This window comes from Nicotiana tabacum, chromosome 4, assembly GCF_000715075.1.
Source record: "Nicotiana tabacum cultivar K326 chromosome 4, ASM71507v2, whole genome shotgun sequence".
NCBI lineage: Eukaryota > Viridiplantae > Streptophyta > Magnoliopsida > Solanales > Solanaceae > Nicotiana > Nicotiana tabacum.
In genome coordinates, this window is record NC_134083.1 from 120494358 (window position 1) to 120638536 (window position 144179).

A 144179-nucleotide genomic window follows, 5' to 3' on the forward strand; every position below is an offset into this window, starting at 1 on the left:
ATACTCATCGTCACCAATCAGGCCCTCGGCCACACTCAGTCATAAGTATGCTGCAGGCGAGCAGCCCCGATCCACACTCATCCTCACCAATCAGGCCCTCGGCCTCACTCAGTCATAAATATCTCAAGCCACTCGAGCATTTCAGTAAAACAAGGCATTCGGCCCAAAACATTTATATGCATCAAAATAGAGTCATAAAACTGAGTTATGCGGTAAACAAGTATAAACATGACTGAGTATAGATTTTCAATCGAAAACAATGAGAGGATGGTAAGAAACAGCCACTAAGGGTCCAAACAGCATTGGCGCAAGGCAAACATGGCATTCATCCCAATTTACAGAAATTCTTTCTAAAACATATAAGTATCAAATGGTTTCAACAAAGTATGTAACTTTACAGTTGCTACGGGACGGACCAAGTCACAAATCCCCAACAGTGCACGCTCACACGCCTGTCACCTAGCATGTGCGTCACTTCAAAATAGTAGAATGATATGAAATCTGGGGTTTAATACCCTCAGGACTAGATTTACAATCGTTACTTACCTCAAACCGGTTAAATCTCTATCCCGCAATGATCTTGCCTCTGGACTCGGCCTCCAAATGCTCTGAATCTATTCACATTCAGTACAATACCATCAATACGCACTAATGGAATGAATTCCACAAGAAAAACTACAAAATTAGACCAAAACCCGAAATTGGCTCAAACATTGCCTGTGGGGCCCACGTCTCGGAACCCGACAAAAGTTACAAAATCCGAAAGCCCATTCAACCACCAGTCTACCCATGCCAATTTTACCAAAATCCGACCTCAACTCGACCCTCAAATCTACAAATCTTATTTCCAAATTTCTAAGTTCCAATCTCCGTTTTACACCTCAAAATCATGTAATCTAGTCGGATTATTCGATGATAATTCAATATTATGGAGTAGAAATGATCACAAGGGACTTACCTCAAGTTTTCCTTGAAAATATATCAAAAATCGCCTCTCCTCAAGCTCCAATTTGTCAAAAATGGCAAATGGGACGAAGTCCCTGTTTTTATAATTCTGCCTAGACAACCTCGGTTCTGCCTTCGATCAAGGTCCTCGATCCTGGTCCTCGATCCTGGTCCTCGATCCTGGCCCTCGATCCGGGTTCTTTATCCTAGGCCTTCGATCATGGTTCTCGATCCTAGGCCTTCGATCATGTCTTCGACTCGGCCTTCGACCGTGACCCTCGACCCTGGGCTCGATCATGGCTTCGATCGTGGCCCTCGACTCTGGGCTCGATCATGGCTTCGATCGTGGCCCTCAACCCTGGGCTCGATGGCCCTCGATTTCTGGGCTCGATTCCTAGGCTCGATTCTGACAGAAAAATTTTCCAACAGAAGGAAATTGTAGCAGTTGTTCTAGTTCAATTTTTGATCCGTTAACCATCCGAAACTTACCCGAGGCCCTTGTGACTTCAACCAAATATACCAACAAGTACTAAAACATCATACGAACTTAGTCGAATCCTCAAATCACCTCAAACAACACTAAAACCATGAATTACACCCCAATTCAAGCCTAATGAACTTTGAAAGTTCCAATTTCTACAAACAACTCCGGAACCTATCAAATCACGTCGGTTTGACCTCAAATTTTGCACACAAGTCCTAAATGACATAACAGAGGTATTTCAATTTTCAGAATCGGATTCCGACCCCGATATCAAAAAGTCAACCCTCCGGTCAAACTTCTCAAAAATTAAACTTTCGGCATTTCAAGCCTAATTCCTCTACGGACCTCCAAATAATATTTCGGGCACGCTCCTAAGCCCAAAATCACCATACAGAGCTATTGGAATTATCAAAATTCAAATCCGGGGTCGTTTACACATAGGTCCATATCCGGTCCACTTTTCTAACTCAATTTTTTAATTTTGAGACTAAGTGTCTCATTTCACTCCGAGTTCCTTCCAGACTCGAACCAACTTACCCGATATAATATAATATAGCTGAATAACACAAAAAGAATTAGGAATGGGGAAAACAGGGTTATAACTCTCGAAACGACCGGCTGGGTCATTACATCCTCCCCCTATTAAACATACGTTCGTCCTCGAACGTGCCCAGAGTTGTTCCAAAAACCATCAAATCGCTGTGTAGCTTTCACATGCACATACCCGGGGGTGATCCCACGTCACCCTATCCCATACAGGTCCGATAGCACAGCATAACTAAAATTTCTCAATTCAACCTAGCCCACAAGCCTTCGAATCAAATTTTCAATATCCGAAATTTCCTATAAGATGAGAAGTTTGCATCTACATACCGTATAAGTCTGAACAATCTGTACCAAAAGCTGTAACCATAACTCAAATACTCAAATTCAAATACCGCATAGCTCGAATGCTCGAAGCCATGATTTCAAATCACAGTATCGACTCAAATCAATCCAGTGCCAGTAATAAACCTCATATCAAACAAACCCTCATTCTAAAACCTTCGTACAATGCCGATGATGAAAGAAACAGACCGAATTCATAAACATTCATTAGACCATCAGGCCATGGAGCTCTCGTTCCTTCTACAAGAACTATAGCCAATTTCAAAGCCGACTTTCGATATTATCCTCCTAATTATACCACAATCAAATCTGATAGCATCCATTCTAGGCCCAATGAACTCGTCTCCTCTAACACGACCACTCTAGTGACATGACACATCAATACAATTTAAAGCCATAACCCGTGCAATCCGTGCACCAGATAGCAACATTCCAAATGTACCCAATCGTAATAATGACCCAAACAGGAGAACCGTTCCACAAGCTCGGCGAGTGCCACCCCGACGCAATGTTAAGAACCCATCACACACCGCAGAACCTTAATATATGAATCTTACACAAGGGATCATATTTCCACATAACTCTGCTGCAATACGCGATCCTATCCAAATACTGGTCCATATAAAACACCGCAAGTCACCCTGCTAAAAAATCAATAACCATGCGCAATTCGACATCAAGTACCCAAAGTGCATTACCATAACCACAGAGAAGTAAACAACACCATGCCACATAAAACCCGAAAGAACACGACCAATACGTCATCAACTAAGCGATATCCAATACTATTCTTGCTCAAATTCTGCTATAAGGCCACAATAGAACCGCACCATATGTGCATATAACCACGAATCCCAACTCCTCGTAGCATAGAAGAGTAACTCGCTGATCATTTCCGAGCACGAATAAGCTTCACATCAATCGAATGGCACATCCTTCAATAATAGCAATATATGAGAGATGCCACATCTTCTCTTTATGTCCCTGCATTATATAATTATATTGTAATGACCCAATCGGTCATTTTAACTTTTAGAACCCCGTTCCCTAAAATAAAACTTTCCGTAGGCGCTTGTAATGATTTATGACTTGCGGGGATGGTTGGTTCGGGATTTGGAAGTGTTTGAGGTGAAACCGGAACACTTGGTTCCTTAAGTTGGCCTTAAAGTGCTAAGTTTGACTTCGGTCAACATTTTGAGAAAACGACCCCGGAATAGAACTTTGATGATTCCAACAGCTCCGTATGGTGATTTTGGACTTAGGAGCGTGATCGGAATTTTATTTGGAAGTCCTTAGTGAAATTAGGCTTGAAATGGCTAAAATAGGAATTTAAAGTTTGAAAGTTTGATCGGGGAGTTGACTTTTTGATACCGGAGTCGGAATCCAGTTCCAAAACTTTTCATAGCTCCATTATGTAATTTATGACTTGTGGGTAAAATTTGAGGTCAATCGGAGTTGATTTGATAGGTTCTGACATCGAATGTAGAAGTTGAAAATTCTAAGTTTCATTAAGCTTGAATTGGAGTATGATTCGTGATTTTAGCATTGTTTGATATGATTTGAGGTTTCAAATAAGTTTGTATGATGTTTTAGGACTTGTTGGTGTTTTGGGTTGAGGTCCCGAGGGCCTCAGGTGAATTTCGGATGGTGAACGGATCAAAAGTAGGACTTAGCTGCTGCAATTTTTTCTGCTGGAAATGCTGTCAAAATCGGGCTGCCTGTCAAAATCAAGTTGCCTGACAAAAATCGAACCCCTGACAAAAATCGAGGTCCCTGACTAAATCGAGGACCCTGACAACTCGAACCCCCTGACAAAATTGAGGTCCCTGACAAAAATCGAGCTCAGATCGAGCTCTCGAGATCGAGGTCCCAAGAACGAGCTCCCGAGATCGAGCTCCCGAGATCGAGCTCCCGAGATCGAGCTCCCGAGAATGAGCTCCCGAGATCGAGCTCTCGAGATCGAGCTCCCGAGATCGAGCTCCCGAGATCGAGCTCCCAAGAACGAGCTCCCGAGATCGAGCTCCCAAGATCGAACTGGACAGATCGAGCTCCCAAGATCGAACTGGACAGATCGAGCTCCCAAGATCGAACTGGACAGATCGAGCTCCCAAGATCGAACTGGGCAGATCTGTAAGTTATAAAAACAGAGGCATTCAACCCATTTTCCATTTTTGACAAACTTGAGCTTGAACAGAGGCGACTTTTGACAGATTTTCAAGGAAAGACATTTGGGGTAAGTGATTCTAACTCGGATTTGATCAATATACACGAATATATCATTGTTTTCACAATTTAATTAGTGTTTTGAGATTGAAATTTGGAAAAAGTTTAGAAATCTCATAGAAATGAAACTTTGAGATTTCGGTATCGATTCGGAGTCGGATTTGAGTGAAACTGGTATGGTTGGACTTGTAATTGAATGGGTTGTCGGATTTCATAACTTTTGCCGGATTCCGAGATGTGGGCCTCGCGGGCGAATTTTTAATTAATTTCGGATCTTTTCTTTAAAATGTAGTATTTTCTTATAGAATTGATTCCTATAATATTTAGTGATTGTATCGAATTATTTTGGCTAGATTCGAGCTAGGCGGAGTTGGATAATCATGGAAAAGGCCTTATAGTGGATTAAATTGGAGCAAGACGAGGTAAGTCTCCTGTGAGGGGGAAATTACCTCATAGGTGATTAAGATTAAATAATTGTTGCTAATTGTGGGAGCTATGTACGCACGAGGTGACGAGAGTCCGTGCGTAGCTACTATTAATGCTAAAGTCCAGGTAGTTTAGGACTCAAAGCATGTATTATTTGTGTAAATTGTATTCTTTGATTAATTAATATTAATTGATGTAAATTATATTCTTTGATTAATTAATATTAATTGATATATATGAATATATTGTGAATTGTTTGATAAAGATATTAAAGGATGAAAATCTCATAGGCTTGATTTTCTATTTAAATCAATTAATTGTTAAAAGAAATTGTTCTCCTCCCAAATTTATCTTATAATAAACATACTGTCCTTCCGGAGGCACATAAGAAAATGTCCGCCTTTCTTGTGGAGCTGGCCGAACGCCTCAGTAGAATAGATGCATCTATGGATCGCGCCGCACGTCCCTCGGCAGTGTACACGACACTCTAGATCGGGTCGTACGTCCTCGGCTCAAATCGTGCTTAATAATAATAATTACATGATACTTTAATAATTTATTTCAGCTTGAGAAGCTAATTAATAAATTGGAAAATCCTTGGAATTTAATGAATTATTATTCTTGCTTGTTTATGGAATTAATTGTTACTCCTGTAAATGAGATTTAAATTGATAAATTGGAATTTTTCTGAATTGAAGGAATTTAATTAATATATTGAGAATTGTTACATTTAAAGGAATTTGATTATCTCTAATGATTAAACAAATTATTGTAAATTCTGTAAATCATGCTGATTTAAATATTCTAGTTATATTTCAGTTATTATTATTGACCCATAGTGAGTGTCAAAGTCGGCCATCTCGTCTCTACCACTTCGAGATTAGGCTTGATACTTACTGGGTACACGTTGTTTACGTACTCATACTACACTTGCTGCACTTTTTGTGCAGGATCTGAGACAGGTACTAGTGGAGGACCTATCATCACATACCCACGTCATCCCGAGGCATAGTGGTGAGCTGCCTTTCTGAGCCGTTCTGCAGCTACCAGTGTCTCTTCTTATATTTATATTCTGTCTATTTCATTTCAGACATTATTTGGAGTTTTGTATAATCTACCAGATACTCATGCACTTGTGACACCGGGTGTTGGCACACACGCATTGGTAGAAGTTGGTATTTTATTATTTTCTTGGAATAAAAGTTTAACCAATGTACGTATGACTTATTAGTTGGCTTGCCTAGCTGTAGTGGTGGGCGCCATCATGACCTATAGGTGAAATTGGGTCGTGACAACATGGTATCAGAGCACTAGGTTCACGTAGGTCTCACAAGTTATGAGCAAACCTAATAGAGTCTTGCGGATCGGTACGGAGATATCTATACTTATCTTTGAGAGGCTATATGGTGTTAGGAAACTACCTTTTTTCATATTCTATCGTGCAATTGATGTAGTACTAAATATCCTTCTCTTATTCTCTCACAGATGGTGAGAACATGCTCTAATGAGACTCCAGACCAGGGAAGAGCTACTCCCCCAGTTGCTAGAGGCCGAGGGAGGGCTCCAGCCCGTGGTAGAGGGCGAGGACGTCCCAGGACTATTCCAGTTATGTCGCCAGTGGATCCAGCAGAGAATACCATTATTGAGGAGCAGGGTGAGGTGCCTGTGGCAGAGCCAGCTCCGGTGGACTTCACATCTGCACCGGGATTTTAGGATGTCATGGGTCGTATGCTGCGATTCATGGATAATATGACTCAGACCGGTTTATTTCCGGCAGACCCAGCCACATCTCAGGAGGGCGGGGGAGCACAGACCCCTACCGCGCAGGCTCATGGACAAGCAGGTGTTGTATATCAGACCCAGGGTGCACTACCCGTGGGTGGAGTCCAGCCACTGGCAGCAGCTACACCTGAGCCCAAGCCAGCTGTAGCCGTCGATCCTCAGAAACTATTAGACAGATGGACTAGACTACATCCTCCTGTCTTCGGGGGTGAGCGATATGAGGATCCACAGGATTTCATTGATCGTTGCAAGGATAGACTGTACAACATGAGGATATTGGAATCCCATGGGGTTGATTTTGCTACTTTTCAGCTAGAGGGTAGAGCCCGTAGATGGTGGCAGTCTTATGCTCTTGGCAGACCAGCAGATTCTCCTCCCATGACTTGGGACAAGTTCACCCGTATCTTCTTGGACAGGTATATTCCACCCTCCCAGAGGGAAGAGTTGCGATTTCAGTTTGAGCAGCTCCAGTAGGGTCAGATGTCAGTGACTGATTGTGAGGCGAGGTTTTCTGAATTATCTCGCCATGCACTAATGATACTCCCTACTGAGGCGGAGAGAGTGTGAAGGTTTGTAGCTGGTTTACATACTGGTATTCAGGCCACTATGGCTCGAGAGGTTGAGATGGGTACTTCTTATGAGTGAGTTGTGGAGATAGCCCGGAGGATTGAGGGTGTACGTCAGCGGAGCCGAGAGAAGATTATGAGAGATAAGCGGTTCAGGTACTCTGGAGAGTTCATAGGTGCTCCGTTCGGGGGCAGAGGTCAGTTCGTGATGGGACAGTCCAGCAGACCCCCATATCCAGCACCACCACCTCCTCGAGGTGCTCTAGTGTGACCTTATATCAGTGCTATCCCAGAGAGTTCTTACCGCCCACCAGCTATTCAGGGTCCTCCCAGTGGGTATTCAGGTCCCCAGGGCCAGACACTTAGTCAGCAGCCCATCGCACCGAAGAGTTGTTACGAGTTCGGGGATCCCAGTCACATGCAGAGGTTTTGCCCCAGGCTTCGAGGTAGACCAGTACAGCAGGGTCAGTAACCTATGCTTACCGGACCAGTTGCTCCACCAGTGGTCCGACCACCCAGAGGTGGAGGACAAGTGGGTAGGGGCCGTCCTAGAGGTGGAGGTCAGCCAGGCGGAGGCCAGACAGTTGGTGCTCCAGCTCGGTTCTATGCTTTTCCGGCTAGACCAGATGTAGAGGCCTCAGATACTGTGATTACAGGTATTATTTCTGTTTGTGGAAAAGATGCCTCAGTATTATTTGATCCAGGATCTACGTTTTCATATGTGTCATCTCTATTTGCTCCATTCCTGGGTGTTTCTCGTGAGTCCTTGAGTACTCCTGTATATGTGTCCACTCCTGTGGGCGATTTTGTTGTTGTGAACTGAATCTACCGATCCTGTATTATTACATTCTGTGGTTATGAAACTAGAGCAGATCTCCTATTGCTTGAGATGACCGATTTTGAAATTATTCTGGGCATGGACTGGTTATCTTCATATCATGTTATTCTAGATTGTCATGCCAAGACTGTTACCTTGGCTATTCCAGTATTTCCTAAGCTGGAGTGGAAAGGTTCACCTATTAGTTCATTTAATCGAGTTATTTCTTTTATAAAGGCTCAACACATGGTTGAGAAGGGTTGTTTGGCTTATCTAGCCTATGTTCGGGATACTACTACAGAGACTCTAGCTATTGATTCAGTGCCTGTAGTTCAGGAGTTCCCTGATGTATTCCCGTCAGATCTTCCAATTATGCCACCTGATCGTGATATTAATTTCTGTATTGACTTGGCTTGAGATACCCAGCCTATATCTATCCCACCGTATCGCATGGCTCCGAAAGAATTGAAAGAACAGCTTGAAGAGTTACTAGCCAAAGGGTTCGTCAGACCGAGTGTATCGCCTTGGGGTGCACCAGTATTATTTGTGAAAAAGAAGGATGGAACAATGCGGATGTGTATTGATTATCGCCAATTGAACAAAGTCACTATTAAGAACAAGTACCCGTTGCCGCGTATTGATGATCTATTTGACCAGTTGCAGGGTGCTAGGGTATTCTCTAAGATCGAATTGAGGTCGGGGTACCATCAGTTGAAGATTCGGGATTCGGATGTTCCGAAGACTGCTTTCCGTACTAGATATGGTCATTATGAGTTTCTGGTAATGTCTTTTGGTTTAACTAATCACCTGGCAGCGTTTATAGATCTGATGAACAGGGTATTCATGCCATATATTGATTTGTTTGTCATTGTCTTCATTGATGACATATTAATCTATTCGTGCAGTAAGGAGGAACATGAGCAGCATATGAGATTAGTGCTTCAGACATTGCGGGAACAAAAGCTATATGCTAAGTTCTCTAAATGTGAGTTCTGGTTTGAGTCTGTAGCATTTTTGGGACATATTGTATCGGGCGAAGGTATTAAAGTTGATCCCAAAAAGATTGAGGCAGTTCAGAATTGGCATCGTCCCACTTTGGCGACTGAGATCAGGAGTTTTCTGGGTTTGGCAGGTAATTATCGTCAGTTCATGGAAGGTTTTTCATCTATTGCAGCACCTTTGACCAAATTAACCCAGAAGGGTGCCCTATTCCGATGGTCGGATGATTGTGAGGTGAGCATTCAGAAGCTCAAGACATCATTGACTACAGCACCACTGTTAGTGTTGCCTTCCTATTCGGGGATGTATACAGTGTATTGCGATGCTTCGCGCGTTGGCTTGGGTTGTGTATTGATGCAGGAAGGGCAAGTTATTGCATATGCTTCACGTCAGCTGAAGCCCCACGAAAAGAATTATCCGGTATATGATTTGGAGTTAGCTGCGATTGTTCACGCTCTTAAGATTTGGAGGCATTATCTTTATGGGGTGTCTTGTGAAGTTTACACTGATCATCGCAGTTTGCAGCATTTGTTCAAGCAGAGCGACCTAAATTTGAGACAGCGCAGATGGCTGGAGTTACTAAAAGATTGTGATATTACTATCTTGTATCATCCGGGCAAAGCAAATGTGGTTGCAGATGCCTTGAGCAGAAAGGCGGAGAGTATAGGTAGTTTGGCTTTCATTTCAGTAGAGGAAAGGCCATTAGCCTCAGATATTCAGTCCTTGGCTAACAGACTTGTGAGGCTGGACATTTCAGATGGTGTTCTGCGACTCCAGGATCGTCTATGTGTTCCTAATGTGGATGGGCTGAGGAAAAGGATCCTGGAAGAGGCACACAGTTCTCGATATTCTATTCATCCAGGTGCTACTAAGATGTATCGTGACTTGAGGCAACATTATTGGTGGCGACGAATGAAAAAGGACATAGTTGAGTATGTAGCTCGGTGTCTAAATTGCCAGCAAGTTAAATATGAGCACCAGAGGCCAGGTGGCCTACTCCAGCAGATGACCATATCAGAGTGGAAATGGGAACGAATTACTATGGATTTTGTAGTTGGGTTGCCGCGGACCTTGAGGAAGTTTGATGCAGTTTGGGTGATTATTGACAGGTTAACCAAGTCGGCACATTTTATACCTGTTGTGACTACGTATACTTCAGAGAGGTTGGCCCAGATTTATATTCAGGAGATAGTTCGGTTGCACGTTGTGCCAATTTCCATCATATCAGATAGAGGCCCTCAGTTTACTTCACATTTCTGGAGAGCAGTACAGAGTGAGTTGGGGACCCGTGTAGAGCTCAGCACAGCCTTTCATCCGCAGACCGATGGACAGTCAGAGAGGACAATTCAGATTTTGGAGGATATTCTCAGGGCATGTGTGATTGACTTTGGAGGTCAGTGGGATCGTTTCCTGCCTTTGGCCGAGTTTGCTTATAATAACAGTTACCAATCCAGCATCGAGATGGCTCCATTTGAGGCTTTACATGGTCGGCGATGTCGTTCACCTATCGGATGGTTTGAGCCAGGTGAGGCTAAGTTATATGATACTGATTTGGTAAGGGATGCCTTGGAAAAGGTAAAGTTGATTCAGGAGCGACTTCGTACAGCACAGTCCAGACAAAAGAGTTACGCGGATCAGAAAGCACGTGATATATCATTTATGGTAGGTGAAAAAGTTCTCTTGAAGGTTTCGCCGATGAAGGGAATTATGAGATTCGGGAAGAAGGGCAAGTTGAGCCCAAGGTTTATAGGCCAATTTGAGATATTGAAACAAGTTGGGGAGGTTGCTTATGAGCTTGCCTTCCCTCCCAGCCTATCGGGAGTTCATCCAATTTTTCACGTATCTATGCTCCGAAAGTATCATGCCGACCTATCACATGTGTTAGACTTCAGCACAGTTCAGCTAGATAATAGCTTGGGTTATGAAGAGGAGCCAATTGCCATTGTTGATAAACAGGTTCGCCAGTTGAGATCCAAGAGGATTTCTACAGTAAAAGTCCAGTGGAAGGGCCAACCAGTCGAGGAAGCGACTTGGGAGACCTAGGAAAACATGCGGAGCAGATATCCAGACTTATTCAGCACTTCAGGTATAATTCTAAACCCGTTCGAGAACTAACGTTTGTTTAAGAGGTGGAGAATGTAATGACCCAATCGGTCATTTTAACTTTTAGAACCCCGTTCCCTAAAATAAAACTTTCTGTAGGTGCTTGTAATGATTTATGACTTACTGGGATGGTTGGTTCAGGATTTGGAAGTGTTTGAGGTGAAACCGGAACACTTGGTTACTTAAGTTGGCCTTAAAGTGCTAAGTTTGACTTCGGTCAATATTTTAAGAAAACGACCCTAGAATAGAATTTTGATGATTCCAACAGCTCCGTATGGTAATTTTGGACTTAGGAGCGTGATCAGAATTTTATTTGGAAGTCCGTAGTGAAATTAGGCTTAAAATGGCTAAAATAGGAATTTAAAGTTTGAAAGTTTGACCGGGGAGTTGACTTTTTGATACCGGAGTCGGAATCCAGTTCCGAAAATTTTCATAGCTCCATTATGTAATTTATGACTTGTGTGTAAAATTTGAGGTCAATCGGAGTTGATTTGATAGGTTCCGACATCGAATGTAGAAGTTAAAAATTCTAAGTTTCATTAAGCTTGAATTGGAGCATGATTCGTGATTTTAGCGTAATTTGATGTGATTTGAGGTTTCAAATAAGTTTGTATGATATTTTAGGACTTGTTGGTATTTTGGGTTGAGGTACCGAGGGCCTCGGATGAGTTTCAGATGGTTAACAGATCAAAAGTAGGACTTAGCTGCTGCAATTTTTTCTGCTGGAAATGCTGTCAAAATCGGGCAGCCTGTCAAAATCGAGCTGCCTGACAAAAATCGAACCCTGACAAAAATCGAGGTCCCTGACAAAATCGAGGACTCTAACAACTCGAACCCCCTGACAAAATCGAGGTCCCTAACAAAAATCGAGCTCAGATCGAGCTCTCGAGATCGAGCTCCCGAGATCGAGCTCCCGAGAACGAGCTCCCGAGATCGAGCTCCCAAGAATGAGCTCCCGAGATCGAGCTCCTGAGATTGAGCTCCCGAGATCGAGCTCCCGAGAACGAGCTCCCAAGAACGAGCTCCCGAGATCGAGCTCCCATGATCGAACTGGACAGATCGAGCTCCCAAGATCGAACTGGACAGATCGAGCTCCCAAGATCGAGCTGGGCAGATCTGTAAGTTATAAAAACAGAGGCATTCAACCCATTTGCCATTTTTGACAAACTTGAGCTTGAACAGAGGCGACTTTTGACAGATTTTCAAGGAAAGACATTTGGGGTAAGTGATTCTAACTCGGATTTGATCAATATACACGAATATATCATTGTTTTCACAATTTAATTAGTGTTTTGAGATTGAAATTTGAAAAAAGTTTAGAAATCTCATAGAAACGAAATTTTGAGATTTCGGTATCGATTCGGAGTCGGATTTGAGTGAAACTGGTATGGTTGGACTCGTAATTGAATGGGTTGTTGGATTTCATAACTTTCGCCGGATTCCGAGATGTGGGCAACGCGGGCGAATTTTTAATTAATTTCGGATCTTTTCTTTAAAATGTAGTATTTTCTTATAGAATTGATTCCTATAATATTTAGTGATTGTATCGAATTATTTTGGCTAAATTCGAGTCAGACGGAGTTGGATAATCGTGAAAAATGCCTTATAGTGGATTAAATTGGAGCAAGACGAGGTAAGTCTCTTGTCTAATCTTGTGGGGGGGAAATTACCTTATAGGTGATTAAGATTAAATAATTATTGCTAATTGTGGGGGCTATGTACGCACGAGGTGACGAGAGTCCATGCGTAGCTACTATTAATACTAAAGTCCGGGTAGTTTAGGACTCAAAGTATGTATTACTTGTGTAAATTGATTCTTTGATTAATTAATATTAATTAATATATATATTCTTTGATTAATTAATATTAATTGATATATATATATATATATGAATATATTGTGAATTGTTTGATAAAGATATTAAAGGATGAAAATCTCATAGGCTTGATTTTCTATTTAAATCAATTAATTGTTAAAAGAAATTATTCTCCTCCCAAATTTATCTTATAATAAACATATTGTCCTTCCGGAGGCACATAAAAAATGTCCTCCTTTCTTGTGGAGCGGGCCGAGCGCCTCAGTAGAATAGATGCATCTATGGATCGCGCCGCACGTCCCTCGGCAGTGTACACGACACTCTGGATCGGGTCGTACGTCCTCGGCAAATCGTGCTTAATAATAATAATTACACGATACTTTAATAATTTATTTCAGCTTGAGAAGCTAATTAATAAATTGAAAAATCCTTGGAATTTAATGAATTATTATTCTTGCTTATTTATGGAATTAATTATTACTCCTGTAAATGAGATTTAAATTGATAAATTAAAATTTTTCTGAATTGAAGGAATTTAATTAATATATTGAGAATTGTTACATTTAAAGGAATTTGATTATCTCTGCTGATTAAACAAATTATTGTAAATTCTGTAAATCATGCTGATTTAAATATTCTAGTTATATTTCAGTTATTATTATTGACCCAGAGTGAGTGTCAAAGTCGGCCATCTCGTCTCTACCACTTCGAGATTAGGCTTGATACTTACTGGGTACACGTTGTTTACGTACTCATACTACACTTGCTGCACTTTTTGTGCAGGATCTGAGACAGGTACTAGTGGAGGACCTATCATCACATACCTACGTCATCCCGAGGCATAGTAGTGAGCTGCCTTTCTGAGCCGTTCTGCAGCTACCAGTATCTCTTCTTATATTTATATTCTGTCTATTTCATTTCAGACAGTATTTGGAGTTTTGTATAATCTACCAGATGCTCATGCACTTGTGACACCGGGTCTTGGCACACACGCATTGGTAGAAGTTGGTATTTTATTATTTTCTTGGAATAAAAGTTTGACCAATGTACGTATGACTTATTAGTTGGCTTGCCTAACTGTAGTGTTGGGTGCTATCACGACCTATAGGTGAAATTGGGTCGTGACATATATAGACTTGGATCCTATGGAGAAAGGTAGATAAAGAATCTATATGAGTTCGAATATGTTTTTTTTTACTTTCCTTCTTTCGTTTTGTTTCTTCTTCTTCTTCTCCTAAACTCCTTCCTTCTTTTATTTCCATATGTATAAGACAAATTTTCAAATAAAAGACTAATTATCTACTAAAGAGGAAGGATATAATCTACTTGTTTATACACACACACATAAAAGAGGAAATATAAAGATAACATAATACCCTGATAAACCTGCTTTCACTTGAAAGAAAATCATATCCATTAATGATAAAAATAGGAAGTTCCACTCGCATATCTCAAAACAACATAAAAAAAAAGGAGAATAACAAAAATTGAAAACGACAATAAGCAGTAAGAAAAACAAATAACACATCAATAAATCTCCAAAAAAATAAAACAAAATAAATTAAATTGCATGTAACAATTAGAGAAATGTAAGAGAACAACATTCAAAAATAATTATTAGAAGGCAAAAATTACAAATCAATGAATTAATAGAATGACGTCCAAAGTAACAAAGTTTCAGGGAATTCTTTTTTTAAATATAGGGTAAATAGAATTGCATCTAAAGTAACAATATTCGAAACAATAAAATTACTGTACAGAGATAAAGAACTGACAGATAGAAATACGCCAAAGTAATAATTGTCTAGGGAAACAAATTAAAAAAATAAAGAACAAAAAATAAAAAAAGAAAGAAGAATCCTATGGGATATTATCTCCTACATATTGAAGTGTTGGTGCCATAAATAGTAGGAGGATTTATGGATGTAAAAGGAGGTTATATGTGGTAACTGCAGGTGAGAGAGAGAAAAAGGATGAGATAGATGTTAATTAAGAAGATTAATAGACATGACTTTTGGAATTCTAATTTTGGCACATAAACGGATAAAAAAAATGAGGATAAACTCAAAACTTTAAGAGAATATATAAATATGAATCCTGATATATGAGAGATGCCACATCTTCTCTTTATGTCCCTGCATTATATAATTATATAGACTTGGCTCCTTTGGAGAAAGGTAGATAAAGAATCTAATATGAGTTCGAATATGTTTTTTTTTACTTTCCTTCTTTCGTTTTGTTTCTTCTTCTTCTTCTCCTAAACTCCTTCCTTCTTTTATTTCCATATGTATAAGACAAATTTTAAAATAAAAGACTAATTATCTATTAAAGAGGAAGAATATAATCTACTTTTTTATACACACACACATAAAAGAGGAAATATAAAGATAACATAATACCCTGATAAACCTGCTTTCACTTGAAAGAAAATCATATCCATTAATGATAAAAATAGGAAGTTCCACTTGCATATCTCAAAACAACATAAAAAAGGAGAATAACAAAAATTGAAAACGACAATTAGCAGTAAGAAAAACAAATAACACATCAATAAATCTCCAAAAAAATAAAACAAAATAAATTAAATTGCATGTAACAATTAGAGAAATGTAAGAGAACAACATTCAAAAATAATTATTAGAAGGCAAAAACAACAAATCAATGAATTAATAGAATGACGTCCAAAGTAACAAAGTTTCAGGGAATTCTTTTTTTAAATATAAGGTAAATAGAATTGCATCTAAAGTAACAATATTCGAAACAATAAAAATACTATAAAAAGATAAAGAACGGATAGATAGAAATACACCAAAGTAATAATTGTCTAGGAAAACAAATCAAAAAAATAAAGAACAAAAAACAAAAGAAGAAAGAAGAATCCTACGGGATTGTCACGACTCAAAATCCCACCACAGGCGTCGTGATGGCACCTAGTCTCTAAGACTAGGTAAACTGATTTCAATTATATTTTGAAGCCTTTTTTAAAAAAATAAATAGGTAATCAAATCTAACAGCGGAACAAATATGAATATACAATCTCCCAAGACTGATAGTACTGAGTCACGAACTCTAACTGAATACATGGTATGATCACGAGGACCGAATATACAATACTGTTTGATTATAAATTAACAGTACAATGAAATAAAAAGACTCCAAGGGACTGCGACGACCAAGCAGCTCTACCTTGAATCCTTACGATCCCGCTTTAACTCTGCTCAAGTCCGATATCTTCAATACCTGGCTCTGCATAAAAATATGCAGAAGTGTAGTATGAGTACACCATGGTCGGTACCCAGTAAGTATCAAGACTAACCTCAGTGGAGTAGAGACGAGGTACAGTCAAGACACTCACTAGTATAATAGCCTATGTAATATAATATACAAAATAATAGAAAACAAATAACAATAAGGACAAGATAAAACAACCAGTGATATGCACAGCAAGACAACAAGAATACCATAAATATCGCTCAACAATTAATAAATACATGTACACCAAATTAATTAAAGTTTTTCAAATAAATATCTTTCACATACAATTCTTCCAAATAACTCTCTTTCAAATATAGTTTTCTCAAATAATTATCTTTCAAATATAGTTTTTTCAAATAATTCTCTTTCAAATATAATTATTTCAATAAATTTCTTCAAATATAATTTCCTCAAATAAATATCTTTCAAATACAATTCTTTCATATAATTCTTTTTGAATAAAAATCCTTCCAAATAAATATTTTGAATATAATTCTTTCAATTAAAAAGTCACCATGTGACACCTCATTTCATAATCATAAAAATACGGGTCTCAGCCCATTTTCATATTTTTCGCAAACACGGGTCTCAGCCTATTTTTATATTTCTCCGGCACCTCGTGCCCACTATTTATATCACAGCTGCACGGACAGTTCACGTGCCAAATATCATTATTTACTCGCGGCACCTCGTGCCCACATTTTATTTTATAATCCGCCTGGCAATAGCCATGCTCCCAATCTCAACATAAATCAGATTATTATCAATTTACCAACAACAAGATAAATTGCACACGGTATAAAAATAAATACAAGAAAATCACAACATCACATGAAAATCACCAACACCACAACTCCACATCATCACATATCGTCCCTGACAATAGCCACCCTTATCTCTCCTATAGCCGCCCTTATCTCTCATATAGCCGCCCTTATCCCTCCGCCCTGACAATATCAATAGCCACCCTTATCGCTCATATAACCACCCTTATTGCTCCGCCGGGATAATATTCCAACAAACACAACAACAGTGAAATGCCACCCTTATATCCACATAATATCAACAGTGAAATGCCACCCTTATCTCCTCAAAATAATAACTCACACAATACAATAATTTACATGGAAAATTATCACGGCAACATAACAAAATCAATTCACACTACAGTTTGTCCAATGGCCACAACAAATTTCAAAGATATAACAAAATCAATTAATTTCACAACAAATAGCTGAAGGCTCCACGCAATGTATATAACACCCCAAAAGAATCAACAAAGATAGAAATTATTCAGCATAAAGCAAAGCCTTCATTAATCCAAATTTAGATAATTATATTAGCACATCTTCTTAAGCTCGCTTAATTAATTATTTGCATAGGCAAAATCCATAATGAGATTAAATTTCAATAATTATCAGACCAACAAATTCACGGAATTACATAAATAATCAAGTAACAATCACATCAAATTGTCATATAACAACAGATTCAACAACAAGGATTTAGGCACGACAAATAGACGATTAAATATATGCCAACAATTATCCAAATTACTATACAATTTGCCCAAGACTTGAACTCAATGAATTTTACACATATAAGCCCGAGTACGTACTCGTCACCTCGCGTACACGGCTTTTTCACATTTCACAGATAGCATAAAATAGTCGATGCCTAAGGGGTAATTCCCCCAATCGAGGTTAAGCAAGACACTTACCTTATTGAAGTTATGCCAATATTCCAAAATCACCTTCTTGCTTGAATTTGACCTCCGTACAGCTCAAATCTATCCAATTCAATTGTATAATTTCATTAAAATTCATCGGAAATAATTTCGGATAATAATACGTCGACTTAAAAAATTATTCCAAAAGTTAACAAAAGTCAACGCGGGGCCCGCCTCTCGAAACCCAGTGGAGTTTTTACTAAATGCGAACACTCATTCCGATACGAGTTCAACCATACCAATTTTATCAAATTTCGATAACGAATCGACCTCCAAATTTTCAATTTAAAGTCTATAAAATTTCTACCATATTCAACCCAAAACACTAATTTAATGATAAAAATAATAATAGATTCGGGTAATTTAACCAAAATTGAGTTAAGAACTCTTACCCCGATGTTTCCCTTGAAAAACTGTCACGACCCAATTTCCCCTCCAAGTGACGTCGTGACGGCACCTAGTCTCTATAACTACGTAAACCTAACATTTTGTGGAATAATGAAATAAAAATATAAATTTAATCAATTACTCATAATACATAACAAATCCCAAAACCCGAAACATCGTGAATCACAAACTACAGAAGGAAAAATCTAGTGTCTCTATACATCAGAATCTAATAAGGAAAAATACAGAAGATAATGGACATGAAAAAGAGTAGAAGGGGACTCCGATGTCTGCGGACGCGGCAGATATACCTTGAAGTCTCCAAAAGTTGTCCCGGCTCACTAATAGTGCGGCTGATAAGGTACACCTGGATCTGCACACGAAAAATATGTGCAAAAGAGTAGTATGAGTATACCACAATCGGTACCCAGTAAGTGCCAAGCCTAACCTCGGTCGAGTAGTGACGAGGTCAGGTCAGGGCCCTACTGGTAAATATATAATAAAATAATATAGAGTGTAATACCACAATAAAATAAAGGCTGAAATTTAACAAAAATAAAATCATAGAAGATAACAGCTTAGTGCACATAAACACAACAGGGGATCTCCTGATATACCGTCCTGAAGTTCCAAACATAAATATGCAGGGGGGTCTCCCGAAATACCGTTCCGTAGTCCCAAAATAAATGTGCAGGGGGATCTCACGGAATATCGTTCCGTAGTCCCAAAGTAAATAAGCAAGACAGGGGGATCTCCCGGAATACCGTTCCGTAGTCCCAAAGTAAATATGCAGTACAAGGGGATCTCTCGGAATATCGTTCCGTAGTCCCAAAGTAAATATGCAGCGCGAATGATAGAAATACAACTACATCAAGAAATTCTTACAATTTAGACTAAGTACCAATCAGGGAAGAAGCAGGAAATTCACTAAGCATGTTGCACATAATTCACATAAACAATTAAGACACGTAGACATGTTGTATTAGACTAAACATGATAGCTACACATATTGGAATAACTCAATTAAGAATAAAAATAGATTAGTACTCATTAAAATGGTATAACTCAAAATAACAGGAAATCATGTTGTTGCTCAGTAAGAAAATCGGGTTTTCTACAACTAGCCCGTGTACATACTCGTCAGCTCGCGTACACAGCGCTCACATAGCACAATAGTTCCAAATCTTAAGGGGATTTCCCCCACACAAAGTTAGGCAACACTTACCTCGAACCAAGCTCAATCAATCGGTCACAATGCCTTTCCCACGAATATCCGGCTCCGAATGGCCCAAATCTAGCCAAAAGCAACTACATATCATAAATACAACAATAATAGGCTCATCTAATTAATGAAATCAACACTTTAACAAAAATCCCGAAATTAACTCAATAATTGCCCGTGGGGCTCATGTCTCGGAATCGGGTAAAAGTTACAAAATAGGAACGCCCATTCCACCACGAGTCTAACCATACCAAAATTACTAAATTCCGATACCAAATGGTCCTCCAAATCCACAAATCAAACTTCCAAATCCCTAGCCTCCAACTTCCAATTTCCACCTTAAATACACACTAACTAGGTGGGAAAATACATGGCAAAGCAAGATTATTGATTAAAAACAAGCACAAGGGACTTACCTCAAGAAATGCCTCGAAAATGCTCTCAAGATTTGCCCTAAACCGAGTTTGCAAAGTCAAAAATGACAAAAATCACGAAGCCCTTCGGTTTTTAACCACTGCCTAGGTATTTCCGCACCTGCGGAACCTGGGCTCGCACTTGCGGGTGCGCTTGTGCGGAAATTGTGTGCATCTGCGCAATTCACTTGCCCCCCCTCTGCCTTGGCACCTACGATGAAAGGGCCGCATCTGCGCGTGCACGCCTGCTGAATTCCCTTTCACTTCTGCGGACCTTACGCACCTGCGAAGACCCCTAATGCATCTGCGGGAATCGCAGATGCGGAAATCACCTCGCACATGCGACCCCTGGTACTCCTCCATTTTCCCGCTTCTGCACCAATTTGCTCGCACCTGCGGGCAGCTTTGCGCAGGTGCGATTACAGCAGAAACCAGCAAAAACACCATATTTTTCCTAAGTCTAATTTCATTTTGTTAAGCATCTGAAACACACCCGAGGCCCCTGGGACCTCAACCAAACCTACCAACCAATCCTATAACACCATACGAACTTAGTCGAGCCTTCAAACCACATTGAACAATACCAAAAATCATGAATTAAGCACGGATTCAAGCCTAAGAACTTAGAATTTTTTCCAAATTCTACAAACGACGCCGAACCACGTCAAAGCTAGTCTGAATTGCCTCAAAATTTCCACTATCGGCCGAAATCGTCGAAAATCTAACTTTCGCCAATTCAAGCCTAAATCTACTACAGACCTCTAAAACATATTTCGGACGCGCTCCTAAGCTGAAAATCACTCAACGGAGCTAACGGAGTTGATGAAATTCCATTCCGGATCCGTCTTTACACAGTTCCGACTACGGTCCAAATTCTAAGACTTAAGCTCTCATTTAGGGACTAAGTGTCCCAAAACACTCCGAAACTCAAAACCAATCATCCCGGCAAGTCACAATAGCAGAAATAGATATGGGGAAAGCAGTTAATAGGGGTTCGGAGCCCTAACTCTCAAAATGATTGGCCGGGTCATTACATCCTCCCCCTCTTAAAACAATCATTCGTCCTCGAACGAGCATAGAGACATACCTGAAGTGGTGAAAATATGAGGATAACGGTTGCGCATATCCTGCTCGGTCTCCCAAGTCGCCTCCTTGACCGGCTGTCCCCTCCAATGTACCTTCACGGAAGCAATGTTCTTTGATCTTAGCTTTCTGACCTGCCTGTCTAAAATAGCCACTAGCTCCTCAACATAAGATAGATCCTTGTCCCATTGAACTGAACTGAAATCCAACACATTGGATGGATCGCCGTGATACTTTCGGAGCATAAAAACATGGAATACCGGATGAACTCCTGCTAGACTGGGAGGCAAGGCAAGCTCATAAGCAACCTCCCCAACTCGACGCAACACCTCAAATGAACCAATGAACCTTGGGCTCAGCTTGCCCTTCTTTCCAAACCTCATAACGCCCTTCATAGGCGAAACCCGGAGCAAGACTCGCTCTCCAATCATGAATGCCACATCGCGAACCTTCCAGTCCGCATAACTCTTCTGTCTGGACTGGGCTGTGCGAAGTCTATCCTGAATCACCTTCACTTTTTATAAGGCATCCTGAACCAAGTCTGTACCTAATAATCTGGCCTCACCGGGTTCGAACCAACCCACTGGGGACCGACACCGCCTACCGTACAGAGCTTCATACGGTGCCATCTGAATGCTGGACTGTTAACTGTTATTGTAAGCAAACTCCGCAAGTGGCAAGAACTGGTCCCAAGCACCTTCAAAATCTATCACACACGCACGGAGCATATCTTCTAATATCTGAATAGTGCGCTCGGACTGCCCGTCCGTCTGAGGGTGAAATATTGTGCTCAACTCAAACCTAGTACCCAACTCATGTTGTACAGTGCTCCAGAACCGTGATGTAAACTGTGTACCCTGGTCATAGATAATAGATATCGGTACGCCATGAAGCCTGACGATCTCACGGATGTAGATTCGAGCTAGCTGCTCGGAAGAATAGATAGTCATCACAGGAATGAAATGAGCCGACTTGGTCAACCTATCCACAATCACCCAAACTGCATCAAACTTCCGCTGAGTCTGTGGGAGACCAACAACGAAGTCCATAGTGATCCGCTCTCATTTCCACTCCGGAATTTCTAACTTCTAAAGCAATCCACCTGGTCACTGATGCTCATATTTTACCTGCTGGCAATTCAGACATCGAGCCACATACTCGACTATGTTCTTCTTCATTCTCCTCCACCAGTAATGTTGTTTCAAGTCCTGATACATCTTTGCGGCACCCGGATGAATAGAGTACCGCGAACTGTGAGCCTCCTGAAGAATCAACTCATGCAAACCATCTACATTGGGCACACATAGCCTGCCCTGCATCCTCAATGCACCATCCTCTCCAATAGTAACCTCCTTAGCATCACCGTGTTAGACCGTGTCCTTAAGGACAAGCAGATGGGGGTCATCATACTGACGCTCCCTGATACGATCATAAAGAGAAGACCGAGAGACCACACAAGCCAATACTCGATTCGGCTCAGAAATATCCAATCTCACAAACTCGCTGGCTATGGCCTGAACATCCAATGCCAATGGCCTCTCTGCTGCTGGTAGATATGCTAAACTCCCCAAACTCTCTGCCTGGTGACTCAAAGCATCGGCCACCACATTGGCCTTCCCAGAGTGGTACAAAATAGTGATATCATAATCCTTAAGTAGCTCCAACCACCTCTGCTGACGTAAGTTGAGATCTTTTTGCTTAAACAGATGCTGCAAACTTTGATGATCGGTGTAAATCTCACAAGGAACACCGTACAAATAATGCCGTCATATCTTTAAGGCATGAACAATAGCTGCTAACTCAAGGTCATGGACAGGATAGTTCTTTTCGTGCACCTTCAGCTGTCTGGACGCGTAGGCAATCACCCTACCGTCCTGCATCAACACCGCGCCGAGACCAATATGCGATGCATCACAATATACAGTATAAGACCCCGAACCTGTAGGTAATACCAATACTGGGGTTGTAGTCAAAGCTGTCTTGAGCTTCTGAAAGCTCTCCTCACATTCCTCTATCCACCTGAACGGAGCACCCTTCTGGGTGAGCCTGGTCATAGGTGCTGCAATAGATGAGAATCCCTCTACAAAGCGATGGTAATACCCCGCCAAACCAAGAAAACTCCGGATCTTTGTAGCTGAGGACGGTCTGGGCCAACTCTACACTGCTTCAATCTTCTTTGGATCCACCTGGATCCCCTCACTCGATACTATATGACCCAAGAATGCCATTGAGTCTAGCCAAAACTTACACTTTGAAAATTTTGCATATAACTTCTTTTCTCTCAAGGTCTGAAGTGCAGTCCTCAGGTGCTGCTCATGATCCTCCCGACTCCAGGAATATACCAGAATGTCGTCAATAAACACAATGACGAATGAGTCAAGATAGGGCCGGAGCACACTGTGCATCAAGTGCATAAAAGCTGTTGGGGCATTGGTCAGCCCAAAAGACATCACAAGAAACTCATAGTGACCATATCTGGTCCTAAAAGCAGTCTTCGGGATATCCGGCTCCCGAATCTTTAACTAATGATAACCTGAACGTAAGTCAATCTTGGAAAACACTATGGCACCCTGTAACTGATCAAATACGTCATCAATACGAGGCAATGGATACCTGTTCTTCACTGTGACTTTGTTCAACTGACAGTAATCAATACACATCCGCATAGAACCATCCTTCTTTTTCACAAATAAGACAGGAGCACCCCAAGGTGACACACTGGGCCGAATGAAGCCTTTATCAAGTAATTCATGTAACTGCTCTTTCAACTCCTTCAATTAAGGAGGAGCTATATGATATGGAGGAATAGAGATGGGCTGAGTGCCCGGCAACAAATCAATGCCAAGATCAATATTTTTGTCGGGCGGCATGCCCGGAAGATCAGCTGGAAACACATCTGGAAAGTCCCTCACTACTGGAACTGACTCAACTGTAGGGGTATAATACTGACATCTTTCACTTAAGCTAGATACGCATCACACCCCTTCTCAACCATTCGTTGAGCTTTAAGAAATGAAATAACTCTGCTGGGAGTATACTCTAAGGTACCTCTCCACTCTAATCGCGGTAAACCTGGCATAGCCAGCGTCACGGTTTTAGCATGACAATCAAGATTAGCATAATGGGTCGACAACCAGTCCATGCCCAAAATAATATCAAAGTCCACCATGCTGAGCAATAATAAATCGGCTATGGTCTCAAAACCACTAAAAGCAATCAAACATGACCGATACACGCGGTCCACAACAAGAGAATCTCCTACATAAGTAGATACATAAATAGGGGAACGCAAAGAATCCCGAGATACGCCCAAATACGAAGCAAAATAAGAGGACACATAAGAATATGTAGAGCCTGGGTCAAATAATACCGACGCATCTCTATGACAGACCGAAACAATATCTGTAATGACAGAATCAGAAGCGACTGCCTCTGTACGAGCAGGAAGTGCATATATCTAGCCTGGCCTCCCCCTCTATGGCGACCTCTACCTCCCCGACCTCCACCTCGAGCCGGTTGAGCAGGTGAGGTGGCAGCTGGTGCTGTAATCATAGCCTCAGGACCCGATGGAGCACGCTGTGGCTGAAAAGTCTGTGGAGGTGCACCACTCCTAATCCTGGGGCAATCCCTCACCATGTGGCGAGTGTCGCCGCACTCAAAACAAGCTCTGGGAGGGCGTGGCTGCTGGGACTGGCTCGAGCCAGGTCTGCTGGACTGACCACTAGGAACACCCCGTGCAGGAGGCACACTAGATACTGGCGGTGCATAATAAGGCTCCTAGGGCCTAGGAGGAGCTGGAACACCGCTGGAGGATGGAAGAGCTGAATGAACAGGGCTGCTCAGATAACCCCTACCATGGTGAGCTACTGCGGCACGAGCTCCAGAATAATAACCAGCCTCTCGAGACCTCTTGGACTCCGTCTCATCTCTATCCCGGGCAAACATGCCCTCGAATCTCCTGAAAACACCCACAACCTGCTGATAAGAAATATCCATCTCCAATTCCCTGGCCATACTACTCCGGATGCTAGGATGGAGATCCTCAATAAACTGTCAAACCCTCTCTCAAACTGTGGCAACTAAGGCCGGTATATGTCGGGCCAAATCACTGAAGCGAACTGCATACTCTGACACAGTCATAACACCCTGGCGCAGCTGCTCAAACTCCGTGCGCCATGAGTCCCTGAGGCTCTGAGGGACATACTCTCTCAAAAACATGTCCGAGAACTGAGTCCATATAAGTGAAGTTGCCTCAGCCGGACTACCCAACTCATAAGCATGCCACCACTGATAGGCTGCTCCTCTAAGCTGGAAAGTGGTTAAAAAAAACCGCTCCTCTCCGCTATGCCCATAGTACGGAGAATACGTTGACATTCCTCCAAAAATCCCTGAGCATCATCTGTATCCAATCCCCTGAAAGTAGGTGGGTGGTACTTCTTGTACCTCTCAAGTCTGAGTTGCTCCGCCTCAGAAGCTGCTGCCCTAACCTCGGGCTGAGCTGGAGCTACCGGCTGCATTGATACAATCTCTCGAACCTGGTCGACCTGAACCCGCTGCTCTGGAGTACCAACGACGGGAGTCTGTGCTCCTCCCCCAACTTGAGATGTGGCAAGAGCAAGTGAAATCAATCCATCCTGAGCTAAGGTACTGAACATGCTCAGAAACTAAGCTAGAGTCTCCTGGAGGGCTGGTGCAGGAACAGGTATCTCAGGTGTCTGCCCTCCAGCTTGAGCTACTGGGGGCTCCTCTTTAGCAGCTCGTGCGGGTGCTCTAGCTGCACCACGTGGACGCCCCCGGCCTCTACCCCGGCCCCGGCCTCTCGCGGCTCTAGCAGGGGGCGCGGGTGCCTGGTCATCAGATCCGCTTGTACGTGTCCTCACCATCTGTGAGAGAATAGAATACAGGAGTTTAGAATCTTTGAAGTCAACAATTTTCGCACGACAAGGAATCAAAGTAGTGAAATTTTCCTAACAGTTCCATAGACTCACTAAGATAAGTACAGACGTCTCCGTACAGATCCGCGAGACTCTACTAAACCGGTTTGTGACTCACGACACCTATGAACCTAGAGCTCTGATACCAACTTGTCACGACCCAATTTCACCTCCAAGTGACGTCGTGACGGCACCTAATCTCTACAACTAGGTAAGCCTAACATTTTGCGGAATAATGAAATAAAAATATAAATTTAACAAATTATTCAAAAATACACAATAAATCCCAAAACCCGGAACATCGTGAATCACAAACTACAGAAGGAAAAATCTAGTGTCTCTATACATCAGAATCTAACAAGGAAAAATACAGAAGATAATGGACATGAGAAAGAGTGGAAGGGGACTCCGAGCTCTGCAGACGCGGCAGATATACCTTGAAGTCTCCAAAAGTTGTCCCGGCTCACTGATAGTGCGGCTGATAAAGTACACCTGGATCTGCACACAAAAAACATGTGCAGAGAGTAGCATGAGTACACCATAATCAGTACCCAGTAAGTGCCAAGCCTAACCTCGGTCGAGTAGTGACGAGGTCAGGTCAGGGCCCTACTGGTAAATATATAATAAAATAATAAAGAGTGTAATACCACAATAAAATAAAGGCTAAAATTTAACAACAATGAAATCTTAGAAGATAACAGCTTAGTACACATAAACACAACAGGGGATCTCCCGAGATACCGTCCCGTAGTCCCAAACGTAAATGTGCAGGGGGATCTCCCGGAATACCGTTCCGTAGTTCCAAAATAAATGTGCATGGAGGATCTCCCGGAATACCGTTCCGTAGTCCCAAAGTAAATATGCAGTATAGGGGGATCTCTCGGAATACCGTTCCGTAGTCCCAAAGTAAATATGCAACGCGAATGATAGAAATACAACTACATCACGAAATTCTTACAATTTAGACTAAGTACCAATCAGGGAAGAAGAAGGAAATTCACTAACCATGTTGCACATAATTCACATACATGTTGTATTAGACTAAACATGATAGCTACACATATTGAAATAACTCAATTAAGAATGAAAATAGATTAGTACTCATTAAAATGGTATAACTCAAAATAACAGAAAAACATGTTGTTGCTCAGTAAGAAAATCGGGTTTTCCACAACTAGCCCGTGTGCGTACTCGTCACCTCGCGTACACGGCACTCACATAGCACAATAGTTCTAAATCTTAAGGGGATTTTCTCCACACAAAGTTAGGCAAGCCACTTACCTCGAACCAAGATCAATCAATCGGTCACAATGCCTTTCCCAAGAATATCCGGCTCCGAATGGCCCAAATATAGCCAAAAGCAATTACATATCATAAATACAACAATAATAGACTCATCTAATTAATAAAATCAACACTTTAACAAAAATTCTGAAATTAACTCAAAAATTGCCTGTAGGGACCATATCTCGGAATCGGGTAAAAGTTACAAAATAGGAACGCCATTCCACCACGAGTCTAACCATACCAAAATTACTAAATTTCGATACCAAATGGTCCTCCAAATCCACAAATCAAACTTCCAAATCCCTAGCCTCCAACTTCCAATTTCCACCTTAAATACACACTAACTAGGTGGGAAAATACATGGCAAAGCAAGATTATTGATCAAAAACTAGCACAAGGGATTTACCTCAAGAAATGACTCAAAGATATTCTCAAAAATTGCCCTAAACCGAGTTTGCAAAGTCAAAAATGACAAAAATCATGAAGCCCTTCGGTTTTTAACCACTGCCCAGGTATTTCATTCACCTGCGGGTGCGCTTGTGCGGAAATTGTGCGCATCTGCGCAATTCACTTGCCCCCCTCTGCCTTCGCACCTGCGATGAAAGGGCCGCATCTGCGCTTGCGCGCCTGCGAAATTCCCTTCCGCTTCTGCGGACCTTGCACACTTGCGAAGACCCCTAACACATCTGCGGGAATCGCAGATGCGGAAATCACCTCGCACCTGCGACTCCTGGCACTCCTCCATTTTTCCACTTTTGCGCCAATTTGCTCGCACCTACGGGCAGCCTTGCGTAGGTGCGATTACAGCAGAAACCAGCAAAAGCACCAGATTTTTCCTAAGTCCAATTTCATTCCGTTAAGCATCCGAAACACACCCGAGGCCCCCGGGACCTCAACCAAACCTACCAACCAATCCTATAACACCATACGAACTTAGTCGAGCCTTCAAACCACATCGAACAACACCAAAAATCATGAATTAATCACGAATTCAAGCCTAAAAACTTAAAATATTTTCCAAATTCTACAAACGATGCCGAACCACGTCAAATCTAGTCCGAATTGCCTCACATTTTATACACAGGTCACAAATGACACTATGAACCTACAGCCACTTTCGGAAATTCATTCCGAGCTCGATATCAAAATTTTCACTATTAGCCGAAATCACTGAAAATCTAACTTTCGCCAATTCAAGCCTAAATCTACTACAGAACTCCAAAACACATTCCGGACGCGCTCCTAAGCTCAAAATCACTCAACGGAGCTAACGGAGTTGACGTAATTCCATATCGGATCCGTCTTCACACAGTTTCGACTACGGTCCAAATTCTAAGACTTTAAGCTCTCATTTAGGGACTAAGTGTCCCAAAATACTCTGAAACTCAAAACCAATCATCCCGATAAGTCACAATAGCAGAAATAGATATGGGAAAAGCAGTTAATAGGGGTTCAGGGCTCTAACTCTCAAAATGACCGGCCGGGTCATTACAAAAACCCCCGAAAATCGCCTCTCCCCGAGCTCCAAATCGTCAAAGATGGAAGTCCCATTTTCAGAACTTAAATTTGTTGCCCAGTCATTTCCTCTACTCGATCGCGGCCAAACTCCCGTGATCGCAAAGCACAAAATTATTCTAGCATTTTTTTTACTCTATGTGATCGCGGCCATTCTCCCGCGATCGCGAAGAACAAATGTTTCCAACAACCTTCTCCAACTCTTCCGGATAGCTTCTAGTATAATAGTCATAACCTTTTGTACAGAACTCTAAATAATAAATGGTTTATCTTTCTGAAAACTAGACATCAAGATCTACAACTTTTATGTTTTGGTCATTTCCTAATTTATTATAGATTTCGAGATATAAGCTACCAAAATTAGCCCTGTGCAACACACATTTCTTCTTCGCGATTTCCAAATATCTTCCCGGATAGCATGTAGTGTACCAACCATAACTATTTGTACACAACTCCAAATTCTAAATGGTTTATTTTTATGAAAACTAGACACAAAGGGCTACAACTTTTATTTTTGGATTATCTCCAAATTCCTTATAGATTGCGAGATATCCAAAGTCGTGTCAGTGCAGCAGAAGTTTCCTCTACGCGATCGCGAAAGCTCATCCGCGATCGCGAAGCACAGGCCAAATTTTCCCATTTTACTCATCACTATCGCGTCCATTTACCCGCTATCGCATAGCACACTGCTGTAGCCAAAAATCAGCAGCTAAAAATGGCCTAGAAATGGTCCGAAACTACCCTAAAACTCACCCGAGTCCCTCGGGACCCCGTCCAATCACACCATCCAGTCCCATAACATAACACGGACCTTCTCGAGGCCTCAAATCACATCGAACAATATCAAAACGACGAATCATACCTCAAATCAAAATCTATGAAATTTGAACTTTCAAATTCTATATCTTGTACCGAAACACATCAAATCAATCCGGAATGACTTCAAATTTTGCACACAAGTCATAATTGACATAACAAAGCTATTCAAATTTTCAGAATCAGATTCTGACTCGATATCAAAAGGTCAAACCCCCCGATCAAACTTTTTAAAAATTCGACTTTCGCCATTTCAAGCTTAATTCCACTACGGACCTCCAAATAATTTTTCGGACATGCTCCTAAGTCCAAAATTACCCAACGAAGCTAAGGAACCGACAGAACTCCATTCCGGAGTCGTCTTCATACATTTCCAACTATGGTCAAAATCCTAAGACTTAAGCTTCCGTTTTAGGTACCAAGTATCCCAAATCACCTCGAATCATCCGATAACTGAATTTAACCATGCACGCAAGTTAATACACATAATACGAAGATGCTGAAGACCTTAAGTCGCTGAACGGGGCGTTAATTCTTAAAATGACAAGTTGGGTTATTATAGGGATATTATCTCCTACATATTGAAGTGCTGGTGCTATAAATAGTAGGAGGATTTATGGATGTAAAAGGAGGTTATATGTGGTAATTGCAGGTGAGAGATAAAATTGCTGACATTTTAATTCATTAATTAAATAAATTCTCTTAGACTTACGCCTAATTTATTTCATCGCCCGGATAAAAACTTTACCTACAAAGTTTGCAAATAGAAGTTTATAAGTTTTCATAAAGAGGTATCATCAATCTCTAAATCGAAATCTAAATTTTATCAACTAATTTTCATTTCAAAAAAAAGTATATTGTTATCATCCAATTTGTTAGGCATATTGATCCATAATGAACCTTACTAATAATAAATAATATACTTTGTTCATAATAATTATATCAAGATAGAAAGAATAGTACATCTAACGACCTAAAGAATCTGTTTTATATAGTCAGTATAACAACTCTTATCTCTATTTGTTCTCGTTTAATAAAGTTGAAATTAAACTATTCTTATAATTAAAATAAATTATATTTAATCTTGTCCTACGATTACATAGGTGGTGTACCTAATTTGCACATTAGATTGTGACCTAAACTTTATAAGTTATAAGCGAAATACATAGATAGCTCTTTTAAGTAATTTAGATACTTCTGCTTGCCAGAAATATGTTTCCTAGACACTCGACTCTAACCTGCCACTAGGGGTGTACAAATCGAACCGGAAAATCGCACTAAACCGAAAAGTCAAATCAAACCGATTAAAAATCGATGAGATTTGGTTTGATTTGGTTTGGTATTGAGTAAAAAACCGAAAAGCAAACTGGCATATAAATATATAATTTTTATATATACTTTTAAGACTTTATATAGAATTTTCTTTAAAACATGTCTAGAAATATTTGGGATTCTCTTATGGGATGTAATATTTAATATAATATGAAGTGCTCCATTTTTTTAACTTTAAATAATGTGTTGTATGATCACTTTCTTATCAAGTGTTATTGAAATGCGTCAATCTCTTTGTTCTTCCATATTCATATGTCAACATCTATTAAATTTTTATATCTTTTTCGAATTTGAAGTGGTATTTCGATAACTAAAAATTAAATAGAATATATCATTATTTAGGTATCATATTGATTTTTATATTTAATTATTAAATTCAGTTAACCTTGAACGTGTACATCAACGAAAAGTTATTGCCAGACAACTAAAAACATAACTATCATGTGCTACTAAGAAAATTCTCCCATAAAAATATTTTAATAGATCATATGTTTGTCAATTTTTTAAATTTTTACGAAACATATACTATTTACTTATCAAAAATTTAACAAAGAAAGATTGATATATTATTCATGTAACAAAAAACCTCAAAAAATCCGACAAAATCGAAACAATCCAAACCGATATTGTGAGTTTGATTTGATTTTTAAAAAAACCAAACCAACTCGATCCATGTACACCCTACCTGCCACTATGCATGTGTTATCTCTCATTTAAGCGTTTTAGGTGTTATTTCAACGCATTTTCAATTGAAAGTATATACTAATAAAAAGTCTTTTACCCTTATTATTTACCTCTATTTCACCCTAAATGCCATGTCCAATTCTTCATCTTTCTTGTTAGCTAACCACTATCAAAGCCACCATGTTCTCAAATCACTTTTCGAAATCACAGATCTTATACCAAATCAATCAGCAATTACTATCCAAATCATTGGTAATCATTTCTTTCTCTCTTATTTTTCCTATGCCAATTCTGTTATCTACAGAAATAGATTCCTTATCCCGAGTAACTGTATTAGGTAAAATATATTATGACACGTGGCCATCCGAGAAAGGGATACGTGGAGCCCAAGACAAGGAGATGACTAAAAATTGAAAATAACTATTTTGTTTGTCATCGGGAAGAATAATGCTAATAAAGATGTGATAAATGCTCTTCTCCCGGTAGCATATAATAGAGAATATTCATAGCATTAAGAGCAGTTATCCGTTACAAGGAATTTGGCATTTATGTTCACCGTTACATCTTCATAAATGCCCCTCATAATTGACATTAAAGAAGGGCACGACCCTAGGACTTTCTTCATAGCTATAAATAGTGAGCTCAGTTATCATTGTAAGGGAGGAATTTTCTGGAAAACTTATACAATATTTTATACAAAGCTCAATCCAATTTTATCTTCTGATTTCTCGATTCTTTTGTTGTTGTGCCCGAAAACCTTATTCCCGAAATTGTTGCTTCTGATGTTTCATCTATATATTAAAGCTAAGTATTGCGTAACTCTTCAATTATTTATTTATTTCAGGATCAAATTAATTCACTTATCTAGAAACCACGTATAAATTCAACTGTACCGTTTTACGAGTAAATAAATTGGCACCCACCGTGGGGACTAGATAGTCGTGTAATTAAATTGATCCTTTCCTTTTTTACTAACGTGTTTTGATCGTTTTTGTCTTAGAAGAAATCATAAGAAATGGCAAATAACACTATTAAAGACATGCACAACCCCGAGATTTGAGGGGATCACCCTCATTCCGAGGACTCAATCAGCCATACCCATAACGAAGGGAGTGACGCTATACGAGTGCATGACAGGAAGTATCCTCGACATGCTCAGGGGACCACTCCTGATGACGATGATGAAGAGTATGCCGTCGACGCGGTAAGGGTCTTGCAAGGGCAACAAGCGATCATTCTAGGCCACCTCACGCGACAAGATAAAGTTATGACGGAGTTGAAACTAGTGCTGTCGGGAACTTCAAATAATGCAAACAGACGAGATCTGATCCCTCCCGGGATTTCCATGAATCAAACAACGCGGAGGATCGACAACAACACTCTCAGGGGTGAAATTGGCTTCGATGGGGCAGGGGGAACGGATCCGGTCTCAACAACGAGAACGATTCTTTCAAGAATAAACTTTAACGGTTCATGAGGGAAGTATACGCCCGCATGGACCAAATCCCAGGCGTACCACCAGTGCTGAAAGGCCCAGACTCGAAGAAATATACTCAATTGTCATACAAGGCAAGTGTGGCACCACAGTTAATCCCGAAGTAGTTCAAAATGCTTGAAATGCCAAAGTATGATGGAACTTCAGACCCCCAAGAGCATATTACCACCTACACAACAGCGATAAAAGAGAATGATTTAGCTTCTCACGAAATTGAATTTGTGCTGCTGAAGAAATTTGGAGAAACCTTCATGAGAGGAGCCTTGACGTGGTATTCACTGTTACCCGAGCATTCCATAGATTCCTTCGAAATGCTTGCGGATTCTTTCATCAAGGCTCATGTCGGGACAAGAACAGTACAGTCCCGAAAGGCCGACATATTCAGGATAGCGCAAAGAGATTCTGAGCTGCTACGAGAGTTCATTACCCGATTCAAGAAAGAAAGGATGTTGCTCTCAGTTGTCCTGGATGAATGGTCAGCTGAGGCGTTCACCAAAGGAATGAATTCGAGGAGTTCAGACGCTTCCCAAAAATTGAAAAAGAGCCTACTCAAGTTTCAAGCAACGACCTGGGCGGACGTCCACAACCGGTATGAATCAAAAATAAGGATTGAAGATGATCAGGTTGGTTTTCCATCGTCGACCAAAGGACGGGAAAAGAATAAGCAAAAATCAAAGGATGATTATGACGCGTACAGGCGGACTTCGAGAGGCCGATTTTTGCCTTACGAATGAACCGAAGGTCGTAACAGAGGTTTCCGAACAGCGGACAGGTTCGCGATCGACAGGAGGACCGATCGCGGTCGGAATAATCGATCACTGCAGGATAAAGAAGTGGCACGATCACGGGATCCTTCCTACCCCAAATTATCAGAATACAACTTCAACGTCACTAAAGTGGAATTAATATCGGCCATGAAAAATATCAAAAAAGAACGGTTCCCAAGACTGATGAGATCTGATTCTAACCAGAGTGATCCTAACTTATGGTGTGAATACCACGAGAATAATGGCCACCGGACAGGCGACTGTCGACATCTCCGAGAGGAAGTGGCAACGTTACTAAAGAATGGTCACCTTATAGAATTCTTGAGTGACTGAGCTAAGAACAATTATGGTCATAACCGAGAAAACGCGGAGCCCTTAAAAGCAGGAGAAGATCCCCCGCGTCAAACAATCAACATGATCTTCGGAGGGAACGAGATTAACGGGGTCACCGTTTCAGCAGCAAATAAGACGAAAGTATCAATAACTGTAATGACACGGACAGTCATTTTGAGAGTAATAGCCCCGATCCCCTATTCACTATTTTCCCTGTATCATTTTCTGCTTATGTGACTTGTCCGGAGGCTTCGTTTTGGTTTTTGGAGTGTTTTTGGGATACTTAGTCCCTAAAACGGGAGCTTAAGTCTTAAGATTTGGACCGTAGTTGGAACTGTATAAAGACGACTCTGAAATAGAGTTTCATCGATTCTGTTAGCTCCGTTAGGTAATTTTGGACTTAGGGGCGTGTCCGGATTGTGTTTTGGAGGTCTGTAGCTCATTTAGGCTTGAAATGGCGAAAGTCGAATTTTTGGAGATTTTGACCGGTAGTGGAAATTTTGATATCGAGATCGGATTTCAATTCTGGAAGTTGGAGTAGGTCCGTAATGTCGAATAGGACTTGTTCACAAAATTTTAGGTCAATCGGACGGAGTTTGATAGGTTTAGGCATCGGTTGTGGAAGTTCGAAACTTTGAAGTTTATTAAGTTTGAATTGGAGGGTGATTCATGTTTTTAGCGTTGTTTGATGTGATTTGAGGGCTCGACTAAGTTTTTATGGTATTTTCGGACTTGTTGGTGTATTGGTTTGAGGTCCCGAGGGCCTCGGGTGTGTTTCGGATGGTTAACGGATCAAATTTGGTTTTGGAAGAATAGCTGAAGTTGTTGCACCTGGTGTAATCGCACTGCGCAACATTGACCGCAGGTGCGAGCCCGCAGAAGCGAGCCAATGGATGCAGGTGCGGTTTGGAAGGAAGAGGCCAGAGGCCGCAGGTGCGGAGGTATAACAGCATTTGCGCATCCACAGATGCGGAAGATAAAGCGCAGAAGCGGAAGGGGCCAGGGCGTGAGGGATCGCAGAAGCGGAAAAATTCCGTAGGAGCGGGCGCGCAGGTGAGGCCCATTGCTCGCAGATGCGGACCTAGTCCCTTTAAGTCATTTTCGCACCTGCGATGGAAATTTCGCAAGTGCGACTATGGGCCGCAGGTGCGAGATTTCTAGCCAGAACACTTAAATGCAAGGGTTCGCGATTTTTGCTCATTTTTAACATTTTGAGCTCGGGTTTGGCGATTTCTTAAGAGCACTTTTTAGGGGTTTCTTGAGGTAAGTCGCTTGTGCTTATTGATGATCAATAATCTTGCTTCCCCATTTATTTTTTCACCTAGTTAGTGTGTATTTAAGGTGGAATTTGGGAGTTTGAGACTAGAAATTTGGAAAGTTTGATTTGAGGATTTGAAGGACCATTTGGTGTCGGATTTTAGTAAATTTGATATGATTAGACTCGTGAGTGAATGGGTTTTCCGATTTTGTGATTTTTTCCCGATTCCGAGATGTGGACCCGGGTCGACTTTTTAGGGCGAATTTCGGAATGTTTGTTAAAGTATTGATTTCATTAATTAGATGAGTCTATTATGGTTGTATTTATGATATGTAATTTCTTTTGACTAGATTTGGGCCATTCGGAGCCGAATATTCGTGGGAAAGGCATTGTGACCGATTAATTGAGCTTGGTTCGAGGTAAGTGGTTGTGATGACCCAAAAGGTCATCTTATGTTTTAGAACTCGAATTTGCGCTCTTAAGCCTTAAAAATCTCATTTTTACCCTTCTCGATTTGCATGCGCAGTCCGGGCAGGTTTCCGGAAAAGCTTTTATGTTGGAAACTAATGAAAATAAGAATTTTTGCCTTAAAAGTTGATTTTAGTTGACTTCGAACAATATTTTTGGTAAACAGGCCCGGATCCATACTTTGATGGTCCCGGTAGGTTCGTAACGAATTATGGGACCTGGGAGTATGCCCGGAATTGAATTTGGAGGTCCCTAACTTGAGTTATGAATTTTTGATGAAAATAAAAAGTTTGGAAATTATTTATTTTTAAGAATTAATTGATATTTGGCATTGTTAGTATCGGGTCCGTATTTTGGTTCCGAAGCCCGGTACATGTTCATTATGATATCTAAAACATGTCTGTGAAATTTGGTGAGAAACGGAGTTGATTTGACGTGATTCGGACCTCCAGTTGAGAAAATAGAAATTTTAAAGTGTTCTTGAGAATTTCATTTTAATTGGTGCTAAATTTAGAGTTCTAGGTGTTATTTTGGCGATTTGATCATGCGAATAGGTCCGTATGATGTTTTTAGACTTGTGTGCATGTTTGGTTTGGAGCCCCGAGGGCTCGGGTGAGTTTCGAATAGGCCACGGGATGTTTTGGACTTTGGAAATCTGGTTTTTCTGCAGAATTTGTGTTCTGGCATGTCCTTCTTCGCGTTCGCGAAGGCACTCTCACGAACGCGAAGAGTAAACTGGGAAGCTGAGGATTTATTCTTCGCGAACGCGAACACAAAGCGATGAGGGCGTTACCCTTCGCGAACGCGACAAGCCCATCGCGAACGCGTAGCTTTAGGCACTGGGGAGGGGGAGTCAGTCTTTTCTTCATCGCGAACGCGAGCAATGCCTCGCGAATGCGAAGACCAGGGAAGGGTAGCCTACGTGAACGCGAGCACTGCCTCACGAACGCAAAGGCTTAGCAGGCCCTACACTTCACGAATACGACGGTGCTCTCGCGAACGCGATGAATACTGTCGCCCAGCACTTAACAGAATCCAAAACGGGATTTTTGCCAAAAAACTCATTTTTCTCAAAAATCAAACGGTGAGGGGCGATTTCTCAAGAGTCATTCCTTCCCCAAATTGTTGGTAAGTTATTCTAAACCATTTTCTTTTAGTTACCCATTACATTTCTTGAATTTTCAACGTAAAAGCTAGAGTTTTCATGGAAGAATTAGGGGTTAGGGTAGAAAATAGGGATTTCAGGAATTTGGGGATTTAGACCTCAATTTGAGGTCGGATTCCAAAACTAATTACATATTCGGGCTCGGGGGTGAATGGGTAAAACTATTTTGGTCCGAACCTCGGGTTTTGACCAAGCGAGCCCGGGGTCGATTTTTTTGACTTTTTGGAGGAAAAATTAGAAAATTTAATCTATGAAATATAATTAATTCCTTTAGCAATATTTGATATTATTGAGTCATTTTGAATAGATACGGTAGTTTGGAGGTGAATTCCAAAGAAAAAGCTGTGATTGAGAATTAAGTGGCCTTCAGAGCGAGGTAAGTGTTGTGTCTAACCCTGACTTGAGGGAATTAGGAACCTTAGATTATTTGCTAAATAAAATTCATGTGAGCGGCGTATATGTGAGGTGATGAGTACTTATGCGCCGCCAATTTACTTATTTTCCATGTTTCTCTGTTTTTCTTATATTGTCTTATTCCTATGCCAAATTGCTACGTGTTATACTGGTGCTGTTCAAATTATCGTTCTTATCATGTTTACGAAATTTTCTGGTGATAATTGAGTTTTTATTTCAAAGTTGAGATTGATATTATGGAACCAAATGTTGAAGTAAGGTTTATACTTGTTATTATATCTCTTTGTTGTTATTCATGCATTGCATTATGGTAAGGGAGAGTGTTAATGCACGAAGGGTGATGTCGTGCCATATTGTGAGTGTTAATGCATGAAGGGTGATGCCGTGCCATATTGTGAGTGTTAATGCACGAAGGGTGATGCCGTGCCATGATATGAGAGTAAAAGCACGAAATTGCATTATGGTAAGGGAGAGTGTTAATGCACGAAGGGTGATGCCGTGCCATATTGTGAGTGTTAATGCACGAAGGGTGATGTCGTGCCATATTGTGAGTGTTAATGCACGAAGGGTGATGTCGTGCCATATTGTGAGTGTTAATGCACGAAGGGTGATGTCGTGCCATGATATGAGAGTAAAAGCACGAAGGGTGATGTCGTGTCGTTTCTATTAATTTTATGGTGAGATTGAGAGTAAAAGCACGAAGGGTGATACCGTGCATTTTTCTTTACTGTATTCACTATTCCTGTTGATTCATGGTATATTGACTGCTCCGGTGATCATTCTGTTGTAGTTCTTTATCTTGTATTCCCCTCAGTATGTCTCCTCTCCCGACATTTCCTGTTTAGTTCTTCATTCCTGTTATTTGCGTATACACTGTTAAATTGTACAGGTTGATTGTAGGTGTCTTGCCTTAGCCTCGACACTACTTCGTCGAGGTTAGGCTCGACACTTACCAGTACATGGGGTCGGTTGTACTGATGCTGCTCTCTGCACTTTCTGTGCAGATTTTGATACCGGCTCAGGTTGATCGAGATTTGCTATTGGTTCGCTGTCCGGAGACTCAAGTTAGATCTGTCGGCGTTCACAGACCTTGAAGTCCCCATCTATCTTTTTATGTCCTACTGTTTTCTTTCATTCAGACAGTTGTATTTCTTTCAGACTATTACTTGTAGTAAATTCTAGAATGCTCGTGAATTGTGACTCCAAATCCGGGTGGTAGTAATTAATACAGTTTTATGATATTCCGCACTTATTATATTTCATTTTAGTTAATTATTGTTATTTACTTAATGGAAATAAGGAATTGGTTTAATGATTCTTTAACGTTGGCTTGCCTGGCAAGTGAAATGTTAGGCGCCATCACGGTCCCGTCGGTGGGAAATTTCGGGTCATGACAGTTTGTATTAGAGCACTAGGTTACATAGGTTTCACAATTCACGAGCAAGCTTAGTAGAGTCTGGAGGATCGGTACGGAGACGTCTGTACTTATCTTCCAGAGGCTATGAAGTTTGGGAACAAGTTTCACTTCTATTCTTCCTTGTCATGCGATTTTGCTTTCTCAATACTAATTGAACTCTTCTACTCTTATTCTCTCGCAGATGGCGAGAACACGTACTACTTCCTCAGCTGAGCAGCAGTCAGAGCCTCCAGTGATAGCTCCTACGCGAGACAAAGGTCGAGGTCGAGGCTGTGCCAGAAGCCGAGGTAGGGGCAGGGCTCAACCTAGGGCCCGAGCAGCAGCCCCAGCAGTGGAGCCTCAGATAGAGATTGACGAGGAGGTTCCAGCCCAGACTGTTCTTATCGGACCATCTCAGGTTCCGGAGGGGTTCATTGCTACCCCAGTACTTCAGGATGCATTGGTCCATTTGGTGGGCCTTATGGAGAGTGTGGCCCAGACTGGCGCATTTCCCATGGCACTAGCAGTCTCTCAGGCTGGAGGAGGAGCCCAAACTCCTACCACTCCCGCTTCGGAGCAGATAGCTCCCCAGTATCAGGCTCCAGCAGCTCAGCCAATCGGGTTAGTTCAGCCGGTTATTGCGGCACAGGTCGGAGATGGGCCAGCTATGTCTTCTGAGGCTTTATGGAGATTGGACAGGTTTACCAAGCTCTTTCCTATTCACTTTAGTGGTGCTCCTTCAGAAGACCCCCAGGAGTATCTTGACAGTTGTCACGAGGTTCTACGGAACATGGGTATAGTGGAGACCAATGGGGTCGATTTTGCTGCATTTCAGATGACTGGTTCCGCCAAGAAATGGTGGAGAGATTACTTGTTGACCAGACCAGCTGGGTCGCCTGCTCTTACTTGGGACCAGTTCTCTCATCTCTTCATAGAGAAGTTTCTGCCTATCACATTGAGAGAGGAGCGTCGCCGTCAGTTTGAGCGTCTCCAGCAAGGCGGTATGACGGTTACTCAGTATGAGACCCATTTTGTAGATTTGGCCCGTCATGCTATTCTTCTGCTTCCCACCGAGAGAGAGAGGGTGAGGAGGTTTATTGATGGACTTGCTCAGCCTATCAGATTGCAGATGGCTAAGGAGACTGGGAGTGAGATTTCTTTTCAGGCGACTGCTAATGTCGCCAGACGAGTCGAGATGGTTCTTACTCAGGGAGGTCAGGGGTCTGACAAGAGGCCTCGTCATTCCGGTGAGTTCAGCGGTGCCTCATCTAGAGGCAGAAGTTTTTTTGGTAGAGGCCATCCTCCCAGGCCGTTTCATTCAGCGCTCCAGGCATCCCACGGTGCCTCAGGTGGTCGTGGCCCTCAGATGCATTATTCTGACCAGCTGGCCTATAGTACACCACCAGCTCCTATTAGTGCACCTCCACTCTAGAGTTATCAGGGTGGTTATTCAAGTCGACAGGGTCAGTTTCAGGGTCAGCAGTCACAGCAACCGAGGTTATGTTATACTTGTGGTGATCCGAGGCACATTGCTAGATTTTTCCCTCGGGCAACGGGTAGCTCACAGCATCAGAGTTCTCGTGCCATGGTTCCGGCACCAGTTGCTACACCACTTGTTCAGCCGGCCAGAAGCAGGGGTCAGGCAGCTAGAGGTAGGGGCCAGACATTTAGAGGTGGAGGTCAGGCCGTTAGAGATGGAGACCAGCCAGCTAGAGGCCGTCCCAGGGACGTAGTTCAAGGTGGTGTTGCCCAGCCCCGGTGTTATGCTTTCCCAGCCAGGCCTGAGGCTGAGTCATCTGACGCTGTTATCACAGGTACTGTTTCAGTTTGCAGTAGAGATGCTTCAGTTCTATTTGATCTGGGATCTACTTACTCATATGTGTCATTATATTTTTCTTCCTATTTGGTTGTGCCCCGTGATTCTTTGAGTGCTCCTGTGTATGTGTCCATACCAGTGGGAGATGCTATTGTTGTAGATCGTGTTTATCATTTGTGTGTGGTCACCATTGGGAGTCTTGAGACTCGTGTAGATCTTCTATTTCTCAACATGGTTGATTTTGATGTCATACTGGGTATGGATTGGCTGTCACCTTATCATGCTATATTAGATTGTCACGCCAAGACGGTGACCTTAGCCTTGCAGGGGTTGCCTCGATTAGAGTGAAGAGGGAATCTTGGCCATTCTGCCAATAGGTTTATCTCCTATGTGAAGGCTCGGCATATGGTCGAGAAGGGGTGTCTAGCTTATTTGGTTTATGTCCGCGATTCTAGTGCGGAGGTTCCTTCCATAGATTTGGTGCCGGTTGTTCGTGAGTTTCCAGCGGTGTTCCTGCAGACCTACTGGGGATGCCACCCGACAGGGGATATTGATTTCTGCATTGATTTGGCTCCGGGCACTCAGCCTATTTCCATTCCGCCATATCGCATGGCCCCGCCAGAGTTGAAAGAATCGAAGGAGCAGTTGCAAGATTTGCTGGATAATGGCTTCATTAGACCTAGTGTCTCGCCCTGGGGTGCACCTGTGTTGTTTGTGAAGAAGAAAGATGGATCGATGAGGATGTGTATAGATTATCCGCAGTTGAACAAAGTCACCATCAAGAACAAATATTCATTGCCGAGGATTGATGATTTATTTGATCAGCTTCAGGGTGCCAAGGTGTTTTCAAAGATTGATTTGAGATCTGGCTACCATCAGTTGAGGATTAGGGTATCCGATGTTCCTAAGACAGCTTTTCGGACTCGGTATGGGCATTATAAGTTTCTAGTGATGTCATTTGGGCTAACAAATGCCCCAGCAGCATTCATGGATTTGATTAACCGAGTGTTCAAACCCTACCTGGATTCCGTTGTGGTTGTGTTTGTTGATGATATCTTGATCTACTCCCACAGTCGAGAGGAGCAAGAGCAGCACCTTCGGATCGTTCTTCAGACTCTGAAAGACAGCCAGTTATATGCTAAGTTCTCAAAATGCGAGTTTTGGTTGAGTTCAGTTGCTTTCTTTGGGTCACGTTGTATCAGCAAGGGGTATTCAGGTGGATTCTAAGAAGATTGAGGCAGTCCAAAATTGGCCTAGACCCACATCAGCTACAGAGATCCGTAGTTTCCTGGGTTTGGCTGGCTGTTTTCATCCATAGCATCCTCGTTGACTAGATTGACCCAGAAAGGTGCCCCGTTCAGGTGGTCAGACGAGTGTGAAGCGAGCTTTCAGAAGCTCAAGACAGCTTTGACTATGGCACCGGTATTGGTGTTACCCACAGGTTCAGGATCTTATACAGTATATTGTGACACATCTCATATTGGTCTGGGTGCGGTATTGATGCAGGGTGGCAAGGTTATTGCATATGCTTCATGGCAACTGGAGGTTCACGAAAAGAATTACCATGTTCATGATCTAGAGCTGGCAGCCATTGTTCACGCGCTAAAGATTTGGAGGCACTATCTTTATGGCGTGCCATGTGAGGTATTCACTGATCATCAGAGCTTGCAATATTTGTTCAAGCAGAAGGAACTCAATTTGAGACAGAGGTGGTGGATGGAGTTATTGAAAGACTATGATATCACCATATGGTATCATCCCGGGAAGGCCAATATGGTGGCCGATGCTTTGAGTAGAAAGTCAGTCAGTATGGGTAGCCTTGCATATATTCCAGTTGGTGAGAGACCGCTTGCATTGGATGTTCAGGCCTTGGCCAACAAGTTCGTGAGGTTAGATGTTTCTGAGCCCAGCCGTGTTCTAGCTTGTACAGTCGCTCGGTCTTCCTTGTTTGAGCGCATCAGAGATCGGCAGGATGATGATCCGCATTTACTTGTCCTTAGAGACACAGTGCGGCACGGTGGTGCCAAGCAGGTTACTGTTGGATATGATGGAGTTTTGAGGATGCAGGGTCATATTTGTGTGCCTAATGTGGATGGACTTCGTGAGTTGATCCTTGAGGAGTCCCACAGTTCCTGGTATTCTATTCATCCGGGCGCCGCCAAGATGTATCAGAACTTGAGGCAGCATTATTGGTGGAGGTGAATGAAGAAGGACATAGTTGCCTATGTATCTCGATGCCTAAATTGCCAACAGGTAAAGTGTGAGCATCAGAGACCTGGTGGTTTACTTCAGAGGTTAGATATTCCTGAGTGGAAGTGGGAGCGTATCACTATGGACTTTGTTGTTGGACTCCCACGGACTCAGAGGAAGTTCGATGCAGTTTGGGTCATTGCGGACAGGCTGACTAAGTCAGCGCATTTCATTCCTGTGGCAGTTACCTATTCCTAGAGCGGTTGGCAGAGATTTATATTCGTGAGATCATCCGTCTTCACGGTGTGCCCGTGTCTATCATTTCTGATCGAGGTACGCAGTTTACCTCGCACTTTTGGAGGGCAGTTCAGTGTGAGTTGGGTACGCGGGTTGAGTTGAGCACAGCATTTCATCCTTAGACGGACGAGCATTCCGAGCGTATAATTCAGATTTTGGAGGATATGCTCCGCGCCTGTGTATTGACTTTGGAGGTTCTTGGGATCAGTTTTTGCCGTTAGCGGAGTTTGCCTACAATAACAGCTACCAGTCGAGCATTCAAATGACTCCCTATGAGGCATTATATGGTAGACGGTGTAGGTCACCAGTTGGGTGGTTCGAGCCGAGGGAGGCTCGGTTATTAGGTACAGATTTAGTTCACGAGGCCTTGGACAAGGTCATGATTATACAGGATCGACTTCGTACAGCTCAGTCCAAGCAAAAGAGTTATGCTGACCGTAAAGTTCGTGATATTGCATTCATGGTTGGAGAAAGAATATTGCTTCGGGTATCGCCCATGAAGGGTGTTATGAGATTTGGGAAGAAGGGCAAGTTGAGCCCTAGGTATATCGGGCCATTTGAGATCCTCGAGAGAGTGGGGGAGGTAGCTTATAGACTTGCGTTGCCTCCAGGGTTATCCTCAGTTCATCCGATATTCCATGTGTCAATGCTCCGGAAATATCATGGTGACCCGTCCCACGTGTTAGATTTCAGCTCAGTCCAGTTGGACAAGGATTTGACTTACGAGGAGGAGTCGGTGGCCATTCTAGACCGACAGGTTCGTCAGTTGAGGTCAAAGAGTTACCCTTCAGTTCGAGTGCAGTGGAGAGGTCAGCCTATTGAGGCAGCCACTTGGGAGTCCGAGTCCGAATATGCGGAGTAGATATCCCCAACTTTTCACCAGCTCAGGTATTTTTCTATGTCCGTTCGAGGACAAATGGTTGTTTTAGATGTGGAGAATGTGATGACCCAAAAGGTCATATTATGTTTTAGAACTCGAATTTGCTCTCTTAAGCTTAAAAATCTCATTTTTACCCTTATCGATTTTCGTGCACCGTCTGGGCAGGTGTCCGGAAAAGCTTTTATGTTGAAAACTAATGAAAATAAGAATTTTTGCCTTAAAAGTTGATTTTAGTTGACTTCAGTCAACATTTTTGGTAAACAAGCCCGGATCTGTGCTTTGACAGTCCCGGTAGGTCCGTATCGAATTATGGGACCTGGGTGTATGCCCGGAATCGAATTTGGATGTCCCTAGCTTGAGTTATGAATTTTTTATAAAAATTAAAATTTGGAAATTATTTGTTTTTAAGAATTGATTGATATTTGGCATTGTTAGTATTGGGCCCGTATTTTCGTTCCGGAGCCCGATATAGGTTCATTATGATATCTAAGATATATCTGTGAAATTTGGTGAGAAACGGAGTTGATTTGACATGATTCGGACGTCCAGTTGAGAAAATAGAAATTTTAAAGTGTTCTTGAGAATTTCATTTGAATTGGTGCTAAATTTAGAGTTCTAGGTGTTATTTTGGCAATTTAATAGCGCGAGCAGGTCCGTATGATGTTTTTAGACTTGTGTGCATGTTTGGTTTGGAGCCCCGAGGGCTCGGGTGAGTTTCGGATAGGCCACGGGATGTTTTGGACTTTGGAAATCTCGTTTTTCTGCTGAATCTGTGTTCTCGCATGTCCTTCTTCGCGTTCGCGAAGGCACTCTCGCGAACGCGAAGAGTAAACTGGGCAGCTGAGGATTTCTTCTTCGCGAACGCGAAGGCTTGGTAGCGAACACGAAGAAATGGGGGCGTTACCCTTCGCGAACGCGACAAGCCCATCGCGAAAATGTAGCGTTAGGCACTGGGGAGCGGGAGTCAGCCTTTTCTTCATCGCGAACGCGAGCAATGTCTCGCGAATGCGAAGACCAGGGAAGGGTAGCCTACGCGAATGCGAGCACTGCCTCGCGAATGCGAAGGCTTGGCAGGCCATACACTTCGTGAACGCGACAGTAGTCTCGCGAACGCGATGAACACTGTCGTCCAGCACTTAACAGAATCCAAAACGGGGTTTTTGCCAAAAAACTCATTTTTCTCAAAAACCAAACGGTGATGGGCAATTTTTCAAGAGTCATTCCTTCCCCAAATTGTTGATAAGTGATTCTAAACCATTTTCTTTCAGTTACCCATTACATTTCTTGAATTTTCAACCTAAAATCTAGAGTTTTCATGGTAGAATTAGGGGTTAGGGTAGAAAATCGGGATTTCGGAAATTTGGGGATTTAGACCTCAATTTGAGGTCGGATTCCAAAACTAATTTCATATTCGGGCTCGGGGGTAAATAGGTAAAAAGAATTTGGTCCGAACCTTGGGTTTTGACCAAGCGGGGCCGGGATTGATGTTTTTGACTTTTTGGAGGAAAAATTGGAAAAATTAATTTATGAAATATAATTGATTCCTTTAGCAATATTTGATATTATTGAGTCATTTTTGAATAGATACGAGTGGTTTGGAGGTGAATTCCAAAGGAAAAGCTGTGATTGAGAATTAAGTGGCCTTCGGAGCGAGGTAAGTGTTGTGTCTAACCCTGACTTGAGGGAATTAGGAACCTTAGATTATTTGCTAAGTGAAATTCATGTGAGTGGCGTATATGTGAGGTGACGAGTACTTATGCGCCGCCAATTTACTTGTTTTCCATGTTTCTCTGTTTTTCTTATATTGTCTTATTCCTATGCCAAATTGCTACGTGCTATACTGGTGCAGTTCAAATTATCGTTCTTATCATGTTTACGGAATTTTCTGGTGATAATTGAGTTTTTATTTCAAAGTTGAGATTGATTTTATGGAACCAAATGTTGAAGTAAGGTTTGTACTTGTTATTCTATCTCTTTGTTGTTATTCAGGCATTGCATTATAGTAAGAGAGAGTGTTAATGAACGAAGGGTGATGTCGTGCCATATTGTGAGTGTTAATGCACGAAGGGTGATGTCGTGCCATATTGTGAGTGTTAATGCACGAAAGGTGATGCCGTGCCATATTGTGAGTGTTAATGCACGAAGGGTGATGTCGTGCCATATTGTGAGTGCTAATGCACGAAGGGTGATGTCGTGCCATGTTGTTAGTGTTAATGCACGAAGGGTGATGCCGTGCCATATTGTGAGTGTTAATGCACAAAGGGTGATGTCGTGCCATGATATGAGAGTAAAAGCACGAAGGGTGATGACGTGTCGTTTCTATTAATTTTTTGGTGAGATTGAGAGTAAAAGCACGAAGGGTGATGCCGTGCATTTTTCTTTACTGTATTCATTATTCCTGTTGATTCATGGTATATTGACTGCTCCGGTGATCATTCTGTTGTAGTTCTTTATTTGTATTCCCCTTAGTATGTCTCCCCTCCCGACATTTCCTGTTTAGTTCTTCATTCCTGTTATTTGCGTATACACTGTTAAATTGTACAGGTTGATTGTAGGTGCCTTGCCTTTGCCTCGTCACTTCTTCGTCGAGGTTAGGCTCGACACTTACCAGTACATGGGATCGGTTGTACGGATGCTGCACTCTGCACTTTCTGTGCAGATTTTGATACCGGCTTAGGTTGATCGAGATTTGCTATTGGTCTGCTGTCCGGAGACTCAAGGTAGATCTGTCGGCGTTCACAGACCTTGAAGTCCTCGTCTATCTTTTTATGTCCTACTGTTTTCTTTCATTCAGACAGTTGTATTTCTTTCAGAGTATTACTTGTAGTAAATTCTAGAATGCTCGTGAATTGTGACTCCAGATCCGGGTGGTAGTAATTAATACAGTTTTATGATATTCCGCACTTATAAGATTTTATTTTAGTTAATTATTGTTATTTACTGAATGAAAATAAGGAATTGGTTTAATGATTCTCTAACGTTGGCTTGCCTGGCAAGTAAAATGTTAGGCGCCATCACGGTCCTGTCGGTGGGAAATTTTGGGTCGTGACATTGGCTTGCCTAACCTTATGGGGGGAAATTCCCTTAGGATTTGTTCTGTTTTTTATATTTGAGCGCCGTGTACGTGAGGTGACGAGTACGTACACGGGCTAATTGTGTAAAAATCCGATTTTTCTACTAAGTAATAACCTGATTTCTTTCTTATTTGAGTTTCATCAGCATGTGTAGTATCCTGCTAGATTAGAATAGCATGTCTACTTGCCCTAACTGTTTACTTGAATTACGTGCAGCATGTTTAGTGAATTTACTTGTCTTCCTTAACTAGTACTTAGGTTGAACTATAGAATTTCGTGTCGTAACTATTGAATTCTATTGTTTAGCTGCATATTTGCTTTGGGACTACGAAACGGTATTGTGGGAGATCCCCCTGTACTGCATAGTTACTTTGGGACTACAGAACGGTATTCCGGGAGATCCCCCCATGTACTGCATATTTACTTTGGGACTACGGAACGGTATTCTGGGAGATCCCCCTACACAGTATATTTATTTTGGGACTACGGAACGGTATTCCGGGAGATCCCCCAATCTTGAATATTTACTTTGGGACTACGGAATGGTATTCCAGGAGATCCCCCTGCACATTTACGTTCGGGACTACGAGACGGTATCTCGGGAGATCCCCTGTTGTATTTCTGTGTACTGAGCTGTTACCTTCTATGAATTTCCTTCTTGTTAAATTTCAGTCTTTATTTTACTGCGATATTTCATTCTTGCCTTGCTTTATTATCATATTCCAGTAGGACCCGGACCTGACCTCGTCACTACTCTACCGAGGTTAGGCTTGGCACTTACTGGGTACCAATTGTGGTGTACTCATGCTACTCTTCTGCATATGTTTTTCGTGGGCATATCCAGGTGCTCCTTATCAACCGCACTACCAGTGAGCCTGGACAGCTTTGGAGACTTCAAGGTATATCTGTCGCATCTGCAGACCTCAGAGTCCCCTTCTACTATTTCTCATGTCCACTATCTTCTGTATTTTTCCTTTGTTAGACTCTGATGTATAGAGATACTAGATTTTCCTTCTATAGTTTGTGATTCACGATGTTTCGGATTTTGGGATTGCTGTGTATTTTTGAACAGTTAGTTGTTAAATTTATGTTTCCATTTCATTATTCCGCATATGTTAGGCTTACTGTATAGACTAGGTGTCATCACGACGTCATACGGCAATTTCTTTAAATGTGCTAGATTTTAAGATTAAACATATTTTAGTGGATCCAGGGAGTTCGGCTAATATCATACAATAGAGAGTATTGGAGCAAGCTAAACTCACCAGAAGCATTATTCTGGCCACAAAGCTCCTCGTCGAATTCAATCTCGCAAGTGTGACAACTCGAGGAAAATTTTATTACTCACAAACATTGAAGGAGTAATGAAAACAACTCTTTTAGAAGTGGTAGATGGTGATATGGGATACAACATCATTCTGGGAAGGCCATGGTTGCACGAGATGAAAGTTATACCATCAATTGATGAAGTTTCCAACACCCAAGGAAATTAAGTAGATCAGGGGTGACCAATCGGCGGCAAGGGAGATGAATGCAATTTCGGTCTCCAGTAGCAAAGGAAGGGAATATGTGGCATAGCAATTACAGGGCCCGGCACCTACTCCTGAATTAGATGAAATTAGCCAGGCATCGGAAGATAATCAGGTGCCGAGATATTTCCATGTTCCAGAAGAGATCGATGCGATGAAGTCCACAGTGGAAGAGCTGGAGCAAGTGGCATTGTTCGAGGAATTCCTAGAAAGGAAATTCCACCTGGGGACAGGACTGCACCCGGAACTCAGGTCCGGCTTCATTAAATTCCTTAAATCTAACGCCGATTGTTTTTCATGGTCACATGAGGATATGACAGGTATCCCGACAGAGGTAGTTGTACATAAATTAAGCTTGGATCCTAACATACCTCCAGTAAGACAAAAGAAGCGCCCGATCGCCGAAGCCAAGAATAAATTAGTCAAAGAATAGGTAACCCGCTTACTTAATATTGGTTCGATCCGGGAGGTAAGATATCCAGACTGGCTAGTTAATGTAGTAGTAGTTCCTAAAAAGAACAATAAGTTTTGCATGTGCATAGATTATAAAGATCTTAATAAGGTGTGCCCAAAAGACTCATTCCCACTACCACACATCGATCAAATGATTGATGCCACAACCGAGCATGAGTTAATGAGTTTTCTCGATGCTTATTTCGGGTACAACCAAATTAAGATGAACCCGGAAGATTAGGAAAAAACTTCATTTATAACGAGTTTCAGTATATATTGTTACAATGTGATGCCCTTTGGGTTGAAAAACATCGGAGCCACTAATCAACGGCTCGTGAACAAAATGTTTGAAAATCAAATAGGAAAAACTATGGAAGTTTATATAGACGATATGCTCGTTAAGTCTTCAAATACAGGTGATTATCTTAAACATCTGCAAGAGGCTTTTGACATTCTAAGGAAGCATAATATGAAGCTTAATCCCGAGAAATACGCGTTCGGGGTCAACTCTGGTAAGCTTCTGGGATTTCTGGTATCAGAAAGGGGGATTGAAGTAAACCCTGATAAGATCAAGGCCATAGAGCATATCCCGGACCAACTGACAAGCGTGAAGGAAGTCCAAAGGCTTACGGGAAGATTGGCAGCTTTTAGTAGATTCATTTCCTGATCGTCAGAAAAGTGTCATCGTTTCTTCGTACTGCTCAAAACGAAAAATTATTTCGAATGGACCCCGGAGTGCCAGCAGGCTTTGAGGGATTTAAAAAAGTACTTGTCAAGCCCTCCATTGCTTTCAAAACCAAAAGAAGGGGAAACATTGTTGGTTTACCTCGCAGTCTCGGAAGTTGCGGTAAGTGTGGTTATAGTCCGAGAAGACGAAGGTACACAATCTCCCATTTAATATGTTAGTAAAGTTTTAACGGGAGCAGAAACTCGTTACCCACATTTGGAAAAACTGGCCTTAGCTATCGTAGTCGCCACTCGAAAGCTGAGGCCCTATTTCTAATGCCACCTGATAGCCGTGGTGTCTACTTTCCCTTTGCAGAACATCCTCCATAAACCTGATCTCTCGGGTAGATTCTCCAAATGGGCCGTCGAAATAAGTGAGTTCGACATAGAATATAAGCCGAGGACTGCAAATAAATCGCAAGTCTTGGCTGACTTCGTGGCCGATTTCAGTTCGGGATTATTGCCTCAGGCAACCAAGAAAGCAATGATGATGTTATAATCGACATCAGGGGTTTGGACCTTATTTACGGATGGAGCTTCCAACGTGAAAGGGTCCAGGCTTGGTATTGTCTAAATCCTGAGGCAAGCCATCAGGACGGTCCATTTAACTAACAATGAAGCAGAGTATGAAGCTTTGATTGCAGGACTCGAGTTGGACCTGGGACTTGACTCCGAGGTCATCAAAATCAAATTTGACTCACATCTGGTGGTAAATCAGGTCTACGGGATATTCGAGACCAAAGAGGAGCGCATGCAACAATACATGGTAAAGGTTCAAGCTCTGCTGGCGCGATTCTGAGAGTGGTCAATTACTCATATCCCAAAGGAATAAAACGCATAAGCAGACGCATTGGCAAACCTAGGATCATCAACAGAAACAAATGGATCGGAGTCCGGGTCGGTAGTACAACTGATAAACTCAGTCCTGGATACAGATGGTTACTACGAGGTAAATTCAACTAGTCTGATTTGGGACTGGAGGAATGAAATTATCGATTATCTCGAACATGGGAAGCTACCTGAAGACCCCAAAATGTCCTAGGCGCTGCACGCTAAAGTAGCGTGATATAGCTTCAAGGGAGGCCAATTGTATAGAAAATCTTTTCAAGGCTCGCTGGCCCAATGCTTAGGAGCGTCCGAAGCTAACTATGTCATGTGAGAGGTTCACTAAGGAATATGCGGCAACCACTCGGGCGCAGATTCCTTGGTGTTGAAGTTGGTAAGGGCAGGATATTACTGGCCCCACATGGATCAAGATGCCAAGGACTTCATGCGGAAATATGATAAGTGCCAACGCTATGCGCCACTGGTGCATCAACCGGCAGAACCTTTACATTCGGTCATATCTCTGTGGCCGTTCATGAAATGGGGAATGGACATCGTCAGACCATTACCACCGGCTCACGGAAAGGTAAGATTTCTTTTAATTTTAACTAACTATTTTTCTAAGTGGGTGGAGGCAGGTCCTTATCAAAAAATCAAAGAACACAAAGTGGTGGATTTCTTGTGGAAAAATATAATTTGCAGGTTCGGAATACCAAAAGAGATAGCATGCGACAATGGGCCACAATTTATCGGCGCAAAATTTACAAAGTTCCATCAAGATTTGAAAATAAAGAGGATCACATCTTCCTCTTATAATCCAAGCACAAACGGCCAAGCGGAGTCGACGAACAAAGTAATTATTCAAAGCCTCAAGAAAAAGTTGGAAGCAGCTAAAGGAAATTGGCCCGAAGAATTACCCGGAGTTCTATGGTCATTCTGAACTATGGCCAAGTCGAGCATAGGGGAAACCCCTTTTTCCATCGTGTACGGTGCAGAAGCTTTAATCCCAGTGGAAGTAGGGTAACCGACCTAGAGATACTTCCAAACAGAAGAAGAATCGAACAACGAAGCAATGCTTGTCAACTTGGAACTGCTCCATGAACGCAGGGAATTGGCATATGTAAGAATGGTAGCTCAAAAGCAAAGAATGGAGCGGTATTATAATCGAAGAGCCAACCTCCGTTATTTCAAAGTAGGTGACTTGGTCCTAAGGAAAGTAACTCACAATACCTGGCAGCTCAATGCGGGGAAGCTAGGTCCAATGTGGGAAGGGCCCTACCGAGTTTCAGTTATCACCGGAAAAGGTTCATAAGAGTTGGAAAACCGAAATGGAGAGAAGTTGCCCAGCAATTGGAACGTGGCACACCTCAAAAGATATTATTGCTGATGAACATTATCCGATCAGAAAGTATGTGTTGCACTCTTTTTTCCTTCGTTCAGTTTTGTCCCAATTGGGTTATTCTTGCAAGGTTTTCAACGAGGCAGCAACAGAAAGCATACTACGAAGACAACAGCAATAAGACCTTTAATAGCAAGGTACACAAGCAGATATCCACTTGGGGATGGTTAGATAATCTTTTGCTCTATAGCAAATTCCCACCGAGAAGTTAAGTTTGCTATTGAGCAAAGGTTATCTGATCATATAGGAGCACAAACCACTAGAGGTTTGTTAGATAGTTCTTCGCTCGATAGCATAAATTTTTAAGGGGAAGTAAAATGGGTTACCAAGTTAAGGATTATCTAGCAATGCATTAGTGGAATCTAAGATACAAGACTTCCAGTGTTCCAATTCGCATTCTTGTCATTTGAACACTGGGGGGAATGATATGAGAATATAGCAATAATGACTGCCACATCGACCGGGAATGAAAAACCGGAAATATAATTACTTCATCGGGATCGGGGACTGCGTGAACAGCCCCGTAGAAATAATTTGTACAAGTTAGCCACAAGTAATGGCGATTTCTTTTCAGCATAGCAAATGCTTATGTATTTTTTGAAAATAAAAGGAATAAAATAAAATCTTTTTATTTTTATCTTGTTTCTTGTCTGAATGATGAATTAACTTTGTCATTTAAAAGTTAAACAAGTACTTCAAATGCTAGTGCCATAATGAACCGGAGACGACCTCCCCAAGAGCACCATAAACATAAGAGGGTCGTCTCTTATAAAAACCCTCATGGTAAAGGGCTGGTTCCGGAAGAATTTATGCCTGGAATCAAAAATGCCATCGGGGAAAAATACACCCGAAGCCGCATACGAAAAGGATGCAAAAAGTAAACTTGCGCAAATACTTATCAAAGCCCTCACGGAAAAGGGCTGATACCCGGAGCCAAAAATGCTTTCGGGGAGAATACATCCAAAAGTTTCACATAATAAGACGCAAAAAATTCTGCGCAAAATTCTTAAAGAAAATGCAAAGATTAAAGGCTTGTATGAATATTCTAAAAATGAGAAGACTCAAACAATACTTGATCAAAAGATGTTTTTATTTACGAAAACATGACAAAATGGCATAGATACGAGAACTGGAAAAAGAAAAAAATATAAACTGCATTGTGTCCGGAACCAGGAGAAAGAAAAATATCCGCGCCCCCGGAAGAAGTAGATGGATCAACCGATGGCTCAACATTTTCACCAGTTCGGCCTTCGGCATCATCATCCTCCAATTCTTCTTCAGTTCTCGAAAACTCGGAACCGAAACTAGAAGGACCAGATGCATCAGACCTCGATGGGAGTCCACTTTTAGCAGCTAACTCAAGCTCGCGGACCTTAGCAATTTCGGCATCAAAATCAATGACACCAGCTTTGGCCTCTTCCAAGGTTTTTCTTCTCATGCTGTATATGGCATAAGTTTTTTCAATAACGAGGGAAGCCTTTCGGCGCTTGAGTTCTTCTTTGAGTTGGGTTACCTTGGCAGAAAGGTTTTCCCGGACGGACCTAGCATATTTGGGTCGCGGACAATTGAACTAAAGAGCCTATTATGCTCGATAGTTTTCCAGCACTTCTATTCCAGCTGGGCATGTCTCGCTCCTACCGCAGCAAGCTCTTCAATTTTGGAGTTCAAGCATGCCTCTAAGTTAATCACTCTTTCAGCGGAGGCAGCCTCATGTTCGGTTGCAGCAAGAACGGTGTTATGAACTTCAATCCATTTGACCCTGACTTCGTCAAATCTAACCCTCATAGGGCTCATCTCTTAGCTAAGGGTTAGTACTTTTTGTTCACTCTGCCGCAAACGAGCTTCCAATACAACTTCAGCGGCTTTGGCTTCCAGTTCCGCAAGGAGAGCAACATGTTGCTCTTGCTCTACCAAAAGCTGATCCCGTGCGGAGATAATCTCTTCTTTTTCACGTATCAACCTACGAAGGCCCTCGGAAGCAAGAAAGTTGGCCTACAAAGAATTAAGGGTAAAATTCAGGAGATGTTCACATCCAAAAATAGAAGAAGTAATAAAGGAAGAAAGGAACGTACCGTTGCGGCGTGATGCATAGCGTTGTTCAACAAACACTCTTCCGAGAGTGCTTGAATCTTTTCCCAGTCTTTCTCTGAAGCCAAAGGCTTTAGATAATTAGCAAGCTCCACCGGTCGGGATAGCAAGTTAAATCTGGTAGAGACCGAAAGAGTAACGTTCCTCCTCCTTTGTGGATCTTCAGAAGGGGCAGCATAATTTTGCCCCAAATTCTCATGAACTGGGGACTGTGGAAGAGGAACATCTTCTTCGTGGTCAGACGCGGCCGGCGGAGGTGATGTAGCAGTTGCTGGTATTGGTGAAGATGGAGATGAAGCTGAAGCAATTGAAAAGTGAGAAGCAGCTGCGTCAAGTGCAGTGCTGGTTGTTGGATGCTCGCCAACAAAAGACGAAAAGGCTTCGGTACTCAGCTCCGTAGTACCGGACACAACAATTGGGGCCCGAAAACATGAGTCAACATTATCTACTAAATCAAATTCTCCCCAAAGTATCGAGGCATCGTCCTCGGTTGGTGTAACTCTCTCAATAGGTTGAGCATCCTGTTGAGATGATGAGGATAGTCGTCTTCTATGTAAAGAAGCTCCCTAATCACTAGCTTCTTCATCATCATCGATCATCACGGTGTCTATGACCGGCCCAGAATAAGAATTTGTAGAGGAGCGTCTTCTCTTTGGTTATTTGTCTTCCAGCCAGGTACTCCGAAAATAAGAATTTGCTCTCGAAGCATGCTCGGAGCCACCTGTTCGAGTAAGCACCTCCTGAAGCAGCCTCGCCGCATCAACAGGGTCAGCCAAGACATCCTCCCCGGGAACAGTAGCAGAGCCCGCGGGTAGACCTAGTTTCATAAACAGATTAGAAGATATTAATCAAGTTCTTTACATGAAAAATTGAAACAAGATGGGTTTGAATTACCATGATTCTTGGCCTTCCACCCGTATTTAGGGGCCAATTCTTTCCCCAAGCGAGTCTCGGACGTCATAACGTCCAAGATTTTGTGTATCCACTGGTCCAAATCTTCAATCACCGGTGGGACCCATCGAGTTGCTGAAACAAACAAAGGATGGAGGATCAATATGGCCATCAAAATATTTTTAGTAAAAGGAAATACTAAACAAAGAGCTTACGAGTGTGGTTCTAAGCGGCCGGAAAGGATGAAGTCGTTGCCGGAATGATATCATCGGTGGCAATTGCAACAAACTATTCCATCCACCCACGGTCGTTGTCATCATCCATGCTAGACAATAAAGCATAGTGGCCACGCTTGCAGAAGTTTATCATTCTCCCGCGGAAGATTTTGGGAGAATAAAGATTTATCATGTGAGCTAAGGATAACTCCTCTCTAGTTTTCTGGCACAAACGCCGAAGGCAAGCAACCGTCCTCCACACATAAGGATTTACTTGTGCCAAACACACCTGGTAACGGAGGCAAAACTCCGCAATCACGGAGTCAAGATCTCTGCTCAAAGAAAATGTATCTGAAGTAAAGGGATACGTATAAACATATGTAAAACCCTCCTTGGGAAGGGTGACTCGCTCCGATAGGTCAGGAGCGATAATTTCTAAGCCATGGCAGCAATAGTCTTCCTTCACAGCAGGAATGCTTGACGGACGTATGGAAGAAGGATACCTGCTAACGGCCCATGTACGAGAATTAGCAGTAGGGAATTTCTCTTCGAAATCTTTTATAGTAATAAGACTTCTAGGGATGATGGAGCCCTCTGTTGGAGGAGCAAAGTCCTTGGCTTTGTTTTTGCTTTTTAAGGAACCAGTACATTTCGAAGAAGAAGACATCGTAGGAAAGAAAGGGTTTTTTGTTTGAAGAGAATTAGAAAAAAGATGAAGAAACAATATGCAAATTAGATGAAGGAAGTTCGAACAATTATGAAATATAAGGGTGGAAGTTGATACTTATAAGTAAAGGTTTTGGAAGCTAAATTCATGGCCAGAATTACATCGATAATCGACAAAAGATGTGTTGAATCATGGGAAGATGCGTGTTAGGGGAATTAAATGCGGAGAGACATGCATCTAATCAACTGTCAGAAGCTTTCATAGGGAATTATAGTAATTTCCGCCAAAAAAGTATTTCTACCAACTTCCCGGTAGCACAAAGTTATGCCACCGGAAAGTAAGGGGACTATCTGTATTGGGTAAAATATGTTATGACATGTGGCCGTCCGAGAAAGGGATATGTGGAGCCTAAGACAGGGAGATGACTGAAGATTGAAGACAACTGTTTCGTTTGTCACCGGGAAGAATAATGCTCATAATAATATGATAAATGTTCTTCTCCCAGTAGCATCCAATAGAGAATATTCATAGCATTAAGAGCAATTATTCGTTACAAAGAATATGGCATTTATGTTCATCGTTACATCTTCATAAATGTCCCTCATAATTGACATTAAGGAAGGGCACGACCCTAGGACTTTTTTCATAGCTATAAATAGTGAGCTCAGTTGTCATTGTAAGGGAGAAATTTTCTGATAAACTTATACTATATTTTATACAAAGTTCAATCCAATTTTATCTTATGATTTCTCGATTCTTTTGTTGTTGTGCCCAGAAACCTTATTCCCGGAATTGTTGCTTCTGATGTTTCGTCTATATCTTAAGGAGGTATTGCGTAACTCTTCAATTATTTATTTATTTTAGGATCAAATTAATTCACTTATCTAGAAACCACGTATAAATTTAACTGTACCGTTTTACGGGTAAACAGTAACATAGCTCCAGAACTCCATTTTTCCCGAGAATTCAACTTCTTTTGTCTACAACTTCAGAACCCTATTTGCCTCTTCACCCTTTTAAACCTTAAATATGCTGAAATGCCATCTCCATAATCATGTATACCAAGTTAATATCTTTATATAAGCACCACAAACCACCTTCGCTGAGAAAATTTTGAAGCTCAAAAATTGTGATTCTTTTTCAACCTCAAAAACTACAAAAAAAAACATCTGTGATTATTCATGAAACTTGAAACATGGAGGAGAGTGAACTTTTGTCGGTACTCGTCTTTTACATTAAAAGAGATTTGATATTGATGTTAAATACTTATTAAATTTTTACACGGTTTTCTTAATTAACAAATTAGATATTCTTACCTCGGTTGTTTTTTATGATTAAGACGTCAGAATCTTATGAATACACGTCTGAATATTAAGATGTGTATTAAGATTAAGACATCTGAATACACACTTGAATGTTAAGATGTGTATTAAGACCTGAATACTAAATGATTAAGACTGTTTGATTTTTAACATTTGAATATATAAAATTTACCTTTATTTAAAAACTAATAAACATAAAGTTCAAACAAAATACTAATTAATCTAATATTCCATTAATAAAATATATAGTTTTTTAAAATATGATAGTTGCCGGTGGTGATGGCTAACGGAAGTACTTGTAAATGCCGATTAAAAGCGGTGGTTGGTGGTAGATTTGGTTGATAGTGGTAGTTTATAGCAGCTTGTGGTGATTGGTAGTATAGCTATTATGATTGAGGATGATGGTGGTGGGTGGTGATAGTTAATAATGGCGGGTGGTGGTGGTGGTAGCTGTGATTGAGGAAGATGGTGGTGGGTCGTGGTAGTTTATAATGATGGGCATTGCCAGCTATGGTTGTTGATGGTGATGGGGGTGGTTAGTTGTGGTAGTTGAGGTGGATGAGTGTTGGTTGTCGTTGAAAATGATGGTGGTAAGAGTGGTGGGGATGGTGGGTGGTGGTAGTCGACAATGGTGGCGGCTATGATTGAGGATGATGGTAGTGCTGGTTGAGTATGGTGGTGGTAGGTGGCATGGTGATAGTTGATAATGGTAGGCGGTGGCAGCAGTTAATAATAAATATGGATAATAACATATTAATGAAATTAAGTCTCTGTTATAGATTTTAATCATACAGACCTATTCAGACCCATTAAATGGTTGTGAAGTAAAAAAATTAAAAAAAAAATAATTAATGATTAAAATCTGAATAATTAAGATTCAAATTTTAAAACACAAACGCACTTAATATCTAAGATTTGAATGATTAAGATTCAAACTTCCATTAAGTGCAAACAAATGAGGCCCGACTATAAATATAATCCATATATCTATAAACTTTCAATTTGAATAATTTATTAAGAAGGTAAATTTCCCATAGTGTCACATAAAATTGTACACTCCTTCCCTTCATCCCGGAAACGTAATGGAACTCGCTTCTTACATGGCTTCTTATCATTCATATAAGAATATAAAAGAACTACTACAAATTTAACCCCTTAAGCACTTATTTTACATCTGGTATTTTCTATTCCTAATTTAATTAAACAAAACATATTGTAAATCTATAAATCGATGTCCCTAAATCCTTACTAAGCATTCAATTATGAAATATGTTATCATTAACTATTTATTTTCCAGCGAATAATAATCCCGTTAACACCATTGCTTATTATCCACATTTGCTCATTGAGATTAGTACAAATAAAAATTAGCAAGAGATGACTCCATGTAATCTTAAGAACGAAAATTGTCTTTTGTCTAGTTATTCCCAGACAGGATATAATTAGATCTTAAGAAATAAAAGAATCGGAAACATAAAGTAAGCTTGATCACTCGAGTAATTCACTAGGAGCACCAGTAATTATAGTCGCAAAAATGACAAGACATGTATGTTACACCCGAGCAGAGATGAGACCTACTGACTCAAGTCACCTAAACCTCTTCACATCTGTCAGTCACAAGGTTCAATCGAAACTAACCAAACCATAACTGTCAAGATTTACATGGACTGAGTTCTTCAGCCGTTTTTCTGTGTTGTAAGTTCTATATGAACGACATAAGACTTGAATTGCTAAATATTACATTGCTACACTTTGCTGCAAAGTGTTCAACAGCGAGTATCCTAAAAATATGATTTTTGTGTGCGTGTGGCGAGGGGTGATGAGAGAAATGAGGGTTTGGGGGGAGGGGGAGGCGGGGTGTACTTCCCCACATTTCTCTCTAAATCCCCTTGCCTAGCAGGATCTTGCATTCCTTCCCATATTAAGCTGAATTCATAGCCCCTTCATCATTGTCAACAATCATGACCTACACTGGAACTTTCCTGCCTCACTAACCATTTTTGGGACAAAACGCTTCATATCTGCACTGACATAGCATGAAATGCCTTGAGCAAGAAAAAGCACATAAAAGAGGCACTAGAGAACAACATTTTGCCATAATTATCAACAATATTATGAGTGAGATTCACCTACCAGAGGCTCAAAGACATCATGAATTTCACAGCATATCTTCTGCGTATAATAATTCAGGATACACGAAAGATACCATTTGCTTTAACGAGTTCATAGATTCTTTTAAAAATGCATGTCCTTCCGCAGCTGCAAGTACCAATGAAGAATAATAAATCGACGTAGCCAGATATAGCAAACGCATTAACAACCACCATGCAGAAAGAATCAAACAGTTACTACCTTTACTCAGTGCATGAAATTCCTTTGAGAAGTCCTCAACACGTCCATGGACAGGTCTCATTCCACAGATTTGGATCACACAAAATTCCAGGTACAATGCCATTACTGTTATTTGCAACAGTAGAATACAGACCCCTTGTATTTCAGAAGTAACCTGCTTCAACTTGTTGGCTTCACACAATTCAGTGATGATAGATATTCCTTGATCCTACAAACAAAAGGTGAAAACACAGCCTAAGCATCGTAAGACAGCTCAAAAGTATCTTTTAGGAAGGGCATATGGCCGTGTACTCGTGAAGCTTTAAAAACTGAACAACTGAGTTGAAAACTAGGCGCAGTTCTCTCCTTTTTACATCCTACAGCACAAAATTTGTATTCCTCACATTGTCTACATAAAATTAAATTTGATCATCTTCTAAGAATTATTCTAGACTGCAAAAACACGTCAAGTGATTAAAATAGCCAAAACTCTCAAAAGAAAACTAAAGATTAAAATTAACAAACTTAAACTGGGGAACACATAAATATCGAGGACAACATGCTGAGTGCTGCAGAAGCAATTAAGTAAAATTGATCCATTCTATTAGTTCCGTTGATTTTCCCTTTAAACAAGACAAGTGGTTCGATTAAGAATGCCCTGGGAGGTCAACCTGCAATCTTAAGCCTCAGTATGGTTAGGCACATGGAAACCACTGCCTCCATCAAACTTAAATTAGAATACTCACAGGGAGTTGAGCTCAATGCGTAAATCATGCAAAAATCAACTCTGGAAAGAGGAAGATAAAACAGACAAAAATGATCTGGGTGTTTCACCTGCAAACAGTGAAGGATATCAGGCATTGGTAGCTCTGGGAAACGTGCAAGATCGACAAAACCCGCTTCTTCAGCCCTTTCAGCAGCTTCTTCAGCTTGTAGACATAAAAACTTGAGAAGAAGACAGGTAATTCTGTATATCTGAATGGACATTGCATCTGAAAAATGAGACTGCGTAGTCAGATTAGCATGCTCATTTGGTTGATCTTTGATCACAATAGCAGTTCTTGACGAAAAAGATGAATATTTGGGATTTAGACCGCAGCAAAGAGCAGAAAGAGCAAACCAGCCCTTTTTGCTATTGATAGATGATGGCTTTTTGTGCCACTCGTACTCCTCTCGGACGGTAGGATGACAAAAGATGGGGGGAGCTCTTCCTGGCGATTCCCCATAAGGCTGTGTACCGCAGCTAATAAAGGCCAATAAATGGATGCATCTTTCCCTTAACTGTGATTCCAATTCTTTCATGGCCCTTGACCAGGCATTCCTGTGCTTTGCCAGAACACAGATTAACATAACCGTGTTTTCACTCTCTCTAAGAGCACTCAAAGAAGTATGTGGTTTGAGTGCCCGAGGTCTTTTCTTATCATGATCATCTGATGGAAAATCCGGAGCACTAAGATAATATGAAATTAGATCAGCCTTCTCCAAGAAGAAGTAAGTCACCACGTGATCCACATTTAAAATCGAAGTTTCTCCTAAAGAGTTAATAATTGCTGTAACCACAGCCAAGCTAAGTCCCCAAATGGGTGGAGACCTTTCATTATTCTCAAAGGAGTTTGCCAGATTTCTCTCATTCTCATCTACTGAGAGAGGTCTACCATTAGATAGATCAGCTAACAACACTCTTAACGATGCAAAGAAACCAGCATTCAGAAGCATCTCAGCACCTTCCTTCACATGTGCAATAGTCAAAAGAAACTTCAATATTATGTCAATGACTGAATAGGAGCTTTTGTCTTGAAGTTTAAGAACAATATGCTGCATCGGAAGATGCTTTTGAATGATAGGGAACCAAGTGGCAGGTGTTGAAAAACCTTTGAGTACTTGGTCGATAATAATCATAGAGATGGAGCAATGTCCAGTAAGTTCTATACAGTTGCAAAGCAATGGTAGTAGCCCCAAGCTCACATTAGCTGCCTCAGGTAAGACTTCGCTATGCTCAATTTCTGTTCGTACACCAAGGCGAGAATCTTTCCAACTTGACTTGAGTGAAAAGAGAATCAGCTCCAGAAATATTTTCATTGTACTAAGGACACCAGTAGCCAATGGCCTACAGTTGCTCAACACCTTGAGGCCATAACCTACAGTTTTTAATATGAGAAGGCACATAGATAAAGACAACTGTGCATTCAGCGACCTGGTAAAGCGGAAAAGCAGGTCTGCTTGAGCTGCAAGAATTTCAACTATGTCTTTACTAGCATCAGGGACTGGGGCTAACAGCTCGATTGTGCGGGTGAGAGACTCGCATATATTGTCAATGCTAGATGACAATAATTTTTCAGGAAAATTTCTGGCAGTTTTAACCTCGTTCTCAACTAACTGCATAAACAGGAAAACCATATCAGTCATAAGCAAACCAAATATATACAGCTACCCTTGGAAAAATTATAGAGTCAGCAAGAGTTCAGACATTTTTACATACGAAAACCACGCCAAAATCCTATGCGAGTTGAGGTCAACTATATGAATCCTCACTAACAATGTCCCTCCATTTAAGTCCATTTTGGACCAATATTATACAAAATAAAAATACAAGAAGTTCTCTATATTTTCTATACATGACTAGAACAATATTCACAACTTATTTTTATCACCTACAGATCTTTTTTTCATTGTGCCCTGCTTTTTCTGAGTGTACATAGATTCTGAGAAATTGTAGGTCTACCTTTAACACCTTCACTCACTATAGTTTTACACCTATGGACTAAGGCTGTCCAACGGGACGGGCCGTCCCGTCCCAGTCCCGTCCCGCGTCCCATCCCGTCCCGTTCCGTCCCACTTAATTCTAAACGGGATGGGCCCATGTTAAACGGGACAAGGGATGGGACAGGTAGCCATTTCGTCCCGTTTATCCCGTCCCGCTTCGTCCCGTCCCGCCTGTCCCGCGTTCTTTCTTTTTTTTTTGAATTATAGCCATTAGGCAACGACTATAATTGCAAAAATAGTCGTTCCCAACGGCCAAAAACGGCCATATTTGGCCCCCACCCTCCCAAAACACCCCTCCTAAACTTTTAATATAATCCCTAAGTTTATTAAATTACACTTTGGCCCTATTTTCTACTATAAATACCCCCATCCTTCTTCATTTTTTCCCACAAAAATAAATCATTCTCTCAAATCTCTTACATTCTATCTATTTATTCTGATTGGGATCAGATCAAAGAGCTTACTATATTTTAGAAAAATTTTATTATGCTACAAAATAATTTTCTAGTATATATTATCCTACTATTATACAAATATTATGGTATATTTGTGGAATTTCTGTTGTATTTGGTATAAAACTAATCCAACTTATGCACCGGCCATTAATGAAATGATTGCAAAATTTAAAAAGTATTTTTTCCCTATTCCCTAAGTTTATTTAATTTCTACTATATTTAACCCATCTTTAAAATTAAGAGGTGCAAAGGGACTTGTTCGTAAAATTTATGAGAATTTAGCAATTCAAAAAAATGAACAACCATCTCTCGAAGACTGCCAAGCTAACATATATTCTTATGTTAGATCAATGTTTGATAAATATAAATCTATGGAAACAACAGGTGGTGAAACTGCTCCTTCTACTTCTAAGTCTAGAGTAGAAGTTCTATGGGAAGATATGGATGATATAACAGGTTTTGATTTCTCTATTGATGATGAACTTGATTCTTATCTTAATCAAGGATTGGAAAGTATTAAAGACGAAGAAGGCAACAAACAACTTTTGGCACGGTGGAGGGAGCGTGGCAAGGCTTTTCCAGCACTTTCAATAATGGCCCGAGATATCCTTGCTATTCAAGCATCATCAGTAGCATCGGAGAGTGCTTTTAGCGCGGCAAGATTTCAAATCGGAGATTATAAACATTCATTAGCGGAGGACAGCCTAGAGATTTTCATATTATTCAGAGATTGGATTAGTTCAGAAAGAAGAAATCTTGGTTTTGAAAAATTAACCACTAGGGAAGAAGAAGAATACAATGAGATACTTAACACTGGCAGCGATGACGACATGGAACTCATCGAACATCAATCAACATTGCCAAGTCCAGAACAATGTCCGAGAGAAATTATAGATAAGTTACAACGAAGTTATATAGGAGCTTACAAATATTAGTATGATAATTTGTAATTGGCTACTAAGAGGCCTAGTTCAAACAGAACCATTCCTAGAAGGTGGCTGCGTAGATTAGGTGCTATTCAAAAGAATTATATTTGTATGTGAAATTTAAAATTCTATTAATAAAATAAAAGTCTCTAAGCGTTGAATTTTTTTTTATGAATTGTCTTACACTCTTACTTAGTTACTTAATGGCTTGAAATTATATTAAATAAATTATAACTCTATTATAAATTTATAATTACTAGAATATTTCATTACAAGTCTTTTGTTTTAATATTTTATAATTCTTTACTTAGTTTCCTAATTTTCGTTTAATTTTTAAGTTTATTAAATAAGTCAAAAAACTAGCCGTTGCAAACTTTAAAAACTTAGTCATTGCCAAAGTTAATGCTTAAATATTTTTTTTTTTTAAAACGGCACTTAAGGCCCGCGAACCCGTCCCGTCCCATCCCATCCCATCCCATTTGTTAGCGGGACGGGATAGGCCTACCGTTTCGTCCCGTCCCGCCACCGTCCCGGCTAAATGTCGTCCCGTCCCGTCCCATTAATTTTGTCGCGTCCCGTCCCGTTGGACAGCCATACTATAGACCAATGCTTCTGCAGGTCGATGCATAACATGACCAAATCATCTCAGGCGACATTCTTTCATTTTATCCTCGATATATGCTATTTGCATCATCTGCCGGATGATGTAATTTTTTAATCTTGTCTAATCTGGCATACTACACATCCATCTAGGCATCCGCATCTTCGCAACATTCATCTTGTGGATTTGTTGGATTTTAGTGGTCTAACATTCACTCACATATAAAATTGTTGGTCTTTTCAAACACTTTACATCCCTTAAAGAATTCTTCACTGGGTTGTTTTTTTGTGCTTTTATTTTTGAAAAGAAAAACAAATGCACTAAAAACAAATAACAATATTTCTTTCCATAACTGCACATAGCTTGAAATTATGAGGCAATAAAGCCTCATTCATTTGTCATCTTCAAATGCCACCTTGAAGCACAAACACCAATGTTAGATAGTTATGTAATTAAAATTTAATAAGCCTGAGTCCCACATTGAATTGGAAAGCACCAAACACCAACTTTTAGGCTGCCTATTTGAGTTGTAGTAAGTGTCAATATGATGGCAAGGAGTACAAGAAACAATAAATTGGATCTTTTCGTGGAACATAACTTGAAAGAATAGAACCTTGAATCCCTTTATGTGACCAAGTCCTAATCAGGGGTTTGGACGTTTAATATCAGGTTTTATGCTTTCTAGCATTTTGAGCTATTGTTTGATGTTACTCCAATCAATTTTTTGTGATATTCAAACCTATGAAATTGACAGGTATATTTTCTATATATTTTGCTAGATAGTTGTTAATCTTTTCACCTCCACATATCATAAAATACATAACTTTTTGTCCAATTCCGTCTGGGGGCCTCTTCTCAAAACTTCTTGGTTACAGCACTACTATTCCCATCGGTTCTACTCAGAATGCAAAGAACATTTCAAAGTAATCACACTTACAACCACAGTTCCATGCTAGCTAAAGTGGGTGTAATGAAATACAAACCAAAGGAACAGTTTCATAAAACCGATCCAAAAAATCAACCACCAATGATGCTTTCTGGTATATAATCTGAACTATGAGAAAGCTTCACCAGAGAAAATAGGTGAGGTGCCCGTTTTTGGACTGCTTATCAATATTTAGCCACTGTTTGAAATGTGATAGGACAATAGCCACTCTATGACAAGAAAAAATATTTAAACAAAATTACCCCTTGTTAAGAACTCCAGGGACAACTACTGGAATTTGAACATTTATCAGTTCAAACTCCATGAATTTTCCCTGGAATTTGAAATGTGTAGCTCAAACTCCAAGAATAATGCATGGACTTTGAACCTTTATTAGTTCAAACACCATGAGCGATTCGTGGGTTCAAATATTCACAAAATAACAATGCTTTTATTTGTTCCCCTTCTTCCACACTAGCTCTTAGACCCAATAAAATCTTTTTCAGCTGCTGTTCAACGACAAAATTGCTGAACTTGGCAGTAAATCATCCAAACCAGCACCCAAATTTCTCAACAATCTTTGAAGTGTGCACTACAGGCTGCCGTCAAAATCTGGCGCAAAATCCCGACACTACCTTCACTTTCATTTCAATTTCCCAACAATTTCCGAAAGCAATAGAACTTCATACACTCTGGTCTTGTCACTGAGTGAGTTTCTCAAGGCACAAACCAATGAATCCCACATGTTCCTGTTCAAAGAACCCTCCACAAAATCCAGTCTTTTTCCCTTTAACATCTTAGGCATTTTCAACCAAGTAGGGATAAGGTCTGCGTACACACTACCCTCCCCAGACCCAACTTGTGGGATAAAACTGGGTTTTTGTCATTGTTGTATCTTAGGCATTTTCAACCCATCAAACCTATTATTTTTCTGTTTGCTTGTTTCTTTGCTGTTTCCTTTCAGCTATTTGGTTCATTACAGCAGTTCAAACCAACCAATAAATCATTTATGTATATTTATTTTGTTTTCAATTTGATATTGGAGTTTGATCTTACAAAGTTTTGAATCCATGAATCGTTCATGGGGTTTGAAACTCCAGTAACTTTTCACACTTGGATTGTGAAAATTTTAACCCCATGAATCGTTCTTGAGTTTTGAACTTATAAAGTTTGAACTCCAAGAACCAATCATGTGGTTTGAACCGAAATTTTTTTGAACTCGCAACACATTTTATTGGCGTTCCACTTGTCAAAATAGTTGTTCATTGTTTTAGTTAGGGGAATTATTTGTACAATACTTTTTGAGTCAAAGAAGTGGCTAAATGGTAATAGCTTCTAAAATTGTGGCTAATGCTTGATAGCAGGTGTTAAAAATGGGTATTTGCCATTTTTTTCCGCTTCACCAACCATGGTATTTCACCGAAGTTTGACAATGTAAGGATTTTCCAAACGAATTGAATGAACTCGATGATGAAACTTATAATTCCTAAAAACCATCTAAGTACATACAAATACAATGTTATAGAGCTTATAAGATTTAAAAACCCACAGTAAGGTAAATGACCTAGACCTAGAGCAAGAACGACAAAACTGAACATGCAACTAAATTTGGAGCTAACAGCATCACCATGGATAACATTGTTGCCGACACTTTTTTAAGACAAAAGCACATAGGAATGAGAATCAGCAGCGTCAAATGACTTAAATGTAGGAGACAAAATATTAGAAGTCAAATGCAACTGACAGCAGCACTCACATCAACATTGTCAGATATGGAGAAAGCTGTTGTCAAAGCTATTAAAGCTGAAAGCTTGGATCTTGTGAGTGACACCATTAAATTCACATTCTGCAACGAGAGCAACAGCGCTTCTGCAACCGCTTTAGATGCTTTCCAATCCGAAATATCCCACAAATCAATTGCCATGTCCCCTTGCAGACGATCAGTGTCATACAAGCAGACACCATCAGTTTGAGGGAAAATGTCCTCATCGTGCTTACGGCGATATGTTTGCAAAATATCTGACTCTAGCAGATATTGTGACAGCTCCTTGAATGGTCTGTGGGAGATCTGTCTACCTTCAAGCTCTCCTTGCAGATGATAGAATAGATCATTGAGAATTAAGTCATCCAATTCATTTCCTCCACTGGAAGAAAACGGAATAGAAGGAAGAAAGATTTAAGTCTTGCATTCGTGTTATAAATTATAAGTGAACTTGTAGAATATATTGATCCACTGAATATATACAATACTTTTGCATTTCAATTGCCTCTACTTAAATATTTAGGTTCTATAATGTAACGACCCAATAGGTCGTGTTTTCTAGCACCCCATTTCCTTATTTGAGACTTTTCGTAGGTTCATTTGGTGATATATGACTTGCGGGCATGGATAGCACAGGTCCCGAGTGATTCCGGAGCGTTTTGGAACACTTTAATTAGAAGCTTGAAATGCCTAGAGTTGACCAAAGTCAACATTTTGAGTAAACGGATTTAGATTCATGATTTGAGGGTTCCCTTAGGGTCGTATGATGATTATGGACTTATACGTATGTTAGGTTTAGCACCCGAGGAGCTCGGGTGTGATTCGGCACTATTATGAGAAAGTTGAAACTTGAAGGTTTTTTAAAATTCATAAGTTTAATTTGTACCTTGATTCTTAGTTGTTATGTTTCCATGTGTTTTGAGCCCTTGGCCAAGTCCATATAGGGTATTGGGACTTGTCAGGATGATTTAGAGGGGGTCCGAGGGGGGCTCGTGTGAGTTTCGGGGCGTTCGGGGAAGGTTTTTAAGGCAAAAACCAGCAAATTGCAGCAGCAGTCATTTCAGCCCTTTTCTGCAAATTCAGCCACTTTTCAGCATTTGTATAAATAGCCTCATTTTATACTTAGAGTTCATTTCAATATTTTGGGAGCTAGGGAGCTCAGATTGAGGTGATATTTTAGGGGATTTTCATATACTTCATTGGGCTAAGTTATTTTAACTTGAATCTATGAAAATTACATGAATTTATGTTCGATTTTGCCTAAGAATCAAGGATTTCAAGGAGGGAAAAAGATATTTTGAACCAAAACTTAAAAAAGTGAGTTTTGAGGTTTTGAGCACGGATTTAGTCCTGAATTTGAAAACAAAATACATATTTGGACTCGAGAGGTTTTGGGTCACCGCGATTTGATTTTGATTCGGGTTTTTACCATGTGGGTCTGGGTTGACTTTTTGTTGACTTTTGAGATTTTGATAAAATTGAACCTTTTTCACATGGGATCAATTCCTATAGCCTTATTTAACCTTGTTAAGTATTATTTGGCTAGATTGTGGACGTTTGGAGCCATAGAGAAAAGAAACGGCGTTCTTGAAGTTTAAAGCCTATTCCGAAGGTAAGTATCCTGGCTAACCTCGACTTGAGGGAAATTTTCCTAAAATAGACTTGTGCTATATGCTACGTGTTTAGGGGTGATGTATATACAAGGTGACGAGCATATATGCGAACACCATATGTTTTCTATGCTTGGGGTAGAATCTTAGGCTTAATTATGCCTTGTTTGCTACATGTTTTTGTCTGTTGCATGTTATATTTGTGGTGTGGCTACTTGAATATCTTGTTCGTGCTAGAATAATGTTATAGGCATTCTTCACATGCTAGTTTAACATATGAATTTCATGTAACTGTTTTACATGGTAGAAATTGTGTATATATATATATATATATATATAATGCTCTCATTACTTATTTGAGATTGTTGTGAGTTGTTGAGCTGTTAGGGCGTGTGTATTCACGTTCCTATTTTGAGGTATCTAATGAGAGTGTGTGGATTCGCGTTCCTGTTTTGAGATATCAATTGGGGAGTGTGGATTCACGTTCTTGTTGAGGTATCAGTTAGGGCATGTAGATTTGCGTTCCAGTTTTGCGTGTGGATAAGGATCCATCCCTCTAGAGTTTCCCTCCCATCTTTCTCTTGGTGCCGTACACACGGGTTCGTGAAAAACCGACGGGTTTTTGGTTTGTTTATGATACCGGTTGATGGGTTTGAGCATAAAGATAAAAGCTTTATCTGTTTAAGTGAATCCTCTATGTCTATTCATGCATTTTTACATGCTATACTCGCGCATATCATTTACATGTGTTATTTGGTGCATTTCACACATGCATGATACTTGTTAGCAGGTTTGTTGGACAGTGTCGGATTGACGTATAGTTTGAGTCTTTATCATGCATAGACATTAGAATAAATGCGAATTGGGTGTTGATATACGCTTTGATCATGTTATCTCAGGAAGCATGCTAATTATATTCTTCTTTGATTGTGCACCTTATATATATATCCAATGTACCTTGGTTGTTTCTATGATATTATATATACTTATGAACTGCACAGGCTATGAGAAGTAAATATCTTTTGTCAAATCGTCGCCACTACGTTGGGGTTAGACTTGATAGTTACTGAATACATGTTGATTATCGTACTCATACTACACGTGTGCATATTATTGTGTAGACTCTGTTCTGGTACTAGCAGGGCCTAGAAGATAGCGTTGAGATGGTACTTGAAGACTTCGCAGTGAGCTGTCTTACTTGGATTCGCAGCTTCAGAGCCACCTTCTCTCTTATCTAGTTATTACTGTTGTTTTCTTTCAGATAATAATGTATTATGTCACGACACGGTTGTCTTGTAATTCAGTTGTAGTTGATCATAACGTCGTCAACCAGTTCCGAGGTTGTTTGTTGTATTTCCGCACTTAAATTGATCTATTTGTGACAATTCGTGAGACTTTGTTATACTTTATCTTGTTCCTTGGTTTAGTATGTTGGTTGGTTCGCCTAGCGGGCTGGGTTAGGTATCATCACGACCTTAGGGGACTTTTGGGCCGTGACAAGTAATCACACACATCCCTTATCAAATAAAATTAACTACTACACCAATGACATTCTGCCTCAACTCTTTGAGTAACAGATTGCTATAAATCTATAACAGTTTACTTCAGATAACATTAAGATCACAATATCCCTGCGAGATAATAACCGAGTACAAATAAATAGACAAACCAGTCCCAGGAACAGTCTCACTTCAGCAAGGCATGACAATACTGAGCACTTACCTATAACCACGCTGTGCATAATAACCTATCAACTCAGAAAAGGCTGGTAACTTCCTCAACTGTAGAAGAGAAAACAAATTTAAGGTAGAAAATAAGTCTCTTTAATAAAGCTATAGTTGTAACAAATGCCAAAGGCACGAAAGTCTGTAAACTGCAGTTGACAGGTTGATAAAATTCAGGAGACATCAATTGTTGTGTTTATGTATCAGTTCTTTGATTAGAGTAAATGGAATAAAGGGCGAAGGGATGAAACCGCAACATTGTATGAGAAGCTGCAAATAAATATAAAAAAGAATAAAACCTTTTGCCACAAGTTAGTAACTTTATCGATAAGTGAAACAGACAAACTTCCTCTATCACCGCTTTTCACTTTACACATCACCCGCACAGCATATAAACCAGCAGCAACCTGTAAGCACTATCAACTAAAATTAAAGGTATATTCTGATGTATAAACAAGGGACAATAAGAAGAAGATTTCCCAAACATACTGAAAAACCTCATATTGTTATAAAAGATATAACAAGCTGTTTTGGAATATTCCCCTTCACTCTGAATGTGATATTAAGAAAAAAATCAGAATAAAACAATCAGTAAAACAGTGAGTAGAGTTTAAATGAAAAACTGATTAAGCCCTAGAGAGTAGGAAAAGACACTCACAATAAAGTGTTTATTTTGCCGCAAAAGAAACAAAAAGAGAGCGTTACAAAATGGAGATCCAAATTATACTGACTTTGAACAAGAAAAACAACAGAACCAGCCCTCTAAGAAGACAGGTAAAACCTTTAACATGATACATGAGATATCCACTTTAAATAATATATTATTTCGATAGCACAACTTGTATAAGTGTTTTGACATTTCAACCAAGGATGACCACCAACAAAAGGGACAAGTATCATAATTTTGACCTCAACAACCAGCGAAGTGAGAACTGCTCTTCTTCTCAGCTTCTTACTTGCCACCAAACCCTTGAGGCTGATCTATCAGAATCAAAATGCAACTGAAAAATTCATATAACCAAGCCACATGATTCATTTGCTCCCTGGTCCATTTTTGCAAATTCCAGTTTTGCAAGGTTAACTTTGCCACCTTTGCTGGTATGCGTTTTCAGTTAAGCCAATCAATAACTTTTTCAATTGGTGAATCAAAGATCAGTATTCATGATAAGATTGTAGTAAGATTGTAGGTATCATTCTGTATCGGTAGATTCATTCTGATCCATGATAAATGGTCTGTTTCTCTGGAAGACAGGTAAAAGCAAGAGTGTAGGGGTGAATAAAGATTTCAGGTTTCTGGGTTTGCAGCTGCTAGAATTAAGCTTAGACTGGGGAAAGCACAAAGTGGTAGTTATCAGTAAAGAGAAGAGGTGATGACAAAGAAGAAAGGACTCGGGTATTCAGAAACAGAAGGGTGAAGGCTGCCAAGTAAGGAGTAAATTAGTTGGGAGTATATATAAACTGTAAAAGAGTACTAACACTTTATTGTCACTCTTAGTCTCTTTAACATCCTAAAATTCTACTGGATTTAAGCATAACAACAATTTGTTTGGGAGACCACCATTTCGCTAGAAAGGAACAGAAGATGTTTTATGGGAGGGAAGATGTAATTTGGGAGCTTGCCCTCATCTTTTGAAATTTTGCTAGTACCCTCTTGGCCCAATGTATTAGTTAAAACATACTGTACCTTATCCACGGAAAAAAAAAACGCAGAATACCTCGGGACCCCCTAAACTTGACATGTTTGCCTAATCCAAATTACCCACCCTAAACTTGGCATTTCGATAGCTTCGACCCCCCTAACCAATCTCACCTAATGGGGTGAGACATGCCCTGCCACGTACATTTTTTTCCATGTAACACTTTTTAAACATACAATATTTTTATTACCTTTCTAAATTTGTTAACTTTTTGGATCATCTTTTTCAGGCCCAATTTGTTTAGGGGGAGGGGGGGAGAGAGAGTGATTGTAAAGGCTCAAATTTTCTTTTTTTTTGTTAAGCTAAAAGTAATGGAGTTTCACCCAAATTTTTGCAGATCTGGCCCAAAAGAAGAAGAAACACACTGTTGAAACAAATTGTCATTGTATCTAAAGAAGAAGAAAAAAATACACAGTTAGGACTCCATTATTTTGGCTAAAAATAATTAGTACCAGATTAATTTATTTTATTGATTTGGCCCGAAAAGAAGAAATATATAGTTGAAAGAAATAGTCATTGCATCTAAAGAAGGATAAAAAGAAATAGACAATTGGAACTCCTCTATTTTGGCAAAAAAGAATTATTTGGCTAAAAACGATAGAATTCCAGCCAATTTTTTTATAGATGTGGCCCTAAAACAATAAAATTTACACATAGTTGAAACAAATAGTCATTGCATCTAAAGAAGAAATAAAAGGAAGTACAAAGTTGGGAACAAATATGCATTGTATGTTAAGAAAAACCCAAGAAGAAATATAAATTTGGAACAAATAAATCATTCTATCTGACTACGTGACAATCAATAGTTGAAAAATATCCCATCTAGAAGCTAATTTTTCGATTTTTTTCACTCCTACGTGCCTAAAAGAGAGTGTATTCATGCTCTTTTCCATGTCGGTGTTTAGGGGTCAAGGCTCTCAAACTGCCAAGTTCAGAGGGCTAATCTGCACAAAAAACAGTTCAGATGTGCACTAGATAAAACATGTCAAGTTTAGGGGGACCTCAAAGTATTCACTATAACACCAATTCTGACATTCTATCACCACCTTAACATTGTGACATGCACCATCAAACTCAGGGTTGAATACCATTTGCTTAATTAAAAAAGTAGTATAATAAACAGTCACCAAAATATTGAACAATCACTAGAAGAGCGTTAGAATAGTATCACATGAACAATTGCCAAAACCTGACAAAACTTCGTCGGAATCATGCTAGGTAAGATTTGACCGTGGGAATCTAGAAAAATAGTTGGAAGAATAACCAAAACAGTGGCAAGAAAGAGGCGGTTCCACCCGAACATTCACGGGAAAAGATGTGATCCTCCATAACAGTGACAAAAAATGATGCAGTGCCTCCGAAACGTTCATCAGGGAAAACGAGAGGTGCCTCAGAACAGTCACCGGTTAAAATGCAGAACACCCCAGAACGTGACAAAAGGAAAATAAGCGATACTGACGGGGATGGTCACCGAAGATAAGGCATAGTGCTCCAAGATGGTCAACAGAAATAGGAATAATACCGTGGGAACTTATCACTGGGAAGACGAAAAGATAATAAAACTATGAAAACAAAGAAAGATTTGGATTGACGAAGCACATGCAACACCTAATAGGTAGAAGCTGCTAAGGTCTCTATCAAGATCTTAAAGACTCTCCTGTTATGTGAGAAAATAAGAGAAGAGAAAGTTGTATTGATGACCTGACAATTTGACGAACATAAGATACATCTATTTATATGTGTCAAACAATATACATGTATGTTTGTCCAATGTGAAATAAAGTTTAAGACTCAACACCCCTGACATATTAACTCGAACATTCTTTTTTATGGGTATTCTAACTCGAATATTCCAGCACTAACACTTTGCATTGTAACTTAACCAAATGTTATACTGATTTATTTCGGCTCCTCAAGCCACTAGCCAGAAATTACAATCTGTCCTACAATTCAAGCACCTAAAAAGCTTTAGTTTTAATCCAAAAGGTACCAATTGCAAAGTAAAAAAGAATGCTTCTACCCTTATTCACATTCACTATCAAAATGAAGCGGAACATCAGAACTAGCAATGATGTAAGCTGACATAAACCAACATAGAGACTTATTTACTACGTTCAACCTGAATGAGAAAACAAGAGTACCAGGAAGTACAGCTCACCCTTGCATGCAGATTTACAGAATCATCATACTCAAATGAAACAAACGTCTTGATAGTCTCCGCATCCAATGAGCTCCCACACCACACTCCAAAAATATCCTTCAGGTTAGATGCACTTTCAGGTGTTGGTACTTTAGAGCCATCAGACCCATTATGCAATGCTTTGGAAGATTCTTTTTTGACCAACTCAGAATGTAAAATCTTTCTCTGCAGGAACATCTCATAGGCCATTACATCCAATACATTATGTTGACATAGATATCTGTATACCAGATTTTGAAGCTCCAATTTAGTCGCACTTTCAGATTGGCAACTATTCTTACCAATAGAAAGCACCACAGAATTCAATAGCTTTTTCCAGAAGTCTGAGTTTCTCAGCTGCTTCAGGAGATTTGTATAATGAGCAGCTCCTTCCCATAATGCGTTTAGGAAGTTTAGCATATTACACAGTATATGTGCTTTGCTGAAAGAAACCAAAAAAATATCTTAAATCAAATCATGAAGCACCTCAACAATAAAATGTCGTAAGGGCTATTGTAACAATTTACGGCATAATAAAAAAGACCATGAACCTTACGTCATCACAAGATCATCAGCTCTTTTAACATAAACCCATATGGAATCTAATATATTTGCAGCAGTGCACTGCAATGCATCATTGTCTCCAGGTTGATTGTCACCATTGCATGATTCAGAAATTGGATTTTCTCTCAAAGCAATCACAGCGGTAAGAAAAGAAGCCTGCGATAGAACGATTTCCAATTTAATTACAACAAAGGACCAAAATTAGTGTCTACTTCATACCCAAATCAGCACTTAAAAACTAAATTTATTAAAGGATTAGACACCAGATGCCAACAGTATCAAAAGATTGAACTAAGTACCTTTTAGTGACATCTAAATTGATATGAACAGTTTATGCATGAGTTGCCATTGAAACAAAAAGAATGGCTAAATAAGATGTCAATGACACATTCCAAATAGACGATAATCTCATATTTAGAAGTCCAAATATCTATTTTAAAAAGGGCAAATTTGAGAAGTCCAAATATTTGGTCGAGTAAGCACATCAAAATGACAAAGTTTAACACAGCAGAATACAAGAAATTTGTATAGCACACTAAATATTAAAAAATAATAAGCTTTAGAAGACAATTCAATATGAAATTAATGACGTTCAAAACGATTTCCATAGTGGACTTCAGTTATTTAGTGATAAGATGTTCATTCAGATTTCAGCTTTACCAAACAGCCTATTAGTAGATCTCTTGACATAAGGGATACATAAACAAAGGCATCATGACTAGTTTGTACAGACACACATTATAAGATACAGCAGGATGGAGCAAGGAGTTTACATTCTCCACATGGTTGCCTAAGGTAAAAAGCAGTGGGTACAAACTGTTATTTATTGATTTTCACCCCATTGGAACAAAAAGTAGTTGCAAACACCTAGCAAGTGCTCCAGAAGCTTTGAATAAAGATGTACGATATAGTCATTAACAATTCTCGATGACCTTAAAATTGATTTAAGAGGCAATACGGTCATAATATGTCAAGTTGTCCTTCATTCCTCCCATCAAATAATTGGTGGAATATTTCAATATCAAGGAAAACTTGGGACACAACTACTACAACATCTTCCATCTTCCCCATTTTATTTTATTTTGATAATCTAGAGATCCCGAGGTCAATGGTGCACGGTTCGAAACTCAGTGTAGATAATGAGTCTGCCCCTGTACCCTTCTCCACTTATAGACCAGGCTTTTGTCTGCAGCAAGGTTCGAACATGCGCCTAGCCCACACATCAGGACAGAAATTGGGCTGATAGTATCAGAAGTGGTACCTTATTTGTTTTCTACTTTACACATGACCACGAACATCTGTCAACTTGGATCAAGCTTGAGGCTCAAGGGCTCAAAGACTTTATGCTAGATAGTAGCTTTATAATGCTCCTGGACTATAGGTCATCCAGACATACTAGATCCCAAGTCTGGCAGTAATGCAGCAGATTATGAGCTCAAAAAGAAAGCAACTAGTAAGTTACCTGATAACGTGCAGCAGAAGCAAGCATCTTGAAAGTAGCAATTATGAGATCCTCACTTTCTACCTTCTCTTGACAAAGAATGCTACAAATCGTATTTTTAAAATTATAGATCTGCGAATGCATTTGTTGGTATCAGTTAAAGCAGCTTACATTCATCCTTCAAAATTTTAAACTAACAAGAAAAATAACACCGATATTTTAAAGCTAAACCTGCTTGTCATCCAGACCAAAATATGCATTGCTAAGCGCACATGATTGCGAGTCGTCTGCAATAACAAACAATCTGGATTGCAGTCTTGCAGCACCCACCTGTATCTTCTGAATAGGCAGCACAAGTTCATCAGAATTTAGCTTAGTTATATTAGACCTTGGAATGACTTAAATGGAACCTATTTTGGTTTCCTTTTGAATGATAAGAACATCAAGAACTCTATTTTGAGCAATGGAAGAATATTTCTTCTAATTTTTTGTACAACCCGGAAAAAAATATTTAAAATATAAAAAAAAGTGGGGAAAAGTAGATAGATACTACAACAACAACAACCACCCAGTGAAATCCCACAAGTGGTGTTTGGGAGAGTGTGGAGGTCGAGAACTAGGATAAAAGGTTAGTAGGTGGTCGAGCGTGTCTTTTGAAAAGTAAATAGATGCATCTTAAAAATGCTGCAACCTTCAATTGAAAAGAAGAATGCACAGAAGAGAGCCAGAGGTCAAACAAATAGAACGCATACGTGCAATAAATATTTTAGATTTTGCTGGTCATCAAAAACCTGTTCATTCCTTTTTCATTTTTCCTTTTTTCTTTCCCCCCTAAAAGGAACCTTGATGTAGCACATAATTCTTCTTCCTCAAACATCTAAATTCAAGATCAAGTTCTTTCTTGTAGTTTATACTTTATACTCCCCAAAATTCACTATTAGAAAATTTACAAACAAAGTCTGGTTTCATTTATAAAATTAAAACAAATCCATTTCATTTCTCTTTGTAATCAGCATTTAGGTTCCGTATGAATCTCGTCACATTTCGTTGCATAATCTAGTATTGCTAGATGCTGACATGAGGCATGTTTAAATCCTGAAGTTACGTGACATCCTGTTTAGAGATGCTTTAGTGCAGTCATCAAAGCACTAAGGCATGCACCTTATGGACTCTGTCATTAAGAGTGTAGCACTAGACAATAAATAGAGTTGGCGAATTGGTATATTGATTATTAACAAAATGTCATGAATAAATTATTTAGATAAATTAGGAATTGAGAAATTATAAATTTGTAAGGAAATTAGTCACCAAACACTTCAAGTGGCAAATTTACATCTAAATCTAAAATAGTTCTGGAACTTGATTAACATGACAGGAGTGTTCCGGTCGTTTGCACGCATCTCAACCATTGGGTACTTGTTACCTCCCACCAGCATAGGAATCGGGTAACTCTTCCTACCAAGGTTTAGGCACATGATAAGAAATCACCTAGTTTTTTTTGTCTTTGCTGAGATTTGAACTCTGGTTTCCAAAGTTTGCATCCACTTCATGGACCACTACGTCACATCCTTAAATACTACCTAACATGATTTTTACTTCCTATATTTCATTTAGTTAATTTTTTCCAATTTTTTTAAGTCAATTTCTCAAATAATAAGTGTCTATATAAGTCAATTACCTTCCATTACACACATAATTTAGATTACTTCAATAGCAGTTGCCAAAGCCTTTTTTAATTCTGCTTTGCGCTTCAAGCCCCGACAGACCTTGACATTTTTCTATATTCTCTGGCTTTGGCAACTTTGGTATAATCTAAATCTCTCTTAAAGGTCATTTTTCTTTTTCTTTGGATTCATATCCCTTCCCCTTGCTTAGTTAATAGTAATTTTAAACTATTTTCTTTTTCTTAGTTAATGACATGTGTCACGGCCCCATTGGTGTGTGACATACACTTGTTTGGAAAAGGCGATTAAATACCAATGCGGGAGTTTTTATCCCATTTTTAGTCAAGTTATTAACCTTTCTTTTGAAAAAAGAGTATTCCCCTGGCATAATCCTTGAAAGATCCTTCGTTTTCTGCTTCATGTTCTTTGTATTTGTAGCCCCATCCCAACTGAAATGATGCAGCTAGAGTCACATGTTATAGCTTATATTCAAAACCATCATGAATTCATTGTTTCACTTTTGCATCTAGCTTCTGCCACTTTCCTCAATTCATATTCTTCATGCCATATGTGTCTATCAAGGAGTGTTTCTCCAAATTAATTTATTTCATGCGATTTTACATGTGTATCTAGTTGCATAATTTTTGTTATGTGTCCCACATTGATTAAAGGAATGAGTTGTTATCTCCTTATATGGTATTAGGCAATGCTCACCTCATGATTTAGCTATTGTAGTTGAGTTGGGCCTAAGATTCTTTCTCTTAACATGATATCAACCCATTCCTATTCTTGGGTAAAAAGAAATTGTGCTCTATGTAGTCCACATGCTAAGATATATAGTCTTGGTGTGTTCAGGGGAATGGTTTGTTAAGTGTCCCACATGGGTTGAGAGAATGGGTTGTTATCTCCTTGTATGGTTTGTTAAATCATTACCTCATAAGCTAGCTCTTGGGGATGAGTTAGACCTAAAGTCTGTTTCCTTTACAATTTGGGTTAATCCATACTTTGCCCTCTCATCTTGAGCGCAAATCCCTTTGACACACCCCTGTTACACAGGCGACCTTCTCAAACCAAAACCTTTTTCCAACTGTGTCTTTTACACACCGCGTGTAAAAGCAGTATACCAACAAGCATACCAGGATAAATTATAGTCATTTCAGAATAAAGGCTGAGATAGCAGTTTAGCTTGAATGGGATAAAAACATAATAAAAAATTGTCAGCGACTTTGAGATAGTACATGAAATTCACATGTTTTGTTTTGACCATTATTGTTGCATACCAAAATAAAAATGTGAAAGTATCCCCTCTCTGACGACATACGCTTTTAAGTGAAGGGACACTCAATGCAACATAGTACCAGAGCAAGTAGAGCTCCTGATCGAGTCTTACTGGCACCCAAATTAATAAAACAATTTTCCACATGCTTGGCCAAAAACAAAAGAACTAGGCAAGCACGTGAGAAGACGTGTTTGCAGACCTAAATAAATAAAGGTGTCCCCTCTCTGACAGCATATTCTTATAGATGAGGTGGTCAACTAATTCAACAATTACCACTACAGACATTAACTTTGGCAAGTTGAGGAAAGTAGGTAGCTGACTGAAAGAAATTCGATCCAAATTTAGATTAGACTAATGCAGCTATCAGGCTTGGAAATGAGACAGCACCGCGGAAACAGGATTTCAGCACCGGTCCAGCAATACCTGACCTCAATACGGAAATTAGCACTGTAAACCATGATAACACAGGAAGAATAGGGACTGACAATCTTCCAAACCTTAACACAGTTAGGAAATAATCTAGTGAAACTGTATCATCCCAACAATTGCAAGGGTGATAACAAAGTGAATGCATCCATGCTCTAGCGAAATGAACAGAAAACTCCTTAATTCCGAAGAAATGTGGTAAAACAACAAAGCAAGTGCATTTTAACTAAATAGTGATGATAATATCAGGATTTACAACATACAGGATTTCGGAAGAATGACATCAATGATATCGCTGCAGTAACCACAGGCACTGGTTTTGTCATTGATGACATGATTGCCTGATGAAAGACAATAAAATTGGGCACATCCTGAAATAAAGCACAAGCAGGTCTTAGTATCTGCTTCAAACATATCATAAAAGTCAAACAAGATCAGGGATATCTGTGACCATTGGTCACTTGAAACTAAAGTTCAGTCAGCCTGTGTGCTGTAAATTATTTGTATACACTGATTCCAGCAGTAAAAGAAAGCAGAAAATAGAATTCTGAATTCTATAAATACCACAGATGAGAGAGAAAGAAACAACTCAATCAGGGTGTAGGTATTGGAAAAAAACTCTGACAAAGATCATAAATTCCAAGCTGGGACCCCTTTCACTTTATTAAAGATCAGAATACTTTACTCAGATCTCTCAAAATAATGCAAGAGTCATTGGCACCTGGTGTTGTTGACAACAGACTCAATCTGCATCCCCAGAAAAATTAAACTCGGATTCAACAACAACAACAACATTAGTTAGTGTATTCCCACATTGTGGGGTCTAGGGAGGATAAAGTGTATGTAGACCTTACCCCTACCTTGTGGAGGTAGAGAGGATGTTTCTGAAAGACCCTCGGCTCAAGAAAAACAATTCACATCAGGTTTGAACAAGAGAACATTAATGAAGAGGCCTTATTGAAAATACTAAAGACAAGAACATTAACAACAGCAAAATAACAAAGCAATAAGAAAACCGAACAACAGATAATAATGGAAATCGCAGAATAAGAAAAATACGAAATGATAATACTAATACTGATATGGGAAAAAAGGAGCAGATATGGTGTCTCAAACTCGACGGCCTACTAACCTTCTACCCTAACCTTCGACCTCCATATCTTCCTATCTAGGGTCATGTCCTCGGTAAGTTGGAGACATGTCATGCCATGTCTAATCACTTCCCTAATACTTCTTCGGCCTACCCTTACCTATTCTCGAACCCGCAATAGCTAACTTCTCACGCCTCCTCACTGGGGCATCTGTGCATCTCCTCTTTTTACATGCCCGTACCATCTCAGTCTCGCTTCCCTCATCTTATCGTCCACAGAGGCCACTCCCACCTGGTCTCGAATAACTTCGTTCCTAATCATATCTCTCCTAGTATGCCCACATATCCACCTCAGCATCCTCATTTCCGCTACTTTCATTTTCTGGGCGTAAGAGTTCTTGAAAGAAAAATAAAGTCAGATTGAGCCCAAAAAAGAATAACACATACTATATTGCTCTCATCCTCTCTCACCCACAGGAGAAGCAGTCATCCCAGGATGAATTTCTCAAGCATTTCTATTCCCATAGAAATAAGGTAGTTAGTAAAAGACGAGAATGAAATTGTCTTTATTAAGCCTGAGGTGGAAAAGAAAGGGGCACCGGGATAAAAGAAAAGTGAACTTCCTTCCAAGTCGTGCAACCCTTCAAGAAGTTCAAAGTAAGAGATGCTAGTTGCGGAAAGTTTATGAAGCATACCCTTGAGAGATCAGAAAGCATACTGGAAAGAATATCCAATCCCAAGACAATTGCCTGTTGTAATCCTTCGATTTCTGTCAGCCCATAAAGCCGGCTAAAATAGAGCTTCTGTTGAAGGTGAAGATAAAACATAAAACATAAAAAATGGTTAATAGAGTTTATCTTCAAAACATAAAGCAATGTTATCAACTGCTGATCCTACATGCTGGCTGAGCATTCAGAGCACATTAGGAGTTTATTAGCATATTCAAGAGCTGCAAGATTCACCTCCAGGCCATCTGAAGTTGTACAAACAAGTCGAAATAGTGCACTGTGGATTGAAGAATCACCAAGTAAAATATCCCTGACCACTTCACCAAGTTTCTGGATATTTGAAATTGACAGAATGCATTTCTTCAATACTTCAAGCACCTAGAAGCAAATAAAAACAAAGTCCATTTCCCTTAGTGCTCAACAAAAAGTATTACATTTTAAATGATTATAAAGTCAATATGTAACACAAATAGAATGACTCAGTAAATAAATCAATACTGGTGGGTATTCCACCATCTGAAAAGAGATGGACTAGGAATCCAATCGCAGTTACCTTTCACCCTTCAACAACAACAGAAGTCGCATTAATCAAGCTGACCGTACACCTTTTCACATGAAATATTTACACATATACATACATCTGTATGCATGTATTGGTGTTAGATAGCAGCCTGAGAATAAAAACATCTCAATAACCACCTACTATCATGCACCAGCCGCATCTCACCCAAGCAAACTTTATACTAAATCACACCGTTTCTCTTTGAGGGAGAAGGCTCGATGTAGGATTCATTGTGTAATATTGGAGCATAATAGACCAAAATATGATAAGCTAGTAAGCTAATCAGAATTAAAACATGATTGACAAAAAATTCCTTATGCTCCCCAAAGATATATTTTTAATAACGACTCCGCAAAGAATGATCGACAATGTACGATTAACTTCCAAATGATAACCCTCCAAATGTCTGAGAAATAATTCAATAGCATTAAGCTACTCCTTCAAACTAAAAAAACAAAACTACTCCATAGGTCTAAAATATCACATTCCACTTTTTGAGAATCAGTATAAAATTCGACTACGAGTTGTTTAAACAACTTTTTTGGCACATTAAAGCGAAATTTTCCCAGTACTTCCATCAGCTGTCTAATTCTCTTAGTATAATTTCCAAAGAAATTCTCTCTGCAGATTAGTGATGTTCACTCTCAAAAAGCAAAAAGTGACGGCCAATATTTGGTGGAAGGAGTTATAAATCGAAAAAAGCTTGACCTTCCCCAAATTGGTACATTACGTGAATAATTATAGGTGTAGTGGAGCTTCCATAACCTTCGTATTCTATATCGTCCCCAGTAAAGGAGACAAACAAAAACAGCACCCAAAGATTCTTAAAGAAAAGGACTGCCTTACATCCAAAGCACGTAAGTTATAAGCAGAAAATTACATACCATGTAAGTAAGCATAGCTGTTTAAATTATAGGAAATTCAAGGAATACCTTCAGAGTCACCTTCCAGCGAGCATGCTTGACTTTATAATTCCAGAATTCATGATTAACAAGGACATACTGAATGGAGAAAATGACAAGTGCAAGGACAACATCATTTTCCATTCCAGCATCCACAAGCTGCATGGTGAGGTCAAGCACTGAAGATCACAAAATAGCGTGTGAGGACCTAGATAAAACGATCTAAAGAATCTAGTCGCACAACAGAAGAAAATATGCCACCATGATTAATGGTCAATGTCAATGAGACACCGAAAAACAAATTGGATTAGAAAAACGAAGCAAGATATGTATTTTTTTATGTTAACAACAGAAGAAAATAGACTCCCTGTATAGCTGCAATCAGAACGCAGATGACATTATATAAGATACAAACATGTTATACATAATTGATGAACATAAATAAATCAATACAACTAAATGACATGCCTGAAAGAGTCAATTGACAATCATTCTGCTCACAGTCGATCAAAAGCATTTTTGAGAGCCGACCAGAAAGCAACCACGATCCACTAAAGTAGCCACAAATAAACACAGAATAAATTGTCAAGATAAGCTTGGTTTTTCTAGAATTGGAGAAGTTTCCTGAGATATTTAAAGACATCAGGCTAAACAGTAAATTATAAGAAATAAAACTATGTTGGCCACGGCATATCACACATCAGGTTTTTGCATATTGCAGACAACCAATACGTCTGATTGACAATTCAATCTTGAATAAAAATAACAGTAACACAAAAGGAGGAAAAAGAAAAGGTAAGCCACACAAAAAGAAAAGTGACCGCATCGAAAAAAAGTTTTACAGCGAGCAAAATCTGTTCACGAGTTGCCATGGGTAAAAGGTTTGCTTTGTAAGCCTTGTCATACATATTCAACCCATTCCAGCTCCAGGTGTGCTTGATTCAGATAGAGTGCACGAAGGGAAAGTTCAAAAGACAGAAATCCAGAAATTAATTCAGAGTATATTATTATTCAAAAGGTTACGGCCTAAGCAGTCTAGAGCAGTCAGAAGCCATTAGTACAATCTCAACTAGACTGTATCCCTAAGTACTCAAAAGGTTATGGTTAAGCAATCACAAGCAACCTGACAACATACACCAGATTGTGGCCATAACATTCATGGACATGTACAAGCACGCAAGTTCTATATGAAGTAGGAGCATAGGTGGACCCTTTTCACCTCGACAGGCCATTGGAGCCAATTCTGAAAGGATTTGTTTTAAACGCAACATCAAAGATATTCGCCTGGACTATCAATCTGGAAACATGATACGGTGAGCTGCAATAAGAAAAAGCAAGAGTTAGAAAATTTAACTAGCAAAATAAATGACAAAATAGTGATAAAGCGCCTCATGGAAAGGGCAGCCCGGTGCACAAAGCATCCCGCTTTCACGCAGGGTCAGGGAAGGGCCCCCAGAGAGTGTGATGTAGACAGCCAACCCTAATGGTAGATTCCTGTGGTAGATTCCATTATTTATTCAACAGTGAGATAAACACAACTCAATAGCTACTTATATTACCTCTGACAACATAATGCTTATTCAATAACCCAATAAAAGATAAACCTAACAGATAAAGTAATATAGCAAGCTTCTCTTCAAAATTCTAGATTCAGTAGCATTCAAGGAAGTGAAGAGAACTAAAAACATTAAAAGTAAATAACTTAAGAGACTGACTTACCATTTTAACATCTTTGCCAAAATGTTAACTCCCATCGACATCAACCCTACATCAGAGCAATTAGGAGACAAATTCTTGATCCAAGCACAAATGATCTCAGCCACATTAAGACTGCATTTGAAGAAGGGATATCAAAAAAATGGTAATTTTCCTAGAATTTAGGATCTCTTTCATATGTAACTAGCATATAGGATAAATTTAATTGGAAACAGGAGATGGAGGTAGATTAATGAATCCTAGTCATACCGCAAGTTTTCTGTTGGTGAGTTCATCTCATCATGCATATAGCCACCACCAAGGTCCAGAAGAGCAGAACAAACACCCTAGCGAAATCAAATATTACCAGCAAGAAAACATCAATAGCTGAAACAATTGTTACCATGCCAAGAAAAACAGACGGCAAACAGACTTAACAGAAGTCTTGTCATCATTTTTTTGATCAAGTAAATAATTTTCCATTAAAGAAAGGCCAAAAACAAAAGTGGCCGTATACAAGGGGTATACCAAAAAAGGAACCCTACAGAAAGATATGGTTCTCTACAAAAGTCACCCAATCTTCTATACAACAAGGAACTTCATGGGTGCACCAAAAGAAAATAAGGGATCAAAACTACTCCTCAACTGGGCAAAACTCATCTCTACCCCTTCAAAAGCTCTTCAAAAGTCTCATCATCATTTCCCTTAAATTCAACAAATTTTCCATATTAAGGAATCAAAAGTTTTCCATTACTTCCAGTCTTTCACATTAATTGTCGTAAATTCTTTATTACTTTATGTCTGATGGTTCTTCTCCAAAAATTTGAGCAAATATAGAAGCAGTCGAAAACTCTTATTCACCACCTCTCTAGGGTCAACTAAGATTTTTGCGGCTCTTATTCCAGCCTTAACTAACTCAATCTCAACCAATATAAAGGATAAACACTGGAAATGAAAAATACCAAGAAACACTTCCTATTCCAGAAAGCAAAAGGACTACAGTATGAACGCAGGAAGGATAGATTGAGAAACCATGGTTGAAATAACAATTCTATGCGTGAAATGGATCAGAAATCTGACTTATGGGGAGACATTTTATCTTGTTCTCTTTTTGAATCCATAATAGCCACCTCTACTTTCGATCTTTGAATGTACAGAGGAAACTACTACACCTGCAGATTTCTCTTGTCCTTTCTTTTCACACGGAACAACAGAGTTGAATGTGGAAAGTTGGTCCTAAACAAAAGGAGTCAATGACTCCCTTATAAAGCATATAAGGAAGGTTGAATTCCAGATCCGTCTCTCTGCTCAGCCTTGACTAGAAGTTATGTTACTTGGGAAACATGTGCAAGCCTTTGTTAACAAGACATATGAGCATAGCCTACCATACTGGAGACATATTAACGCAATTATTCCAAACACGTGCTAAATACCTAAAACGTTATATAGCCATCTCAAGACCTAATGGCCAGATGACTGTACTTGCTGTGGGATAACTGATAAGGATCTAGTCACTAAACAGTCTAGTGTGTAAGCAAGTTAGTGATCTCAGTCTAACTTGTTTCTACCCCTTTAGAAAAGGGAACAAGGAAGCATTTAAAAGGTTTGCTTCATTCTCCCTTCAGCTTTTCCCAATGTAGAAAGCCAAATATTTTTGGAGGCCTGCAGCTGTAGAAGTTAAACAACTATGGTTTGAGCAAATTTCCGCAATTTGTGAAGATAACTGTTTGGCAGGCTGTTGGAGCTTGTGTAACAAAATACCTTAGCCCGAACTGCATCCATTTTGAGATTTTATCTCTTTTGCAGCACAGTACCTCTCACATTCATTATGAAACATCTGGTAGTTGCATAATCTGCTCTCCTCTTACTCCCTTAAAAACCCATCCTTTTTAACAGAAAGGAAAAAATGAGCAAACATGCAACTGAGAAGACCTCCTTGCCTTCAACTAAGCAAAATTGAACAGCTTAAACTTAGCATAGACTTGAGAAAGACATATGACATTGCAGGGCTTGTCTTCCCAAAACATTTGTTTTGAGTGTTCGACTAAACAAACAAAGTCACTGCTGTTTTCTCCGAAAGTATGGTAGAAGGGCGGCATTTAAAGAACAAGACCCTTGTTGCAGATGACAGACAACCACACTAATCTTTAGGACAGTAGAAACGGAAGCAATGAGAGAACTAAGATTCAAGAAGTAGCATAAAAAACATCATCTGCGAACATCATCTGCTACCACCAGTGCCTTTGGATACAAATTTATCACACATCATCACCCACACTAAAATCAACTAAGATATCAGTGCAAATGCAGTTGTGCATGGATGCACTAACCTGAAGGAATGACTCTGACACTTAGATTGGACTGATGCAATAGATATATCAAAATAACTGTGCAAGAAAAAATTAACTCCACGTAGATTACCATGTTGAAAGTCACAAGTCGGCTGAGCAACCGAAGAGTCAGAAGGACTTCACTGGTTTTCTCCAAGTACGGCCCTTGGGCCAAACTCAAAAGAAGCATGAAAACCCCAGATCGCGAAAACTACAAAGTAGCAAGTTATGGTTACTGAAACTGAATATATAATAAAAAGGGTTTGAATTTCAGATTAATTACCATCAGGAAGAAGAAGATAAAATGGAGACAGCTGCAAAGAGAGATATGCAATTCGCATTTACATAAGAAATCCCAAAAGTAAAAAAAGGTACTTAAAATACAAGCAACAGCAAAAGGGAACTGAAAGGATATCCTTTGGTAATGAAATATTGTTCTGAAGTATTCAAATTTCCTGTAAAAATTGTCAATGCTATTAGTGTGAAGAATGGATGAATATCAGGTCTTTCTGAAAGCATATTAGCAGCAAAATATGATAAAATATCAGTATTTCATATTCCTCTAATAATTTTCCTTTTTTTTTTGTTGGAGGAGGGGGTATGATTTTCATTCTGTTATATTCTAGCTTTATATTCACCCAAGTAAAAGAAAAGTAACAACCTTGGTTACGGATAATTTTGGAGAAATGACTAGCATATTTTGAGCAACGTGACCCATAATATATAGAGAATAACTGGGTAAACTTTAAAGACCTTCAGCACAGCAAAAACTTGAAAAAGAAAAGTTTTAACTTCTTGGGTGTATTTCAGGTTCAGAACTATGTGAGTGTTACAATCTCTGATTAATCATCAAATAACACCTACAAAAAAATAGACCTACAAACGATAAGAAATCCAGGATCAGGAAATTTCAAGCAAATTATACGCTCAAACACACTGCTAGTCCTGCACTCAAGTCCATTAGGGCCATTGGTTTATCAGAGTGCACCACACAGCAATGTAGGTGTGCTTCGCCTCTAGCGCACTGCGCACCACACTCTAAAACTTGAAAAGAAGATATTAAGCATGATCAGTACCAGGATGAACCAATTTGCTGATTTGGTCAAACTTCAAATACAAGATTCAGTTTCCTAGGTGCATTAATGGTTCAGAACATGTGTATGCATGACATTCTCTGACTAATCATCAAATACAACCGAGAAATAAATGGACCAACAAACGATAAGAAATCCTGCGTCAAATAGCAATTTTGAAGTGAGCTATACTTTCAATCACACTACTAGCTGTTTTCCAGTACAAGAGGGGCATTGTCTTATCAGTGTGCAAAACACAGCAACATGAGGGGTGATTCACCTGTAACAACACGCAATGCTTAGATTTGCACCTGCTGAACGTTTAACCAACTGCAATAAGACTCCATCTAGGATTCAATTCTTTATTTGCTAGAATGAGTTCAAAGGAATTTATTCACTATAGAATTTGCATACATAATCATATAGAAGGAAAATAAAGAAGTCCAATGTCAACATCCAATAAAGCTCTAAACCTACGTAATCTTATAGATGGAAAATAAAGAAGTCCAATGTCAACATCCAATAAAGCTCTAAACAGTGAAGCTCAGCTATTCAGCAATAGAATTTTGCAAAACCGAAGTCACAAAATGAATTTTATCAAAGAAAGGTAGCAACAGAGAAACTAACAGCAAGATATACATGAAATTGAAGATGAATGCAGCATAATTAGCTCCTGGAAAGTACAACTTTCAAAACTTAGAGACAGCTTCCTCACATAGCTAGTGGCAGAAAGAATCTACGAGTTAAAGAAGCTGATAGCATAATAGAGAAATGGAATAAACACAAGTTATTTTTACCTCCCATCTCACTAGAGCAGTATTCCTATCGATCATTTTTAACAGATGACCAAGGGTTCCACTAGGAATGATCAGACCCTCAACACCGGGAAGGTGTAACGGTTGGACCACCTTAACAGTCTGAGAAGCATCATCCACTATCAAACAGCTACTGATATCAACAGGAGATGACAATCCAGTGGACTTGTCAAGAAAGTTAAATCTGTTCAAGAAACATATCAACATAATTTCTCGCAACACCTTCTACAAGCCTCATAAATGAAAGGAACCTCAATGACTCCTGGAGAAAAACAAAAGTTACTTACACACATTCCGCAGGCCATGCTCCTTCACAAAGTGCTGATAACAACTGTAAAAGTTCAGCAGATCTAAAAGGGAATTCACCCTCCAAGCTGCAAAGAAGGCACCTGATAGGACCATCAACAAAACTATCCCTATCCCAAAACTGGGTACAGAGGGACCCCTGCACCATATACGTCAATGGTCTGAATTAATGAAAAAACATATGATTTTGAAGGCTCAAAAAAGCAACAATCATCCAAACCTCTCCTTGATAAATTTTGCAAAGAATATCCAATATCAATTTCAGGTTACCATCCTCCAACTGCAACACAGAAAAGGAATGATAATAGAGAAGATGTGTTTTCCTTCACAAAGTGATAAATAGTATTAAATTAAAAACCTGGATATTGATCTCGTAAGAGGCAATAAATGCTGATATAAATGTCCGTAAAACGCTTCTAAGACCAACAATAGGACCCTGAAAATAGTAATAAATATCAAAGCAAAGATGAAATGACATAATGCACTACCTCTGTATGAAAGGTAAGATGGATAAAAGATAATTTGCAAATAATGAGTAAACAAGCTATTCACTCACATCAAAATCCCTCAGTACATCATTTTCGATAATTTCAAGAAAAAAGCTCAAAGATCCAGCTTCGAAAGCTTGGCGGACATAACCAATATGATCCATCTCCTGAAACAAATTCAAGATATGCAAAAATATGTCAAAACTTTACACCTTCCTGAGAAAGCACAAGCAAGCCAATTACGTGATATGAAGCTAAACAGACCATCAGTATATTATTTTCTTCTTTTCCAGGAAGAGATGAAATTAGACAGAGGAAAACCGCCCATGCCAAAATCAATGGTCCTGATTCTTTCTGCTCAAATACATCAAAAGTGGACACCATAGCATCGATTTCTTGCACCTCGGACAATGAAAAAGTAGCATGGCCCTGCCTGGGTAGAAACAAAAGGCAGCCGTTATGACAATAAGGAAATAGGAAAAATGTACTGAGAAAAGAAAATCTTGAAAGAAGTTGAAGAAACCATAAGAACAAGAGAAATCAAAACAGAAAGGGGGGAATCTGTGTGAACTTCAGAACGTTTAGAGCTACCTAGCACTATTTGATCTTCTCTCCAAACAGGTCAAGAATCCAGAAGAAAAAAGCAATAGAATCCCCTCCATAATTTAAAGGAGATATCACACATCTTGCAATATGACCAAGAGACTCTTTCAACTCTAAAGGAGGTGCGCTAGTAAAATGTTCATTCGAGACCATGATTGTGATACTGATAATGATACATCAGTTCATACAATGTGTGAAAGAAGTATTTTGGTTTTATTGATTCCCACTATGATAAGTTGCTTTACCAATAAGCAGAAGTGCCAATAATGACAAAATCTAAGTTGCTGAGCACTAAATATAGTTGATGCTCAACAAATATAAAAAGTGTGAGAAGTAACGAACACCGGAGAAAATATTGAGAGAAAGCTCAGCTTGATTATTCCCCTCAAGCTTTGGATGTTAAATAGTGATGTACACCTATTGTAAAATAGGAAAGCAAATCAAGGTTACAAATAAATCTCCCTAATCAATTCCTACTACCACTACAACAACAACTAAGCCTCAGTCCCAAACAGGTGGGGATCGGTTGTATGAATCCTCACTTCATCCTTTAAGCTCAACACATATCATCATACCAAAATAAAATAAAAGTGAAAATAAAAATAAGTTAAGTACATACTCTGAGAGTTTACGACATGGGAAGAAAGGATTATGTATTCATTTGTCTTACATTAGCCCTATTTATATAGGGTGTTACATAGTACTAAACCCTTCTCTACTAATGTGGGATAATATACGTACTACTATACATAATAACTCTCTAACACTCCCTTACAAGCCGGTGCATATAAATTATATGCACCGAGCTTGTCACATATGCAACTAATATAAGGACAAGTGAGGGACTTGGCGAGAATATCCGCAAACTGATCATTTGACTTCACAAACTTTGTAATAATATCTCGTGAGAATATCTTCTATCTGATGAAGTGACAGTCATTTTCAATGTGTTTAGTCCTCTCATGGAACACTGGATTTGATGCAATATGAGCTATGAAGGGCAATTTTTTTTTTTTGATAAGGTACGATTTAGAAGGGCAATTTGATTATCACACACAAGTTTCATCTAACTGATTTCTCCAAATTTTAATTCTCTGAGCAACTGTTTAATCCAAACTAGCTCATATGTTGCCAAAGTCATTGCTTGATATTCTGCTTTTGCGCTAGATAGAGCAACCACATTTGTTTCTTGCTTTTCCAAGAGACCAAATTAACTCCTACTAAAACACAATATCCAGTCGTAGCATGCCTATCAGAAGGTAATCCTGCCCAATTAGCATCTATGTATCCAACGATCTGCTCATGGCCTCAGTTCTCGAATAGTAGTCTTTTGTCTGGAGCTGATTTTATACATCGAAGAATGCGGACAACTGCGTCCCAATAACTATCATGGGAAGAGTCCATAAGCTGACCTACCCACTCACAAGAAAGGATATGTCAGGTCTAGTCATCGCGATGTAATTCAATTTGCCAATCAACCACATATATCTTGCAGGATCACTAAAAGGCTCCACCTGTCTTGGCAGAAGCTTAGCATTCGGATTCATAGGAGTGCCAACGGGTCTGCAACTCATCATTCATGTCTCCACAAAAATATCTAAAGCATGTTTCCTTTATGAAATAACAATACTTGAGCTAGATTGAGCAACCTCAATACCTACAAGTACTTTAATCTGTCAAAATCCTATGTACATATTAGTAATATCATCCTGATCATTGCCAGTAATAACGATATCGTCAACATAAACCACCAGATAAATACATAGATTAGGAGTAAAATGCCGATAAAATACAGAGTGCTTAGCTTCACTACGTGTCATGTCGAACTCCTAAATAACTGTGTTGAACTTACGAAACAATTGTTTACCATATTTAGAAATAATAAGAGATTTCCATAAGGTATTCTTACCATCATTCAGCCTCCACAACCATTTGTATAACAAACACTTATTGTGAATTCTCAAGCCCACCATTTGTATAACAAACACTTATTGTGAATTCTCAAGCCCCTTAACCCAAGATCACCCCTCTTCTTTACCTCTACAAACTTTTTGCCAATTGACCAAATGCAACATTTTGTTAGTGGCATTTCCTTCCCATAAAAAGTGGTTTCTTAACCAATTATCCTCTTCTCCACTTTAAAAGGAATAGGAATGAATGACATTAAACAAGTTGGTATCCCGTCTAAACTCTATAAATTAATCGATCAACCACCAAAAGACAAGTATTGTCTCTACCAAGTAGTGAGTTTTATTTCACGCTTGTCAATAACGCCTGCCAAATATTTGTATCTTTTCCTCTTGCCCCAAAAGGGCGCCCCAAATAGGTGGCAGGAAAGCTTTCAACTTTACAGCCCAATATCCCAGCCAGTTTCTCTATCTGAATATCAGTATTTACTGAGAAAATGCTACTTTTAGCTAGATTAATTTTTAACCCATACACATCTTCAAAAGCTAGTAAGATCACCCTCAGAAAAATGAGTTGTTCTCTTTCTGTGCCACATAGCAATAGTGTATCATCCGCGTATAAAATATGAAAAGTATCCACCTTTTCTTCGCCATTGCCCTCAACACAAAACCCTTTAATCCATGCTCTATCCGCAACATTATGCTCAGCACCTCATAACAAGGACAAATAAATAAGGAGACAATGGATTTCCTTGCCTCAAGCCCTTTTGAGATTTTAAACAAACTTCTGGACCCCATTAATCAGAACTGAAAATCTGACGGTAGAAATGCATGTCTTGATCCATTTGATCCACTTTCTCCAAAGTTCATTTGCTCCATGATATCTATTAGAAAGGACTAATTTACATGGTCATAAGCCTTTTCTGAATCAAGCTTACAAACAACCCCTCCCTTCCCCTTCTTCAAATAATAGTCAACACATTCACGGGCAACCATAGCAACAATTTGTATGCTTTTAATAAAGGCATTCTCATTCCCTGAAACCAATTTATTCAACACTACCTTTAGTCTTTCTGTGAGCACCTTTGCAATTATTTTATAGATACTCCCTAGAAGACTTATCGGCCTGCAATCTTTCATATTTACCGCTCCCTTTTTCTTTGGAATAAGAGTTATGAATGTGGCGTTGAAACTCTTCTCAAAAGATCCTTCCAAATAAAAGAAGTTCAATGCCTTCATAATGTTCATCTTCTAAAATATACCAACACTTCTGAAAAAATGTCATGTTAAAGCCATCCGGCATGGTGCCCTATCCACTTCAAATAACTTCAAGACCCCCTTACTTCCTCAATAGAAAATGGTCTTTGAAGCCATTCCTTTTTATCATCGCTTAATTCTACCAAACCTACATTGCTCTATTGTGGCCTCCACTTTTCATTTTCAGTGCACAAACTCTGATAGAATTCAAGGATGTGTTCCTTGATCACTTCTTTATCTTCTGAGATTATGTCATTTATTTCCAGTCTATCAATAATATCACATCTTTTATGTGCATTTGCCAATCTGTGAAAAAAAATTACATTTTTTATCTCCTTGCTTAATCCATAAGCTTCTTGATTTTTGCCTCCACGAACTCTCCTCTTCTTTTGCAATATATTTGAGTTCTTTGACAAGAAAGATTTTTTCAGAAATTAAATCAGCATCTACAACTTGTGAGGAATAAATGTGATCTTTTCACTGATTCTCCTCAAAATCTTATCCATTCTCTCTTCCAGTCTGCCAAACACCTCCCTGTTCCATCTCTTAATATCATCCTTGAGCACATTCAGCTTTTTAGCTTAAACCAGTTTTGGTCTACCACTTATCTCATCTGATTTCCACCAACTTTCTACTGATTCTAAGAAATCAGCATGCTCAAACCACATATTTTCAAATTTGAAGTAACCTTTTCCCTTTCTCAATCGCCACATTCAAACAATAAAGGCAATGATCAGACCCTACCCTCGGCAGCGCTGTCTGCTTTACATCTCTTAAAAAACTCATCTCATTCATTAGAAACAAGTAATCTATCAATCCTTGAAGCCACACTTTCACCAGCATATCTGAACCAGGTATACTGCTCTCCATAAAGTGGGAGATCAACAAGTGACAAATCTTCAATAATTATAGAAAACTCTCTCATGGCTCTAGAATTCACCATTCTGCCCGCTCTTTCGTTCCCACCGATTTTTTGGAGGAAAAAATTTCAGCACGGCTTTTCTTACTGTAGTTGCGTGCTATACTGGCTAGATTTTTGCATCAATTTTCTATTTTTCAAAATAAGCAAACTTAAGTTGGTTTCCTCGCGTTGAATTGAGGGGCATTTTAGAATATCAAGTGAATATGTGTCTAGATTCATAAACGTCTTGAATAAGGAAGATCATATAGAATTAAGACGGAGGAGAAGATGCAGGCCGTGGATGTTGCTCCACTAGCATTTACGTGGAACTTATGGAGAGAGAAATAGGAGAGCTTTTGAAGGAGTAAACAGTGATATTGTACACCTGACAAATAGCCTCTTATCCCTTATTTGTTCTTGGTGCACCCACGAGGTTCATATATGTATAGATGATTGAGTGTTATTCGTAGAGAACCATATCTTTTCTGTAAGGCTTACTTTTTGGTATACTATTGCCCTTCTTCAATAAATTATTATTTAATCAAATGATAACTTATGATATTCCATATTTAATTATTAAATACTTACTTACCTTATTTAGTATAGGATTAATTTTTTTATTTATTTAGCATAGTCTATGACACTTGTATAATGAGCACCTCCTGGGCATTGTTAATCAAGTCAACGAGAAACTTTTTTTCTTCACAAGTAATAGCAGAAAATATGGAATTTTGGAAGGGGTGGAGAACTAGAAACATCAGTATTCTTTTTGGTGTGGGCTTTGGGGAAACATCACGAAGGGATGAGAGGATCTCAGTGATAATATAATTTTCAGGATTGGAGTAGGCGTAGTTTTGGGGGACACGGGTGATCTGGTGACAACACTTTGAGACTCATTTAGCCAAACATCTACATATTTTCATGCAAAAAAGATATGACAACCCAACAGATTTGAAGAACACAAGTGGGGAATATTATTTGGGATATTCAGTTTAGGACGAATCTTCAAGATTAGGAGTTGGAGAAGTTTCAACATCTGCTTGAAATGCTCTATGAACAAACCATATCACTAGCAAATAAGGATTTTGGAGATGGAGGTTATGGAATAGTGGTCATTTCTCAAGAAAAGCTTTATCATAGAAAGTTGCTTGATAGAGATAAACTAGTCTTTCCACACTTTTCAGTGTGCATCCCAAGGGCACCAAGAAAGATGTGCTTTCGTATGGCTGGCGGTTGAAGGAGTGATTCTGACAGCTCAACTTGAGGAAGAGGGGTAGACCACCTTTTACTGCATTGCCAGATAGCATCACGACAATGGCGGAAGATTCTGAGATGGTTTGAGTTAGTATTAACTGTGCCGGATACGATGAAGGACACTCTAGTCAACTGAGCATTTAAAAGGCAGAAGAGAAGATGGAGAGTGTCGGATATGCTCCTTTGGTTTTAATATGGATAGTATGTAGTGGGAGATAGGAGAGCTTTTGGAGTAAGTGAGTTTGATTTTGCACATTAGTCTTCTATTTATTTATTTCTTTCTTTCTTTCTTTTTTTTGTGGGACCCATGAGGTTCCTATTTGTATTCAAGGAGGGGTGTCTTTCAAAGAGAACCATTTATCTTTGTAAGTTCTCTATTTTTGGAGTCCTTGAATATCGGAGCTTTTTCCCATTATTAATGTCTTTATCCCTTACTTGATTAAAAAAAAGGTAAACCAACTAATAGTAAGCACGGAAGATAAAGAACTGGTGATAACCCGAACGGAGTTTCATCATGAACCATCTGCAAAAGATTTTCCAAATCCAAAGTTTCTATGAGGATAAGCAGCAGCTGCACTTTGGCATGATAAATGGAGGAAACGGCTTCGGCTGATACGGCCAGCTTCCCGAAATTATAAGAATTTGAAATGAATCCCTGAAATAGATTGAGCTAGAATCAGTAATAATGCAAATCTAAGAGAAGATAACTGCAACTGTAGCATTAATGAAGTACCTCATAAAGTGAGCACAATTTTTTCCACAGCTCACCAGTGCAGGGGCTGAACTCATAAAAAATGAGGAAAAGAACATCCAATATCAGATTGTCTTCGGTTACTATTTCCTCAGCCCACAAAGTATAAAGGTCAACATCCTATTTTGCATGACAAGGGAGGTACTCAAATCTATGAAATGATCAAGAAGAACGGATTGCACTAAAGATGAAAAAGAAGAAGAAAAAAGTAAAATTTAGAACACATATATTGCGTTTAGGCAATGATAGGGTCTATCTGAAATACTGCAAGCCTTGTTGCCAAGCTAATTCAGCCATTCATGTAGCAAAGACTGAAAAAAAACAAATTAATGTAGTGCAACCATTAAATTTCCTATTAAAGAAATGAGTAGTTTATGCAGAAGTCAAGGTATGGAAGTGTTTTGACATGGCTTCCAATTTGACTTGATACGCATGTTTCCCTTGATGTCCTGGGACCAACTAGTTCGTAGTCTCCAACTTTATTTTGTGTGAAAATATTAGAAAGTGATAGATGTCTAGATTCACATTTGCTTCCTTGTTTCTTTAATCCTAATCTTCTAATTGTTGCCCCAGAAGTCCTTTGTCTCCATGTTCATGCATCCTGATCCAAAAGTACACACCTTTCTATTTTTCTATTTCTCTTTGATATGTAGAAAATGTATTCCTTTCAAATACAGTGTCTTTAAATGATTATCTTATTAGAAGAAGAAAAATGATCATGAAAATTGGGTAATTGTGTAGAATAAGTCACCATTGGAGGTGAAGTTTCACTCTCGTTTTTCTTCTCGGATAAAGCACTCTTTTTTCCCTTTCTTTGTGAAAGGGCCAAGAAACCACTCTTAGTAGCTCATACATCAATACCTATCTATCGTTAAGTTCTTAATTAGCCAGTTCATGCACTAAACAAATTGTCAAATCATCAAAGTCCACGCACGCACAATCCCCGGCACTTTGATCACCATGTCCTGATTGAGGTAAGTAAGACAACCTAAATTCTGAACACTGAATACACTACATAGTTTACCATGTACTCAGAAAAGTTGGCCACCAGATTCTCCTGCAGAACAGAAAGCAACTTCGTGTCTAGTCCCTCAGAAATCAATTTCTGTGCCTCATTCACAATAGATGCATCTTCAGAAATTGTCGGAATATATACTGCATTAAGAGTCAAATAAGATAATAACTACAAGCATTTATATAATGCATAAACAAGTATGGTGGAGACCAACTTATAGAAAAAATGAAATAAAAGAAAATAGATGTAATTTTATCATAAATTCCTATATGTGCATCAGAAATTAAGAAAACATATAAAAGAATTACAAAAGACCAAGTCTTGAGAAATAATCAAACAGATCATCGATGAGGACTTTCAGCTCCATATTGGTGTTAAAACTTGAAGATACCAAACTATGACAACAATCTCAAATGAAAATTAATCTAAATGAGCTCAAAGAGAGATTTGTCAGTTCTTTTGTACTCGAATTAAAAGAATGTAATTGCAAGAGATAGAAGCAACTATCAACTCTCAAACTTAATCTCGTAAAAAGCTGCTTTTTTGGATGATTTCTTGATAATTCCCCATATTTCATCTTTCTATACAGTCATCAACATACAAATGTTATCTTAATTTAGTAACCTGACTTGAGTCTGAACCGTGTTCCGGCAAGATCCTTTTCCGTTGACTCCTTTTATTTCGTTTAATCATGGAAGATAAAGTCTTCTTTATCTCTGGTGAAAAATCCATCGAGTTAGTTGATATCAGTGATGATTATATCAGATGGTTCGTGCTGATAGAATGAAGCAGAAGGTTTACAAGCAGAATCAAAATAGATGAGGAAAACTTGCACTGGGTATGCAAAGCTCTTAAGCATCAAGGGGATAAGGGAAGATGGGGAAGGAAAATGCAAGTATACATATATAGAGTCTTCCTGAACTTCAACAGATATGGCTGTTTCATTAGAATCAAGTCTTGGATGGGGATGAGAATCTGCTGTAATCATTCCAAAATCAGAATACAAGAAGGATTGGGTGAATCTTGTGAATATAACTAGAATCTTATAAATATGGCATAAGATCAATTATCGCTTCATTTACTCAATGTAATTACGTACTATTGATTCTTTCCTTACTTGGAACATGTAGACTACACTATTTAAACCCCAACAGCTTGAGGAAATAATCAAGCTATTTGCTCTCAATCTGTTCTACCTTGTGTCAATTCTCACATGGTATCACAGGAATAATGAGAAAAATACTCTCTGTGCATTTTACCATCCGGGAAGAAAATAATTTCAATGTGCATCGTTCCAGTGGCTGTCCACAACAACTTCATTTTCTGTTGGTGTTACGCAAGAACCAGCACCACCACAAAGTCCACTGTCCCGCGACCAAAGCCCACAAAACCCCATTGATTCCCTCCCATGCGCTCCAACGTGCCGGGAAGACCTCAGATTTTTCCCAGCAGGATCCAGCCACACACCAGCGCATAGAGAGATCAGAGACCCTCTCGACAGTTTCCAACAAGGAGCTTTCTTCTCATGTGGTTGCCTCTTCAAATCGAGCTTGTTAGATAGTAGTAATATATGTTGTCCCATATCGGAAAATAGCTATGTAGTACTATGTAACATTGTTTATAAATAGTTGCTATTGTAAAAACACTTAATTAATCAATAATACAATTTTCCCGTGTCATTATTTCTCATTATTTCTCACATGGTATCAGAGCGGAAAAGAAAACCTCGCCAAACAGTCGTCGTGCTTTCAACTGCCTGCGACCTTTTAAGGTTGTTTGCGTTATCTCCCTTTTCTTTAGTGTAATGCAATATCCAACACTACCACAAGGTTCCCCTATCACAGGCGACCAAACCCAATTGGTTTCTCCGGCAAAGACCCCTCCACGCGCTCCCACGCGCCGGTAAGAACCTAGACTCCCCCGGCGTGCCTAACACACACGTTGGCGTGTCTAACACACGCGTCGGCGTGTCTAACACACATGCCGGCGCGTGAAGCACATTCCGGTCAGATTTTGACAAAAATTCTTCAGGACAAGTTGTTCGTGGGGTGATTCCGAGTCCACTAGTACTGTTTCCTACAGATTCCGATTTTCCGGCGAGCTACAATGACTTTTCCGTCGAGCTACAGTGATTATCCTTTGATTCTTTTTTTGTTTGTGGTCATATTTTGCTAGAACTCTCTTCGAACCTATCATGTCTCTAGGGTTGGATAATTTTGGTTCCAATATGATTACTCCAGAACTCTTAATGGGAAGTTCAAATTACTAAGCTTGGGCTTCCTTGGTTGAGTTGTGGTGCAAGGATCAAAGTGTTCAAGATCACTTAACCAAAAAGATTAGTGAGGGAGATGAAAAGGCCAAAGCACTTTGGGAGAAGATCGATGCTCAGTTATGTAGTATCCTGTGGCGATCTATTGATCCCAAGTTATGTCTTAGCTTCGTCCATTCCAAACATGTCATTTAGTTTGGGAAAAGGCTCGCACTTTATACACTAATAACATATCTTGATTCTATGATGTGATACCGCGGATGACAAATTTGAATGACAAATTTGAAGAACAAGAATTGGATATATCTACTTATTTGGAACAAGTACAGGCAGCCATGGAGGAATTTGAGAAGTTGATGCCAGTTTCTGTTAGTGTTGAAAAGCAACTGAGAAGCGATAGAAGATGTTTCTAGTCCTTTTACTCGTTGGATTTCCTAATGACCTTGATTAAGTAAGCGGTCAGATTTTGGCTAGTCCAACTGTCCCTACCATTGATGAATTATTCTCTCGATTACTTCGTCTTGTTGCAGCGCCCAGTCACACAGTAATCTCATCACAGACAACTGACTCATTTGTTCTTACATCCCAACAGTGGAAAATCTGGCATCTCTGACTATGAAGAATAGACATGGAGGAGGTCATTTTGGAAGATCTCGACCCAAGTGTTCTTATTGTAATAAGCTTGGACACACTCGTGATATTTGTCACTCTTTGCATGGTCAACAACAACAACATACCCACTATTATCCCCTACCGTGGGGTCTGGGGAGGGCAGTGTGTACGCAAACCTTACCCCTACCTTGTAAGGATAGAGAGGTTATTTCCAATAGACCCTCGGCTCCGGAAAGTATAAGAACCATATTAATGAAAATATAAGCAAGAAGGGACAGTACCAAAAAGCCATATAAAAGCAGGATAAAACAACAAGATAGTAAGGTGGTCAACAATGAAAGAAAATAACAGAAACCTACTACCAACAGAAAGCGAGACTGCGTGCCCATACTATTGTTATGAACACTCTAGACTACCTACTCTACTACACTAATCCTCGACCTCCATACCTTCCAGGATTACGAAGGGCAAGAACGGAGTAGGTATTTTGGTGGATAGGGACCTCAGAGAATCGGTGGTTGAGGTTAGGATGGTGAATGATAAATTAATGGCTATTAAGTTAGTAGTTGGAGAGCTCACTCTGAATGTTATTAGCGCGTACGCACCCCAAGTGGGTTTAGACGAGGAGGTTAAGAGGCGCTTCTGGGAGGATCCAGACGAGGTTGTGCGTGGTATTCCGCCTTCTCAGAAGTTGTTTATAGGAGGGAATTTTAATGGGCATATTGGGACGAATGTTGGGGGCTATGATGAGGTTCATGGTGGTTTCGGCTTTGGGGCTAGGAACGGAGGAGGTGCTGCTTTGTTGGATTTCGCTAAGGCTTTCGAGTTGGTGATAGCGAACTCTAGTTTTCCTAAGAGGGATGAGCATTTGGTTACTTTTCAAAGTACGGTGGCTAAGACTCAGATTGATTACCTCCTCCTCCGGAGGGCTGATAAAGGTCTATGCAAGGATTGCAAAGTTATCCCGAGTGAGTCCCTCGCGTCACAGCATAGGCTCTTGGTGATGGACGTCGGCATCATAATAAAGAAGAAAAAGCGGGTTATCTGGAGTCGTCCGAGGATCAGGTGGGGAGCCTTGTCTAAGGATAAAGTGCAGGAGTTGGAGAGAAAGTTGATGGATATGGGGGCCTGGAGGAGTAGTGGGGACGCGAGTTGCATGTGGACAATGACGGCGAACTATATTAGGGAGGCTGCGAAGGAGGTGTTAGGGGTCTCGAAGGGTTGCTCTGGGGGGCACAAAGAGGACTGGTGGTGGAATGAAGAGGTTCAAGGAAAAGTGGAGGCTAAGAAAGCGGCATACTTGAAGTTAGTGGAGAGCTCAGATGAGGAGGAGAGAAGAGCGAACAGAGAAGGATACAAGAAGGCTAGGAAGGAGGCGAAACTAGCGGTCACGGAGGCCAAGAATGCAGCGTTTGGTCACTTGTATGAAGAATTAGGGGACAAAGGCGGGGACAAGAAATTTCGACTGGCCAAGGCGAGAGAGAAAGGCGTGTGATCTGGATCAAGTGAGGTACATCAAGGACGAGGACGGCAGAGTTTTAATGGATGAGGCTCAGATTAGGCAGAGATGGCAGACTTACTCTCATAAACTTCTGAATGAGGAGGGGGACAGAGACATTGTGTTGGGTGATTTGGAGCACTCCGAGAATCGCCGTGATTTTGGGTATTGTAGGCGTATTAAGATCGAGGAGGTCGTGGGGGATATGAGTAAGATGAGCAGGGGCAAAGCGACTGGACCATATGAAATTCCGGTTAAATTCTGGAGGTATGTGGGTAGAGAGGGCGTAGAGTGGCTGACCTGATTGTTTAACGTTATTTTTAGGACGAACAAGATGCCAGACGAATGGAGATGGAATACGATGATTCCGTTGTACAAGAACAAAGGTGATATCCAGAATTGTAACAACTATAGGGGTATCAAGTTGCTTAGTCATACTATGAAAGTGTGGGAGAGGGTGGTGGAAGTGAGGGTGAGGAGGTCGGTGTCTATATCAGAGAACCAATTTGGGTTCATGCATGGCCGTTCAACTACGGAAGCTATCCATCTTATCAAGAGGTTGGTGGAACAGTACAGGGATAGAAAGAAGGATTTACGCATGGTGTTTATTGACCTAGTAAAAGCGTACAACAAGATCCCGAGAGAGGTTCTTTGGAGGTGTTTGGAGGCTAAAAGTGTTCCGGTAGCATACATTAGGATGATTAAGGACATGTATGATAGAGCTAAGAGTCGGGTTAGGACAGTGGGAGGTAACTCGGAACATTTTCCAGTGGTTATGGGGTTACACCAAGGATCTGCGGTCAGTCATTTCCTATTTGCCTCGGTGATGGACGCTCTGACGCACCATATTCAAGGAGAGGTGCCATGGTGTATGTTATTTGCTGATGATATAGTCCTGATTGATGAGACGCGAGGCGGTGTCAACGAGAGGCTGGAGGTTTGGAGACAGACCCTGGAGTCTGAAGGTTTCAAGTTGAGCAAGACTAAGACAGAAATACTTGGAGTGCAAGTTCAGTGACGTGACGGGGGAAGCGGACAGTGACGTGAGGCTTGATTCACAAGTCATCCCCAAGAAAGGGAGTTTTAAGTATCTTGGGTCTATTATCCAGGGGAACGGAGAGATCGACAAGGATGTCACACACCGTATTGGGGCGAAATGGATGAAATGAAGGTTAGCATCTGGCGTCTTGTGTGACAAAAAGGTGCCATCGGAACTTAAAGGCAAGTTTTATAGAGCGGTGGTTAAACCGGCCATGTTGTATGGGGCATAAAATAAAATTGCTGAAAAACAGAACTCGTATGAAACTCTACAAGGACTGCACAGAACCTAGGCATTCCTATTAAAACAGTTCAAGAATAACATCGCGATAAGTAACAATAAAACAGAAGAAAGACTCACAAGCTTGCGTAATTATCAGCCGCGTGCACTTCAAGAGACATTGCCGTTCCATATAATATTGAAGCATAACCTGGATAATGACAGTAAGCAAAAGAAGAGAAAAACAAAAGACAAGCTGAACAAACAGTTTCGGCAACAAATAGTTCAACATACAATGAACGTGACGCTATTACACTTTCAAATTTAAATTGCAAGTAAACTACACTTGCTGATTAGCATAGCTGGATTAACAAGGACCAGCCTTGAAGTACCATGTGTCACGTAGTTTACCTGAAATCTTTAATACTGCAGGGGTTGGGTGGAGGCAGGACTAGGGGTGGGGTGGGGTGGATATAGACATGTTTCCAACTATACCTCCACGCACTAGAAGTTATTCGACACAATATTAATAAAAGCTGCTCTCTCCAAAATACTAATGAATAGCATTAGAGAATGAAAGAGCATGGAAACTCAGTAACTAACCAAATGAGAAAGCTCGCGAAACACACTATCAGCAACCATACTTTTTTGATTACTCGTTCTATGAACAAGAATATATGACTGCACCTCATCTAAACACTGCAAAAATATGAGAAGTTAACTCTGTTCCAACAATAAACTAAATAAGGCAAGAAATAGAAGAACTGTAATGGTTTTCCATGTCAAACAGAAACCCGTTTCTGCACTGCAAACCACTACAGGCCATCCATGGAACATTATGAGTTCAGTACCAAGATTTGCACATGGTCCAGAAAAAGTAGATCTTTACCATAGCAGAACTAATTTTCAAGGCTGCTGCTTTTTTATCAGTTTCTACCGTAATCTGGTGTGGACCAATCTTTAGTCGTCCCGCATCTAAAGCGTCTCTTGATTTCTGATTTGGTGGCTTAAATAGTGAAATTGTGTGCAAAAACCAAGCGTGGTTGTCCTTTATCTTCTTCTCCTGGAAAATAAAATTAATTTCTGCGTTTGAATGAGTAAATCATAAACATACTAGTAGTTGTAAGAATAACCTAATCCTACAAACGCATAGGAATAATTATATACCAGATATTGTAGATTAACATAATTCAAGACTGAAAATTAGCTCCAACCCAGCATCACCTAGGTATAGCATTCCAATTACACCAACAGTCCTCCCTTTTTCTATCTTCTTTTTTCCTCTATTCATGGGCTCACACTCACCCAAATAGTAAATCGAGAAAGGGAAAAAAAAAAAGACAACAGCTGTATGACATATAGTGTATATCATAATTCCAGACCGAAATAGAGTACCATGTGGAAATCAGAATCAGAATCTCAGCTTAGGCAGAAAAAACTAGGTGATTCCTTTTTCTATTTTTCTTTCTTTCTTTCTTTTGATCAAGTAAAAAGCTAGGTGATTTCTTCCCATCAGTGTAACCGATCCACCAAAGGTTCCCCTTCTTTATATCTTCCTCTTTCCCAATAATCTAGCGCTCACCCTCACCCAAAAGAATTGAGAAAATTACAACAACAACTATGCATCAGTCCCAAACAAGTTGTGATTCGCTATGTAAATTCTCACTTACCACGGCACTGACTAGGTTACTCCATTTAAACTCGTCTCATGCCAATATTATGCACATACAAATAAAATGTATTAGGAGTTATGTATATTTTCTAACGTAAAAAACCTCCGAAAGGCTGAACCGCTCCTAGCCAAATAGTGTATGTTAACTCATAATTCAAGACCGAAAAGGGTCTCTTGTAGGACTGGAGTTGCAACCAAATACCATCATCTTAACTATCTTCCTCTTCCTTCCTTATTATTCACGCACATAACCCCCACCCCCCAAAAAGAACATTTTCCGAGAAATCCTGTTTCCAGCTAGAGAATTAAAGGGACCATCCCTCTACTCTTCTCCACTTAATAGCGTCAGTGACCCTACCACACATTCCGCATTGTACTGACCTTTCTACCGTTCTTTTAGTAGAGATTTCAATACCATAAAATAATCAAATAAGACTCCTACTCCACTATTTGCAGTGCTAAGGTGGAAATTACCAGAAGAGGAGGGAGGTCGGAGGAGAGAGAAACAGATTCGAGTTCAGTAAGCAACTCAGTGAAGGGCTCCCACCAAAGCGAAGCATCAACAGTCACTTCATCATTAGCTTTTGTAGGTGTCGCCATTGGAGTTAATCCGATTAGGGTAGAAACCCTTGCAGAGAGCAATTCTTCGAAACCGCGCTTTTCTTGGTTCGAATTTGAGAGCTGAAGAGTACAGTAGTCACTGAACTACTGAAGTATGGAATGTGGGAAGAGACGCAGGGTTTATTAGCAACGGCCCCTATGCAAATGTTACATGCCGAGCCAGGAAGCTCAGTGTTTTATTTTATATTAGAACCCACTAAAGCAAAACCTTAGGTAGGCGTTTAGGATAAATAGCTCAAACTACCACTTTTTAACAAAACTCAAAGGCTGAACTTCTGAAATTGCCATGGTTTAGATACCTTAATTAGGCATTGTTTCCATTAAACAACTATAGTAGGCACAAAGTATACCAATTAAACATATTTCGTGGCTTGGAAATATCCCAAGCTCCTGTACAAGCTCTCATTACGTGAAATATTTAGTCAACTAAATCATTTGGTGTGAAAGATAAACCTAAGAAGAAATATGGAAAGTTGTCTAGAAAAAGTGTGAAATGACTTGTTTCCAGTGTAATCAATGTTTTAATCGGCTAATTATTTCATATAAGGATCATTGCAGACACACGCTTGAGATATTTCTAACACTCTGTTTCGATCATTGTTATTCATCGTTTCATAATGTATTATATTATATCGTATCTTATTGTTTCGTTTTATGAATACAACATTTGGATATATTGTATTGTTTGTTGCTGTTAAATAACATTTTGTTGTTTGGTTTGACTGTATCGTATTGTACTGTAACTGATATGTTTACTAAAATACCCTCAATTATTTTAAATATTAAATTTATCAAGAATTACAGATAAAAATAATTTAAGAAAATCCCTTTCTACTAAAATCAAAGATTAACTATCATTAAGAAAAAATAATAAAGAACGATGATAGAGAAACAAACGAAGACCGTGCAGTTGGCAGAACAAATGAACAAAGATAAATAAGTAACACTATGCACGCTTGAAAACAACCAATAGTATACATCTAATTGGAGATTAAAGTAATTAGAATTGGAGTTAAAATCAAAGTAGGAGAAAAACGAAACAAAAAGAAGGCAAAACCTATTCTTACTACCTTTGACGTTTGAGGTGGGAATAGTAAGCGGCACAAAGAAAAAAGGGACGAAGACAAAATAGGTTAAAGATTGGAAATTTGGAGTTTAAAAAAAGGTAAAGGGTAAAATATAATTTTAAAGTAATAAGTTAGGGCATAATTGGAAAGAAAAATAGGAAACAATCTCACCGCACCAAATCGGTTATTTCAAAAAATGAGACTTTTTATTATTCCGAAATAATGAATTTAACAATACAATACAGTCAATTTTAACTAAACAATTAAAACAAACATTGTTTTAGGGTAATAATACACTACGATACACTGGGTAACAACCATCCAAACAAGTTGTAAACCAATGCGAAATGTGTCAATGGTACACTTTGGACCTATTATATGTGTTCAATCCGAATAAAACCTTGTTGATGTGTCCAAATGAAAATTGTGGCAACTCTAGATGCCTATGTATTTAGCCAAACCAAAAGGTTGAGTTTGTAAACTTTAGTATTTCCCAAAAAAGAACTTAGTTTTTCAATTTCTCAAAACAAACATCCCATTTAGTTTGTACAATAGCATAGCATTTGTTTATTGCTTCGATATTTATCATATAATTATATACTAATTATATTCTTCCATTAACATCTGATTAGAAATATATAATTTAATAATATTTAAGATTGTGACGGAATTATCTTTTTAACGTTAAATTGATTTAGTTTGATATAAACATTACACATAAGCTTTTTATCATTTGTAAAATATCCAATTTTCCTTCAATTTCATTTAATGGTCATAACAAGGTTTTGTAAAAAAAGTGTGAAGGCAACTAACTATAACTTTGGAATTGGAAAAATATTTTTTTCAGGAGAATTGATGAAACTTCTCCAGTAAAAGTTTGTATTACTTTGTACAATTGTTTTATGATAAAATCTCACTTTATATCTATTAAGCCCAAACTATTTACCCTTTAATACTCACGCCCAAACTATTTACTTTTCCTACCCATGCGACCCATACTATTTACGCGGCCCACCCATTAGCGGATTCCCATAACCGGCCCAAGCTATTTCACCCAGCAGCCCACGCAACTAGCGGATTCCCATACCCACCGTCATTTAATGCCTCATTTAATTTGTCTTCGTCCTTTAACGCTACAGAGTTAGTTTCAAAACCTCCATAGCCAAAACCATGAGGAATAATATTTCACCCAGCATTTAGTGATTCGAGTTTTAAATTTTTTCTTCAGATTTCGTTCTACTTCTTCGACTAATAGTAATTTCTGGGCGAAATTTTTGGATGTGAAAGGATATTTTAGTGAAAGTGGGTTTTCAAAATCATAAAAAAATTGTGTTTTTCTTTGTATTTTTGTGAATCAATGTTTGCAGGTTATTTTTTACGTCTCGTTCAGTGACTTAAGGTTTCGAGCAGCCTCGCGATATGTATTATGACCCGCGTGTGTGGTCAAGCTTGAATTTCGGATGATTCGGAGTGATTTGGGACACTTAATTCCTAAAAGGGAGCTTAAGTTTTAGGATTTTGACCGTAATCGGAACTGTATGAAAACGACTCCGGAATGGAGTTCCGTCGTTTCCGCTAGCTCCGTATGATGATTTTGGACTTAGGAGCGTGTCCGAAAAATTATTTGGATGTCCGTAAGGGAATTAAGCTTGAAATGGCGAAATTTAAAATTTTGGAAAGTTTGACCGGGGTTGGCTTTTTGATATCGGGGTCGGAATGCGATTCCGAGAGTTGAAAAAGCTCCTTTATGTTATTTGAGACTTGCCTGCAAAATTTGACGTCATTCCGGATTTGTTTGATAGGTTTCGGCACGCGTTTTAGAAGTTAAAAGTTTTTGAAGTTCATAAGTTTGATTTGTGGTGCGATTTGTATTTTTGGTGTAATTTGATGTGATTTGAAACCTCGAGCGAGTCCGTGATATGTTATGGGACTGGTTAGCATGATTGGACGGGGTCCCGAGGGGCTCGGGTGTGTTTCGGAGTGGTTTCGGACCAAATTGGAGTTGTTTGGACTGCTGTTCATGAAGTCTGGTTTCCTTCTTTGCGAACGCGAAGGAAGTCCCACGTTCGCGAAGAGGAGTTTGAGGGGCTGATGATTTGTCCGTCGCGAACGCGAAGCTGTGAATGCGAACGCGAAGAAGGAACAGGGCAAGCCTTCGCGAACGCGGCCCAGGCAACGCGAACGCAAAAAAAGAAAAGGAAGATAGGGGCCTGGGGTCGTTTGGCCTTCGCGGACGCGAAGCTTGAAACGCGAACGCGAAGGAGTTGGTCAGCTGGTCTTCGCGAACGCGACGAGTACTTCGCGAACGCGAAGAGAAAATGATGGGGCAGAAGCAGTTCGACTAGATGCCTGATCTGTGTAAACCGTCCAACTCTCAGAAATTTATCACAACTCTTGCTTTGAGACTGAGAAACTTTGCCCAGGATTGTGTCGATGCCAGTGACTGTGAGGATCCTCTTTTCGATCAGTGGCGCCCTTTGCGGGTTTTCACCAACTGGCCTCTCTCATTTCTCTTCTCACCATCACCTTATAGTGCTCTTTGTGAGTTTTCACTAACAAGACTCTCATTTTCGAATTTCTCTGCTTACCATCGCCTTATGGTGCCCGTGAGGTTTTTACCAATAAGACTCTCTCATTTTATTTCTCTCATTTTGTTGTATCAGATCCGAGTATCCTCCCATTTTGAATCTCTTTGCCGATTGATCGGAAAGACTTGAAAAGGATTTGGGTAAAAAGGATTTGGATTGAATTACAACTTTGGAACCTTTCAGACAAAACCATCGCCAAACCATTATAACATCTGCCCCAGTTTCACTTTTGAGGGAATTTGGGTTTTTATTTTGGTGTGACTGAACCCCACAGAGAGGCTGCCTACGTATCCTTTTGGAATCAAGTCAAACGTAGTTCAAGGAACATGAACTTATTTGAATTTTTGTTTTGTTTTCTTTTTCTTCTTCTTCTTTTTTTTTTTCAATCTTTGTTTTGTTTTTTCTTCTCTTTTTTCTTTATTATTTCTTTTTTTAATAACATCTTCGGGTTCCAAAGAGGGTAATCAAAGAAAGGTAACCGGCTCAAAATGGTTAGCAAAAGGGTTAATGATGTTTGGATAGCTAGAATGAAATCCTTCGTCATCCCAATCAGAGAACATTAATGCCATATAGAGGGTCAAACATAGTACCTTTTGACTAAATCCGCATTGACAGTTGTTTCAGGGACATTTCCTTTGTTGCTTCCCAAGTACAAAACTCTCTTTTGCAGTACTCTCGTTACAATGTATGGACCTTTCCAATTAGGAGCCAATTTTTCTTTAGCTTCTTCATGAAGTGGGAGGATACGTCTCACAATGAGTTGTTCTATTTCAAATTTCATGGGCCGCACTTTCTTGTTATAGACATATGCTATTCTTTTTTGGTACAACTGCTTGTGGCCAATCATTTTTTATCAATCAATGTCAATTATTCCAATCGGTTTATGACCCATTCTTTATCCTCAATCTCGGCTTCGACAATGACCCGGAGAGAGGGAATTTCAACTTCTGAAGGTTTCAATCGGGCTTGGCATAGGCTTATTCTCATATTGTTCTGATTCTTTTGTTTTATTTTCTTAACCTCATTTTCATTGCATTCTGCTTCTTGATTCATTATTTCGAAGTCTGACAGAGTTTTAGGATCTAGTCATGAAGTCCGCAAGCATGTCATATTATTAAAATTTGCATGAATCAAAACTAAAAAGAGAATAAGAAAACTGACAAGATAAAAAAAAATAGACATTCCTAGACAATGAAATATTAATTTCATTTGATTATTTTCTTCTTCTTTTTTTTGCTTTTTTTTTTTTAATTTTGAAGATAGAAGGGTTTATATCGAAAAGTAAGATAATAAAGTAAAACATCCGGATCACACCCTGAGATAATCCGGACGCAGAAAGGATAACAAGACTGGCTACCGAGACTCCCGTCTAATGGGGAACTTTCAGGCTTGGCGACCGTTTTTTAGATTTTCTTCTGTCTCGGCAATGGATGCAATGGCCTTCCGTGCCGGATCAAATTCTTCATCTTCACAAATCATTCCGACTAATGACACATTGGTGTGAGTAGGCAGATGATTGTTCATCATATTAGGGTCCTTTTCTTCCACTCCTCTTTTGAGAGTCCAACAATCTTCAGTATCATGTCCCACTGCTCCGGAGTGGTATTTACATCTAGCATCAGCTCGGTGCAAGGGGGACTCGGGGTTTGGCCTGTTCGGGGCTAATGGCTGCAGTAGACCTAGCCTGACTAACTTTTAGAATAAGCTCGAGAATGATTCACCAATAGGGGTGAACTGATTCCATCTCGGGAGACTTTTTTTTTTTTTTGATTTTTTCTTTTTGAATTTATTTTTCATATCTTGATTTCTTTTTCTTTCTCTTTTTTTTTCCTCTCTTATTTATTTGTCACTCTTTTCTTACTTTTTCACTCAATTGTTTTTTTGGGTTTATTTTATCACTCAATTTGTTTATGGCTATGATCGAATCCGATGGGGATTGCCTACGTATCATGACGCCGCATGAATCAGATCTTGCGTAGTTCGGGAAAGATCAGGAATAAAGTAAACAAACTAACACTTTTTCCTTTATTTATTTTTACTCATACACAAAACAGACCACGAAAACTTCTAACAAGAAATATATTTTTGAAATTTTCTTTTTTGGAGGGGAATTTTTGAAAGGAAAACTTCTTTAAGAGTAAAGAAAATATTTTTGGATTTTAATTTTTTTTTTGTTATGTTTTTTTAAATATATTGTTTTTTTTTTTTTGAGAATTTTTGAAAAGAAAGACTGCTAAAGAAGAAAGTTCTTTTTTTTTTTTTTGAATTTCGATTTTTATTTTATTTTTTCCGAAGAAAGACTTCTAAAGAAGAAAAAATATATATTTTTGGATTTTGATTTGATTTTTTTTTCGAATGAAAGACTTCTAAAAAGAAAAAAAATATTTTTGGTTTTTAATTTTTTTTATTTGAGATTTTCTAAGGAAAGACTTCTAAAGAAGGAATTAAATAAAAATATTTTTGGATTTTTTAAAATTGGGGCCGAAACCGATGAGGTTTGCCTACGTATCTCACATCCGGTGAGAATCAGACCCGCGTAATTCGGTCAGAAAAGCATGACCTTTTTTTTGAAAATATTTGGCGTATTTTGAATTATTTTTTTTAAATGTCGACAGAGTTTTGGGATTTTCAAATACCCGAATTTTCAGAAATCGGGTAAATTTCTCTCTCTTGCCTCACTCTTGGTTTTTCTTGATTTTCTTTCCCTATTCTAGAAGTCAGTCAACATGCAAGCCGAAATAAATAAATGTACAAGTAGCACGTTACAATGCATCAGGATGGTCTTTTGATTTGGGTACACCTGTCCTAGACGGACCCAACCCATGTGTTGAGTCCTCAAAGTCAAATGCACGTGATGCAAATAGACGTACCTACTAGGGATACGGCATGAGGCTGTGTTATTCTACGTTTAAATCATGGGTGTATTGTTCTAGACCTGGCTTACCCAAGAGAGGACAACTCGAGCCGGGGGAAGGGAGGGGAGAAGCGTACCGAGAATACAGAAGCTTCACCGGCTTTGCAACTTGTCCGAACCTCATTCTAAAATTGGGATATGACTCTAACAGAAAAGAAGCCACGCAAAGCGCACACTTCCCAGAAGATTCAGAAGACTCAGAGAGAAGAGGGTTTCGTACAGTTTATATACAGTTCAAATAATATCAAAGCGGTAAAAAAATAGCATTTAGCACATTAGGCTCAAACACGTAAAAATCAGATAATAAACAAAAAGCAAGTATAACAGTTATTCTAAGCTCGAATTCTGAACCCTTAACTAGAGATTCTGGGTTCTGGTCTCCAGCAGAGTCGCCAGAGCTGTCACACCTCCTTTTTTCCGAGGGGATATGGGATAGGGAGTTTTTCCAAGTTAAGTGACATTATTCGAAATGGGATTATTTATTTAATTCAGAGTCGCCACTTGAAATAATTTATGGTATCCCAAGTCACCGGTTTATTTTAGAATCCCAAATCGAGGAAATTTGACTCTTATTTTTGGTCCGCGAACACAGAAGACCGGGGTAAGGAATTCTGTTAACCTGGGAGAAGGTGTGAGGCACTCCCAAGTTTTGTGGTTTTAGCACGGTCGCTTAACAATTAATACTTGGCGTAATTATCTGATTTATTACATGTTTTAAACCTATGGTGCATTTTTATCTTTTACCGCTTTTTAATATTTATGGAACTTATTTGAATAAGTCGCGATGTCGCAAACTCATTTATTTTTGTACATATTGCGAATCGCGTCATGTGAAATGCACCTGCGATTTACAACATGTTTATTTTTATTATTATTTGAAGTTGAAGTCAAGTCACGTGAAACACGCACTTGAGTTGGGGTTTACGTATCGTGACCATGCCACATGAACCATAACCATAGCCACGATGATTTATTAATCGTGCCTAAAGCAACTAGCACGTGTTCATGATTTATTTTTCCTTACGGGTTTGAGATCTGTGTAAGGTCAAGAGCTATGGAAATCAATTGTAGAAAATGGGTCAGCTTTTGCTCTTACTAAATTGGGCCTGACAGAAACTATTTTGGACAAGATAAATTAAATTGGATCGTTGTACAATTTGCCCTTTAAAGCCAATTAATGAGTATGCCCAGATACTAGTTCATTAAGCTACTCCCTTATCAATTAGTCAATTACAGTAGTACATGTTTCATTAAGCACAGCCCAACCACCGGGCCCAATCACTATTTTTTTTAAAGTCCAAACCTCATTTTTCAATTTCAACTAGTAGACATAGATTTTATCCCTAAAGTTCAAACATTCACTACGTGCCCAAAAATTATTTTTTATAAATCTTCATGTTAATCATCAAGAAAGTAGCAAAATTTAACAAAGCTAATGAGACCTAACAATTAATACAAAAAAAATATTTCAATCTTCATGAATCTAAATAAGATAAAATTATATATTCGAGCATAATATCTTAATAAAATAATGATGAGATAAATGGACCTTTACAAGACTATTTTGAAGCTCGGACAATGGACAAGGATGTAAATGGAGCCTTGACCAAAATCGAGAAATGGAGCTCGAACTCGACGACTCAACTTTGGAGATGTTGTTTTCTATACAAAAGGGGACTGTTTCGCTGGGTTTTCGGCTCGTTTTTGTGGTGATTTTTAGCTTGGTTTCTAGTTGGTTCGGGGCTGGAGTATAGGTGATGAATTGCTGGATTTTTTGAAAGAAAGCCGAAGAAAGAATGACACGAGTAGAAATTTCTTTATCTTAGAAGAAGAAAATAATTTTTTCTCAATTCCTTCCTCACTATTTTTTCCTTTCTCCCCTTTTTTTCAATCACATTTCTCTTCTATTTATAGAAAAAATTTTCGGAATTTTCAGATTTTTATTTTTTTTATTTTGTTTTATTTTTAATGAAAAAAAATTTCCACTTCCCATTTTTCTTATTTTTTTAAAAAGAAATAATTCCCCACTTTCTTTTACTTTTATTTTTTAATTTCTCACTTTTTTTACTTTTAATATATTTAAAATTCTACTTTTTTACTTTTCTTTTTTTATTTCTCACTTATTTTACTTTTATTTTTATTTTCCACTTACTTTTACTTTTTAAAAAAACAAAATCAGATACCCTTACTTTTATTTTTTAATTCCAATTTTATTTTGCTTTTCATTTTTTAAATTTCCACATTCTTTTACTTTTATTTTTTTAATTTTCCACTTTCTTTTACTTTTTTTTATTAAACAATTTCTACCTACTTTTACTTTTACTTTTTAATTTTATATTTCTACTTTTCCTATTTTTTTTAATTCCCATCCGAAATTTGTTTTTTTAAAATAAAAAATTATAATTAATTTTTATTTATTTTTGGTTTTTAATTCATTTTATTTAAAATAAAGACAAAAATAATAATAAAAATAATACTAATAGTAATAATTGACCTTTTAAATTATTAATAATTTCTCTCTCTCTCTCTCTCTCTCTCTCTATATATATATATATATATATATATATATATATATATATATATATATATATATATATATATATATATATATATATATATATATATATGCTGTGTGTGTGTGTGTGTGTGTGTGTGTGTGTGTGTGTGTGTGTGTGTAACAAAGCTAAAAAATATATATTAAATTCTGAAAATATTTACATAGTAGAAGGTGATAAAAATTCAAATATAGTCAAAAATTAGGTGCTCACAGTGGGCACGAGGTATTGTGATGAAATGATAATGATATTTTGCACGTGCATTGTCCGTGCAGTTGTGATATGAAATGAGGGCACGAGATGCCGGACAAATATGATGATTTAATTATGAGCACGAGGTGCCGTGGAAATATGAAAATGTGCCGAGACCCGTATTTACGAAAAATATAAAAATGGGCTGAGACCCGTATTTTGATGATTTTGAAATGAGGTGTCACATGGTGACTTTTTAATTGAAAGAATTATATTCAAAATATTTATTTGTAATGATTTTTACTTAGAAAGTATCATATAAAAGAATTGTATTTTGAAAGATATTTATTTGAGGAAATTGTATTTGAAAAGATTTATTGAAAGAATTATATTTGAAAAATAATTATTTGAGAGAATTATATTTGAAAGAGAGTTATGTGGAAGAACTATGTGAAATACATTTATTTGAAGGGCTTGATTTAATTGGGTGTAATTGTGTTTATTAACTATTGAGTGATATTAATGGTATTCTTGTTGTCTCTTGTGCATATCACTGGTTGTTTTATCCTGCCTTTATTATTATTTGTTTTCTATTATTTTGTATATTATATTGCACATGTTAGTAGACTAGTGAGTGTCTTGACTGTACCTCGTCTCTACTCCATTGAGGTTAGTCTTGATACTTACTGGGCACCGTTGTGGTGTGCTCACTCTACACTTCTGCACATTTTTGTGCAGAGCCAGGTATTGAAGATATCGGACTTGAGCAGAGTTAAAGCGCGATCATAAGGATTCAAGGTAGAGCTGCTTGGCCATCGTAGTCCCTTGGAATCTTTTCATTTCATTGTACTGTTAATTTGTAATCAAACAATATTGTATATTCGGTCCTCGTGATCATTCCATGTATTCAGTTAGAGTTCGTGACTCAGTACTACCAGTCTTGGGAGGTTGTGTATTGTAATTATTTCTGCTGTTGGATTTTTTTTAAAAAAATGGCTTCAAAATGGAATAGAAATCGGCTTACCTAGTCTTAGAGACTAGGTGCCATCACGACGCCTGTGGTGGGATTTTGGGTCATGACAAGTTGGTATCAGAGCTCTAGGTTCATAGGTTCTACGAGTCACGAACGAGTCTTGTGGATTGGTACGGAGACGTCTGTACTTATCTTCGAGAGGCTACAGAACTGTTAGGAAATTGCCATTTTTCTCATTCCTGTCGTGCGAAATTTGTTGAATTTCAAATTTGAACCTTTGTATCTCCATTCTCTCACAGATGGTGAGGACACGTGCTACGGGGTTAGCTGAGTAGGCATCCGCATATATTGCTAGGGCTACAAAAGGTAGAGGCCGAGGTAGAGGTCGAGGAAGGGCACGTGCTGCGACTAGAGCACCTGTCAGAACAACAAATGGGGAGCCACTAGTAGCTCCAATTGGGGGACAGGTACCAGAAGCACCTGTTGTTACCCCCGGACTTCAGGAGACCTTAGCACAGTTCCTGAGTATGTTTGGTACATTAACTCAGGCGGGATTGATCTCTGTTGCACCAAATATTTCGTAGATTGGGGGAGTAACTCAGACTCCTACCACCACTCCAGAGCAACAGGTTCACGTTGGTCAGGTTCCGGGTGCAATACCGGTACAACCTGTTATTCCGGTACGGGCTGAGGTCAGGCCCGAGGCATTAGAAGAAGAACAAAAGAGACTTGAAAGGTTTAAGAGGTATAGTCCACCTACTTTCAGTGGTACAGCTACAGAGTATGCCCAAGAATTTCTAGAAAATTGTCACCATATTCTCCGTACCATGGGTATTGTGGAGGTGAGCGGAGTTGCCTTTACTACATTTCAACTGTCAGGTGCGGCGTATCGGTGGTGGCAAATCTATGAAGAAGGTATACCAGCCGATGCCACACCACCAACCTGGGCTCAATTTTCAAAAATGTTCTTGAAAGAGTTTGTTCCCCAGACTCTTAGAGATGCGTGACTCACAGAGTTTGAAAGGTTGCATCAGGGCACTTTGACAGTGTCAGAATATGCTATCAGGTTCAGTGAGTTAGCCCGTCATGTACCTATCTTAGTTCCTACAATCAGAGAACGGGTCCGCAGATTCATTGAGGGGCTCGATTATGATATTAAAATATGTATGGCTCGAGAGTTGCAAACTGATGCTCCATTTCAACAAGTAGTGGAGATTACAAGGAAGATTGAGGGTGTTTTAGGCAAGGAAAGAGAGTTTAAGGAAGCCAAAAGGTTTCGAAGATCTGGAGGGTTCAGTAGATTTTACTCTTCAGCTAGAACCCATTATAGCAGAGGCTCGAGCAGCCGGTCAGCTCAGTCCGCACACCAGATTACTCGGAGTGCTCCAGTTTACAGTGCACCACCGACACGAGATTCTTACAGTGGTTATTTCAGTTATCCGGCACAGACTCAGTACGAGCAGCCGCGACCTCAGAGGGGTTGTTATGAGTGTGGTGATACTTGGCATATCATGAGAGATTGTCCCAGACTTGGGAGGGGTAGATTTCAACAGAACACTCCAAATACAAGCTTTATTACAGTTGATACTCCACGTGCACAGTCAGCTAGAGGTGGAGGACAGGCGGGTAGTGGGCGCCTAAGAGGTGGAGGCCCGACCCGTTGATTTAATCACTATGATTTGGCTGAGGCCAATACACCAGATGGTGTCGTTACAAGTACGATCCTGATTTTATTATAAAGGATATTTTCCTTAATTTGATTCGGTTCTGAATATTGAGGTGAGTCCTCCTATGATGCTCCACTTATGGTGAGCTTCGTAAATTTTTGACCCACTTATATATGTATCCCTGTTGGGAGATTTAAAGACGTGAACCTGTGTCTGTCACTTTAGTTTTGTGCACCATTGAGGGCTATAAGTCCAAAAGCAAAAATTTATTATTTAATAGAGTGAGTTTAATATGTTTCAGAATAATTGATTCCAATTTTTATGAATTATACGCCCTACCGGTATAAGGGTTCATTATATGTTGTGAAAATTATTTATGAAATATATTGAAATGAAGAAAGAAAGGAAAGTTGAAGTTTCAGTTGGCACAATGTGCAAAATACTTGTGATTCGGAGTTGAGGACGAGATCCTCGCATTTTATATATGATGTGAAATAATTAAACCGGGCTGCAAGCCGCGGTGGAAGTTATGTAAGGACGAGGTCCTTGTGGTGAAATATTTATGAGTTTAAAATTCTCCCTTGTGAAATTTAATTTGTGCAATAATATTAATAGGGAGTCATGCCTGTTAGGTTTATTTGATAATTCTTGTATATTTTCTGTTCATATTCATCCATTTTTGTGCTGTAAATATTGAGTTTTAGCCTATGAGGTGAGTGCCCAGGTGGCGTTAAATGTAAGTAATCACGAGGTCTTCATGCCTCACGTTCTGTTGTTAGTGTTGTGAAAATTCGAAACGAGGTGATGATTAATATGAGATTAATTGATGATGTTGGAATTAATTATAAACAACTTTTAAGACCAGAGATGTGGTGATGAGCATACATATGATGTGCTTCATGTCCTGATATCATTATGATCAGACAATGCTGAGATTAATATTATTGATATATACCCTGTGGTATTTTGTTGGATTGTAGATATGTTATTAGGAGTTGTTTGGGTGTTACTCTGGCAGGTGGATAGGCCCAATTACAGGGTAGGCTCTGCCGAAATTTCTGAAAAATTTGGGAGTTAGTAAAATTTGGGGGATTAAGATTTGTAAAGGAAGAGATAAATTATGTTATGTGTTTGAGGGAGAATGATCCTAAGCGGGGAATAATGTAGCACCCCAGAGAAATTTTTAAATTACTTCAACACTATTGAGTAAATTTATATGTGCATAGGCCCGAGTTGCTATAGCCAGTTGAGACTAATATTGTGCGTTGTTGTGAGAATTCAGGTATTTTTGGAAATGATTGGAGAGTTAGGGATTTTGCTTTAAAGCTTATAAGAATGGAGAAAAGAGATAATCTCAATTGAGATGGCGTTGTCGGACCCGTGTTAAATTGTGGGAATGTAAAATCACTCACAAGTATGTGTGCAAGAATATACTCAGTAATTTAAAGTCCTTAGAAAGATTCTTAGCACGTTCGAGGACGAACGTTTGTTTAAGAGGTGGAGAATGTAACGACCCGACTTGTCATTTTAAGAATTTACGTCCCGTTCAGTGACTTAAGGTTTCGAGCAGCCTCGCGATATGTATTATGACCCGCGTGTGTGGTCAAGTTTGAATTTCGGCTGATTCGGAGTGATTTGGGACACTTAGTTCCTAAAAAGGGAGCTTAAGTTTTAGGATTTTAACCATAGTCGGAACTGTATAAAGACGACTCTGGAATGGAGTTCCACCGGTTCCGTAGCTCCGTATGATGATTTTGGACTTAGGAGCGTGTACGGAAAATTATTTGGAGGTCCGTAGTGGAATTAAGCTTGAAATGACGAAACTCAAAATTTTAGAAAGTTTGACTGGGGTTGACTTTTTGATATCGGGGTCGGAATGTGATTCTGAGAGTTGGAACAGCTCCGTTATGTTATTTGAGACTTGCCTGCAAAATTTGACGTCATTCCGGGTTGGTTTGATAGGTTTCAGCACGAGTTTTAGAAGTTGGAAGTTTTTGAAGTTCATAAGTTCGATTTGTGGTGCGATTTGTATTTTTGGTGTAATTTGATGTGATTTGAAACCTCGAGCGAGTCCGTGATATGTTATGGGACTGGTTAGCATGATTGGACGGGGTCCCGAGGGGCTCGGGTGTGTTTCGGAGTGGTTTCGGACCAAATTGGAGCTGTTTGGACTGCTGTTGATGAAGTCTGGTTTCCTTCTTCGCGAACGCGAAGGAAGTCCCGTGTTCACGAAGAGGAGTTTGAGGGGCTGATGATTTGTCCTTCGCGAATGCGAATGCGAATGCGAATGCGAAGAAGGAACAGGACAAGCCTTCGCGAATGTGGCCCACGCAACGCGAATGTGAAGAAGAAAAGGAAGATAGGGGCCTGGGGTCGTTTGGCCTTCGCGGACGCGAAGGAGTTGGTCAGCTGGTCTTCGCGAACGCGACGAGGACTTCACGAACGTGAAGAGGAAATGATGGGGCAGAAGCAGTTGGCCTTCGCAAACGCAATGCTTGTCACGCGAACGCGAAGAAGGATTGGAGGCAGCTGGATTTCTGGCCTTCGCGAACGCGAAGGAGTGGTCGCGAACGCGAAGAAGGTGTATCTGGGCAGAATTAAAAGTCCCAAAAATGGGGGTTTGAGTTCATAACTCAAAATCAAAGTTGGAGCTCGGTAGAAGGCGATTTTTGGAGAGATTCTTGCGTGGGTGTTTGGGGTAAGTGATTCTTATCCAGTTTTGATTAATTTTCATGATTATGTCTTTGAATCCATCGTTTAATTCGGATTTAATGAAGGAAAAATCAAGAATTTTGTAAAATCTTCCAAAAACGAAAATTTAAGATTTGGAAGTCGAGTTATTATTAGAATTCGATAAAATTGGTATGGTTAAACTCGTATCGGAATGGGTGTTCGGATTTCATGAAAATTATGTCGGGTTTCGAGGGGCGGGTCCCGCGTTGACTTTTGTTGACTTTTTTGAATAAATTTTTTAAGTCGACGTATTATTATCCGGAATTATTTTCGATGAATTTTAATGAAGTTATACAATTAATTTGGATAGATTTGAGTTGTCAGGAGGTCAATTCAAGCAAGAAGGCGATTTTGGAACATCGACATAACTTCAAGGATGTAAGTGTCTTGCTTAACTTCGAGTGGGGGAAATTTCCCTGAGGCATTGAGTTTTATGTGCAACTTGGGTAATTGAAAACCATGTACGCGAGGTGACGAGTACGTACTTAGTTTATATGTGCAAATTTTATTGAGTTAAAGTCTTGAGCATATTGTGTAGTAAATTGGATAATTGTTGGCATATATTTTATCATCTACTTGTCGTGCCTAAACCCTTGTTGTTGACTCTGTTGTTATATGACAATGTGATGTGATTGTTATTTGATTATTTATGAAATTTCGTGAATTTGCTGGCTTGATAATTATTGGAATTTAATTTTATTTTGGATTTTCCCTCTGCAAATAATTAATTAAATGAGCTTAAGAAGAGGTGTTTATATAATTATTGAAAAATTGATATTTTATGAAGACTTTGCTTTATGTTGAGTAATTTCTATCTCTATTGATTGTTTTTGGGTGTTGTACACATTGTGTGGAGCATTTGGCTATTTACTGTGAAATTAATTGACTTGGTTGTAGCTTTGAAATTTGGTTGTGGCCATTGGGCAAATTGTGATATGAATTGATTTTTGTTATGTTGTTGTGATGATTTCCCATGTAAATTGTTGTGTTGTGTGAGTTGTTATTTTGGGAAGATAAGGGTGGCATTTTACCGTTGATATTATGTAGTTATAAGGGTGGCATTTCACTGTTGTGTTTGTTGGCTATTGATATTGTCTGGGCGGAGCGATAAGGGTGGCTATATGAGCGATAAGGGTGGCAATAGGAGCGATAAAGGGTGGCTATGGATATTATCTGGGCGGAGCGATAAGGGTGGCTATAGGAGCAATAAGGGTGGCAATAGGAGCGATAAGGGTGGCTATTGTCAGTGACGGCATGTGATGATGTGGGGTTGTGGTGTTGAAAATTTTCATGTAATATTGTGATTTTATTATGTTTATTTTATACCTTGTGCAACTTGTCTTGTTGTTATTAAATTGATAATAATCTGATTTTGTTGAAATTGGGAGCCTGTGGCTATTTTCAGGCGGTTTATAAAATAAAATGTGGGTACGAGGTGCCGTGAATTGTGATATGAAATAGGGATATTGGCACATGAATTGTCCGTGCAGTTGTGATATAAAATGTGGGCACGAGGTGTTATGATGAAATGATAATGATATTTGGCACGTGAATTGTCCGTGCAGTTGCGATATGAAATGAGGGCACGAGGAGCCGGACAAATATGATGATTTAATTATGAGCACGAGGTGCCGTGAAAATATGAAAACGGGTTGAGACTCGTATTTACGAAAAATATGAAAATGGGCTGAGACCCGTATTTTGATGATTTTGAAATGAGGTGTCACATGGTGACTTTTTAATTGAAAGAATTATATTCAAAATATTTATTTGAAATGATTTTTACTTAGAAAGTATCATATAAAAGAATTGTATTTTGAAAGATATTTATTTGAGGAAATTGTATTTGAAAAGATTTATTGAAAGAATTATATTTGAAAAATAATTATTTGAGAGAATTATATTTGAAAGAGAGTTATCTGGAAGAACTATGTGAAAGATATTTATTTGAAGGGCTTGATTTAATTGGGTGTAATTGTGTTTATTAATTGTTGAGTGATATTAATGGTGTTCTTGTTGTCTCTTGTGCATATCACTGATTGTTTTATCCCGCCTTTATTATTATTTATTTTCTATTATTTTGTATATTATATTGCACATGTTATTAGACTAGTGAGTGTCTTGACTATACCTCGTCTCTACTCCATTGAGGTTAGTCTTGATACTTACTGGGCACCGCTGTGGTGTGCTCACTCTACACTTTTGCACATTTTTGTGCAAAGCCAGGTATTGAAGATATCGAACTTGAGCAGAGTTAAAGTGCGATCATAAGGATTCAAGGTAGAGCTGCTTGGCCGTCGTAGTCCCTTGGAGTCTTTTCATTTAATTGTACTATTAATTTGTAATCAAACAGTATTGTATATTCGGTCCTCGTGATCATTCCATGTATTCAGTTAGAGTTCGTGACTCAGTACTACCAGTCTTGGGAGGTTGTGTATTGTAATTATTTCCGCTGTTGGATTTTTTTTTTTATAAAAAAACTTCAAAATGTAATAGAAATCGGCTTACCTAGTCTTAGAGACTAGGTGCCATCACGACGCCTGTGGTGGGATTTTGGGTCGTGAAATTTTTCATTATGGGTCGGAAGCATTGTGCGCGTAGATGGTGGCGCCGTGCACAACATCATTCTTTGACCTGAGTAGCTGCCGAATCAGTTGTCTCAGCCATGTTCGGTCCTACTTTTTCATTATTTTCTACTTCTCCGTTTGTGTTTAGTCCTAACCCTAGCAGTAGTCGTGTTGAAAACACAACTAAAAATGTAGAATTAAAGGGTGGAAAAGGCAACAATATTGATGTTTCGTCAGTCGATGGAACTCCCTACCAGTCATTAGCAGAAACAAATTCCGAACCAGTCATAGCAGGAATTGCGGTGAATGATAAGGGAAAAGCTAAAGTTGTTGAGGATTCTGAGTTAGGGGGAAGCCGACGTGAATCCGTGCCTAAACAGAGACTCAACCAGTCGATGTTGTAGCGATGGTTCTCAAGTAAAGAAGAAAAAAATTGGTGTGGCACCCAACAAGGTAATTTTATTAAAATTAGTATATGTGCTTTTGAACATATAGTACATTGTTATTTTTTGACTTCATGGTATGCTTTTATATTATATTATAGTTATAGTCAGTTGTGTGAACTGGGAATGACCCAGTACAACTATATACCCTGTTGGTATAGCTATATAATATATTGGTATCATATGTTTGTTGGAACCTCAGTTGCGGGAACGACCCCATACAACTATATATCATGTTGGTATAACTATATACTATATTGGTATCATACCGTTTTTGTTGTATTAACTTCCTTTAGTTGGTACGCTTTCTGCTTTTTCTTTAATAATAGCAGTATAGTAAAATATCTTAAATTACTTTATTATATTAATATTTGATACACTATTTTTTTTATTTTTCTCTTTATGCATGTGTGTTATGTAATAGTAGAATAGTCATATATAGTTGGCGGGAATTAACCAATAGAACTGAATAACTTGTTGGTATAATTATATGTCATATTGGTATCATATGGTAGTTGTAACATTTTTTGATTGTTTTAGCTGCATTTTAAGTGAATTATTTATATGATCATGTTTTGCATTGTTGAGGTTTACTTGTGCCTATGGACATAGAGTATGTGTGTTATGTAATAGTTTTTATAATTATAGGTGTCACGACCCAAACCGATGGGCCGCGACGGGCACCCGGTACCTTACTCAACCGAGTACCAATGTAACGTATCTTTCTCATTACATTATCATATGTAAGTGGGTCATAAAGGGCGTCATGAGATAAACATAGTAAACATGAGGGAATACCCGTTATAGAACGACCCAACCTGATATAGAAACTTATACACGTGACATACGGGCCTATAAGGCCACCATGATCATTTGTAAACTCAAAACATAGGCTAACAAGGCCATACAATTATCCATATATATGACATCTGTCTACAAGCCTCTAAGAGTACATACTTATATCAAAAAGGTCGGGACAGGTCCCCGCCATACCAAATAATACACGTCTAAATTATACTGACCAAACAAGCAACTCTAGAGCAAATGGAGCGCACCGACATCTTTTGCTGAGCTGATAGCCTACTTGGAGGACTCTCGATCTGTCTATCGGGACCTGCGGGCATGAAACGCAGCGTCCCCAGGCAAAAGGGACGTCAGTACAAATAATGTACCGAGTATGTAAGGAATGAAAATCAGTAAGTAATAGACATGAGAGAAACATGGAGTAAAAAACTCAACATGTAAGTCTGAATAACTCTGTGAATCATTTCATATTTATAATGTCGTGCATATGCGTATAAATTCCATACCATGCATAGGTATATGCGCTCATAACATCATCAAGCCTCTGAGGGCACCCCATCATATCATCTCGGCCACTGTGGGCAAATCATCAATGTATACCAGCTGATCAGAAGGTGGTGCATATATAACGTCGTAACCTTTTCCCATATCCCATATACATGTAATATACGCGTATATAACGCCATCTGGTCATGGGTCAATGTACATGTATAAATGCATAAAATGCATAAAAAATACGTTAATAAAATCTCTCGAAACATCATAAGACCATTATGCCTCTGATTAATATCATGAAATAAACTTTATCAACTTACGTATTTTCTGAGACCCATGAATAAATGATAGAATAATAGGACACATGGGGAATCAAGAACATAGACATCTCTAGTATTTCCATGAATAGAGTCATTTGTGGAAGCTGTGCGTTTGTTCATTTCGTTTGTATCATTTGGATCATGCCAAAAAGAAAGAAGGGATAACCTTAACATACCTGAACCTATTCTCATGACAATCCCTTTAACATCGTTGATTGCGACAACGCATAACGGCGGATCGAAGTAGGGAAACATCTGTATGATATTCTTGAAAAAGATTGCATTGTACTCCTTTAGAATCGTAAAATCTCGTTGCTAATTTTCTAAGAAGTCTTGTAATATACATCCTCGGATAAATTCTTTTGCTGAAGGCTCGTTACTTGGAGGTTGGATGCAAGCATATCCATTCTATATATTAAAGAAGCCTTTTGTTGAATTTTGATCATAATCTTATTTGACTTTTGATGAATTGGAAAAGCAGTCTTGTATGGCTTTTGCTAAAGCACTCACGTTCCATTCCATATATTTGTGATTTTGAGAGCCTTTTATGGCTTATAACCAAGAATCCATTTCAAGATGCCACCTAGCTCATAACATCCTTAGTCACTTTAAGCTTGATGAAAGCTTTACACATGCTGCCACGTTGGGAGCACTCAACCTTATCTAAATTATGCTTAATTAACCACTAATTTCTTAATTAACTTGATAATCTCCACTAACCAATAATTAACCAATTACCCACATAATTAAGAATTATCTCAAATTACTTAAAATACTACTCACTCTTAACACACTCCATACACCTTACTATCATGGCCATGTGGTACCTTGTATGGTACTAGTCCATAAATACAGGGTATTTTAGCTCGGGTCGTATTTTACCCCAAAATGTCAAACTTCGACGAAAATTCATTTTCTTCGATTTGCTTACCCTCTCACCTTCACGAATTTAATCGCCACTTGTTTGAAATAGCATAATGCTTATAATCTCAAAATAATCTCATTCCCAAACTTACATCGATTAACTTACGACGAAACTTTAACGTACGAAAATGCGGAATGTAATATCTCATTTACGAACTTTCATCAATTTACTTATGACGTACTTTTACGTACGAAAACATGGGGTGTAACATCATTCCCCCCTTTGGAACATTCGTCCTCGAATGTTGACTGATGCACTTATCATTCTCATAACACGTAGCTCTTGCGAATACTTTAATACTCTTCTTGCCATTTAGGCAACTGTTCTTTGAATAAATCTAAAGGCCAGTGCAATCCCCCCTTTAGGCCTCTTTCTCACACCATGGTCTGTGGTCGGAATTCTTCCAATCTCGTAACTCTTGCTACCTTCTATCATGCAGCATGCACGACTTTTTCCTTATATGTGCGCCTATGCGACTCTTCTTTCCTTTTTCCTCCAGGTTTTAGCCAATCTCTAGGCCTCACTTTGTAATCATATACAAATCTTGATAAGATGTCTCTCTGGGGATCTATAGGTATACTGAAGTTCTTTGCTCGATACTTTGTTGAACTTACGAATATTGCTATATCTTATTTCATAGACCCAGTTATCCATTCGTATGACTTTACTGCATCTAGGTAGGTCATACTATACCATAACTCTTACTTCGATTTATTGTTACTGAGGTCTGCTACCGAACTCCAGGTTACTTTCGTTGCTTATCCCATATGTATAAATCTAAGTCCTTAAATGCTTCCTCATTACTGTTCATCTTAAGAATGACGGCCTAATCTCATCTCATACTTTGCGACTTTTGTCCATCCATTGTTGATTTACCTCAATATTGATCTACAATATACCATGGATAACTTGAAACCTCTTACGTAATCACTAGGGCTCACGTTGCATCGTGGAACATTTGAAGTGATTTTCTTGATCCACCTGGGGCGATACTATACTTTCATAACAATATTTCATATCGTAGTCATCCCAATGTAATTCGCCTTACGTGGGTATTTTAATCCCGTACAATTCATGAAATCCTCTTCAAATCATTACTCAATCGAAGGCCCAATCGTCATCCTTTATCTATCACAATTACACCATCATTGTACTATCAGGGCGGCATTTCATCTCTTCTGAATGCCATTAGTCTTAGACTCCTTTGAGTTCATTCAGGCTATACTGAGCTTTGTATAACTTAGAGAAACCATCAGCTCTTCTTGTTTTCATGGGCTTAATCTTGAGGACTTATCCATCCGTCACCTTCTCACCCAGCAGCCCACGCAACTAGCGGATTCCCATACCCACCGTCATTTAATGCCTCATTTAATTTATCTTCGTCCTTTAACGCTACAGAGTTAGTTTCAAAACCTCCATAGCCAAAACCATGAGAAACCATATTTCACCCAGCATTTAGTGATTCGAGTTTTAAATTTTTTCTTCAGATTCGTTCTATTTCTTCGTCTAATAGTAATTTCTGGGCAAAATTTTTGGATGTGAAAGTACATTTTAGTGAAAGTGGGTTTTCAAAATCATAAAAATTTTGTATTTTTATTTGTATTTTTGTAAATCAATGTTTGCAGGTTATTTTTTTCATTAAGGGTCGGAAGCATTGTGCGCGTAGATGGTGGCGCCGTGCACAACATCATTCTTCGACCTACGTAGCTGCTGAATCAGTTGCCTCAGCCATGTTCGGTCCTAGTTTTTCATTATCTTCTAATTCTCCGTATGTGTTTAGTCCTAACCCTAGCAATAGTCGTGTTGAAAACACAACTGAAAATGTAGAATTAAAGGGTGGAAAAGGCAACAATATTGATGTTTCGTCAGTCGATGAAACTCCCTACCAGTCATTACCAAAAATAAATTTCGAACCAGTCATAGCAGGTGTTGCGGTGAATGATAAGGGAAAAGCTAAAGTTGTTGAGGATTCTGAGTTAGGGGGAAGCCGACGTGAATCCGTGCCTAACACAGAGACTCAACCAGTCGATGTTGTAGCGATGGTTCTCAAGTAAAGAAAAAAAAAATTGGTGTGGCACCCAACAAGGTAATTTTCTTAAAATTAGTATATGTGCTTTTGAACATATAGTACATTGTTATTTTTTGACTTCCTGGTATGATTTTATATTATATTATAGTTATAGTCAGTTGTGTGAACTGGGAATGACCCCGTACAACTGTATACCCTGTTGGTATAGCTATATAATATATTGGTATCATATATTTGTTGGAACCTCAGTTGCGGGAACGACCACATACAACTATATACCATGTTGGTATAACTATATACTATATTGGTATCATACCTTTTTTGTTGTATTAACTTCCTTTAGTTAGTACGCTTTCTGCTTTTTCTTTAATAATAAGAGTATAGTAAAATATCTTAAATTACTTTATTATATTAATATTTGGTATACTATTTTTTTTATTTTTCTCTTTATGCATGTGTGTTATGTAATAGTAGAATAGTCATATATAGTTGGCGGGAATTAACCAGTAGAACTGTATAACTTGTTGGTATAATTATATGTCATATTGGTATCATATGGTAGTTGTAACATTTTTTGGTTGTTTTAGCTGCATTTTAAAGTGAATTATTTATATGATCATGTTTTGCATTGTTGAGATTCCCTTGTGCCTATGGGCATAGAGTATGTGTGTTATGTAAAAGTTTTTATAATTATAGGTGTCACGATCCAAACCGATGGGCCGCAACGGGCACCCGGTACCTTACTCAACCGAGTACCAATGTAACGTATCTTTCTTATTACATTATCATAGGTAAGTGGGTCAGAAGGGGCGTCATGAGATAAACATAGTAAACATGAGGGAATACCCGTCATAGAATGACCCAACCTGATATAGAAACTTTTACACGTGACATACGGGCCTTTAAGGCCACCATGATCATTTGTAAACTCAAAACATAGGCCAACAAGGCCATACAATTATCCATATACATGACATCTGTCTACAAGCCTCTAAGAGTACTAACTTATCATAAAAGTCGGGACAGGTTCCCGCCATACCAAATAATACACGTCTAAATCATACTAACCAAACAAGCAACTCTAGAGCAAATGGAGCGCACCAACATCTTCCGCTGAGCTGATAGCCTACTTGGAGGACTCTCGATCTGTCTACCAGGACCTTCGGGCATGAAACGCAGCGTCCCCAGGCAAAAGGGACGTCAGTACAAATAATGTAGCGAGTATGTAAGGAATAAAAATCAGTAAGTAATAGACATGAGAGAAACATGGAGTAAAAGATTCAACATGTAAGTCTGAATAACTCTGTGAATCATTTCATATTTATAATGTCGTGCATATGCGTATAAATGCCATACCATGCATAAGTATATACGCTCATAACATCATCAAGCCTCTAAGGGCACCCCATCATATCATCTCGGCCACTGTGGGCAAATCATCAACGTATACCAGCTGATTAGGTGGTGGTGCGTATATAACGCCGTAACCTTTTCTCATATCCCATATACATATGATATACGCGTATATAACGTCATCTGGTTATGGGTCAATGTACATGTATAAATGCATGAAATGCATAAAACTTTTGTTAATTAAATCTCTCGAAACATCATAAGACCAGTATGCCTCTTATTAATATCATGAAATAAACTTTATCAACTTACGTATTTTCTGAAACCCATGAACAGATGATAGAATAATAGGATACATGGGGAATCAAGAACATAGACATCTCTAGTATTTCTATGAATAGAGTCATTTATGAAAGCTGTGCGTTTGTTCGTTTCCTTTGTATCATTTGGATCATACCAAAAAGAAAGAAGGGATAACCTTAACATACCTGAACCGATTCTCTTGACAATTCCTTTGACACCGTTGATTGCGACAACACGTAACGACGGATCGAAGTAGGAAAAAATCCGTATGATATTCTTGAGAAAGATAGCACTTTATTCCTTTAGAATCGCAAAATCGCGTTGCTAATTTTCTAAGAAGTCTTGTAATATACATCCCCGGATAAATTCTTTTGCTGAAGGCTCGTTACTTGGAGGTTGGATGCAAGCATATCCATTCTATATATTAAAGAAGCCTTTTGTTGAATTTTGATCATAATCTTATTTGACTTTTGATGAATTGGAAAAGCAGTCTTGTATGGCTTTTGCTAAAGCACTCACGTTCTATTCCATATATTTGTGATTTTGAGAGCCTTTTATGGCTTATAACCAAGAGTCCATTTCAAGATGCCACCTAGATCATAACATCCTTAGTCACTTTAAGCTTGATGAAAACTTTACACATGCTGCCACGTTGGGAGCACTCAACCTTATCTAAATTATGCTTAATTAACCACTAATCTCTTGATTAACTTGATAATCTTCACTAACCAATAATTAACCAATTACCCATATAATTAAGAATTATCTCAAATTACTTAAAATACTACTCACTTTTAACACACTCCATACACCTTACTATCATGGCCATGTGGTACCTTGTATGGTACTAGTCCATAAATACAGGGTATTTTAGCTCGGGTCATATTTTACCCCAAAATGTCAAATTTCGACGAAAATTCATTTTATTCGATTTGCTTACCTTCTCACCTTCATGAATTTACTCACCACTTGTTTGAAATAGCATAATGCTTATAATCTCAAAATAATCCCATTCCCAAACTTACGTCGATTAACTTACGACGAAACTTTAACGTACGAAATGGGGGATGTAATATCTCATTTTCAAGCTTTCATCAATTTACTTATGGCGTACTTTTACGTTCTAAAATATGGAGTGTAATAATAGGCAGTTGTTTGAACAACCCCATACAACTATATACCATGTTAGTATAGCTATATACTATATTGGTATATTGGTGTCATATGCTTTTGGTTCCTTTTTTGGCTGTATTGGCTGCATTTAATTGGTACACTATTTGTTTTTCCTTTAATAATAGTAGTATCATACAATATATTGAAAATACTTTATAACTGCATACCTTTTTGATTTTTCTCTTTATGCGTGTTTGTTATGTAATAGTAGTATTGTCATTTATAGTTGCCGGGAATTAGCTGATAACAACAAAGTCGGGAATCCAAACTAGAGTAAGAATTTGAGAAGTAAATGCAGAAGCAATAACAATAAGGAATTGAACAACTAGAATTAAAGTGCAGAAACTAAAGGATATGGAAAAATTCAAGGAAAGAATTCCAAGACCTTCCAAGAACGCAAGTTCTATAGCCTTGACAAGATCCAAGCAACAACGTTTTGATTTATTGACGATATCAAACGTCTTTACTTAAAAACAAATCAAAACAATAGATTCGCATCTTGACTGCTTAACGAGCAACTTGAGACAATAATTAATAACTCGTATTAATCGCCTTCTATAAATACCACAAAGTAATCAATGATATCACAGTAAAAGTTAAAAAATAAATCTCAAAGCATAAGTAACAAAGGTTCAAAAGAACTGTCAAAGTATAATATTCTTAATCAATAATGAAGTGCCTCAATGAATGAGAAGAACTCCTTATTTATAGGAGTAAAAGTCCTTAAAATTAGGTAGGGTGGACGCTAAGGCATAAAAAGTCATTAAAATTAGGTAGGGTGGTTGCTAAGGAATAAGAAAAGTCATTAAAACTAGGTAGGGTGGGCGGCCAAATCCCGTTGGGGCAGATTTGGACCTTAAAACTATTAGTTTGGGCCACTGGTTTGGACTCCAATTGGGCTCCTTTTCAAACACCCCTTTTTTGACCTCTTTTAAGCTCATTTTGAGTTCTTCTAGGTGCCCTTTTGCTGGATTTCAAGGGTCGATTTCGGGACCCAATCTTCCTCCTCTTGGACTTCAATTTGGGCTACCAAATAATTGTAAAACTTGTACAATACATCTCCTTTGGGCTTGAGCTCGTCCTCTACAATTAAAAACTTTTTTATTTGCCATTGAAGTCCAGCAACCTTAGTCTGCAACTCTTTAACTTGAGATCTTGTAAATGGACTTCTTGGAGCTTCCAAAACTCTATTCTTGTCCTTTATGGTATCATTACCCTCTTATTGAAAAGAATTCATCCCCGAATTCGATCTCACATCAAACAAAGACAAGTCAGCAACATTTAATGTAGCACTTACTTAAAACTCACCAGGAAGGTCCAGCTTGTAAGCATTGTCTCCAATCCTTTCAAGGACTTGAAATGGGCCATCTCCTCTAGGATGCAACTTTGACTTCCTTTTGGAAGGAAATCTCTCCTTTATAAAGTGAACCCAAACTAAATCTCCAGGTTTAAAAACAACTTGTTTTCGACCTTTATTCTTTCTCAAGGAAGTTTGCTCATTTTTCTTCTCAATTGCAAGCCTTGTTTGCTCATGAATTTTTTTCATCATCTCAGCCTTTGTCCTACCATAAAGATTAGCAATATTATTAGTAGGTAATGGTAATAAATCAATGGGAGTAAATGGATTAAAACCATAAACAACCTCAAAAGGAGACATACCTGTAGAAGAATGGATTGTTCTATTGTAAGCAAATTCAATCATAGGTATGTGATCTTCCCAAGAAGTTAATTTACCTTCCAAAATACCCCTCAACATGTTGCCCAAGGTTCTATTAACTACTTCAGTTTGTCCATCAATTTGTGGGTGACAAGAAGTAGAAAACAACAATTTAGTGCCTAACTTCCCCCAAAATACACGCCAAAAGTGGCTCAAAAACTTAGCATCCCTATCACTAACAATAGTTCTAGGTATACCATGCAATTTAACAACTTCTTTTACAAAAAGATCAGCAACATGTGAAGCATCATTAGTCTTTAAACAAGGAATAAAACGAGCCATTTTGTAGAACCTATCTGCCACAACAAATATACTATCCTTACCATACCTTGTTCTAGGCAAACCTAACACAAAATCCATAGAAAAATCAATCCAAGGTGAAGTAGGAACATGTAATGGCGTGTAAAGACCATGTGGTACCACTTTAGATTTAGCTTGTTTACATTCCAAACACTGTGCACACATTCTTTCAACATATTTTCTCATTCCAGGCCAAAAGAAATTTTCAGCAAGTATGTCTAGTGTCTTTTGGACTCCAAAGTGACCCATAAGCCCTCCACAATGTGCTTCCCTTACAAATACTTCACGTAAAGAGCAATTAGGAATACACAACTTATTTTCCTTAAAGAGAAACCCATCTTGGAGATTAAACCTCTCAAAAGGACCCAACTTACAATCTGCAAAAATCTTGCCAAAATCAACATCATTAGTATAAAGTCCCTTGATTTGATCAAACCCCATCAATTTAGAAGTCAGAGTAGAAACTAAGACATACTTTCTTGAAAGTGCATCAGCAACAATATTATCTTTTCCTTGTTTGTAAGAAATTACATAAGGAAATGTTTTAATGAATTCAACCCACTTAGCATGCCTCCTACTAAGCTTACCTTGACTCTTCAAGTATATCAAGGATTCATGGTCAGCTTTAATGACAAACTCTCTTGGCCATAAGTAATGTTGCCATATGGCTAAAGCCCTTACCAAAGCATATAACTCTTTGTCATAAGTAGAATAGTTCAATGTGGCTCCACTCAACTTCTCACTAAAGTAGGAAATATGTTTAGAATCTTGCATTAAAACAATACATATTCCTTTGCCAGAAGCATCACATTCAATTTCAAAAGATTTAGAAAAATTAGGCAATTGTAACAATGCAGCAGGACATAACTTTTCTTTCAACAAGTTAAAAGCATCATCTTGTTCTTTTCCCCATGTAAAAATCTCATCCTTTTTAATAACTTCAGTTAAAGGAGAAGCAATGGTACTAAGGTCTCTCACAAACCTCCTATAAAAACTAGCAAGTCCATAAAAACTCCTAACTTCAGTTACACTCTTAGGTTTAGGCCATTCTTTTATTGATTTGATTTTCTCTTCATCAACCTCAACTCCTTTAGAACTAACCACAAAACCTAAGAAAATCTCACGATCCACACAAAAAGTACACTTTTTAAGATTAGCAAATAAAAGTTGCTTTCTAAGAACTTCAAAAACTTGTTTTAGATGTTCTACATGCTCTTCTAAAGTGTTAGAAAAGATCAAGATATCATCGAAGTACACCACAATAATTTTTTCATGAAAATTCTTAAAGATATGATTCATTAATCTCATAAAAGTGCTAGGTGTATTAGTCAAGTCAAAAGGCATAACTAACCACTCATAAAGCCCATATTTGGTCTTAAAAGTAGTTTTCCATTCATCTCCAGGATTCATTCGAATCTGATGGTAACCACTTTTTAGATCAATTTTAGAAAAGATTTTGGATCCATGTAATTGACCCAACATGTCATCAAGACGAGGAATAGGATGGCGATACTTTACCGTTATCTTGTTGATTGCTCTACAATCCACGCATATCCTCCAAGTTTCATCCTTTTTAGGTACAAATAGGACGGGAACAGAGCAAGGGCTCATGTTCTCTCTCACAAAGCCTTTCTCAAGCAACTCCTCAACTTGCCTTTGGAGCTCTTTTGTCTCTTCTGGATTACTCCTATAAGCAGGCCTATTTGGAATTTGTGTTCCAGGCAAAAAGTCAATTTGATTCTCAATTCCATGCAAAGGTGGAAATTCATTAGGAATATCTTCAGGAAAGACATCTTCAAAATCCTGCAAAAGAGAAGAAATACTACTTGGCAAAGAAGAATTTAGTAACTTAGAACTAATCAAAGCTTCTTTGTAAGTAAGTAGTATTATGGGCAACCCCTCTTTTCTTGAATTTAAACACTCTTTGGCTTTTATATAGAAACTCTTTTTTTTATTTCTTTAGCCTCTTTCATCTCACCAAGACTTTCTATTTTTTCATTCAAACACCTTTTTATCTCTTCTCTCAAATTGTTGCCCTCTCTCTCTTTCTCTCGGCCATCTCTCTTTTTTTCTAACTCTTGGCCTCCTTTCTTTTCTTTTTCCTCAAGCTCACTTTTTATCTCTCCCCTTGGTTTTTCCATTGTTTCCCTTAATCTCTTTGGATCTTCAAACACTTGAGAAGGATATAAAAGTGCAAGAGCAAATTGCCTGCCATTTAGCTCAAGAGAATATCTATTTTTCCTTCCATTATGAAAAATATTCCTATCATACTGCCAAGGACGACCCAATAAGATATGGCAAGCTTGCATAGGGATTATATCACAAAGAATATCATCCTCATATCTACCAACATTGAATGAAATCATGCATTGTTTGTTTACCTTTAGTTCACCACTATCATTTAACCATTGGAGTCTATATGGAGTAGGGTGTTTCATGCATGCAAGTTCCAGTTTTTCCACAAAGTACGAACTCATCACATTAACACAACTACCACTATCAATGATCATAGAACAAATTTTCCCCTTTATCCCACACCTAGTATGGAATATATTCTCCCTTTGTTCTTCACTATTGCTTCCCAAATTGATATTCATAATCCTCCTAATTACCCCAATCATGCCATCATTAGGTAGTTCTATATCATCTTCATCACTCACATCACCCTCTTCTTCTCCCTCACTTTTTTCACTCTCATATCCTCCATCTTCTCTAAGAATGATGTTTCTTCTACTGGGACATTCATGCATCATATGTCCCCTTCATTTACATTTTAGACATTGAATGAACTAGAAGGTGTAAAAGGTTTAGGGTTAAAGTTTTTAGCTCCTTCTTTGTTCTCAAATTTACCTTTATCTTTGTCTTCTTGAGGTCTGGATGTAACGATCCGACCGGTTATTTTGAGTATTAAGTCTTGAGCAGCATCGTATGATATATTATGACTTGCGTAAATCGTCGGTTTTGGTTTTCAGGTTATTCAATCGATTTGGAAGAATAAATTTTATTGTTGAAGTTTTAAGTTAGAAGAGTTGACCAAGTTTGACTTCTGTGAATTTGACCCCGAAATGGGGTTTTGATGGTTCTGTTAGGTCCGGATGGTAATATTGGACTCGGGCGTATGCCCACATTTGCATTTGGATGTCTCTAGAAGGTTTCGGCACAAATTGGCGAAAATAGGAAATTCGAAGATTTGGAAAGTTCATAAGTTTGACCGGGAGTTGACTTTGAGGATATCGAATTCAAATTGTGGTTTCGGGAATTGGAATAGCTTCGTTATGTCATTTGGAACTTGTGTGAAAAATTTGAATTCATTTAGAGTTGATTTGATATGTTTCGGCACGGGTTTTTGGAAGTCGAAAGTTCGTAAGTTCATTAAGTTTGATTTGAGGTGCGATTCGTCGTTTCGATGTTGTTATGTGTGATGTGAGGCCTCGAGTAGGTCCGTGTTACGTTATGGGACTTGTTGGTATGTTCGAACGGGGTCCCGAGTGGCTCGGGTGAGTTTCGAATAGGTTTGGGTTATGTTGCGCTCGTTTTTTTTAATGTTTCGACGTCGTTTCTTCAAGCATAAATGGTACCACATTAAGCAAATGAGCTTCACTTTCTGTTTTGATTGAAGCATGTGATCCGTATCGTAATTACAGAGCCATAGCAAAAGAGAATCATCAAATTTGGACATCGTATGAGGGGTTTATGATCATTTTACTAAGAATTAGGTTGCTAGATTTGTTTCAGCTTAATTACGGAATTGCCACTGACTTCGTATTTAAAAATTTGCACTATTTTCAAATATTGAAACCAACATATCTCCTTCATTATAATGTCAAATGGAGTAATTCAAAAGCCTAACTTGACTGAAATTTCTCAAGAAATCCATTGGAGGCATCAAGAGTGAGTTTTGAGATTGTTTGGCACACGAAACGATGCAGAACGGCTGGGCAAAAATATTTAATATCGAGAGTTTGTTCATTTCGTCATATTTTTAGTTGGGGAGCTCGGATTTGGGCAATATTTGAGGCAATTTTCGCCATATGGATTGGGGTAAATGTTCTCTACTTGGTTTTGGTTATATTTTGTGAATCTATCTTCGTTTTTGGTAATTGGATTATGAATTTTAAAGAGAAAATTGGGGGGTTTTGTATAAAGTTTTATAGAGTGAGTTTTTGAGTTTTGAACATCGATTCGGAGTCGGATTTGGGTGAAACTCCTATGGTTGGACTCATAATTAAATGAGTTGTCGGATATTTTGAGTTTTGTCGGGTTCTGAGGTGCGGGCCCGGGTTTGACTTTTTGGTTGACTTTGGGGGTTTTGATTATAGATTCGATCTTTATTATTTGAAATTATTTCCTTAGGAATTATTTGATAATCTTGAAGTTGCTTTTGGCTAGTTTCGAACCGTTCGGAGGTCGGTACGTGCATGATGGTATTTTTGGAGCATCGTTTGGCTTGTTCGGTATTGGATTTGGCTTGTTTGAGATAACTAACACTTCTAAACTTGGTGTTGAGGGTATGGAACCCCGAATTACGTGTTATGTGATTGATGTTGAGGTGACGCGCATGCTAGGTGACGGGCTTGTGGGCGTGCACCGTAGAAATGGTGATTTAGTCGATTTCATGAAAGTGTGTAGCTATCTTATATGAACATTTTTACCGTACTCTATTTGTTAGAGCACTTGAGCTGTGATTTATGCTAGAAATCATGTTTAGACTATATGCTGGTACTATTGGGACCCACAATGGTCGTTCCTTGCTGTTGCATTATTTGCTTAATTATAGTTATGTACTCAGTCACATTCATCATTACATATCATATCCCAGTCTCTGTTATTATATATTGTCACATCTCCTATCAATGATTTGGGCTGCTTAGCATGAGTGTTGTGAGCCTAAGAGACTGGAGAGATTGATGACTGAGTGAGGCCGAGGGCCTGATTGTGAGTGATATTTATGGGATCGGGCTGCACGCCGCAACATGTTTTATTTATTTATGCATGGATATGGCTTATTATAGTGCTTGGGCTGAAGGAGCCCCTCTGGAGAATGCAACCCCACAGTGAGCGCAGTTGATTTATATTGAGGGATGGATCTTCCCTGGGAATGAATCTTGCCCGAATCATTTATATTTGGGGATGAATTTTCCTTGGGCTGGATTGGCCTTATACATTATTGAGCGACTGACTGTCAGTTGATATATATATACTTGGGATGGATCTTCCCTGGGCTGGATTGGCCATATACATTACTGAGCATGAGGTTTTATTTATGTTTGGTTGGGCTGGATCTACCCTGTATAGTGCTAAGTATTGAGCATGATGAGTGAGAGTGTGAAACCATGGGATTGAGTACTCTGAGAGTATGAGTATATGAGTTCATCACTGAGATACATTGCATTTGACATACGTACTTGAGATACATGCATAGAGATGCATTCCCTTCAGCTACCCGATTTTGGTGACATTCATGATTTCACATGTATATTGACATGTAGATAGAGACGAATTTTCCTCATGCTATATGAAAATGAAACATCTTTTTATTGTTGAAAGGTTTTGGGAAAATCACAGTTTTCAAACTTATTCATATATTTTTGGGGTTTTCGGTGAAATATTTGGGATCTACTGTTATACTTGAAAAGCATGCCTATTTTCCGCAATTGTGAACCAACTGAGTTATTTCTGTACCATCTTTATTATATTGTTATGAATTATTGCTGGTTATTGGAGTTGGACTCTGACCCTTGTCCCAGCTCGTCACTACTTTCAACATAAGGTTAGGTTTGTTATTTATTGAGCACATGTGGTCGGTTGTACTCATACTACATTTCTGCAAGCATGCAAATTTGGATGCTGATGTTGTTGTACATGACAGAAGCTAGCATTTAAGACGTACCTACGTTCCGGTTATATCTGCCTCTTGTTCATGGTAGCTCTAGACTTGTGAAAAATCTGTTTATGTATTATTCAGACAGATGATGTATTTATTTTACACTAGCTTTGTAAACTCTAAATCTTAGAAGCTCATGATTTGTACTACTAGTCCTTGGGGAGTTGTATAAAATTCAGTTATCTCATTTTTGACTCATAATAGTATTATTATATTGTGTTTTATTGTTAGTTGGCTTACCTAGCGGGTGGGGTTAGGTGCCATCATGGCTTGTTGGATTTTGGATCATGACAGTTGAAGAACTCTTCATCTCTTGATTCGGCCATGGCTTCTTGGAGATGTTGTTTGACCAACCTTTCAACGAGTTAGTTTGCTATCTTTTATTTTGATTTTCTACCTTTACAGACAAATCAACTAACTTATCTATTGTTGCATATTGTCGTAATTCTACTACATCAGCTATTTCCTTTTTTAAACTATTTAAAAACCTAGCCATTGTAGTCTCTTCTTCCTCCATATAATTAGCTTGCATCATAGCCACATCCATAGCCTTAAAGTACTCATCCACAGACATGGACCCTTGCTCCAATGTTTGAAGACGTTGTTGTAGCTCCTTTTGAAAGTGTGATGGTATAAAACTCTTCCTCATCACCCTCTTCATCTCAGCCCAAGTAGAAATTGGTGCTTGTCCTTCTTGCAATCTATCCCTAGTAAGCTTTTTCCACCAAATAGCAGCATAGTCAGAAAACTCAACAACAACAAGTTTAACTTTCTTATCTTTAGAGTAGTTGTGAAAGTGAAATATAGCTTTAACCTTTCTCTCCCAATCAAGATACAAGTCTGGATCCCTTGTTCCCTTTGTCACACCTCCTTTTTACTGAGGGAATAGGGAGTTTTTCCGATTAAAGTGACATTAATCGAAATATGATTGTTTATTTAGTTTCAGAGTCGCCACTTGGAATAATTTATGGTGTCCCAAGTTACCGTTTAAAAAAAAACCCAAATCGAGGAAACCTGACTCTGTTTAAAAGTCCGCGAAACCAGAAGACCGGGTAAGAAATTTTGTTAACCCGGGAGAAGGTGTTAGGCATTCTCGGATTCCGTAGTTTTAGCACGGTCGCTTTAATCATACCTAGCTTAATTAAATTGTTTAATTACGTGTTTTAGAACCTATGTGCGTTTTACGTTTTACCGCCTTTAATTACTCGATTATTCGTGACTATGGAATTATCTTGAAACGAGTCATGCGTACGTGTACTCTTTTTATTTGGCGCGTTAAGAATCATGTCACGCGTACGTCTACACAATTCACAATACTTAATTATTTAAGAAAGCTTGGCCAAAGTCGCGCGAACGCGTACCTTGACTTATTTTGAAAATTGTAATTATGTCACGCGAACGTGTTCACAATCACGATGATAGATTAAGTCGCGCCTAAAATATTCTAACGGTGTTCATTATTCTTCCTAAACTTTGAGATTATTGTGAGGCCATGAGTTATGGAAGTCAATTATGAATGAAGTGTAAAATTTTAATTAAGGAGCATTAGCAAGATCACTTATATATCTAAGTTGTTGGAAGCATTTGATAATTATGAAGTATTAATTTTTAAACAAGTTAGGCCTTAATCTATAAATTAGTAATCATCTGAACTTTTAAACAATGATGTAAAATAATTAAATAAAACCATAGGATCATTACACATTCCAACTACGTCATTAAAATAGCACACTTAACAAATTACACTTATGACCAATTTCTAGTAGATTTAAACCAAGAAACTACTATAATGGAAAAGTCATTAAAGAAACTTCTCATGGACAAATATATATATATATTTAAGAAAAAAAAACATCATCATCACTTCGTTTGCACGAATGCATGAGGCTTTCGTTACTGCTAATATTTATTGGCAAACTTATTGAATTAGAAAGAAGATTTATATATTTATTCAGAACGAACATGCTTGGCATTATGATAAGAGAAAATATATAATTCAAATAATTAATATCGAACACATATGAATACGTAGGTCCATTTCAAAGTTCAAAAGTAAGCCAACAAATTAAAATAGGAACGAGGTTAAAGTTGGAGTTGCAACGTGGGATGAGTACCTGAGAACGGGTCCAGTTCTCAGTAGAGAAAGCAAAAACAGTGATAACTTGTATTCCCAGTTTGGAAGAAATGTTGCAAATATTTTTGAGATTTGGAGTAAGAAATTCGTGACCCTCTTGCACAGGTAAACCTCGAGCATTAGCCCATCTCCTCAATATGACACCTTCTTCAATTTATAATGAAACTTTATATACAAAAACTACTAGCTACTAGCCACGTCTGTTTAGAACACATCAATACCAAACTTACAAGATCGTAACCGTGAACCTCGAACAAGACATCGCCAAACTGACCGGAAAACCTCACCTTGAATGGACCTCTTCGACCTCGAACATCAACAGGGAAAACTCTAACTGATTCTAGGGTGGGTGGTGGCTGGTTTGGGTGGCTTAACGGCTAAAGGTTGAAAGAAGTTCACTTCTTGAACAAGAGAGTGACGGATAGGGGTCTAGAGAGAAGTGGACGGCTGTTAGGAGTCTTCAATGGAGGAAAGTGAAGGAGATGGTATTGGTTCAAGCTTTTCCAAAGCTTTTCCAAAGCTTTTCCTTATTCTTGTTTTCACGTTTTTTTTTCTTTTTCAAAAAACAACCCCCTTCATTTGTGAAGTCCAAAATATATAGATGTGTGAGTTGTATAACTGATGCGAGTAAGTGGTGAGAAGAGTGTGGGAAGTGGGGAAAGAGACGTGAGGGAGTTAGGATTGTGGGGAGAGGAGACGTCACAGAGGGGAGTTTAGCAAAAAAATATGGGAAGTTAGGGGATTGGGGTGAGCTGGAAGTAAAGATAACATTTTTTTTGTATCTTTCAAGATTTTACCCGTTTGTTTTTTGCTGTCTTTTGCTTTTCGTTAGTTTGTAGCTTTTTTCTTCTTTCTTTTTTAACTTTTTACTAACCCTTTTTTTATTAAACAAAAAGAAGGTCTCTCTCTCTATATATATATATATATATATATATATATATATATATATATATATATATATATATATATATATATATATATATATATATATTAACCAACTTACTTTTAGACTTAAATATTATATACATAAGAAAACGAAATATTTACATTGTAGTTTAAATTATACTAAGAAAAATACTAAAGCTAACTTATTTATTATAATTATAATTAAAATAAATCATATATATTTTTTATAAATTTTCATTTTATATTTACAAATAGAAATAAAATATGTTCTATTAGTGTGTATATATATATATATATATATATATATATATATATAAAAGATTAGACCTAAAGAAAATATTTACACCAAAATAGTATAAAATTTGGGTGTGGTAAAAAATTAGTTGTTCATAGCATGCTCCTCTTTGGTTGGAAACATGAAGAGTTTTTAGGCAAAGAAAATGAACAAGGTGACTGATTTTTGACCTCACTATTATTTAAAAAGGAAAAGAAGATACAAGAAAAAGATGCGACCGAGCCTTGGTTTTAAGCAGCCTACATATCCTGGGTTATAAGGGAATCAGGTCACGTGTAGTTCAAATGGAAAATGAGTGATGTAGTACGCTTAGAGGGAGAGTCGAGTGAAGTTCCGTCGAGGTTCCGATCCGCGGTTCCTACTATTATATCGAAATAAAAAGAAAATTACATATCTTGAAATCTAAGAGTTACAAAATTCCTATCTAAATGCCATCTGGAATCTTGTCTTGATTCTTGAGTTGCTTCTCCCATTGACTTTAGACTGAAACTTGATGCTCTCGATGCAATAGACTATGAAATATTCTCAAAGGCTTGTTTCTTGATCAGATAATGAGAAGATGGATCTTGAGACCCTATGTCTTCGCATGCATTATGTCAAAATTGGTTGCGGCTGGTATTGAGATCAAAGGTTTCACTTTCTTTTAGCAAGAGCTGGAGTCTTATTTTTGTACATCCAATCTGTGCTTTGAAGAAAAACCTACAAGCCATTACAAACAAACAAAACGAACAAAAAATTTCTGCCCCAGTTTGCACTAAGAAATTTTTATGAGTTATTACAAATACAATAAACTATCTTTTCTATTGCAGAATAAAGTATTGAAAAAGACATGGTATTTTTTTTTTGAATTATAGGGGATGTCGTACCCTATGTTAACAGGAAGGAAGGCAACCAGGGGATGTAGTACATTATGTTAGCAATAAGATGAGGCTCATGGCACTCTGGGATGCTACTAGGGAATGTCGTACCCTATGTGAGCAGAAGATGAGGCTCGAGGCACTCTAAGATGGTACTAGGGAATGTCGTACCCTATGTTTGCAATAAAATGAGGCTCGTGTCACTCTGAGATGCTACTAGGGAATGTCGTACCCTATGTTAGCAATAAGAAATGTAACCAGGGGATGTAGTACCCTGTGTTAGCAATAAGGTGAGGCTCTTGGCTCTCTGAGATTCCACTAGGGAATGTTGTACCCTATGTTGGCAATAAAATAAGGCTTGCAGCGTTCTGGGATGCTACTAGGGAATGTCGTACCCTATGTTGGCAGAAAGTAATGCAGCCAGGGGATGTAGTACCCTGTGTTAGAAATAAGATGAGGCTCGTGGCACTCTGAGATGCTACTAGGGAATGTCGTACCCTATGTTAGCAATGAGATATGTAACCAGGGGATGTAGTACCCTGTGTTAGCAATAAGGTGAGGCTCGTGGCACTCTGAGATGCTACTGGGGAATGTCATACCCTATGTTAGCAATGAGATGAGGCTCGTGGCACTTTGATATGCTACTAGAGAATGCCGTACCCTATGTTGGCAAAACATAATGCAACCAGGGGATGTAGTACCCTGAAGTGAAGATAGGTTATTGATTCCCTATAATTAAAATAAAAATAACATGATTACATGTATATTGGAAGGAAATCAAGGATTTGAGAACTTCACTTGGTGGTGTTCGTCTTTCCACGAAATATTTCCTAAAATTGTTCTGTTCCTGTTCTGAACAAAGAAAGATTCGTTAGTTTTAAAATGGTGGTCAGTTTATGGCCTTGATTTCTTGAGTGACTTGACCTCGAGTCCACTACACTTGTTCAAAAAATTGACTCTGTCGATGGTCGTACAAATCGCCGGGAGATTCTGTCTTTACTTTCTAGAGATCTTCTTTCTCAGCATCAAAGCCTGATTATTTTGCCCCTATCACCACTTGTGTTTATGATGCAAACAACCTTTCTCCCAAAACAACTTTTAACTGAGTAACATTTGTTGAACCTTGAAGCATTGTTCAGTCCTTCAAGCCTTTTGCTCGCCAGGAAAAATCACAGATGGCTTTATGCCTTTGCCCATATTGTTTATGCCTAGAAAGTATTGCTTTATATAACGGGGTAATTGTAACCAATTTTGCGGCCTTTTCTTTGCTTTACTTTGACAAAATTAGACTGAAAGGGACTCAAAAAAAATATATATAATAATAATAATGTGAAAGAAAACAAGAAGGTGAACTAATAGGTATTACAACTTAATCAAGAAGTGTACCTTTCAGAGAAAAATAAAAATAAAAATAAAAAGGACTTATCTGGAGGAATATGCTAACTTCAACGAACATGACATGCACTTTGGACTGGATGCCCAATCCGTTTGAACCGTCTAATTCTCGATATCTCTTGTAAACTTTACTTTGAAACTGAGTTCTTTGTCTTAACCATGCTTGTTCCGGGATATAAGAAGCCTAAATCGACCAATGATGCCCTTTGTGGTTTTTCACCAATTGACCTCTCTCATTTGTCTTTCTCTCAACTCACCATT

The 144179-nt window shown here is 38.9% G+C and overlaps 1 protein-coding gene across 4 annotated transcripts; it reads right to left on the bottom strand.

Annotated features, from left to right (window-relative positions):
* Window positions 1–58875: 58875 nt before the first annotated feature.
* LOC107815035 (uncharacterized) lies at window positions 58876–105486 on the bottom strand. 4 transcript variants are annotated; one of them, XM_016640539.2, is made up of 33 exons: window positions 105183–105486; window positions 103926–104099; window positions 103640–103735; window positions 103178–103247; window positions 97409–97539; window positions 96367–96504; window positions 96131–96288; window positions 89976–90144; window positions 89780–89878; window positions 89582–89659; window positions 89444–89503; window positions 89205–89362; window positions 88900–89101; window positions 87121–87240; window positions 84970–85046; window positions 84724–84834; window positions 84224–84322; window positions 83473–83555; window positions 83035–83183; window positions 81775–81918; window positions 81508–81615; window positions 79986–80093; window positions 76585–76692; window positions 76375–76485; window positions 74905–75068; window positions 74328–74790; window positions 70772–70879; window positions 70471–70529; window positions 67133–67520; window positions 60541–62082; window positions 59728–59935; window positions 59509–59634; window positions 58876–59396 (listed from the first exon to the last, which is right to left on the bottom strand). In XM_016640539.2, the coding sequence occupies exons 1-32, from the start codon at window positions 105306–105308 to the stop codon at window positions 59534–59536; spliced, it is 5910 nt and encodes a 1969-aa protein (XP_016496025.2). In that variant the 5' UTR covers window positions 105309–105486; the 3' UTR covers window positions 58876–59396; window positions 59509–59533. The 4 variants fall into 4 exon arrangements, with proteins under 4 accessions (XP_016496025.2, XP_016496026.2, XP_075108472.1 ...); XM_016640540.2 differs by having other exon boundaries at window positions 58876–59401; XM_075252371.1 differs by having other exon boundaries at window positions 89976–90140; window positions 103926–104119; window positions 105183–105482.
* Window positions 105487–144179: the final 38693 nt, after the last annotated feature.

What these genes read in the sequence shown, in the direction of transcription:
- LOC107815035 (XM_016640539.2), bottom strand. Translation starts at nt 105,308, where the DNA reads ATGGCGACACCTACAAAAGCTAATGATGAAGTGACTGTTGATGCTTCG. An exon ending in CCAACTTTTCTGAGTACATG is followed by an intron (nt 96,505 to 97,408) that starts GTAAACTATGTA and finishes CATGCAAAATAG; the next exon opens with GATGTTGACCTTTATACTTT. An exon ending in GACTTGTGACTTTCAACATG is followed by an intron (nt 85,047 to 87,120) that starts GTAATCTACGTG and finishes TGATTTCGCTAG; the next exon opens with GGTGTTTGTTCTGCTCTTCT.